General features: G+C 53.1%; 5 protein-coding genes across 6 annotated transcripts; 3 read left to right on the forward strand and 2 right to left on the reverse strand.

The window, feature by feature from the left end:
- Positions 1-47548: 47548 nt before the first annotated feature.
- Positions 47549-52955, reverse strand: FBXO2 (F-box protein 2; the record flags this gene model as incomplete). The annotated part of the gene is made up of 6 exons (XM_079697099.1): positions 47549-47980; positions 48212-48350; positions 48806-48901; positions 48973-49102; positions 49561-49932; positions 52934-52955. The coding sequence occupies 6 exons, from the start codon at positions 52953-52955 to the stop codon at positions 47846-47848; spliced, it is 894 nt and encodes a 297-aa protein (XP_079553225.1). The 3' UTR covers positions 47549-47845.
- Positions 52956-54562: 1607 nt separating this feature from the next.
- FBXO44 (F-box protein 44) lies at positions 54563-57844 on the forward strand (the record flags this gene model as incomplete). The annotated part of the gene is made up of 5 exons (XM_079728413.1): positions 54563-54827; positions 56027-56153; positions 56296-56391; positions 56501-56636; positions 57701-57844. The coding sequence occupies 5 exons, from the start codon at positions 54563-54565 to the stop codon at positions 57842-57844; spliced, it is 768 nt and encodes a 255-aa protein (XP_079584539.1).
- Positions 57845-70897: 13053 nt separating this feature from the next.
- On the forward strand, positions 70898-75809 carry FBXO6 (F-box protein 6; the record flags this gene model as incomplete). Its single annotated transcript, XM_079728412.1, has 5 exons — positions 70898-71162; positions 73409-73535; positions 74019-74114; positions 75002-75137; positions 75401-75809. 5 exons carry the CDS (start codon positions 70898-70900, stop codon positions 75572-75574), a joined length of 798 nt encoding a protein of 265 aa, XP_079584538.1. The 3' UTR covers positions 75575-75809.
- Positions 75810-75815: 6 nt separating this feature from the next.
- On the reverse strand, positions 75816-80794 carry MAD2L2 (mitotic arrest deficient 2 like 2; the record flags this gene model as incomplete). Its single annotated transcript, XM_079728414.1, is given in 9 exon segments — positions 75816-76240; positions 76482-76566; positions 76568-76572; positions 77074-77147; positions 77472-77566; positions 78353-78453; positions 79048-79119; positions 80542-80660; positions 80755-80794. Coding segments are annotated over 9 exon segments (633 nt in total). The 3' UTR covers positions 75816-76198.
- A 21006-nt stretch (positions 80795-101800) lies between these two features.
- On the forward strand, positions 101801-112424 carry DRAXIN (dorsal inhibitory axon guidance protein; the record flags this gene model as incomplete). Of its 2 annotated transcripts, none has more annotated exons than XM_079698078.1 (6): positions 101801-102251; positions 104647-104851; positions 106230-106330; positions 106755-106844; positions 108586-108675; positions 112312-112424. In XM_079698078.1, the coding sequence occupies 6 exons, from the start codon at positions 101801-101803 to the stop codon at positions 112422-112424; spliced, it is 1050 nt and encodes a 349-aa protein (XP_079554204.1). The 2 variants fall into 2 exon arrangements, with proteins under 2 accessions (XP_079554204.1, XP_079554205.1); XM_079698079.1 differs by having other exon boundaries at positions 104647-104837; positions 106219-106330.
- Positions 112425-123108: the final 10684 nt, after the last annotated feature.

The following is a 123108-nucleotide window of genomic DNA, read 5'->3' on the forward strand; positions in this document are numbered from 1 at the left end:
AGGCTAAAATACCATGATGGGGATGAAAGCTTTCTGGGGCGGAGGCTGCATTCCAGCACTCTTAGGAAGTGGCATTTGGAGTCTTCTGTGATTATAGATAATAGCTCTATGAAGGCATTAAGTTATTACACAGCGTTGTCATGAAGGTACTTTGTGTCACTGAATTTAACTCACACCCACTCCCCCAGTGACAGGAAGGGATTCTAGAGCAAACACTTGGGGGCTGAGAGTCCTGCCCGAGAGACACTGGGACTTTCTTTTTCTTTTTCCCCTAAAAGAGGCTCTTGACCACTCTACTCACTGGCTCCTTCCCTAGAAGGAGCCTAGAAATCATGGGAAAGGAAAAAACTATTTCAGCTAGCAAATTGTCCAGCCTCTATCTTTAATCACTGGTCAAGGGAATTTATCTCACACGAGTATGGGAAAGAAGAAGACTCTGACCGAAATGCAAATCAAAACTATAACGAGGTGTCACCTCACACCAGTCAGAATGGCCATCTACAAAAACTCTACAAATACTAAATGCTGGAGAGGGTGTGGGGAAAAGGGAACTCTCTTGCACCGTTGGTGAGAATGTAAATGATACAACCACTATGGAGAACAGTATGGAGACTCCTTAAAAAAACTAAAAATAGGGACTTCCCTGGTGGCGCAGTGGTTGGGAGTCCACCTGCCAATGCCGGGGACACGGGTTCGAGCCCTGATCCGGGAAGATCCCACATGCCGCGGAGCAACTAAGCCCGTGTGCCACAACTACTGAGCCTGTGCTCTAGAGCCCACGAGCCACAACTACGGAGGCCGCGTGCCACAACTACTGAAGCCTCTGCGCCTAGAGCCCGTGCTCCGCAACAAGAGAAGCCACCGCAATGAGAAGCCCGCGTGCCACAACAAAGAGTAGCCCCCACTCACCGCAACTAGAGAAAGCCTGCAACTAGAGAAAGCCCGCGCGCAGCAACGAAGACCCAACGCAGCCAAATATATAAATAAAATTAATTAATTAATTAATTAAAAAAAAACTAAAAGTAGAGTTACCATATGATCCTGCAATCCCACTCCTGGGTATATATCTGGAAAAGACGAAAACTCTAATGTGAAAAGATACCTGTGCCCCAATGTTCATAGCAGCACTCTTTACAACAGCCAAGAGATGCAAGCCACCTAAACACCCATCGACAGATGAATGGATAAAGAAGATGTGATATACAGATAGATAGATAGCTAGATAGATGTATATATAGACTATTACTCAGCCATAAAAAAGAATGAAATAATGCCATTTGCGGCAACATGGATGGACCTAGAAATTATTATACTAAGTGAAGTAAGTCACACAGAGAAAGAAAAATATCACTTATATGTGGAATCTAAAAACAAAAAATCAAAAAAACAGACTCACAGACATAGCAAACAAACTTATGGTTACCAAAGGGGAAAGGCAGGGAGGGATAAAAAAAATTTTTTTAGTTTAAAAAATTTTTTTCAACTTTAAAAAAAGAAGACTCTGACCTACACTCATTAGCCCTCAAATGTGTCTGCCCTGAGGTGCCATTAGCCTCCAGCATAGGGACATCTCTGTTCCAACCTCAGGGCCTTTGCATATGCTGTTCCTTCTGCCTACATGCTCTTCCCCCAAGATATTTACACAGCTTACCCTTCATTCACTCTCGGTTTCTATTCAAATGTCCTTTCCTTAAAGAGACCTCTCCAACTACCCTGGTAAAGAATATTTCCTAGTGCCCTTTATCTCTTTATCTTGCTTAATCTTTCTTCCTCGTTCTTGTCACTGTTCCTCATTCTACTACATGTTCATTGGTTTGGTTTTGGCCCGTCTCACCCACCGAAGTCTAAGTTCCCAGAGGGCAGGAACATCATCTCATTCACGACTGTATTTCCAGCACCAAGAGAAGAGCTAGGCTCAGAGTAAGTGCTAAGGAAATATTTTATAATGAATACGTGAAATAGATATTTATACTTTCATTCGCTCCTCAACAACTTATTGAGTCACATCTGCCCCAAAGCTCTGCAACTATAACAATAATAAAACCCAGTTCTGCCCTCAGGGAGTTCACATTCCAATAGGAAGCAGAGACATTGGCAGCAAAGGGTGAGCACAAAGCCAGGAGACTGGACTCACATTTATCTGCTAACACTGATCTCTCCAGACTTGACATCTCTCTTGAGCTCCAGACTCATACATCCAGCTGCCTTCTTGAAATTGTCACGAGGATGGGAATTCAAAGCAGAAATCTCAATGTCCCTCTCCACCTGCTCCTCCCTCCTTGTTCCCCATCTCAGGTGCTCAGAACAAAAAAGTCCAGGCATCATCCTGCCTTCCACTCTCTGTCCTCACCCTGCATCAAATTAGAAGTCCTGTCGGCTCAGTCTCCAAATCACATCCCATGTCTGACTGCTTCCTCATACATCTTGTCTTTACCTTCCTTTTCCAAGTCAACTGCCTAAATGATTCCAGCTCCTGCACCCACCCAACAGCCAGAGGGATCCTTTTAAAACATGAATCAGATAATGTGACCCCCCCCCACCCTTACCTAAAGGGTGCACCCTTTTTCCCACTGCACCTAGAAAAAAATTCCATCTATTTGCCCGCTGATTTCTCTGACTTCATCCCACACAGCATTCCATGTGACCCACCACCCTCACCCTACACTGGCTCTCCTGTTGCTTCCCACACACACCAGCCTCATTGCTTCTGCCTCAGGGCCTTTGCACTTGCTATTTCCCTTTGCCCAGAAAACTCTTCCTCCAGATCCTTGCAAAGTCAGCTCCGTCTTGTCATTCAGCTCTCAGGTCATTTGTTTTCTCAGAGAGGCCACCCCTGACTATCAGACACAACCCACCCCACTCCCAGTCACTTCTACCTCATGTGGCTCCCCTACATCACACGGAACACCACCTGATACTCCTGTTCACCTGTGTGTTCATAAAGTGTGCGTCTCTACCATTCACTGGGGAGTTGAAACTTAGGGCAGGGAAACCAGGTGGCGGGGAGGTTGTAGAAGGAAGATGGTGAGTCCTGTTTGGTTTTGTTGAGCCCAAGGGGCCTGGGATTGTCCAGGTGAGGATGCCCAATGGGTAGAGGACTTTTGGGTTTGGGACTCAGGAAAGTGTTCAGAGTTAGAGATGGGAATCTGGGAAGGGGTGAAGAGTGAGGGGTGGTGGTATAGAGTAACACAGGAAGTAGTTGGGAGCCACAGCATGTTCCGAGCAAGCGGTAGGAAGACCTAGAGAGGAGGCGCTGGTCAGGTAAGCCAGCTGGGCAGCAGAGCCTCTGCCCTGGGAAACCCACCTGGTGGTCCTTGCAGAGGGGGACTGGGAGGAAGCCACAAAACAGGACCCCCATCGCCTGGCCTCCTAGGAAGGCGTCCCCTTCCCTCTGCAGACAAAGGTCTGAAATGTCATCAGGACCACAGTTGGGGGCCCAACCCAAGCCATTCTCTTCACCCTGCTCCACAGGGACAGCTCCACTGGCCCTGGGACATTGATTCTCCTCCCCCTTGGCTCTTACAGGGCCCCTGTCAATCAATGACACTTAATGGAGTCAACAGGGCAGGGCCAGGGGCCTCGGGCAGAGAGACCATCGAGGTGGTGTCACTGCCCAGGGCTGCAGGGACAGATTTCCCATTAACCCCACGGGCCTCTCCTGGAGCCTCCCTACTTTGACTCAACCCACAGGTTTCTGGCTCCTGATCTCTCCTGGTCCCTGGCTCCTTGCTAGGGAGACCTGAACGGGGAGCACCTGGGGGTGGGTTTCAAGGGCCAGGCACGTGGGCCTTGGGAGCCAAGGGGAGGGCTACTGGAGTGCCCCCTGCTGGTCAGGCCCGGTTCCTGGAGCCAGGAGGCCCAGAGAAGGAGGGTGGCTGTACCACGTTTCCCAGTTAGATCCTCAGTTCCCAGAATATTGTCAGACAAAGTGTCAACAAGGGCAGTGTCACCTAGTGGTTAAGGGATAGGGCTGGCCTTAGGCCAGGTACCTGAGCCTCAGCTTCTCCACCTGTAAAGTGGGGATAATAAATAGTACTTACTCTCAAAGGGCTGTGGTGAGGATTAGATAAGATGACACATTTAAAATGGTCAGTACGGGGCCTGGCACATCATAAGCGCTCGAGAAGGGAGGGGATCTGTCTTCCCTATTGGAATCCATCATCCTGTTTGGAATGAGATGAAGATGGAGAAAAGAGGGTCACGGTGTTCCCCCATGAATAAACCCCAATTTCGTTTCCTCCCAGATTGTTTGGCTCAGGGGAGCCTGTGTTCCGTGTTATTCAAAACATTCTCCAGAGTCAGCTGACCAAAGGCTCGAAACTCATTGCTGCTTGCTACAACTCCCACCCCCCGAGAAAAGCTATGCCCAGGTGCCCGGTCCTCAGCCCCGGAAGCCCCACCCCTCCGCATCCCCTCCGCCGGGGACCCAGGACCTCACTCCAGCAAAGACCCCAATCAGGAGGCTCCTGGCAACTTTCAGGGACTCTGGACCCTTCGGGCTTTCTGATCAGAGGGGGAGGAGACCGAGGGTGGGAGCAGACAGGAGGGAGCCAGAGCTCAGCCAGTTACCGGCAGCAGCATTTCCACATCGAGCCTAGGCTCCTGGGAGAAGGAGGGGTCCTGGGGGATGGTATTTGTAGCCCCTAGCACCAGGCTGCCCCTCCTTCCCCCGCCTCTGAAAGGAACAGATTCTTCCTCCTGTCTCCAGAGGAAGTGGCGCTTATGTGACAACTTATAGATCTAATGACATATTTCCTGTGTGTGGGGGGGTTGCTTCCTCCAGAGCAAATGGCTGTTGGCAGCTGTTGCCACCCCACCAGGTGGGCAGAGAGCCCATCTCTGCTCCATTTTATAGATTCGAAAACTGAGAATCAGTGAGATTGAGTGCCTCGCCCAAGGTCACACATCTGTTACGTGGGGAGGAGGTTAGGAAGCCCAGGTTTCTGACTCCAAGTCCAGCATGCTCTCAGGGGTGGTGGAAGGGATGGAGAAAGAGTCTCTTGGGGGAATGATATGAGGTCACCTGCTCCCAGCAACCTAGGGCTCTGGGTACTTTCTCTACAGGGGCTGGGTCCCTGCAGGAAGGCCCTGTGGTGGGGGAGTGGAGACCCAGGTGGGATGGCATGGTGGGAATCAGAGGGGGCACTGGCCTCACTTCCATCCTATCTCCCCGTGTGACCTTGGATGGATCCCTTACATCCTCTGAAACTCATTCTTTCCAGCTGTAAAATGGGGAGATTTCATTAGCAGACCTCTTCTTTTTTTTTTTTTCTTCTTGTATTTTTTTAAAATACCTATTTATTGGCGTATAATTGCTTCGCAATGCTGTGTTAGTTTCTGGTGTACAACAAAGTGAATCAGCCCTATGCGTGCATATATCCCCATATCTCCTCCTTCTTCTTTTTTTTTTTTTGTACGCAGGCCTCTCACTGTTGTGGTCTCTCCCGTTGCGGAGCACAGGCTCCGGACGCGCAGGCTCAGAGGCCATGGCTCACGGGCCCAGCCGCTCCGCGGCATGTGGGATCCTCCCGGACCGGGGCACGAACCCGTGTGCCCTGCATCGGCAGGCGGACTCTCAACCACTGCGCCACCAGGGAAGCCCTCCCCTCCTTCTTGAGCCTCCCTCCCACTGTCCCTATCCCACCCCCTCGAGGTCTTCTTTGCAAAGCACTGAGTTGATCTCCCTGTGCTTTTTAGCAGCTTCCCACTAGCTATTTTACATTTGGTAGCGTATATATGTCAATGCCACTCTGACTTTGCCCCAGGTTCCCCCTGCCCACGCCCTGTGTCCTCAAGTCCATTCTCTATGTCTGCTTCTTTATTCCTGCCCTGCCACTAGGTTCATCAGTACCATTTTTTTTAGATTCCATATGTATGCGCTAGCATACGGTATTTGTTTTTCTCTTTCTGACTTACTTCACTCTGTATGACAGACTCTAGGTCCATCCACCTCACTACAAATAACTCAATTTTGGTTTTTTTTATGGCTGAGTAATATTCCATTGCCACATCTTCTTTAACCATTCATCTGTCGATGGACATTTAGGTTGCTTCCATGTCCTGGCTATTGTAAATAGTGCTGCAATGAACATTGTGGTACGTGTCTCTTTTTGAATTATGGTTTTCTCAGGGTATATGCCCAGTAGTGGGATTGCTGGGTCGTATGGTAGTTCTATTTTTAGTTTTTTAAGGAACCTCCATACTGTTCTCCATAGTGGTTGTATCAATTTACATTCCCACCAACATTTCCTTTTCATCACACCCTCTCCAGCATTTATTGTTTCTAGATTTTTTGATAATGGCCTTTCTGACTGGTGTGAGTTGATACCTCATTGTAGTTTTGATTTGCATTTCTCTAATAATTAGTGATGTTGAGCAGCTTTTCATGTGCCTCTTGGCCATCTGTATGTCTTCTTTGGTGAAATGTCTATTCAGGTCTTCTGCCCAGTTTTTAATTGGGTTGTTTGTTTTTTTGATATTGAGCTCCATGAGCTGTTTGTATATTTTGGAGATTAATCCTTTGTCCGTTGTTTCATTTGCAAATATTTTCTCCCATTCTGAGGGTTGTCTTTTCGTCTTGTTCATGGTTTCCTCTTCTGTACAAAAGCTTTTAAGTTTAATTAGGTCCCATTTGTTCATTTTAGTTTTTATTTTCATTACTCTAGGAGGTGGGTCAAAAAAGATCTTGCTGTGGTTTATGTCAAAGAGTGTTTCTCCTATGTTTTTCTCTAAGAGTTTTATAATGCCCAGTCTTACATTTAGGTCTTTAATCCATTTTGAGTTTATTTTTGTGTATGGTGTTAGGGAGTGTTCTAATTTCATTCTTTTACATGTAGCTGTCCAGTTTTCCCAACACCACTTATTGAAGAGGCTGTCTTTTCTCCATTGTATATTCTTGCCTCCTTTGCCGTAAATTAGGTGACCATATGTGCGTGGGTTTATCTCTGGGCTTTCTATCCTGAATCATTGATCTATATTTCTGTTTTCGTACCAGTACCATACTGTCTTCCCTTCCCTCCTCTAAGACTCATTCTTTCCAGCTGTAAAATGGGGAGATTTCATTAGCAGACCTCTTTTTGCTCTCAAACTTCAAAGGGATGGTCTAATACCCTCAGTTGTCAAGTGAAGGACTGAGGCCCAGAGAGCAAAAATGTCTCACTCAAGGTCACATAGCTCTTTGTGGCAGAGCTAGGCTAAGATCTGGTGCTGGACCAGACATGGGCCACCAGTCGAGTCATAGGTGTTCTTCCATCGGCCAGTTCTGAGACACCGCTGCCCAGCTGGCGCCAGGCCAGACCCAACCCTCCGGCTTTTCCCAAGACCCACTTCTCCCCATCAAGCCTGTGGCTTGAATCCCAACACTGTCCCTGCTGTGGGTTTGCAACTGTGTTCCCAGACTCCAAGGAGCTTTTCTTCACAGGGAAGTGGCAGCCAGCCCTGCAGAGAGAACTTGGCGATGGAATCAGAGGGACAGGAGGGCGTGCTCCAGGTCCTTCCCGTGTCCTCTGAAAGCCCTCACTCCTCCTCGCAGTGAAGGGTTACTGGCAGTGAAGCTGCCAGAAAGGCTCTGGCTGAGATCTCACAAATGCCAAGGGCAGGCCCCCGACCTGGGACAAGCCCGAGACAAGAGGATTCCTAATGCCCTCTCTCCCATCAGAGCAAAGGGCACCAAGAGATTATATTAAATATAACAGTTTCGCCACGATTTTTTAAAGGATTTTTATAATGTTGCTCTTGGACTTCTTTGGCTGCCGGGCACTGATTTAATTGGCGGTGGTTATGCCTTCCCATCCATTCTCTTGTCTACCCGGGATCTCTTACTGATTGAGAAAAATGTAGCTGACAAATTGCTTTCATGCGTAATAACAGTTTTATGAATACCAAATGCAGTAATTAATGCCGTTGACCTAATATTACATTTGGTAGACATTTAACATTGATTAATTTCGATTTCACTGGGTTTCTTTTTCCCATTTTATAGCCAATAAATATTTTAAGGTCTCAGATATTTTTGCAGGTTCCTTAAAAGCTTGTAGTACCAAAGAGCTAGCGTGACCTTGATTGAGAAAGGGACCAAACCTCTCTGGGCCTCAGTTTCCCCATCCTGCTCTCTGGGGGGCCCTGCCAGCCATCGATGAACCCTGCAGTGCTGACCCATCCCTGGGATCGGTACTTAGTTAAGGCCAAGCCCCACAGGGCTGCCAGCCTTGCGGTGCAGAAATGCTCAGAACCATACGAAGACAGATACAAAGACCTCCCTCTCACCTATGAAGAGCAAAGCAATAAAAAAACGTTGTTTGGCCAGTCGGTTGAATTTCCTTTGTGTGGTTTGGAGTATATTTTCTAGTTAGTGAACCTGCCACATTTATGACCTCTGTTTTTCAATTGAATGGAGAGAAAGGGGGAAAAGAAAGGGGAAAAGGCTACAATATTTCCCCTGTACGGTCGGCCAGCTGACAGCTGCCCGTCTGGGCAGGACAGGGCTGCACAAGGGCAAGTTCCCCAGGGAAGTGCTGGTACGTGCAGTGTAAGTGACCTGGCTTAGACCTCAGGGAGAGGGTCCCAGAATAGGGAAACCCCCTCCCACTGCCCAGCCCCCACCTGAAGGGAGCTTTGCTGGGTAAAGGTGCCTGGGTCCAGTGCCTCCTCTGCCAGTGAGGCTGGATGGTGCCAGCTCAGCAGTGGCCTCTACCCAAGTTAAGGAGGTTTGGAGAAAAAGCCGAAGAGACTGGGACATGCCCAGGGGAAGAGGAGAGGAAGGGATGCCCTGGCAGACTTATCCCCTCATGAGGGGTACCGCGATCGGGTCCTGAACGACCCATGACATGTGGGACAGTGGCCTCAGCTACACACACACCCAGCTGCCAAGGGGATGGGCTTCTGCAAGCAAGCCCCATCCAAGCTGGAGAGAGCCCTCTTCCTCTCTGAGCTCTCCCTCAATCATCTCGCCTCCCCTGCGGTGCACCAGCAAATCACAGCCCCTGCGTCCTTGGAATTCACAACGTACTGGAGAAGTAGACAAGTACGGCAGTCACAGAGAATGGCCCAAAGCTCTGATGGAGGAAGTACAGGCTGCCAGGTGGCCCAGTGGGTCTGCCTCACTAGGACTGGGGAGCGAGTGTTCCTGGAAGAGGGGACAGCTCAGCCGGGCAGGGAGGAGGGATGAGATACATGATTCGGCAACATCAGAGCCCAGGGCGGGCAGAGCCAGCTCCTGAAGAGCGGAGCGGGGGAGGGAGGAACCAGACCCCTGACGCTTGCCTCTAGCTGCAGCATCTCCGGGATGAGGAGGGAGACTGACAGAGCAACTCTAAGCCCCGATTTCAGGCTGCCAGGGCCTCAAATCTTCCACTTTCCACGGCAGGAGAAGAAAGGGGAAACCGGTCCTCCCAGGGGATTTGCATTTTAAGAGGGATCAGAGCTCCTGGAACAGAAAGACCCATCCCCTGCCTCAGCCTGCTTTCCATCCTCCACCCCTCGATGAGCCTTTGCCTCAAACCTCTCCCTTTCCTTTACCCCCTCTGGTCTCCAGACTCAGCTCCTGGCTGCTCATCTTTTGGGGGTGATCACCATGGTAACCCTCACCCTGGCTCCTGCCCCCCAGTACTAGCCAGGAACACACTGGGTCTTACACAGCACCCTGAGCCTTGGCTGAGCTGGCACTGAGCCCGATGACCCCACAAGGCAAGGGAGGGAATGAGGGACACTAGACCCTCCAGGGCCCAGCTCTCTGGTTTGGGGGGGTGGGGTCAGGAGGGGAGGAATGATGGGTTAATACATCTTCCAACCTGGTAAGACCTTCACTTTGTAATGGGAGTGTCAACGCCTTAACCCCAAGGACAAGAGAAGGAGGTGAAGTGGAGGAAACTGAGGCCCGGAAAGCTGGGGGAACCCACCAAAGTGGCCGAACTAGTAGGTGTCCTGGCCCCCACCTGAATCCAAATCCATCTGGTTCAAAAGTTTCTGCAGCCAACCACGAGGGTATCAGGTCCCCCAAACCACAAAGGTTTGCCAGGGCTGAGCAGGTCGGAGGTGAGCGAATGCAAGCAGTGGGTGCTGTAGGGATCTGACAAGCACACGCCCCATCTATACACTTGGCCCCAATTCAGTTCCAGTTGACAGCTGCCCTGCGGGAATACAGGACCCATGTTTTGAGGTCATCTGATTTTTTCCAGAAAGCCGGAATCCAGATTTTTATATGAAATACTTTGCTTTGTAAAAGTTATCTAATTAAAATACACTTAATTGGATGCTGTGTAGATGAAACAAGACATACTTACCCCAGTTTGCACAAATGTATTCAATAAATATTTAATGAGCGCCCACTATGTGACAGACAGGGTACCCATATTGTCCCAGTGTGCCCAAGGTCTTAAGACAGAAAGTCCTGTGCCCTGGGAACACCCTTAGTCCCTCAGCCAGGTGCTGAGCTGTGGATCTACAGGGGTAGTAAAACAAAGCCCCTGCCCTAAAGAGCTTACACCGGAGTGAGGAGAGAAAATGCACACACACACATCACCAGCACAAGGCAGAAGAAAATAATTGGGAGTAATGGATAGATTTAAGAGTGACTTGGGGATGGGGGTGGCCACTTTGGCCAGTGTGATCAAGGAGGACCACTCTGAGGAGGTGACATTTATTTAAACTGAATCCTGGATGGTAAGAAGATGGTCGAGAAAAAAATCTGCAGTAACAAAGATACGCTGGCAAAAATATGAAAAGGAGTTTGCACAAGTTATTCACTGAAGCTCTGTTTGTAAAAGCAAGACTGGAAATGACCCAGATAACATCAGTGGGAGGCGGGGTGGGGAGCGGGGATTGAATGGTGATGTCACAGCCACGGGATGGCGGGGACTCAGCTGTAAGAAGGAATGAGAAGGCTCGCTATACACCACTATTCTGTGACTTATCATTAAGGATATATTATTGAGTGGGAAGTCGGAGTGGAAAAAGATGTGTACAACATGCTGCTATTTATCTAAGAAACTGCATGCTTACATTTTGAAAGTACATAAGCACCGGAAGGGTACAGTTCAAATCTTTGCTCACAACAGGTCTGTGAGCGCCCCATTGGCCCCAACAAACCCAAAGTCGATGGGCAGAAAGTCCTCTCCACTCACCATGAGGCCACAGCCTGTGGGACACATACTTTTATTGAAGAAAAATGCAGAATTGGGAGCAAAAATTCACTCTCCACAAAGAAGATGCTAGATTAGGAGAGGGCTTCTCAATCTTGGGAATACTGACATTTGGGTTGGATAACTGCTGGGAAGGCTATCCTGGGCATCACAGAATGTTGAGCAGCATCCCTGGCCTCTACCCACCAGAAGCCAGTAGCATCTCCCCATTTGTGATGAGCAAAAATGTTTCCAGCCATTGATAAATGTCCCTCAGGCACAAAACCACCCCCGGTTGAGGACCCCTGGACTCAAATACCAGAATACCAGCCTAATGAGTGAACACATCTGTGCCATGATCATTGGTGGCGGCGAAACTCACAAGAGAGAAAATGTGCAGTTGTGGGCCGCCCGGTGAAAATACACAGCATTACCTTTGACGTATTCTTGCTAAGTTATCTCGCCTAATGCTGATCAAGCCTCTAGATCTAGATCTTGTAGAGACAAAGGATGAGGGAACATGTTCAGTGACACCATGAAAGATGCAACCAGCAAACTCCAGACAGCAGGAAACTCTAAAATAGACACAACTTGGTTTCTTCACCACATCAATTGCAAGGATAGAGAGAGAGAGATGACGGGTTAACCTACAGATTAAATAAGACTTAAGAGACATATCAACAAATGGCGACATTCAGATTATCCTATTAAACTATTGTACAAACTATTTACAAACTTTTAAAAGATGTATGACAGCAGACTGGCCACTATGGGAAAGAAAATTGGCAATGAAGAATCAAGCTCTGGAGAAGATCCTTCTAGCATGCAGAAAAAAACAGTCAGGAAGAGAATAATGAGAAAAGGAGCAATTACATAAATCATTAAGACTTCATCCTAAATATAATATGTGCTCTCAAGGAAAACAGAAAAAATGGGGCTGAAGTCATAATCAAGGGTAAAATAAGGGTTTCCCTGGTGGCGCAGTGGTTGAGAATCCGCCTGCCAATGAGGGGGACACAGGTTCGAGCCCTGGTCCGGGAAGATCCCACATGCTGCAGAGCAACTAAGCCCGTGCGCCACAACTACTGAGCCTGCGCTCTAGAGCCCGCGAGCCACAACTACTGAGCCCGCGTGCCACAACTACTGAAGCCCACACGCCTAGAGCCTGTGCTGTGCAACAGAGAAGCCACCACAATAAGAAGCCCACACACGGCAACAAAGAGTAGCCCCCGCTCGCCACAAGTAGAGAAAGCCTGCGTGCAGCAACGAAGACCCAACACAGCCAAAAATAAATAAATAAAATTAATTAATTAATTTTTTTTAAAAGGGTAAAATAAAAGAATGCTTAGCTGAATTAAGAAGCCACCTGAGGGCTTCCCTGGTGGTGCACTGGTTGAGAGTCCGCCTGCCGATGCAGGGGACACGGGTTCGTGCCCCGGTCCGGGAGGATCCCACATGCCGTGGAGCGGCTGGGCCCGTGAGCCATGGTCGCTGAGCCTGAGCATCTGGAGCCTGTGCTCCACAACGAGAGAGGCCACAACAGTGAGAGGCCCGCATACCGCAAAAAAAATAAATAAATAAAAAATAAGTATGGGCCAATGGGAGATATGTGAACACTGACTTGATGTTGAATGATATTGAGGGAATATAGTTTATTTCTTAGATGTGATAATAGTATTGTGGTTATGCTTTTGGAAAGAGTCTCTTTCTCTTTTAGAGATAATGCTAAAATAGCTACAGATGAAATGACACGTCTGGGTTTTGCTTCTCAATAATATAGTGGGGGAAGTGGGTAGAGCTATAAATAAACGAAGACTGATTGGTCGTGAATTAATAATTGTTGTATCTGGATGATGAATAGAGGAAAGGTTCATTACTATATTGTCTTTCCTATTGTATTTGTTTGAAAACTTTCCATAATAAAAAGTAAAAACAAACAAAACAGCATTTGGGGTGAGAACTTTCTAGGCAGAAGTTATCAGCCGTTAGGAAGGCCCTAAGGCTGGTTGACCTTGGCCAGCTCAAGGAGGCCAATGTGGCTGGAGCATGGCGGCTGGTGGTGGGAAAGTCAGATGTGGTCAGAGACATAGGAGGGGCCTGACCAGACAGAGCCTTGGTGCCAATGAATAAATGTGGTGTGTACTCTAATTGCTGAAGGACCCCTTAGCTGTGGGCAGGGATGCGGTAGGATCTTATCCATGTCTCTAAAAGGTCCTTTGATTAACACCACGTGGTCTGCCACATGATGGAATATTAGCCATAAACAGCAATAAAGTACTGATACACACTACGTATTGGATGAACCTTGAAAACACACCAAGTGAAAGATACCAGCCATAAAGGGCCATATACTGTGTGATCCCATTTATATGAAATATCCAGAATAGGCAATCCATAGAGACAGAAAGCAGATTCATGGTTGTCAAGGGCCGGGGGGAGGGGAGAATTGGGACTGACTGCTAATGGGTTACAGGGTTACTTTCTGGGGGATGGAATATTCTGGAATTAGATAGTGGTGATGGTTGTACCACATTGTGACTACACTAAAATCTAAAATCCACTAAATTATACACTTTAAAATAGTAATCTTTATGTTGTATGAATTATATCTAAAGAAAAAAAAAAGACAAGATCCTTTTGGCTGCTCTGGTGAGCAAGCAGCCGGGAGGGAACAGGACGCAGGCAGAGCAGTAGGGGACACTGTGGTCATCCTGGGACGGCGTCCACGTGACAATGGGAAGGTCCCTCTGCTTGCACCCCAGCCGGCTGGTTGGGAAGGAGGGAAAGAGTGATCAAGGTGACTCCTGGTTTAGGCCTCAGCATGTGGGTGGGAGGTGGGTTGGGGGATAAGCAGGCTTCCACTGTACATTCTTAGGTTCTGGGTTCTAGGGTGTCATCACTGCTGCTCCCCACGTAGTCCCAGCCCTTCTCTTCCAGCCCCCTTGGGGTGAGGTGGGCCGTGCGGCCAGTTCTGGTCAGTGAGTTGCAGGCTGGAATGAAGCGCATCCCAGACCCTCCAGGGCTCTCTCTGTTCGAGGTTGCCGACAACACTTAAGATGGTGGTCAGGGACGTCCCCGGCGGTCCAGTGGTTAAGACTCTGCGCTTCCACTGCAGGGGGCTGCAAGTTCGATCCCTGGTCAGGGAACTAAGATCCCACATGCTGGCAAAAACAAAAAAGGATGGTGGCAGCTCCACCAACTGGGTCCTGGGGGGAGAAGACAGGAGCATGCCCCCCATGCACCCACGATGGATGATTAGTGAGTGAGAAACACACCCTTGTGTTGATAACCCACTGAGATGCTGAGGCTCTTATCACAGCACAACCCGACCCACCCCACCCCGTGTGATGCCTCTCAGATGGTCAGCCAGTTTTCTCCCAGCCTGCCCCCCAGCCCAAGGGCAGGGCAGCGTTGAGCCCGGAGCTGACAGTGGAAGAGACGTCCTTCAAACCAACCCTTCAAAGGTTTAGTTTGGACCCTTCCATGCCCAAGCAGCTTGGGGCCAGGAGGGACCCCCAAAGTACTTGTGGAATGCAACCAAGTGGATGGTCCCAGAACAGGAGGTACGGGTTGAAATCAGGTGGAAAAGATAAGGCAATTTAAGAAAAAGTAAATAACAGTGCTTAACCAAGCACTAAACTGAATATAACCGTACCGAATGTATACAATGTTGACAGTTGTGGCTGCAACCAGTCCAGGTGGGTGGAGAGCAAGGCGGACTGGACCCATCCAAGAAGGCATCCCAGAGGAGGCAGCGGGTTTCATCCTGAGTGTCTCACCCAGACCAGGCGAAGGCAAGGAGGAAGCAGCATGGGGAGGAGATGAGAGGGGGGAGCTCCCGCACGATCCAGCAAAAACTGCCCAATTTCTATGGGGTCGTCCATGGACCTGGCCCCCGTGGGGACCCCCAGGAAGATGAATCAGTTATTCTAGTGGCTTCAGGTCTGCCTCTCCTTTGGAGTAAGACCTTGGCTCTAGAAGCCTCTGTTATAATGCACAGTTCTTACTGAGGGGGAGAGAGTGTTGACGCTAAGATTAGCCTCCCACCACTCCCTCAACACAGCAGGAAGGCCAGGACCCTGGAGAACTGGGGATGATGGGGCGACACCAAGAGGGTCTGCTACCAAAGACCGAACTTACCCCTTGGCCCCCAGCCTGGAGCAGAGCTGGATTCCTGAGCACCAGCCCCTCTGCGTCCTTCCCCCGCCCCCCACTCTCACGTCCACCCCACCACCGATGTTTGAGGTCAGGTACATTGGACACTTTTACTTTTACAGGCCAAGGCCACTTTTACTCTGCATGACCGACTCTGCTTCTGGGAAATGGGTCAGGCCCCTGGCCCAGGGGGCTGAATGCCAGGGAAGGAGGCGTCAGCGGGCACTTAACTTCAGTGCTTATCGCCACAAATGGCCTGGGGTGCTCTTTCCTCCCTCTGGAACAGAAGAGATCCAATCCCAGCCCTGGGCCTGACTTCAAGTGGAAATTGTTGCCATGAGAAAATTCGGGCCCCATCACTTCCAACTTGCATGATCTTTGGCAAGTTACTTCATCTTTCTGAATTTCAGAGGTTTTTTTATCTGTAAAATGGGGATAAAATAAATATGGCCACCTCAAGAACATCATCCATGGAAAGTGTTGGGAATACTGCCTGGTACATGGTGAGTTTCCATTACATATTATTGTTGTTGCTGCTGCTGCTGCTACTGTTGTCATTGTTATTATTATTATTTGTGTCTAATTGAAAGCTGGCCTCTCATCTCTGTCAGACACCATGTGGATGGCTTCATAGCAGCTCCTGGCTAGAGCTGACTATTTGGAAACAGGCAAAGGCAAGTTCAAATCCCAGCTCCACTGTTACCTTGAAGAAGTTGCTTAAATTCTCCATGCCTCTGTTCCCCACCTATGAAATAATAGTACCTATCTTCCAGAATTACCTGGCCCAAAGGAAGTGGTGAATGCATGCTGATTAAGTTAATAATTAAAGTTAATAAAGCTGGTGTGCCAGTCAGGTGCTTTCAGTCACAAGCAACAAAACCTCCACCCAAGCTAGTTCATAGGGAAAGGGTATTTAGCAGCTCCAGTAACTGAAAAGTCCAGGCATGACAGAGCTAGCTTTGGACACAGCTGGGTCCAGACACTAAACAATGTCCTTCGACCTCTTAGCATTCTCTCTCTCTCTCTCTCATTCTCTTCTGCACACAGCTTCCTCCACTTGGTAGGGAGAGAGTGAGGCTACAGACAGCTCCAGCTTACATCATCCCAACTGGTGACTTCAGAGGAAAGAGAGGCTATAAAATCCCAGAGAAGAACTCTGATTGGCCCTGCCTGGATCTCATGGCCACTTGTGTAAGCTGGAAGGGGTCCAGTGACGAAGAGCTCCCCACAACCAAATAGAATGGACAGGAGGGATGTTCCCCTAAAGGAGGGGGCTTCTGGTACCATAAGAGGAGGAACTGATGCTGGGCAGATACAAACAATATGGATATTTTGGATAGTCAGGGATTCCCAGTAGGGGGACTGGGCAGTTTCCAGGGCAAGGATGCAGCCTGTGACCACAGGGGAGGAAAGGGTAGGGGAGAGGAGAGGGAAGGAGATGTAAGGGGGTTGAGGAATAGGAGAGGAGGGGAGAGAGGAGAAGGAAGTGCAGGGGAAAAAGGGAAGGGAGTGGCGCCTGGACCACACAGTGCTGAAATTCTGAGCTCAGCATCCCTACATGCCCCCGAAAAAACCCTGTTTACATGAGGCTAACCCCAGTCTAGCCCCAATCCCCCTTGTCACATGGTAACCCCATGCCCCTTGCCACAGGAGTTGGTTTAGATAAACCAAGTCTGAGCTGATCCATTCATGTCATTCCTCTGGCACAGGCATTGGCTCTGAAGTGGGCCAGTCAGCCCACCTCGGCTGAGGACTTTGGCTGGGATTCTGGACGGACATCTCTCTCCTTCTGTTCTAGGAGGTGTGGCTGGAACTGTGCAGCCATTTTGCCACCATGAGGGGAGCCATTCTCCTGTCAAAACTAACACCAGGAATGGAAAAGAGTGGAGAGATGGGAAAATAATTGGACAACTGGTGATACTCTTGAGCTGCTGAGTCAAATAACCCTGGAAGTTGACTTACCACTGGAGACCCAGAGAAGAGCTGATGCTACATTTCAAATCCGAAGGCCTCTGCTGCAGGGCTCCTGTTTGTTCAGGGGAGGTCAGTCTTTGGTTCTATTCATGCCTTCAGCTAATTGGATGAGGCCCACCCACATTATGGAGGGCAATCTGCTTTGCTCAAAGTCCACTGCTTTAAATGTTAATCTCATCCAAAAACACCCTCACAGAAACATCCATAACAATGTTTGACCACGTATCTGGACACCATGGCCCAGCCAAACTGACACATAAAATAAACCATCAGAGCATCATCCCCAGATGCATCTTTTTGAACACCCTCATGAATAGACGAAGAAACAGAGGTCCAGAAAGGCCCAGAGCAATGTAGCAGCAGAGCCTGGCTGCTTCCATCCTGACTCCCAGGCCAGTGCTCTCTGGACAATCCCCTCACTCCTGCCATGGCTCCTGGGAATGCAGGGACCAGATGAGAGCAGGAGCCCCAAGCAGGTGAGCCACACTGCCAACCTAACACACCTGAGTAATAGGCCCCGAGAAAAAATGCTGCTGGCATGGGATTTGCATATCATTTACATGCTGTTCCCTGAAGTTCAAAATATATAGAAATTCCTTAGAACTGCCTTTTCCCATACAGCCTCCTAGCTTTAGCTGCATCCTGTGGAAGGACCCCAGAGAGCACTGCTTCTGCTGGTTCGTCACCTTTCCCCTTCGCATGTCTCCCAACCCCCAACCTGGGGCCACACGTGCCATTCGTCAAGAAGTCCAGGTTTCCCGCCAGGTGGTCAATGCACCACTGCCCATGTGGGACTCGCTTCAGGTGGTACTGAATGGACATTTTTTATTTTAATAGTCATGCATTCATTTTTATGTTGCTTTGCATTTGTGACTAGTGATGCTGGTTTCCCATTTATGGTGGTGATATAAAGTTTCCCTTTAAACTAAATTTAAGTTTTTTTTAAGTAAGTCAATGGAAATAAATATAGTAAGTAAATAATAGAACAGGCAGTAGGTCGATATAGCCAAAACAGAGATGAAATGACTGAGATTTTAGAAACACTGGACTAATCGAAATGTCTCCTGCCGCCATGTCAATCCACTTCTACTTGGCCTGTCCTCAGTGGAGGTGAAGGCCAAGGGGACACAGTCCTGTGTGTTGGGAAGACATGTCCATTTCCCCACTTGCATCTGTCTTTGAGACACTTGGCCCCAGCACCATGGCATGTCCAGACACCTTGCCCCAGAACCCAGGGAAACGTTCCCAGTAACAATTCTTGGGACCCAGCATCTACCCAAGGAGCATCTCACCAGGACTCACTTCCTCTCATGCCTCTCAGAAGGGGAGTTCCACCTAGACCACCCACCAACATGGAAATAAGCCATTTCTCCATACATAAAAAAGCCTGCAAGGTAATTAATATCGCAGCCATTTAACTCAGCTGTAATACCCTCACCGTTAATAAGCTAGTTAAGAGCTCCTCTTGAAATTAATAACTTGCAAATGACCCAAGAGCCCTGGTTTCCTACCTTCTTTTTTTAATGCAAAAACACACAGAGAATTTCAACAGAAAATCAGCTTTCTTTTATGAGCCAGTATCATTAGTCATAACTGGAGAATTGCAAGGAGTAAAAGCCTTTTCCACTTAATTAGAATCTTGAACATCACAGGAAAAGGGACCACATCTAGCACAGGGGATAAGGAGGCAAGAAGGACAAATCAAAAGGAAGAAAATCCCTCCCGTGTAACTGCAGGTCCGCACAGCCGGGTGAGGAGCAGCACCCGGCCTCTGCATCCGTTGCAGTGAGAGAATCCGGTGCTTGCTGTCACATCCGGGGCTGAGGCTGGCAGGGGAGAAATCTGCAAAGACACCAGCGTGTCACATCCATGTCCTCAAGACACGAGCACTAAAGTCTAATCTTAAAAACTACAAGGGAAGCCAGAAGGGAGAACACAGAGACAGTGAATGGAGAAGCAGAGGCAAGATTAGAGGCTTGGGGAGGGAGGCTTGGAGGCAGGAGAGGAGGAAGAGGAGAAAGCTGTCCTGTCCTTCTCCCCAGACTGAGGTCCAGCCTGTGGCTCATCCCTCCTGGCCACCCTGTCCTGCATCCTGTGTGCTGGACGCTTGGCAAATGCAATCTCATTTTTAACTTCACAATAACCTGCAAGCTTCACGAAATAGCCCAGATTTTTGTACCGGTGAGGAGGTGAGGCTCAGAGAGGTGGAGCGACCTGCTGCAGGGTCACCCAGCTCGTGCGTGGCAGGGCTGCGAAGCAAAGTCAAGTCCCTTTGGTGGCACGCTGGGTGGAGCCACCACGGCCATCAACCCCTTCCATTTGCACGGCTGGCTCTGCTGGGTTGGTTCCCCGCTCTGCTGTCTCTAAAACCTCCCAGCATCCTGGTAAAATAGGCATCATCATCACACTTCACAGATTTGGAAACCGAGGCTCAGATTAGCCGAGGGCAAATCCTGGCCAGGGCCGAGGCTGGGACTTGAACCCAGGCCTTGGACTCAAAGTTCAGCTCTTGCCTCACACCAGGGCACAAACATCAGGAACGATGCTGATCAAACCAAAACACACTGAGTTCAAATGAACCCCTGGAGGGCAGCGTCTGGACCTTGGGCTGCCTAGAGGTCCGGGCCCCACCTCCACCCCTGGAGCTTGGAGAAAACAAATCAGAAACATCATTGACATAATCAACTCAGTCCAACTGGATTAATGGTACCTACAATAAGAGTTGATCTTTTTAGAGCGTTTCCATGTACTGGGCCCAATGTTAAAGCTTTCACCTGGGTTAACCCACTGTAATGAAACAGGCACCATTCTCCTCCTTTTAGAGGTGGGAAAACTGAGGTATGGGGAGGTCAGGCAACAAAGTCACACAGCCAACCAGTCAGTGGCTTAGCCTCCAGAGGCCTGCTCGTAACCACTAGGGGACACTGTCCTCTAATATTAATGACAGTAATGCCAACAATAGCTAAATGCTCATTTAGCACAGTTTTAAGCCCTCAGTCCTCATAAGGAGCCCCCCAAAGGAGGTGCTATTACTGTCCCTCATTGTATAGGTGAGGAAACAAGGGCACAGAGAGGTAGAGTGGCTTCCCCGAGGTCACACAGCTGGGAGGAGGCTGAGCTGGGATTTGAACCCAGAAAAAGAAGCTCTGGGGTCTGTGCTTTTAGCTCCTTCCCCTCCGTGGCAGGGACAAGGGAACCCTGGAGTCGTCCTGTGGCTTCTCCCAGGCTGCCCATCAGAAGCATTTCTGCCTCATCACCCCCTCCCCCCACTCCTGAGTTCTAGCTCTCCTGCCCCCACCCTGCCAGATGGGTGCCCACAGGCTCCTGCAGGCTGAGCCCTCCTCCCTGCTCCAACAGCAGTTGCCTCCGCCACCATCCTCCCACCAGCTGCCCTCGATGGCCCCTCTCCCCAGCTGAGCCCTCTCTAGGGGTTAGACTAGACCTGGAATGTCCCAGCTCTAAAGATCTGGCAAGCCATCTCATCCACTCCTACGCCCATTCTACAGGTGGGGAGACCAAGGCCCCAGAGGGGATGACCTGACCTGTCCAAGGTCACAAGCTCCTCCCACTGCCTGCTGGTCTCCAGCAGCCTGTTCCACAGCCTCCTGGTGCCCACCCCAAGCTGGCACCCTCATCTCTTCCTTGCATCCTCATCCCAGCCACTGGCATGGAGTAAGACGTCCAGATGAAACTCCAGGGAAAGCTCCCAGCTCCAAGAGGCTCCATCACATGGCAGAGCCGAGTCCCCGAATGGGCCACCTACCACCCGTGGACACAGAACAGTCACCACCAGGAAGCTTAGACGTGGCCTGGGCTCGGCAGCCACTGTCTCTTCCGATTGCATGTGAGACGTGCCCCGCTGGCCCTCAGGCTAACACAGGAGGCAAACGATGCCACAAACGGGAATCAGTTCATTGTCCCTTTTGAGGAACCAGATTTCTTAGGCAGTGGTGCCCAAATGTCAGCTTAGGAATCAACAACATCAGAATTGCATCTCAAAAATACAGCTTCTCATGGGACTTCCCTGGTGGTCCAGTGGTTAAGACTCCATGTTCCCAATGCAGGGGGCCTGGGTTCAATCCCTGGTCAGGGAACTAGAGCCCACATGCCACAACTAAGAGCCCTCATGCCGTGACTAAAAGATCCTGCATGCCGCAACAAAGATCCTGCATGTCACAACTAAGTCCTTGCGCAGCCAAATAAATAAATAAATATTTTTTAAAAATACAGCTTCTCAGGCCCCACTCTCAAAACAGTGTGATCTGGCAGGTCAAGGAGAGGGCCCAGGAAACTGGATTTGAAAAGCCTCTTGTTCCCACTCAGCTCACTCTGGAGAGTGGGCTTGGGAACCACTGGTCAGAGCACTTCACTCACAGAGGGTCAAACTTGGGGACGTCTTAAGGATGCCCTAGCCCAGCCCACCCATCATACAGATGGGAAAACTGAGGCTTATGGTGCTTGTCCTGAGTCACAGAGTGACTCAGAGATGGTGATCTGACTCAGACCCTGGTGTCCTGGCTCCCAGACCAGGATGCCTGCTCTTCTAGGCCATCTGTGGGAATAGTGGGAAAGTCCTTCTAGCTCAGGGCTGGAGGCCACGAAAGAGCAAGACCTTCACAGAGAACTGTTGGATGGAAATGAAAAGCATTGAACTGGAGACAGACAGTGCCTGTTTCTGCCCATCTGTCCCCCTTCCGTGTGGTCCTGATGGAGCTTGGTCACAATGCTCTGTGCAACACATTCACACACACACACACACACACTCACGTGAAGGGTGTGTGACTGGACCAGGCTGCCCAGCATTCTCATCCCCCTGATCGTCTCTTGGATCTGTGAGTAACAAACTGTGTTTTCAATGGCAATTGCCTCATGATCTCCTGGTCTCACCACACCTAAATAATGATACAACTATACTTTAAAACACTCTCTGAACCTCAGTTTCCCCATTTGTAACCTGGGGTTGCATCCGCCCGCTCTGCCTCAGAGTCTCGGCAGGAATCAGACGTGATGATGCTGTGAAGAGCCTGGAAACTGGAAAAGGACGCTGCAGAGGAGAGGAGGCGTGTCCAAACCCACAGGCAGCCGTTTGAGGACCCTGCCATCAGCCTGCAGCCTCATGATACCTCTTTGGAGCAGGTAGGGCCAGAATGATGAGCGCTCTCTCCAGATTGGTAAACTGAGGCACAGCAAGGTAAATGACTCACCCAAGGACAGGCAGCTGGTTGTTCAAAGATCCAGGACTGGACATTGAGAAAAGGGATGAAGTGTAATCCAGGCCAGCTGGGGTGAACCACGGAGAGGGTCTTGAAGGAGGTGGAGCAGCTGGTAGAGAGACACACAGTGCCAATGTGCACACACGCGTATGCACACGCATGTGTTCACACCGCCCTTTCTGCCGGCCCAGGCAGAATTAAGCATGCGTGCAGAGCTGAGGACTGGCTAGACAATTACCTTTCACTCCTGCTCCTAATATCTCCCCCCTTGTTCTTGGACACAATTGGGAATCTCTTTTATTTTTTTTTATTTTTTATTTTTGGGGAACCTCTTTTAGATTCACAATGCAGCCCCTTCTCCAGCTGGCACTGTTTTTGCACCTCCCCACGTGACTCCCCCCTCCCCACGATTTTCCATCACAGCCCTCTTGGCCCAGCGAAGCCTGACAAATCCTTCCTGCAAACGTGTACATCTCAGGCTCAGCATAACCTCCCAAAATAAAATTAAAACATGTATGAAGTGACTCCGGATAACTTAACAGGTTCTGCTCACAGCAGCATTAACAGCATCTGCTTTCTCCCCACATCACAAACATTTCTTGTCTACAGTAGCCATTCAGGCCAAGTCCATCTTGGCCAGGGAAGCTTTTTGCCCCAAAGACCCCAAATAACCAGACCACAATGAATAGACTCCCCCCACCTTCCCACCCAGAGTGTGTTGGGGGTCAGAGGAGTGAGACAGCTGTTCTCTTGTGCAGACAGAAAATGACAACAATAATCATAGTAATTGTCAACGTCACTTACTACGTGCCAGGTACTGTTCTAAGCACTTTGCATATACTAGCTCATTTTATCCTCATTCCAACTCCGTGAGACAGATAATATCATTGTGCCATTTTACAGATGGGGGCACTTGCAGAGACTGAGACCATCTGACAATCCAAGATCAGCATCCTCGCACGACAATGATCCCTGGAGCAGAGAAACGGCTGCCCCTTGAGGTGGGACGTGCACATTCCACTTTGCCACAGTCCCCACCGCACCCTATTGTCATACCGTGTATGCCTGGCTCATTTAAGTCACTTGCTCCATCCCTGCAGGTGTCTGGGTTTCAACCCCTACACCATGCTGCCTCTTCCACCCTCATCCTATTCGTAAAGAATCAGGATCTGAGACCTGAAGATCTGAAAAAAGTTCCACCTTTCCCCTTGCTTCAGCCCGACTCCTCCAGGAAGCCTTCCTTGTTTAATCATCAACTCTGCAGGGCCTGAGCTAAGAGGATTCTTGCAGGTCATCTGGTCCTAACTCATCACTTACAGATGAGAGACTGGGACTCAGAGAGCCATGATATTCTGCTCCGCGCCCCCCGGGCATCCAGCCCCGTCCCACCAACACGGTCACAACTCCCATTCCTCCCCGAGGCGGGAAACAGGTCTGGCGTTGTTCACATGCTTATTTTACAGATGAAGGAACTGAGGCAAGACTCTGGGTCCCTCTTTTCAATATACGAGGCTGCTCTCATGTCCCAGGTCTCCCTTGCCGCCCAGCCAAGGCTGTTTGCCCCCTCGTCACCCCTGACTCTCCTGGTAGTCCCTGAGCTCTAGGACCAGGTCCAGGCCCGCCCTCGCCTTCACCTGGGCCTCAGGGGTCTCGAGTCTGGAGCTCCCACTGACCCGATCTTTGGGGCCTCTATTCGGTCTCCGCCATTTACAGCCTCCCCGCCCCCGGCTATATTCTTTTTCCAGGCTGAGGCGGGGCCTGATTCTGCCCCTGATTTCCCAGCTGGAGAAGGAGCATCATAGAGAGGCTAAATGTGACTCGAGGTCACAGCTGCTGCTGACAGAACTGGGAGCAGCCCCTGTTTTACCACGTTCCCCTCTCCGCTCTGCACGGCCCTCCACAGAAGCTGAGAAGGGGCTCTGCCCGTTATCACTGTGATCGTCCCCCCGGCTTGGCCCTCCCTCCCGGGACCCTCACCACTTGGGACGTCCCCTTCTCTGGGGTTGGCAGTGGAGTCTTGGACCCCCCCCCGCCAAGAATAATCATTTTCTCAGAGCCTTTGACACACAAGCCCTGGCAGATCCTTACGATTCTGTTCCCTCCTCCTCCGCTGGGCGCTGCCTGACTCCAGACCCCCCCAGCAATGCCCAGACGGCTGTGCAGCTGGTCACTGTCTACACCCCCACACACACACCTACACGCTGCCGTCCTAATTGTCGCTTACTAGGCATCACCACACGTCCTGCACGGTGCAGCTGCCCACCGCGGGGACTGTTGCACAGCCCGTCACTCCCGCAGACCGGGGAACCTCTCCCCCACCAGGCCACTCAATGCCCTCAAGCAACTGTGGGTGGACCTCCGGGACTGGCAGGAAAGGTCCACCCCGAGCCGGGGAAATCTTGCTTGGCCGTAATTAAACTCCACCACCGTGCAGGCTGCAGACAAAAGGGAACCCATAATGGGATTAGAATTGTCATAAATTAAAATCATAAATTCAATAAACGCCTTACCAGCCTCCCTCTGGAAACGGCTGGCCCACGGCGGCCAGATTTGATAGGCATAATCGAGGTACTGTGGGAAGATGGGTCAGTGCAACCAGGCGGGCTGCAGGTGGGGAAGCCTCTAACCCAAGTTGCCCACCAAGCTGATGGGGCCAGGCCAGGGGACTCTTCTCCAGAGAGCCTCCCACAAGGGCAGACCATGACAGCCGATAGCGCTCCAGAACCAGCAGTGGTTCCCTATTACCCCCACAGTCTAATGCAGTCTGGCTCTTCACCAACTTCCCACCTTAGAATTTGCTGACACATGCCTCTGCCACCCGCCACGTGGGCACCCATGAAATGACCTCAGCTTGAGCTGAGGTCTGAAGGATGAGTCAAGAGAGGAGGGTGGGGGAGGCATAAAGAGCCCTCTGTGCAGGGAGGAGTATGTGCAAATGTCCTGGGGTGGGAGCAGCAGGGCATCCTAGTTTTATGGGACCTGAAGTTTATACAACTTGGGTGGGAAGTGGAGGCTTTAAAAAAAAAAAATGCCAAAGAATGCAAAATTGCATTCATCATTCAAAAGAGTGAATTCAAAAGAATGCAAAATTAGGTGTGAAAGTTAATGTTTATTTACAATGACATAAAGCTCTAAATAAAGTTTATCATGAAATAATGTTTATTTAGATGAAAAAGGACAACTTACACAGTTTTTAAAGCTGACAAATACCACAAACATTCCAAAATCCAGGAAAAAAATATATATCATTATTAACTGCCTAACACCTCTATAATAGCTTCTTCTTACATTTTTGGCTGCAAACTGTTGTATTCCCTCTTCGTATGTCAAGATTTTGTAATATTTTCTAGAGAGAAGGTAGATAATTCCTTTAGCGTGGTTGAATGAAATACACCCACACATAAAACACATATAGGTATATTAATCTATATATGTATAATAAATATATTTTGTTATATGGGATGCATGAAACACACTAAACGAATCCCCCACTCAGCCTTGACCTAGATGGATTCTAAAACTGCCCATGGCCACTCCAGAGCCCCCTGATCCTAGGGCAGCGGGAAGGCAGAGGAGCCTGAGTGGACAGAGACAGCAGTCTTAACGGACTGCAGTTAACATCATCGACATCAGCAAATTTTATCCACATGCTTGACTGTGGGGACACAATGCTCGGGGAAGGGACCTGCGTGGTAGAAAGACCCTGAGCCTTGAGTGCCAGAGCTTGTGGCACATTCACACTTGCTCCATTCAGGTAACTCAAAGCAGGCGTGGTGCCTGTGGCATAGAAGGCCTGCAGGAGTGGTGGGGGCGTGAGGAGGCCAGGGGGCTGGAGCCGGACCAGCCAGACCAGCCGGACCTTGAAGCTCAAAGCAGGACCTTGAACCCATCTGATCCCCCAGTGGTGAGCAGGACAGTGAAGCTGCTGGGGGCAGAGTGGGCTGGAGGGGTGGGGAGCTGGACGCTGGGAAGGTTATTTCAAGAATCCCAGGAAGGGGCTTCCCTGGCGGTTCAGTGGTTAAGACTCCACGCTTCCACTGCAGGGGGCGCGGGTTCGATCCCTAGTGGGGGAATTAAGATCCCACATGCCACGTGGGCGGCCAGAAAAAAAAGAAAAAAGAATCCCAGGAAGAGGACGTGGACAATGGGGAGGGGAGAGGAATAGGGGGGAGAGGAATAGGGGGGCTGCGTTGGGAGAACCACTTAGAAACTAGCAGCCGCAAGACTTCAGGACAGATTGGAGGTGGGGCTTGAGGAAGGGGCAATCAATGTCCAGGTGACTCCAAGCTTCTGGTTGAGGGATGGGAGGACTCAAGGAGGCGAGGCGGGGCGGGGTGGGGCGGGGCTGTGAGCAAGGAGAGGGGCCCCGAGTTCCTACCTCCCTTTTCCACCCCCGGCCCACGGGGCAGAGAAGGGAACTCCTTCCTGACCTCCCCTGCAGCCACCAAAACACCGCACTGGGAAGAGACTGAGAACTTTCCAACACGCTACCCCTACCTTGCGACCCAGCGCCTCAGCCCAGGAGGCGGAGCAAAAATCTTGCGAAATGAGAAACAGGGCTCGCTCGCCATGGACCACGCAGCCTCCCAGGCTCCCTCAGTACCCCACCCACTCCCCAGCCGCCACGTGCTCATCCCCACCTCTCAAGCCCCCGCCCCCAGCCCTCTTGGGGTCGCCATTCCCCAACCCCAACTCCCAAGCCAAACCCAGAGTTGTTGCTAGTGCTTATTAAGCCACTAATGAATTGAATTTTTCCCCCTCATTGCATGCTGTTAATTAGTTTCTTGTAGTAACAGAGACTATTATTCTTGGAAGTAATAACTTGGTTCAAGAGGATACGGGGAGGGGGAAGGGTAAGCTGTGACAAAGCGAGAGAGCGGCATGGACATGTATACACTACCAAATGTAAAATAGATAGCTAGTGGGAAGCAGCCGCATAGCACAGGGAGATCAGCTCGGTGCTTTGTGATGACCTAGAGGGGTGGGATAGGGAGGGTGGGAGGGAGGGAGACGCAAGAGGGAAGAGATATGGGGACATATGTATATGTATAACTGATTCACTTTGTTATAACGCAGAAACTAACACACCATTGTAAAGCAATTATACTCCAATAAAGATGTTAAAAAAAAAAAGAGAGAGGCAGTTTTAAGATTACTTATACTTGCTGGAGGAGGTGGGGGTTTGGGCTCAAGTGGGCGGGGCTCATTCAGGAAAGGAAGGGAGTAAAGCTGACACAATTCCCTTATCTAAAAGATGACTTTTCCTTTGTCTTAATATTCTGCATTTTCCAAATTTTCTCCAATGGAACGCATTATTTTTATCATATCAAAAGTAAAAAAGAGGGCTTCCCTGGTGGCGCAGTGGTTGAGAGTCCGCCTGCTGATGCAGGGGACGCTGGTTCGTGCCCCGGTCCGGGAAGATCCCACATGCCGCAGAGCGGTTGAGCCTGTGAGCCGTGGCCGCTGAGCCTGCGCATCCGGAGCCTGTGCTCTGCAATGGGAGAGGCCACAACAGTGAGAGGCCCGCGTACCGCACAAAACAAAAAAACAAACAAAAAAAAAAGTAAAAAAGAAAAAGATTAAGGCAGGGAAGGCCTTAGAGTGTCTAGGGAAATTGTACCTGGGAGGATCAAGCCACAGAGTGCTGGGCTGGGGGCCAGAGGGGGGTGGGCTTCCTTTGCTCCCAGAGCTTCTGTTCCAGGCTGTCCTTTCCATTCCTTCCCCATGAGCCCACAGCTAGTCAGCCCCAAAGCCGGGGTGCAAAATCAGGGCTCTGCCACCAAGCCCAGGGACCTAACGGGGATCCAAGCTAAGTTATGAAAACAGCTGGGAGTGATGTCCGCCCCAGATCAGGAATCAGAAGGCCACAGTGAAGAAATGTCAAATAAAAGCATCCAAAACCGCTTGCCTGGGTTTCCTATCTTCACAGAGCTTGCATTCTAGTGAAAGAAACAAAGAAAGAAGTAAACAGAAAATAAATTAAAACAGAAGATTGTGGGGGGCAGAGAAACGTACTGTAGATAGGATGGTCGGGGTCTCCTTGAGGAGAGGCCATTTAAGATGCAATCAAAAGGATAAAAGGCGGGGGGGAAAACCCAGCCATAAAAAAAGGGTCTTCTAAAGGACGTGTCTGTGTTTACCTCTGAGGAGGGGCCTCAGTGCACTCCCCCCACCAGATTCCTGCTTTGTCCTCAGAGCCCTGCAAAAAGCTATCACTCACACCAATAAAAGCACCAGTTAACCTTGAGTCAGACCTCAATTAGCCGCAAGGTCTTAACTCCATCATTAGCCGGGGGATTGGAGGGGAAGGTAGCGGGAACCGCATCTGATTCCCAAAACGACCTGTGATGTTGCAAAGCGGCCAGAGGCTGACAACTCCTTTCTCCTCAACGGGAGCTCATTTTGCTCTTCCTCAGTTCTCCCAGGACGAAGCAGCCACTTACCGGCAGGAGGAACATCCTTGTCTGCTCCAATATGACCCCCATCCTTTGCTGCTGCTGCAGAGGACAGTATTGGGCAAAGCACTTAGGGGCAGTGGTGTGCTTACCAACCAGCTCTCCAAGGGGGAAAAGCCCTGATGTGCAGCATCTGCCAACTTCCATGCTATAAATACCCCCACCCTGGGCAGTTTCAAACTAGCAACCTGACGTCACCGAAGGCTGGGTTGAGAAGAGATGCAGGCTGGAGCGAGTCTGCCTAGCACACCACTGTTTTAGGTGTGACCCTGTGCAAGTTTCCCCATCTGCACAGTGACGATTAAATGAGATCAGGTAGGTAACATCACCATCAGGAAGGGCCTGACAGAGGTTGGTGCTGATAAAGTAAGGGTGTCCTTCTCCCACCCAAGGAAGGCAGAGGTGTCCTGGCACAAAGCTGAGAAACATTACTGGAGCATTTAGGGACTGAATATCTTGTTTAACCATCTGAGCAGAGATGAGGTGGGGCGGGTTTGAAGGGGAGCGGCCAGGAAAGAGAACGGAGAATCACTTCCCACCCCCAGCCAGCCTCAGTACGGAGTCTTGCTTACAGCGTGGTAGCAGAGGAATGGAACATATAGCACTACTTAGGGTCCCCAGGACAGGCACCATGCTTGGCTGGTTCACCCTCCATGCCCAGCCCCCAGTCCAGGGCACAGCAGGAAACACAGATGTCCAATAAATGTTTGCCAAATGAGTGAATGAATGAATCACAGGGTCCTCTCCAAGTGGAGGATGGTAGACTCCTCCCTCTCTCCGTCCACGCATGTGCACAACAGGCAGCCTGAATCCTGGATGGGGCTCTGGAACGGATCACCGGGCAAGACCCTCCGGGACTCTAGGGCCCGCGGATGGGCCTGTGGTGCCGTATGAGAGGAGGTTAGAGACAGCCCTCAGATTCCTTGCAGCAAACGCCCCAGAAATAAATATCATACTGCCCTAGCCCCTTCCCATTGCCGCCTCTACTATCCTTTCCGTGGGAAGAGGCCTTATTATTCAGTGCCCGCGGTGACAGCCAACGAGTAAATCAGTGGCCTGGAGATTGCTCCCTGGGGAAATTGGATGTGGCTTCTGGTGATAACCGCTCTGCAGGTGCTTCGTGGGAGGAGGAGGGGTCACTTTGGGGCAGGAGTGGGGGCTGGTGTTGGGAATGGAGAGAAACTCCCTGCCCACCTCCCTGCTTCCCATGAAGCTCACCTGACTGGGGATACCACCCCACCCCCATGCTGTCACTTCCCAGGCTCTCACTGGATTGGAAGTACCCCCAACCCACCCCTGCGCAGTCACTTGCCTTCCTGGGACAGAACCAGCTCACAGAAAATAGAGGCACATTTCAAAGGAAGCACCATATGGTCTTCTGGGCACTAGTCCTTTCCAGAGCCTGCCCCCCCAGGCACTAAATCCTATACCAGTATCCACCCTTCTAGGCTGGAGTGGGTGGGAACCCAATCCACCAGGTACAGTGGTAAGAGATCACAACTGTTTTCCCAGCATTGACACCTAATTCTTTACTATTTGCCTGGTACATAATAGCCCCTCAATAAATATATGTTGAACGAATAGATGAATAAATGAAGGCGTGAAGGAATGGTTACAGAATAGAACACGCAGGGTGTGCATTTTTCATCTATTTCTCTGCCTTGTTATGTTCCTAATCTTTTCAAGGACGCACTACCACATTTCATCACGGCAGCCATGTAATTCACTGAGACACGCTAATTTCTAGTCTCTGGCCTTAAGCGCTGCTTAGTTTTTCTTCCTTTCTTCCAGCTGTCAAAATGACCCTACCCTGAGGGCTTCCCTGGTGGTGCAGTGGTTGGGAGTCCGCCTGCTGATGCAGGGGACACGGGTTCGTGCCCCGGTCCGGGAAGATCCCACATGCCGCGGAGCGGCTGGGCCCGTGAGCCATGGCCGCTGAGCCTGCGCGTCCGGAGCCTGTGCTCCACAACGGGAGAGGCCACAACAGTGAGAGGCCCGCGTACTGCAAAAAAAAAAAAAAAAAAAAAAAATGACACTACCCTGAAGTCCTCTTCCCCCCTCCTGATGGGCATCATAAGCAAACTGGCCCCTGTGTCCACTGACCTCCTGGCCAGCAGCATGTCTTTCTACATCTAAGCAGGCCCCCACGGGATAGCCTTCATGGTCAGTCAGGATTCCAGATGCTAGGCCAGGCAAGGAGCTATTTTGATGGCAGAGGGCTTTCCCGTTGCCTTGAAACTTCATGGGGAAGTAAAGTTCTGGGTAGAGTGCCCATGGAGCCATGAACTTGGTGAGGATTAAAGGCCCAGTTCCAAACTCTCCCCAGGGTCAGCAGGATACAGCAGCACCAGCCCCGCTACCTGCCACTCTGGCAAGTCTTTCTCCTAATTATATCTGAATTATGCAAATCAATACCAATGTCGATATACGATTTCCTCTGACAAGTCAAGAACATGCAAGAAGTGAAGACCTGGGGAGATGGAAACGCATCTAATTAGGAGTGAGTTTCTCTGTTTTTCTCTTGGCTGAGGGAATAAATGGTCGCATGACAACCCCAGAGAAGAGGTCAGGGCGTAGAGCAGGGCAGAGGGCAGACAGAAGGTGAAGGTGGGGGGTGGCCAGAGGGGATCGGGAGACTGGGGGCATGCTGAGAGCATGATGGAGGTAGCATCAGTCACAGAACAAAAATGTGATCTTGGAGACTCTCTTTCCACTAAGCAGCTTAAAATCCCCCAAAGCTGGAAGTTGGGGGCCCAGGAACACAGATCAGGCATGGTCTCTTACCCCTGGACATGGACTAAGAGAGAGAGAGGGAGGGAGGGAGGGAGGGAGGAAGGAAGGAAGGAAGGAATGAAGGAAGGAAGGAAGGAAGGAAGGAAGGGAAAAAGAAAAAAAAAAAGATAGGGAGGGAGGGAGGGAGGGAGGGCTATCATACATTGGACCTCTGCTACCTACCTCTGAGAAGCATTGTACCTCCAGGCTCTCATTTAATCCTCAACTATCTGAGTTAAGTACTATTATGACCCCATTTCAAAGATGAAGACAGGGCTTCCCTGGTGGTGCAGTGGTTGGGAGTCCGCCTGCCGATGCAGGGGACATGGGTTTGTGCCCCGGTCCGGGAGGATCCCATGTGCCGCGGAGCGGCTGGGCCCGTGAGCCATGGCCGCTGAGCCTGCGCGTCCGGAGCCTGTGCTCCACAACGGGAGAGGCCACAGCAGTGAGAGGCCCGCGTACCGCAAAAAAAAAAAAAAAAAAAAAAAGATGAAGACAGTGAGGTCAGAGACATGAAATGTCCTGCCAAGTTTCTCTGGCTGTGAGCAGAAGGCTGGGACATCAACTCTGGTTGTCACACTGCACTTACTGCTTTGTTAAATGCAACTGGGGGTCGTGGGCAGGCAGAGAGCTGCCTTTGGAGGGGTGGAAGAGGGAACAAGGACACCCACCTTGAAGCCATAGGAGCCTTAGGCCCAAGGACCCCTTCCTGCAGGCCCCTCCTGCAAGGAGGAAGCACCAGGGCCTGAGCTTATCACGAGGGCTGGCTTAACTCCCTTTGCACTTCATGCTTAATCATTTTATTATGGCTTGTCCTCCCCAGGTAGACTGGAACACACCTGACGAGCAATTTATGTACCCCGTGATCAAACATGCTCCAAGCTGAGGGCCTGGCATGGGGGCACTATGGCATAGTGGCTAAAATATTGGCCTCTGGAAGCAGACTGCTTCCATCCAAGTCCCAGCTCTGCCACTGGTAGCTGTCTGGCCTATAACAAATGACTCTCCATGCCTTAGTTTTGCCATCTCTAAAATGGGACTGATAACAGTCTTTGATACATGGTAGGAGCTGAATAATGTTGGCTGTTGTGATTTCTCGGGGCAGGGCACCAGGTCTCAAGATGAACAACGCACCATCTCTGTCCTTGAGGAGCTCATGGTACAAGGAGAATGGGGAAAAGACAGCACCGTGGTAAGTCTTTTTTTTTTTTTTGGCCGTGCCCCGTGGAATGCAGGATCTTAGTTCCCCGACCAGGGATCTAACCCGTGCCCCCTGCAGTGGCAGCATGGAGTCCTAACCACTGGACTGCCAGGGAAGTCCCCGTGGTAAGTCAGTTACAGAGGTGAGCAAAGGGGCCATGGGAGACCAGGAAGGAAGCCCTTAACCTTGCCTGGCTTGGTGCTTTGGGGAAGCATGGTGTAGTCAGGGAAGGCTTCCTGGGGGTGGTGACACTAGGGCTGAGTCATGCATGCTAAGTGGTGCTCACCAGGTAGACAAGAGAAGCCACAATTTTGCAGGCAGAGGGCTCAGCTTGTGCAAAGGCCTGGAGGCATTCAGGATGTCTGCAGCATGGCACTGGCAGGAGCTAAAGCTGGAGAAGTGGGCGGGGCCTTGCCTTCCAGAGGCCACGAGTGCCAGGCTAAGGGGTTGGGATTTCATCCCAAAGTGCCAGGGAGACCCTGAAGAGGGACAAGAAGAGCCTTGCACTTTGGAAATGTTGTCCTGCATTTGAGTGGAGGCTGGAGCAGAGGTGCTGAGGAGGCGAGGCAGGAGGCTGAGTCCTAGAGCCCCAGACCCCAGCCCCCAGCCCCCAGCCCCAAGCCCCCAGACCACAGCTCCCAGCCCACAGCCCACAGCTCCCAGCTCCCAGCTCCCAGCCCACAGCCCACAGCTCCCAGCTCCCAGCCCACAGCCCCCAGCTCCCAGCTCCCAGTCCCCAGTTCCCAGCTCCCAGCCCACAGCCCACAGCCCACAGCCCCAAGCCCCCAGCCCACAGCTCCCAGCTCCCAGCCCCAAGCCCACAGCCCCCAGCTCCCAGCCCACAGCCCACAGCTCCCAGTTCCCAGCCCACAGCCCACAGCCTCCAGCTCCCAGCCCCCAACCCCCAGCTCCCAGCTCCCAGCCCCCAGCCCCCAGCTCCCAGCCCCCAGCCCCCAGCCCCCAGCTCCCAGCCCACAGCCCCCAGCTCCCAGCTCCCAGCCCCCAGTTCCCAGCTCCCAGCCCCCAGCTCCCAGCCCACAGCCCCCAGCTCCCAGCTCCCAGTCCCCAGTTCCCAGCTCCCAGCCCACAGCCCACAGCCCACAGCCCCAAGCCCCCAGCCCACAGCTCCCAGCTCCCAGCCCCCAGTTCCCAGCTCCCAGCCCCCAGCTCCCAGCCCACAGCCCCCAGCTCCCAGCTCCCAGTCCCCAGTTCCCAGCTCCCAGCCCACAGCCCACAGCCCACAGCCCCAAGCCCCCAGCCCACAGCTCCCAGCTCCCAGCCCCAAGCCCACAGCCCCCAGCTCCCAGCCCCCAGCCCACAGCTCCCAGCTCCCAGCCCCCAGCTCCCAGCTCCCAGCCCCCAGCTCCCAGCCCACAGCCCCCAGCTCCCAGCTCCCAGCCCACAGCCCCCAGCTCCCAGCCAGACTTCCCTCTGTAGGGACCCCTGTGGGAGCCAGATCTCAGCAGGATTAGGGAAGTTATTAATCGCTCCAAGACGCCACAGGCCATGGTCCATTTGCTGCTTTTCTTAGTCTGTTTTGAAACTGTGAAATGAGCCCCAGTCATCAAGGCGGCCATAACAACCATCCTGATTCTGACATTTAAATTACAGATGGCATTTTCAATTAAACAGGCGCTCTCAGCAGGTTTAATTTAGCTATCAGTTCTGGTCTGTTCTTTAAGTGCTTTCAAAAAAAAAAAAAAAAAAAAGGCCAGCAGTGAATTCTAGGTCTCCTTCCCAGGAGGAGGGAGTACCTCTGAAATATGACACAACTCTCATCTTCTAGCTCCCATGGGGACTCATGCAGCCTCCTGCAAACAGTCACACCCCACTGAATAATTCACCCTCATGTACTCCCACAGGCACTCACAAAGCTACACATACATACACAGACCCAGACTCCCAGCTACAAATCCAGTGGCTTTGGGGTCATCATTGCCACAAGTGTGCAGAAGCTTGTGGACTCTCTCATCTGATCAAAGAAAGAGTAAGAGATTCTGGAACCATACAGACTTGGATTGAGGTCTGTGTTCTACTACTAACTCACTGTGTGACCTGGAGCAACTTACTTAACTTTGCTGAGTCTCAGTTTTCTCAGCTGTAAAATGAGAATAAAGATGAGACCAAGCTGGAATTAGGTATTAAAGTGTCCAGCACTGGTGCTGGCTGATATAAGTGCCCGATAATCCTTGTGCCTCCGCTCTCTCCTTCCCTTACTTAGACTGTCACCCGTCAACTTGGAGCTTTCCCAAGTCCGTTCCTTGGGTCTCCAGGCCTAGATGGTGGTGAGGCGCTGTCCACGGTGCTGAACCACACCTAACACTTCCTTTCAGTTCCAGGTGAGTTATCTCCTTCCTCCAGCCTGGTCGGCTTGCTCTGAGAATCCCCCACCCACCCAAGGTCGCTACTGCAAGTGACCTGAGTGGCAAAGGTCCAGATCTTCTCCTAAGGTTCTGCCTCCCCAAATCCCAAAGTGGCTAAAATCCAGGTTGGGAAGCAGAAGCTCTCAAAGGAGCAACATGTCTGGTCCCTGACCTCCAGCCCCCATTGACACAGAAAATCCTCAGCTTCAGCCAAGAAAAAGTCCAGCTGCTGGGCTCCATCACGCTGTAGCTGAGGTTTCTGTTGTCCCAGGTTGATCCCTGCTCTCCTTTTGGGCTCCGGACAGGGTGTAGACAGGCTGACTTCTCTGGGCACAATGTGTGCCGGTTCCAGTATCGGGGGAAGCTGGCTTTGGAGAAGCTGCAAGTGGCCAATGACTGTGTATTTGCATGCACTGCCTGTTCCCTTGCCCTAGAACAACTTCTGATCAGGTGGAATTAGGGCTGAGGGAAGGATAAAACAGAGATTATCACCCCTAGTTTACAGTCCAGGTAACACAGGCCCAGAGAAAACCAGAAATCTACCCAGTGTATCAGGTCAGGTCTAATTCCCCAGTCAACACCAGGCCAGCAGAGCAAGTGAATGTTCTTCCAAAGAATTAGAGATTGGGCAGGGAGGAGAGGATCATGAGGCTGCAGCCTAGAATCTGCTTAAAAAACAGTGTCCCCAAGGCTATGTGTTTGGGGCATGGCTGGATCTCCAAGGGAAGGTTTTATAAGAGAGAAAACTTTTTGGCTCTGGCAGAAATTTGTTTGCAGAACAGTTAAAGTTCACAAAGCACTTTCTCAACCACTCGCCTCCTTGGCTCTGGCAGCAGGCCCATGTGCCAAGGACTATTCTCCCATTTCACAGGGAAGGAAGCTGAGGTTCAGAGAGGTGAAGTAACTTGCCCAAGGCCACCCTGGGAGAAAGCAGCAGCGTGTGAACTTGAACTCTGGATGTGGGAAGCCCCATTCTCCTTGTTCTCACGCCCCAGGCCACCTTACTCAGAAGGGAAGGGGAGCTGGCAGAAGACAGGGGGCCAGCTGCCCTCTCGGGGCAAAAATGTGGGGGCCTGAGACTGAAGCTATAGGGATTCAGGCCAGACTCAAAGAAGGGAGATGGGTGTGTATACCCACACGCACACACCCCTAAACCCTGCACACCTGCAATCGGTGCTTTCAAGACTGGGCATATCTGGCCTTCGGTAAGGCTGCAGCACCATCTTCCCAGGCAATGCACCAACTCTTACCCTCTTGCTGTCCTTTCTACCATTTCTAACCGAAGCCTCTGCCCTCTGTCCTCCAAGCCTTCAGGGGCAGCTGTGACCAGCAAGCCCCCATATACAGGGAGACACCTATCTACTATATGCTGAATCCAGTAGGGAATTTGAATGCCTCCCTGTGCACCTCAAAACCACATCAATACGTGGGGTACTGAGCACCTGTGGTGTGTCCGGTGCCTGGCACAGAATAAACTTAACTCTATGGAGTAGGCATTATTATGTCAATTTAAGGGAAAAAAAAATTTTTTTTTTTTTTGGTTTGTGGGTTTCTTTTTTTTTTCTTTTTAAATTAATTAATTAATTAATTTTTGGCTGCATTGAGTCTTCGTTGCTGCGTGCAGGCTTTCTCTAGTTGTGGTGAGTTGTTCCGCGGCATGTGGGATCTTCCCAGAGCAGGGCTCGAACCTGTGTCCCCTGCATTGGCAGGTGCATTCTTAACCACTGCGCCACCAGGGAAGTCCCAGGAAAACAATTTTATCAAGATTCAGAGAGGTCAATAACTTGCCCAAGGCCACCCAGCTTGCCAGTGGTAGAAACAGATTTAAACTCAGGTTCTGCCTGTACTTTTTCCAACCACGCCCACTGCTCCAGGCTGGTAGCTGTGAGATGGGGGTGGCCAGAGAGGACTGAAGGGATTCTGGAAAGGTACCCTGGAGGGAGAGCACTTCTGAATTGCCGTGGACCCAGCCTCTGCTCTGCCTTGGGTACCCCACCCTTCCTTAGGTCCATAAGCCCTGCAGGTGCTCCCAACTCCCACATGCCTGCCGCCCCTTCCCCAAACCCCTGTGAGCCTCTCACCCTGACCCCTCTTCCAGAGGCCTGGAGTACCTTTTATGTATTAGGGGGAAATACTAATAAAATCTCATATTTCTTCTGAGTACTAACTGCCCAGAGTTGCACTGAGTGCTTTACATACAGCATCCGATTTCATTCCCATGACTGCCCAACAAGCTGGCCCAAAGTTTCTTCCTATTTGACAGATGAGGCAACAAGTTCAGTGAGGTCTGGAGCCTTGCTCAGCATCATACAGCCAAGAAGGGATGGAGCTGGTCACTCTGCACCCAGGCCCGAGCTGCGGACCTTGATGCTCTGCTGTCTTCCAGAACCCAACTCCAAGTCCATTGCTCTGTTTATCATCACCTCTCCTTCTGGCTCCTGAGATCCCATGTCCCTGGTGGACAGGGGCCAGGCAGTCCAATCAGGCACTTGAGGACCCCTAGAACCCAAGTCTCTGTCAGCTCTGCCCACTTCCTACCTCATTTCCTTCCTGACTCCAAAGTCTTCCCACTGTTTCCACACTCCGTTCCCGGCCTAGGTCCTCCTCTTCCTCTCAGCCCTTCCTCTCCACCCAGAGGAAACAAGGCAGGGATGCTGGCCTCCCTCCCCACACCTGCGCACACAGCTGATCCCAGAACCGAGGTGGCAGGACCCAGGAGGCTGACCCTCAAGAGAAGCACATCCATTCCCTCCCCCAACATGGCCTCAGTTTCCTCATCTGTAACTGGAAAATTGTGAAGTGGGGGGATGACCTGAGTGCAAATCCCTAAGACAGAAGGAGCCAACACTGAGGTGGGTGTGAAACAGGACTCTCCTCCTCTCCATCCTCTTCCTCCTCCTCCTTTCTTGATCCCCAGGGCAGATGTTTGGTTGACAGAGTAGATCTCTCTGGATGAGCTTGGGGGTGGGGTTGTAATATAAAAAGGCAGCTGCAATATTATAACACGACCTTACATTGGGGGGAAATAAAACAGATACCCAGGGGCTTCCCTGGTGGCGCAGTGGTTGAGAGTCCGCCTGCCGATGCAGGGGACACGGGTTCGTGTCCCGGTCCGGGAAGATCCCACATGCTGTGGAGCGGCTGGGCCCGTGAGCCATGGCCACTGAGCCTGAGCGTCCGGAGCCTGTGCTCCGCAACGGGAGAGGCCACAACAGTGAGGGGCCCGCGTACCGCAAAAAAAAAAAAAAAGAGATACCCAGTGTTCTCACAACACAGGCTACAGATAATCAAGCTTGGCAAAATTGTCTCGGCCATTGGTGGATCAGACAGTGGTGGGGCATGAGGCGGGTAGGGTTACCCAGGGAGTGGGCAGAGCTCCTGTGGGGTGAGAGCCCCCGTCGGCCCCCTCCCCAGGGCCCCACTTCCCTCTCCCCGGTCAGGCCTCCAGCCCCTGCAGAACCCCATCCTGGACCAGACATGGTCCCCTCCTGGCAGCTCCCTTGGCCCCAGCTCATTAGCCTTGAAAAACCTGCTCAAATCCAGGGGGAGGTTTTTCAGCTAAAATAGCTCCATCTCAGGCTAGTTTTTTCCTCTCTTCCCCACATCATTAGTGAAAGTGCAGCCTCTGCAGCTCCCGAGCTGTGTGGGGTAAGGAATGATCCCCCCACTGCTCCCTGGGGACCCCTGGCCAGGCTGAGGACCAAAGGCTGGGATCTGGCCTGGGGGTGGGCTGCAGGAGCAGACAGAGCTGAAGACCATGAGGAAGCCAGAGGGAGTCCCTGCAGAGCCCCTCATATCCTGCCCGAAAGGACACTGGGTCCCCCTCAGTGAAAATTGGAAGCCATCGCTGTCAGCAGGGCCGTGGTCAGCTGAGTGCTTGCCCTGTACCAGACACTGAGCCAAACACCCACTTGTCCCTGCCCGAGGCTGTTCAGGGTGGGACTCCAAGTTAGACTTTCATCCCAGCGCCCAGTCCCCCTTCTTCGAGCCCCACAGCGTCTGCCCCCTCCTCTCAGCCCTGTGGTTCTCAGTGGGTGACTCCACTCCAGGCCTTTCCCACCAGGATGCCATCCCTCTCGCCATGGTAACCAGCTCAGAAGTGGACATGTGAACCCACTGGACTTAATGCTGGAAATACATAGGCCTGGCAGGTGCCCAGCCCCTTTTGGGGTGAGCCTGCCTGGGACGAAGCCACAGAGAGCTGAGAGACAAAGAGACAAACCAAGTTCTGAATATACTGTTGGAGCCTCTGGATCCAGCTTTACCTGAAAGAAACCTATCCTGGGCTTTTCTGTTAGGTGAGCCCCCAAGTCTGCTTTTTTTTTTTTCCAAGTCTGCTTTTTAATTAAACCACTTTGAGTTGCATTTCTGTGATTTATAGCTGACAGAGTAGCAACAAGTGCAAGGATTTTAGCACGCCTCATTTTTTGGATCAGGAAACTAGGCCCAGAGAGGTTAAGCTACTTGCCCCAGGTCACACAGCTATGGATGGGCCAAACCAGTGCTCCAGAGTGAAAAGCTCCCAACCGGAACTTGTTCCCCCTGAGGTTCCTGGAGGAAGGGGACTGGGGGAGTCTCTGAAGCCATTTTCAGCAGGACAAGGGACAAAAAGGTAACGGGTTGCCATGGTTACCAGCTCACTGTGTGGTCCCAGACAAGCAACCTCACCTCTCTGAGCCTCAGGCTGGGAACAAAATGTCTCAACCCTGCAGACCGCGGGTGGCCCTCAGGCAGGCAGGACGGCTGCCTCTTGCCCCCCACCCCAGAGGTCTGTAAGCAGGGGGCTTCCCCAGCCAGGCAACAGAGGTTTCCCACAGCTGTCAGACACTCCCCACCACACACACTCCACCTGGTTTTAAATGTCTCTCAAATACCAAATTCGGGGCTTCCCTGGTGGCGCAGTGGTTGAGAGTCCGCCTGCCGATGCAGGGGACACGGGTTCATGCCCCGGTCCGGGAGGATCCCACATGCCGCAGAGCGGCTGGGCCCGTGAGCCATGGCCGCTGAGCCTGCGCGTCCGGAGCCTGTGCTCCGCAACGGGAGAGACCACAACAGTGAGAGGCCCGCGTACCGCAAAAAAAAAAAAAAAAAAAAATTCAATTTCATATAACTCCAGCAGCTCTGCAGTGCAGAATTCATCAGATGAGGAGCCTGCTTTTCAGGGAATAATTCATTTTTCCGGTGTTGGAGAGGAGAGTAATTGATCCACGGGGCTGATGCCTCCCTCCCTTTCTCTTTCCTCAGGACCATCTGATTCCAAATGCAGCCCTGAGACTGTTAGGTCAAAGTCACAGCAATAAATAGGAGCGGGGCTTCTGCTTTAATATATTGGATTATTCCACTCGGTGGTAACGAAAAACAAGATTTAATTCCCCGAGAAACGCCAGCAGAGAAAATCATTTCCCTGCCTGCTTCTCCCCTCTTTTCTTTTTTTCCTTTTTATTTTTTTCAGGAACAAAATCTTTGTCTTTGTGCAGGTTTTCAGCCTTGCTACACCCTACACGACCAGAGACTTCCCCGCACCTGCCCACCCCATCTAGGATCCCTTCTCCCTCTCTGCCCAACGCCCCCCCTCAATCATGGGTCCCTGAGGACAGAGGTTTCTCTTTGAATTTAGACGACATTATGGTGCTTAGCACATTGATCAATTACAACAATAAGCCCCGGGAAAAGACCAGTTAGTACCACAGCTCCAACTGATGGGACAGGAAGCTAAGCGCTGGCTAAGAAAGTAATTTACCTTCCTGCTACTCCTCAGATCAAGAGTCCACTCACTGCTTCCTCCAGGAAGCCTCCCCTAAGGTCCAAGTTAGCCGCCCCTCCTCTGGGCTCCCAAAATACAGTGGGCTTTCCCCTCACAGCCTTTTTATTATTAGATGGTAGTTGACAGACTTGTGCATTTTATTTATTTAACAAACTCGTCATAGCACTTGCTATGTGCAGGCCCTGATCCAAGTGCTTTCCAAATATTAATTCATTTGATCCTCATAACCACCCTATGGTAGAAACCCTATGACTGGCCCCATTTTACATGCGAAGAAACTAAAGCACTGACTGGTTATGTGATTGGCCAAGGTCACACAGGTAGGGATGGCCAGAACTTGGAATCCAGGTGTCTCCTCCTTTAGTCTGTGAGCTCCCAAGGGACAAGGACCCCGTTGGTTCACTAAACCCAGAGCCTCCAAACCCCCCAACAATCCCACCACTTACAGGACTGAAATACCCCATGAAAGTCACGTGGGAAAGCCCCTGGGTGTGGAGAGAATTCCAGCTCTGGAGTGAGACAGACGTCAGCTGGATCCCAGCTGTGTGACCTTGGGCGAGACTGCGCTGCTCTGAGCCTCAATTCTGTCACAGTCTCTCAAATAGGAATGAAAATAGTACACAGGCGTGCTAGGAGGATTAAAGAAAGCCATGCACCAACGGCGCTTTGAACACACGTGGTGAGCACTCAGTAGGTGTGAAAGATCATGGACTATCAACTGAGGGCTTTGGGGATACTTTTGCCACACTCAGAAAAATAACAAATCCTTATCAATCCAAGTAAATGAAGCAAGCTCTGAGATCTGGATGGAAGGGTGGATTTTTCTTAATAGTAGTAGTAAGATGGGTGAGTTGCCAAGAATCACCGAGAAGAATTTTGCAAAGCACATGCAATCCATTTGCTTCTGGGAGTTACCGAGATGTGGGAGAGTCTGAAACAGGGACTTACTGCACCTGAAACAGCACCTGATGGGTGTTTCAGTCATTCAGCAAGTGTGTATCGAACGCCTTTCAAGTGCGTTGAAGGCTCGTGGTGGGGGGGAGGGGCACGAGCATTGGGGGCCCTTGGACCCAGGCTTCATCTCAGCTAGCTCTGCAGCTTACAGCTTTGTGACCTTGACCATGAGATCCACCTCTCAGAGCCTTGGCTTCCTCGTCTATAAATTGGGATGACAAAATGGAGCTTTGCCGGGGGAGCCAATAACGTAGCCAGTGTGGAGATGGAGAGGGAGTTGTTCCCTCCTCCTTCTCAATGACAGCATCCCCAGCTGCAGCAGTCAGCCTCACCCCATCAGCCTCCCATCCTGTGCAGGGAACCTCGGCAGCACTGGGGGCGGGGCCTGGAACCTAGCTCCTTGGAGCAGCAAAGCAGGTTGGCAGGTGTGGTTGCGAGTCCCACTTTGCAGATAAGGATTAGGGGCAAAGTCGGGTGAAATCCAAATGTTTCTGCCTCCAAATCCATGCTCTTAACCGTGGACAAGCAGCCTCCCTGATTCCTGGGAGAGGAAGGGAGGAAGGAAAGCAGGGTGGGAAGGAGGCTAGAGACCCCTGCCTGCAGGTTCGTTTATCAAAGGTGACCCCAGAATGGAGCCCACAAGGCTGGGACAGGTCACAGAGAGATCCCCTGTGGGAGGAAAAGTAGGGGAGGGTGCCAGGCGGCCTGGGATGGAGATGGGGGAGTGATGAGAGAGCTCTGGGACCTCAGGGAGCACATGCCTGGTGTGTGTAGGGGGTCAGGCATTCCCATGGAGCCTCCGTCTGTGTCTTACAAACATCACCTGGGTGGGTGGGTCCGTGCTCTTCATCTCCACTTCTTTGGCTCCAGGCCCCTCCCTAATCCAGGCAGTTGTTCCTTCCATCTAACAGAAGTCTTTCCCGCTGCATCACCAACAGACCCTGGCTGAAGCACTAGGAGATGCCCCCAGCACTGCCCACCCCATCTGCAGAGCTGGTGGCGGCTCCTGGCTTAGGGCGGTAATCCTGCTGACAATTAATTGGCTTTTGTTGGAGGAGAATGAATACTGTCTCATCTTAATCTTCATTATTCTCCTTGTTCAGCAGAGTCAACACAAGATTAGGTTTAATTTATGGAGAAAAAAATAGCCAAGTCATTACTCACCAGGGGATCAGGATTGGATCTGCCTGGGTGTTCTGTGTTCACTGCAGGCAAGGGGCCACGAGGAAGGCCCAGAGTTCTGCTGAGGTGGGGACAGACTCGGGGGTGGGGTGGTGACGCCCCCCAGACCCGTTTGAGGCTGGATCCCTGGAGACCACCAGCCCTTTCCAGTCTTAGAGGACTCAGGCCTCGGAGGACTTAGCCTCCTAAATGTTTCTCAGGAGCCTCTGGCATAAGAGCAGCCCCAAAGCAGGGCAGGGGGCTCAGCTTCTGTGGACCCAGACCTAGCCCCAGTCAATGGAAAGCAATCAGGATTTGGATTCAAATCCTGACTTCTGAGGCCCCTTCCTCTGCAGAGAACTGGGCCTCACCAGCCCCGCCAGGGGACTCCCTTGACAATGCTGACACCTAGTGGTGCTTAGAGGAACTGGTCCTTTCCTCCCTCCTCCAAATCCCCAGATAAGCTATACCATGTATACAAAAACCCAGATTTACAAAGTAAACAAATCAGAAAGGGAAAGAGGGACTTTTATCCATTTCAAAATGGTTAAATAGATTTCCACCAAGAAGTCGAAAAGAAAATTCGGGAATTCCCTGGCGGTCCAGTGGTTAGGATTCCGGGCTTTCACTTCTGTGGCCTGGGTTCAACCCCTGGTGGGGGAACTACCTGCAAGCCGCACGGCAATCAATCAATCAGTAAAAGAAAAATCATTTTACCTTCCCTGATCCCTTAACCAAAGTAGCTCAGACACAGCACCTCCTCCTTCTGTCCGGGGCAATGATATGCAGAGAAGCCCTGGAGCCCCACAGTCCTTGTCGTTTCCAGCTCTTTCCATTCCTCCTGCCCTAGCTCTGTCCTCTGGCACGTGCCCATCTTGGACCCTGTACCACAGAGAAGTGGCTAGGAACAGCTCAGCTACTTACTCATCATATGACCCTGGGCAAGTTACCCAACATCCAAGTCTGAGCCCTTTCATTTATAAAATGGGAATATCTCTATCTACCAGAGAGGGCCATTGAGCAGATTAAACAAGCCTGTGTGCGTAACACAGGAACCGGCACCAGTAAGGCCTCAGCAAATGCCTGTCGTCCTCACTACCATCATCATTATCATCCTGTTCATCCTGCTACTCATGGGAAATTTGGTTTCATCAACGAAACTGTAAGCTTCTCATATCTAACTCCCCAACCCAGCTCCTGCTAGATAAAGGTTTTTCCTTAAAGGACACTGCTATCACATCTGCCTCTTGTAGTGTTTATATCTTGTAAGACAGAGCACACAGTTGGTGCTCAGGAAACCCTCAGGATTGCCTGCCTACATCTCCAACCTCATGTCAAACCACTTCCCCACTTGCTCACTGAGCTCCAGCCATGCTGGCTGCCTTTCTGACCCGTAAGTAAGTTCATTCCCACCTCACGGCCTTTGCACTTACGGCTCCTTCAGTGTTCTTCCGCCAGATATCTGGTTTCTCATCATCATTCAAATGTCACGTCCTCAGAGAGATCCTCCCTGATCACCTTGGCCAAAGTAGCACTCCCACCCTCACTCTCTACTTTGTTTACTGTACTATAGAGGTCAAGTGCCTAAGTGGCTGGGTAGAATTCCAGTTCCACCACTACCTAGCTGTGTGGCCTCAGACAACTTGCTTTACCTCTCTGTGCTTCAGTTCTCTCATCTGTAAAAATGGAAATAATAATGGTTCCCACTTCATAAGATTGTCATGATGAATCCATATATATACAAAGGTCTTGGAGTAGTGCCAGGCATGTCTATTAAGTGCTATATCATGTTGGTAATTATCCTATTTATTTAACTGCACGTGTTTATGTTTCTCCATCTAGACTGTATATTCCAGGAGGACGGAGGCCTCGTCTGTTTTATCCCTGCCTGGCAGAGAGTAGGTGCTCAAAAACATCGGTTGATTAGAAAGGATCTTAGGGGCCACGCAGGCCTCTCTCTCCTTAATCACGTTCTGGTGCCTTTGAGCCGAGTGGCCAACCTCTCTGCCATCTCTGGCTTCCACACGCCTCAGGGCCCTGAGGCGCCCCCTGCTGGACAGCGTGTAGGTTTTTCCTCGAGGAAAGGTGATAGCTGCCTCCTGTAACTGTGAAGTTTCCATGCCTGCCTGGCTCTGCCCTCTAGAGTAGGGGACAGTAAAACTGAAGGCTTTGGAGCATGCTCTTTGGAGCCAGATGCACCTGGATCAGAGCTTGTGCTTCTCCAGTTACTCTGGGTGTCACATGCCAGGAAAGTCTCTCGTCCTCAGTCTCCTCATGTGTAGGAGGGGGTAGCGATACCCTTGCCCCCTTCCCCATATCCAACTGGGTTACAGGGGTGGTGCGACAGGACGTACCCCGTGCACAGTGAGCCTTGTGGGCCCCCCTTCCCCCAGCGTCAGCCCTCGGATGACCCACAAGAAGCTGTCTCGTGTTCCCAAGCTAAACACCACCAGTGTATCCAGCGGCCCCTCCTGTGACAGACACGCAGGGACGGTTGACACCACCCCCTTATCCAAGCCCCTCAGGTCTCCTCTGTGGTCCCCATGCCCTCGGGAGAGAATCTGGCCTCTGGCCTTCTGGCTCTTTCCTCTGAGAGCAGGCGTTGGCTGGAGGTGGCCTTGCTGGGCTTGCATCCTCCTACTCACTTGACCCCCACCTCCCTGGCTGCTGTGTCTCCCCCATCGTGGCCCCAGAAGCTGAGGTTTCCCTGGGCCTTCTCCTGACTCACTCCACACTTGTTCCCAGCTCTCACCAGTGCCCTTGGCTTTGACTGCTGGCCACGGACACTGCAACCCCTCTGTCTCCAGCCCAGAGCCGCAGACTCCTTATGGGCCTCTTTCCTGAAGGCCTCCTGGGGAGAGCCCCCCCCACACCTACAGCACCTTTCATGACCCCCATATTCCCGCCCTGACATCCAGTCCTTTGGACATCTGGACCCAGACTCCTGGCCTCTCACATCCACCGCATCTCTCCATCCAGCCTCCTCCTTCAGCCCAGGCGCGGGCTCTGGTCTTCTCCTGACTCATCCCCACGTGTTTCCCAACATGCTCATCCTAGCCCCTCCTCACCCGAAAGCGTTGCTTTGCCTGTTACTCCTTTACGTAAACCTGGGAGCTCATGGGGGTGACCCGTTTCCTTCATGGCTCCTCATCAAACTGGGCTCCCAGGGCAAAGCATCACTTCTCCTGTCTGATTGGCAACTCAGGTGGGTGTGGAGGTTGCCTCTCCCACTGGACTGTGAAAACCGCTAGAAAGGACCAATGGTGTTCATGCAACAAGGGGCTCTGCCTCCACCATCAGACTGGGAGTTCTCAGGGATTTGTCTTCCCTTGTCTGACTGAGGATGCTCCCAGAGCAGGGACTATGCCTCCACCATTAGACTGGAGGCCCCCATGACACTGGATATATCCCTTCCCCAGATGCCCCATCCTCGATGTGGCCAAGCTGGTGACTCTTCCTGGGACAAGGAGTATCTGACTTACCCCTGCAACTTTAGGACCCTGTGCTGGGCCTGGCCCCTGGTTGGGGCGTCAGAAATCATGAGTGATTGAATGAACCAATGAACAAATGCAGGCAGGCTCCAGCTTAAACTCTGCAAGCCCACCTGACCAGCAGGTGGCATCAGGGCTCAGAATCAAAGGAAAGCTGGAGGGGCATGGAGATTTTATTGGTCATCCTTTAGGAGAGGAGAGATGTTTCAGACCCTCACCACCCCCCCCAAGACCAGCAGCTGAGAGTCCTGGGGAGGGGGCTGGGTTTGAGAGCTGCTGGGGAGGCCAGAAAAGGAGTTCCTGGTCCAGAGCCTGGCACCACACCCTTCCCTCCACCCCTCCCCTCAAACCAGTACCAGGGACCAGCCTCTGGGCAGGGCTTGGAAAATGACCAAGGAGACCAGATGCTAATGACTCTTGTCCGATCCAATACAAGCCAAGGAGGACAGCATGAAGTGGGCGTGAACTGAAGAGGGACACCAAGCTGATCCTTCCTGTGCCCCCTAGCCTGTCACCCCACCCCATCCCCCACCTCAAGCCACTGGCATCCATCCCTGGGCCCAGGAGAATTGGTACCCTAGACGAGATGCTGCCACCACCCACCATCCTGCCTTCAGGAAAAAAAAAAACGGGGAGAGGGATCAAGAGAGGCCAGGAGGGGGGCCACACACACACACTCGGTTCTGGCTTCTGGGCAGCTTGGGTGTCAGTCGGGCGCCAGGCCCAGCTCCCCGCTCCCTGGCCTCACAATCCCAGCCTTTGTCCGGCGGGACCAGGCCTGGCTGGCTCTGCACCCGCCCAAGGGCCCCTGGAAACCAGAGCAGCTGGAACCCCACCAAGTATTTTTCCAGGCTGGGCCAGGGGCCCTCAAGAGACAGAGACCGAGCAAAGGGAGGGGAGTTCATTCATCCCTGGGTTCATTCATTCCTTCCTCCGACAAATAAGATTTATTGAGCGCCCATTTTCGTGGCAGGCACAGTGTTAGGTGCAGGGGATTCAGCAGCGGCGGGCCCAGGGCAGGCCCACGCCCTCACCCATCTTATTTTCTAGATGCAAATATATACCAACAAAACCCATCTTTCCCTCTGAGGGGACTGGTCTTCGAGCGTGGGAAGGGAGAGGAGTGCGCCGGGTGCGGAAGGTCAGGATGCTACCGACTAAGTCCTATCTACCCCCGCGCCTCTGGCCCTCCAAGGCAGCCGGGGGAGGCGGGAGGAGGGGTCACTCAGGGCTCCACCCACACGCTGCTGTTGGTCACCCGGGCCCCAAACCAGCCCTTCCAGTAGACGCAGTCCTGTCCGCCGTGCTCGAAGCGGACGAAGCGGACGCCCGGCCCATAATCGGTGAAGGTGTGGGAGATCTGTGGGTGGGGAGTCAGGGGGAAGGGGGAGGGAGGGTCAGGCTCGGAGCCCCGAGGCCTCCCCCAGCCACCCCACCCCGGCGCTCTGACCCTCGTCTAGCGCCCTGGATTTCTCAGCGCAGCGTCCATCCTCCAAGCCTCTCGGCCAGTCCAACCCTGCCCCACCCACACGGGCCTTGGGCGGGCTTTTCACGAGCCCCGCCCCACCGCTCCCCGGGCCTCCAAGCTCACCTCAATCCAGCCACCGTCGTCGCTGTCTTGTGGCACTGCCACCTGCCCGCTGTTGAACTCGGCCAGCACGTCCTCGTGCTCCGACAGCAGCTTCACCGTGAGCTCGTACAGGCAGCCGGCGTCTCTTCGGCCCGAGTACCTGCCCCGAGGGAGGGAGCGCCCGGGGAAGGCTTCAGCCCTGCTGAGCGGGTACTCTGGGCCCAACCCTCTACAGGAGTTAACCCTGCTGACCGGTAGTACCAATGTTCCCATTTTACAGATAAGGAAACCGAGGCCGGAGAGAGAAAGTGACTTGCCCAAGTGACTTGCCCAAACCCAAGGACTAAACCCCAGGTGGGCCAGACCCAGTGTTGGGACCAAAGCCAACCCACAGGGACACTTTTTGTTGGGACAGCAGGTGGATATTAAAAAACAAAAACAAAAAAACTTGCCAACATTTAAAACTCAGGAGGGGAGATGGATTTCCACCTTCTCCTGAAAACCCATGGTCACGTGACTGCAAGCTCTCGAGTAGGGAGGCAGCGGCCTCTGAAGCAGAGTAGCCGGTTCCAGTTCGCCCCTCAACCCCGCTCCCCTTCCCCCACGGCCGCTCACCAGTCCTTCACCATGATGGCCGGCTGAGTGGTGTCCAGCAGCTCCTCCCAGTAGCCCTCAGCCTGCAGGTCAATGACCTGCGCTTTGCGACACCACCTGGGAGACTGGGGGTTAGGACTGAGTGGAGGTCCCCTCCCCCGCTTCTCATCCATCCCCCTTCTCCTTACTCGAAGGAGGAGGCGAAGTACTTCTTGACACTCTCGTCGTGGATGAATTCCACCCCGCAGTCTCCGGGCAGCTCCTCCACCCTCCAGCCGTCCCCACCGTGCTCCACGTCGCACCAGCCCTCCAAGTCCTCTGTAGGAACACCACAGCCCCACGCTGGTCACCCAGCCCCTGCGAGGGTGTGGCAGGGTGGCTCTTGCCCCTATCGTGGGGGGAGGATGAACGTGGTCCTTGAATGGTGTCGCGGTGGGCAGATGATAGTGGGCGTGAATGGTGAGCACTTCCTGTTTGTCCCCAGATTCTCTCTCCCTCCCAGCAGGGTCCTCCGCGGGGCCGGTCTTGCCCCAGCTCCCTGGGGGGTGGAAGGATCTGGGAGAGAGACAACTCCCGCCCGCCTCCCCGACTTCCCCCGCCCCGGAGCAGGACAGGAGGATAATACTACAGTCTGTACCGGGGCTACTCTGTGCTGGGCGCTGCGCCAAGCGCCTTATCTCATCCACCCCTCAAAGCAGGCTGGCCTTGTTACTGCCCATGGTACAGAAGGGGAAGCTGAGCTCCCCAGGCCGGGGTGACAGGGCGCGACCCCTCACCTTCCCCGCACGGGTTGCGCAGCAGGTTGCGCCGCCTCTTGCTCAGGAAGTAGAACTGCTGCCAGTGGTCGCGCTCATCCTCGGGGCCGCCCTCGGGTACCAGACCCTCTTGCTGGCACTTGAGCAGCCACAGGGGAGAGCCGTCGACCAGCTCCTTCCAGCGCAGGCACACCAGGCGGCAGGCCTGCACGAGCTGGGCGGCGGGCAGCTCGGCCAGCACACGCAGCAGCAGCGGCTCGGGCAGCTCGTCCAAGTACGCTGCCTCCTCCTCCCCCTCGTCCTCGGGCCGCTCCTCCCCGCCGCTCGCCTCCTCCGCGCCAGCCTCCTGCGGCTGCTCCTCCGGGCTCTCCTCCTCCGGCTGGCCCACGCTCTCTGCGGGCGGGCGGGCGGGGCGCGGCTGAGACTCCCCCCAGACCGCCCCCGCCGCGCGCCCCGGCCGCCGCCACCCGCGCTCGGACAGTCCTCAGCGGGGGCCGGAGTTTCCGTGACCAGAGCCTGGGACCAGGAGCCCGGGGCCACAGATCAGCTCCAAGTCTGAAGAGTGGCCTCAGAGGCCTCAGTTTCCCCTGCAGTGCCAGTAAACCCCATACCTGAGCCGACAGCAGGAACTGATGATATTCCTGACACAATGAAGCCCCTTAGCCCTCTCGACGGCCCTCTAAGATCCCTGCTCCGGTCACCTCCTCAGGGGAGCCCTCCGCAACTTCCCCTACTACAACATCCTCTCACCTCACCGCCGGGAGTTCCATCCTTCCTAGCTTTTGTCCAAGGGTGTGACGGTTTATAAACACCTTTCCCGGGGACTAGACTGAGGGAATGAGGGCAGGAACCGGGTGTGGGAAACTCACCGCTTCATCCCCAGTGCCTGGCATCTGACGCCCTGCCTGGCTCCCTGTCAGCGGCTAATGTTTATTGGGCACTTACTTAGCAAGTGTTAGGCCCCATTCTGAGCATTTTAATTTTTACTCTTTAAATCCTCGCAGCATCTCTTCTAGGTTGTCCCTATTACCATCCCTATTTCGTTGATGAGGAAACTGAGGGACAGAGACGTAAAACCACCCAGGATCACGCAGCAAATGAGTGGTCGGAGCCTGGATTTGAACCCAGGCAGTCTGGCTCCAGAGCCACCTTTAACCACCACAGCCTTGAGAAAATGATTCGTTGAGTTGAGGGTTATGATTTTGATTTCACAGATGAAAATGCTCAGGTTCAGAGATGGGGAGTGACCTGCCAAAGGTCGCACTGCTGGTATTCAGGCAGGGGATATGGGGATCTGAGGCCTGAAGGGAAGGGAGAACAGGGGCTTGGGGATGGGGTAGGGAAGCTCATTAAAAGAGAACATGTGTATCAAATAGGGAGATGTAGTAAGCGCTTGGGAAGGAAGGTTTCTTCACTCCTTTTCCTATTCCTGGCCCTTAGCTTCCTCGTCTATAAAATGGGGGTAATGCCAGGCCAATCAGACAGTCCTGATGTTCGCCTCTTCTGAGGAGGGAGCAAGGGCATTCCAAATTATGAGGAGAGGGACTGATATCAGGAGCTGCGGGCTGGACTGTCTCCTGGATCCTGGCTGGCCTCAGCTGGGCCATCGAAGCCTTGAATAAGTGGATACCAAGTGCCCAGTGTCTCCGGAGGAGGAAGAGACAGTGGGGAGGTGATGGAGCCACTCTGGGTGATGGAGGAGGCCACTGCTCTCAGACCTAGGACAGGGTGGGTGGGGGAGTCCTAAGTGCTGGGCCCTGGAAAGCCAAGGTGGTGATGGAAACAGGCCAGGCACCGGGGGAGGAACAGGCAGGGCCTAGACCCAAGGCTGGGTGTTGCCAGGACCTGGGCGGCCAGCCCTTCACCTCCTCATATGCAGCATTTCCCCACCGCCCACACTCTCAGCCCCCTGAGAGCCGAATCAGGGTTTACGTCTTCGGAGCCCAGAGCACACAGTGAGTCCTCAGGAAATCTTATTTAGTGAATCTTATTATTCAGCACGGTTCCCTTCATTGTTAGCTTTTTTTTTTTTTTGCCACATCTTTATGATGTGGGGCTTCACACTTCCCTTTTGGCAAGGAGGAAACTGAGGCCCAGAGAGTCTTACTGACTTCTCCCAAGTCACACCGCAGAACTGGGGGATGGCGGAGAGGAAAATGCCTGCCCTGAAGCCATGTCACCTGCCCGTCTTGCTGCCCACAGCTCTCTGGGGAGCTGGGCCCAGTGCCCTCACCTCTCCACCCCTCCCCCTGCCCTGCCCTGCCCTGGCCCTGGTGGACACCTGATGCTCCCCCGAAAGGTGCACCTCGCCCAGTCCCCTCTCCTGGCCCCAGGCCTGGCACTCAAGGCCCCAGATCTGATTACAGGCCCCCCCACCCCCTCTTGAGCACACACAACTCCCCACATTGTTGCCTTCGGAAAGTTATCTGGCCCCTGGAAGCTGCCTCCGAGGCTTATTCACTCACCTGGATTGGGCCCCTGAGTCCAGGGAATAGCTGGGCCCTGGGAAGAAGCAGGAACCCATTCTGGGGCCCTATCAAGGGTGGGGCAAGGAGGCCATGGATTGGGAGCAAGAGCGGAAGGAGCTGGGATTTTCAGGGCTGGAGGGAGGGGTGGGGATCTTGGCTGCCTGAGTGAGCATCAGTCTGTTTCCCATTGTCTCCCCAAGCAACAGCCACTCTCAGATGGGCCTGGTGAGGAAGGGGTGGGGGCAGGTCTTGTTCCCACCCTGACTCAGCAGGCAACCCCTACAGGCCCAGTGGGGAGTTCTAGAGATGGGGAGCAGAGGATCTTTGGTGCCAGAGGAGATGACTGGGCAGTCTCAAAGGGCCCTGAGCATCGGCTAGAGCTGATGTCCCAACTCTCCCTCACCACCAGCCTGGTTCCCACTGGGCATCCAGCCACCCAAATGAAGGGACAGCCCCTCCAGACAAGGGATCCCAGGAGGAAGGCTGGGATGGGGTGGGGAGAGGCCAGTAACCCCAAGAAATTCATGGGGATTCAGGCATCTCACGGCCCAGAGTTGGCAAATGGAAGAAGCTGATGGAATAAAAAGGCTTGTGGCCTCTTCCATCCCAGATAGGTCCCAGACCCGGGTCCAGTAGACCCTCAGGAGGCGGGAACGTGGGATTACTCATACGCTATTTCCCGGGTAAATGGGACCCAGGAGTCCTCCCTCTCTGCCTGTCATCTCTCAAGGCCTCCGGCAGATCAAGACACCAGACAGAGGCCTGTGCTCCTTTGAGACTGTCTCAAGGGCTTTGCTTGGGTGAAAGTGTGTCGCTCTGTGTATCGGGGCCCCCTCGCTCTCTGATGCCCCCTCTCCGTAGCACTCGCCCGCCTGCCCCGGTCACCCCTCTAGGGCTGAGCGAGTGGATCCGGCGGCGGCGGCTACCTGGGTCACCGTCTCCGTCCATCGCTGCAGAGCGCGGTCGCGAGAGGAGGACCCGGAGCGCTGCGGGCGGGCTGTCCGAGTCCCGCGGCGGCGGCGGCGGCGGCGGCGGCGGCGGCGGCGGCGAGTCCAGGCGCTGCTCACGTCTGGGTCGGGTCCCGGCCGGCCGCGCCTCTTAAAGGCCCCCGCCTCCGCCCCCGCCCCGCCTTTGGCCCCGCGCCGGGACGCCCCACAGTCCGGAACGATCGGCCCGAGGCCTGAGGCTCCCGGTTCCTTGGCGGACCCAGGAGGCCAAGAAAGGTCGGGAGTCGTTTCTTTTTTTTTTTTTTTTTAATGGGGGCGGGTGGGAGTCCGATTCAGGGCGTCTCCCAGCACCCTCCTGGGGTGGCTGCTGGGAGGAGGCGGCGAGGAGGCTGGGAGAGTCTGGGTCATGCGGAGGGTGTGGGCAGAGGCTCCTCCCGGCACGACACCGTCCCGCCCCAGGTAATTTTCCTACATCCGTGGGGGGCGCACCCCAAGCCGGGTGCTCCCCGCGGGCCGGGGACCGGAGCGGGCCGTGGAGGCGGGGCCGGGGCGGGGCTCGGCGGGCTGGGGCGGGGCCGCATCCACCGGCGACCGCAGGCGGAGCCTGGCTCAGCCCCTGCTGCGGAGCGGGATCGCACAGCGGTGGCAGAGGGCAGGTGACCGGCGGGAGTGGGCTCGGGGAGCGCCGGGGCGGGGACGCGGGGTGCGGGGGCCGGGCGGGCGGGCTCGGCGGTTCCGGGCCCAGCAGCAGTGCGCCGAGGGAGGCCCGGCGCGGACAAGGCCCAGGCGGCGGGGTTGCGCGGCGCGGCCTCGAGAGGCGGCGCGAGCAGAAACCCGAGCTAGGGTCGCCATCGATGCGCAGGGGTCCAAGCCTAGACTTTAGGAAACATTTGAAAGCCACGAGGAGGGATGGGAAGTCGAAGGCGCGCGGGGACACCCGGGGCTGGAGCCCAGCCACGGGGATGGGGGTGGGAGTATAGGAAGGCCCGCTCCCCATCGCCCACCCCTTCTCCAGTCCCAGCCAGGCAGAGCATTTCCTCCGTGGTCTCGACAAAGTGGCTAGAGCCCTTTGGACCTCGGTCGGAGACAATGATAATTATCCCTCCCCCACCCCCCAATATCTCCGCTCCTCCGTTTTGAGGTTGGGAGAGAGAATGCGGAAGGTACCAGACAGGCTGCAGGGCTGCGAATTGTTACTTCCATGCTAAAGACCGTCCGACCTATTGAAAAAAGCTGGCTCTAGATTCAGAGAAGGCTCAGGCTCCTTTCCCCGCTGCTCCTGTCTGTGTGACCTTGGGCAGATCCTGCTACCTCTTCTGCCTCCTTAGAGGCTATTGTGAGGTGCCAGTAAAAAAAAATCAGAGCTCACCTTTTACTGAGCCTCTGCTGTGTCCCAAGCTCCTTGTACCCCCTCTAGGAGGTAAGTACTGTTCCTGGCCCCATTTTACAGAGGAGGAAACTGAGGCTCAGAGAGGCCCAGTGACTTTCCTGAGACAGTCAGTGACAGTGCTGCGAGGGAACCTCCACCAGCACGGGGTGCTGCGAGTACGGGGTCCCGGGGAGAGGATCAGGTCTGTAGTGTAGCTTTTCAACAACCACAGGAGAGCCATGGCGGTGGGGAACATCAATGAGCTGCCTGAGAACATCCTGTTGGAGTTGTTCACGCACGTGCCCGCTCGCCAGCTGCTGCTGCGTTGCCGCCTGGTCTGCAGCCTCTGGCGAGACCTCATCGACCTCGTGACCCTCTGGAAGCGCAAATGCCTGCGTGAGGGCTTCATTACCGAAGACTGGGACCAGCCCGTGGCCGACTGGAAGGTCTTCTACTTCCTCCGCAGCCTCCACAAGAACCTCCTGCATAACCCGTGCGCCGAAGGTGGGGTGCAGACTGGGTATGACGTGCCCCCAAACACACACACTGTCGTAATACCAGCTAACATTCATTAGGCACTTACTATGAGCCAGCCAGGCACTTTGGGGGGTTTAATTCCTTTCTCACAATAATCCTAAGAGGTAGGTACTGTTAGGCACCTGTTTTTCAGATGGGCAAACTGAGGCCAAGAGTGGCATTATTCCACTCTTATTCCACTCTGAAGGTTATTTCCCCAGTGACCTTTCCTAGGAGAGGGAATGTTGGCCAGTTGGAATGAATTGTGCCCAAGACACAAGACCAGGAAGTCAGAGCCATATTTTCTTGGCCTGGCTCCCAGACTCCAGCACTAGGTCTACCAGGACTGCCCAGAAGACAAAGGGGGCTTTGCTTATGAGAGAATGAGAGATCCAGTCTTCTCCCCAGCACATTCCAACAAAAGGTAAAACAAGACTTCTGCGGTCATCCAGAGCCCTCTCTTTTCCCTTGCTGTGTTGTAAATGATTAAGTAGACACTTTGATGGGATGAGAACCTCAATCTCTATTATGTGGCCAAATTCTCGAGCAAAATGATAGTAAAACAACCCCAAGCTGTCCAGAGCTTTCAGATGCCTGCCTCACTTGACTCCCCAACAGCCATGTTCTTGACCAGCATGTTGACAAACTATGGCCCATAAGCCAAATCTGGCCTAGGAGCTAAGAATAGTTTTTATGGTTTTAAAGGGTTATTTAAAAAACGAACAAAAAAACCAAGACACTATGTGATAGAATCAATATGTAGCCCACAAAACCTAAAGTATTCTGACCCTTTATGGAAAAAGTTTGCCAGCCCCTGTTCTTGACCCCAGTTTACAGAGGACAAAACGAAGGCTCAGAGAGAGAAAGCAGCTTGCCTAAGGTCACAGAGCCCAGTATTGGTAGAGCTGGGACTAGACCCAGATCTGTCTGACCGGCACCAGAGCATTCCATCACAGAAGTAGTCTGGTTGTTCCCATCATCAGGATTCCCAGTAGAAATCAGTTACCATGGTGCCTGGCACACAGGCAGCACCTAATACAAGGCAGGCACTGTTGATGTGCAGGGTTCCCCAGCACGGGGCTTGAGGGCAGCTGCTGAAATCCAGGGAGAGGTGCCAGGAGCAAGGGGCACTTGGGAGGTGGCCACTGAGGGGCTTCCCTTTGATACGAACTCTGCTTTCCCACCAGAGGGGTTTGAGTTCTGGAGCCTGGACGTGAATGGAGGCGATGAGTGGAAGGTGGAGGAGCTCTCTGGAGACCAGAGGAAGGAATTCCCCAGTGACCAGGTCAAGAAATACTTCGTGACTTCTTATTAGTAAGATCCAAGGGGTCTCGGGGTGGGGGGAAGCCCAAGTCACTGCACCTTGGGGTCTCTCCTGCTCTGGGAGGGGCAGTCCTAGCCCCCCAGTGCCCTAGTGGCGAGCTCCAGCCCCTCCCACCCCTCCACCCACCCCCAGCACCTGCCTCAAGTCCCAGGTGGTGGACCTCAAGGCTGAAGGGTATTGGGAGGAGCTGATGGACACCACACGGCCAGACATCGAGGTGAAGGACTGGTGAGTGCTTGGGGCGAGGGTTTGGGGGGGGGCCCTGCCACTCAGGTGCCCCGCCTCCACCCTGCCCCCCGATCTCCAAGGCCCTGAAGGGCCCTTCCTCTGCCTGCAGGTTCGCAGCCAGACCAGACTGCGGGTCCAAGTACCAGCTGTGTGTTCAGCTCCTGTCGTCAGCACATGCGCCTCTGGGGACCTTCCAGCCAGACCCAGCAACCATCCAGCAGAAGAGCGATGCCAAGTGGAGGGAGGTGTGTGAGCTGGGAGGGGGACAGGGGGCACATTGTCCGAGGCTGAGACTGCAGTCAGACAGGCCCAAGTTGCGATCCAGTTCTGCTGCTTCTTACCTGGGCTTTGGCTGCTCTGAGCTCTCAAAGATTATCAGTGAGATGATGCTGGTAAAGCCATGTTCGAAAAGATTGACTATTATTAATTACTAATATCAGTTATTACTATTATCTAGGTTAGGGTTCAGTGAACTTTTTCTTAAAAGGCCAGATACAAATAGATTAAGCTTTGCAGGTTTTACTGTATCACAACTACTCAGCTCATCAACTCTGTCATTGTGATGTGAAAGCAGCTTTAGCAAATGGGCATGACTGTGTTCTAATAAAACTTTATTTACAAAAACTGGCAGTGGGCCCCTAGACCATAGTTTGCCAACTCCTGATCCAGACCAGTGCTCTCCAGTAGAACTTTCTGCAGTGATAGAAATGGTCTGTCTGGGACTTCCCTGGTCTGGACTTGGTGCTTTCACTGCCATGGTCCCAGGTTCAGTCCCTGGTCAGAGAACTAAGATCCCGCAAGCAGTGTAGCACAGCCAAAAAAAAAAGAGAGAGAGAGAGAGAGAAAGAAATGGTCTGTCTGCCCTGTCCAGTTTGGTAGCTAAGAGCCACATGTGACAATTGAAAACTTAATAAGAGCCAGTTCATAGTACGACTAGGAACTGAATTTTTAATTTTATCCAACTTTAATTAATTTTAACTTAAATAGCCACATGTGCTCAGTGATGACTGTATTGGACATCCTTTGGCAGCTTGCAAAATTTCCTTCAGTTCATCTGAGCTGCACTTAGATAATCCCGTGGAGTGGACCCAGCAGGATTTTGCTCCATTTTACAGATGAGGAAACTGAGGAGGCACAGACAGGGGAGGTGGTCTGCCCCAAATCAGAGGACTAGAATTCCATTCTGCTGACTCTGGGTCGAGCACTGAGACCTCAGCCCATCCCGGCCCCTCACCCCCTCAGGCAGTACCCCGCTCAGGGTCAACTCCCCTAACCGCTCTCCTTCCTTCCACCTGCCCCCGCCCCCCAGGTCTCCCACACGTTCTCCAACTATCCACCCGGCGTCCGCTACATCTGGTTTCAGCACGGCGGCGTGGACACTCACTACTGGGCCGGCTGGTACGGCCCGAGGGTCACCAACAGCAGCATCACCATCGGGCCCCCACTGCCATGACGCCCCCGAGCCCCCAGCCACCTAACCCCAACTGATAAACTGCTGTCAGAGATGGACTGGGCTTGGGAACGGGAGGTAGAGGCCAGGCTCTCCCAGACTTCCTAGTTCATCCTTGCCTTCCCCCCCAGTTGCCTCTTCATGGAGCCTCTTCACTTGTACAGCCTTCATATGTTATGGGTAGCTAGCTCTCCACCCGGGGGTCTCAACCTGAATGAGGGGGCCCCTGAGGTTGGGGGGTGCATGGTGTTCCCCCAGGCTCCTCCCCCAGATGCCTCTGAGGGAGGGTCTCCAAGCTCTGCTGGTAACCTAGATCTATGTGTCTGCCTTCCCTTGCTGGGTCATTTCTCACTGTCTTCTTTGAGGGCCCTCAGACCTGGGACAGTCAGGACATCTGGCAAGCCTGTGGCTGCCCTGCATCATACAGTTGCTGGGCGATGATGTAGCTCAGACAGGTCTGGGAGTGGAAGGACGGCTCTGCTGGCCCGTCCTCTGCCCCATTCTCTGCCACTCCCAGGCTTTCTCACTCTGTCTGCCTGCTTAGCGAGGTGGCTTTGGTCCAGAGGCTCAGGCCTGGTCTGAGATAGGCAGGCCCAGGGTGGGGTGGGGTCCCGGCCAAGTCTGGACTCTCTTCACTGTCAGTGAAGCCCCAGAAGCCACCTGTGTATTAAGTGAGGGCAGGGCTCTCCAGAAGACCCCCCTGGAATCCTGCACACAGCAACCCAGGGCAGGTGGGGGGCAGGATCGGGCCCTGAGAGCTGGGATGTGTGAGCCCTGGATGAGTGGGATGGGGGGGGGTTTCAAGGACCATCTGTCCACCTCCATGCCTAGGCCAGGCACTCTGTGGCTTGGAGAGCATTCCAAGTGCCCACCCTACCCTTGGAACTGCCATTCCCAGGACCTCCCCACCCTGTCGGAACACGTTCCTGCCTCTCCTTCCTGCTGGAAAGAGAGCAGTTCTCCTATCCCTGCTGCACGTGGCCAAATAAAAGGTGTTCCCAGCCCAACCTGTGCCCTGTGCTTTCTGGGGGAAAAGGCAAACTTCATTGGAGGTCTTGCCCCTTGCCTGTAGAAGCTGAAACTTATATGGCTCTGTCCAAGGTACAGAGAGGGGTTGACATTTCAGGAGCCAGACTTCGAAGAATGAGGGTCCTGGGACAGACCCCTGGACGAGCTGCAGACCTCTCGCACCCAGCAGCCCTCCAGTACTGCCAGCTTCCTCTGGAGGCCTGGCCGCAGGCCGGCGGTGGAGGTTGCAGATATCTTGGGCAACTCTTGCCATCCCAGGCACTACTTACTGTTGTTTCTTTCACTGCCCAGAGCTTTACTGATAACAGACAAAGCCAAAGAATTTATAATGGTGCCTGGCACACAGTAGGTGCTCAATAACTACCGTTAAATTGCATTATCTGACTCAACAGTGCGCTAGATTAGGGCCTCAACCAGGGCAAGGACTGTTACGGACCAGGGTTCTTGGTCTCCTTAATCGATAGAAATTGATAAGAGGCCAGCCAAGAGTTTCAGATAAGGCTTTCCTGGGACCCCTGCTGCAGCAAGAGGGAGTGAAATCAAGCAACAGTTTCCCTTGCTGGATCCCTCGCTCACTCCGGGGGAGCGGGGGAGCTGGTTCCTTGTATGGGGTGAGGGGTGGGGTGTGTCCAGGGGCCAGGCAGGAGGGGTGGCTTAGGTGGTCTGCCCACCCCTTTGGGGGTGGTGTGTGCAGCGGGCATGTGCAGTACCCTGCTTTTGCTCCCAATGCTCTGATTTTGGGCTCCTCAGAAGTGGCAGTTGGGTTTTTGGTCTTTTTGTATCTTGTCCATAATTTGCCCCACCTGCACATGCACACAGTTATTTTTAGTCCCTTATAGTTTCTTTGTAGCTTGTCAGCTCAAGGAGATTGTTTGTCCAGGTGCGAGCCCTGCAGCAAAGGGTCCAAGGTCCCAGCCTGTCTCAGGACCACCACCCACTAACTGTATGGCAAGTTAGCAAAACACACTCTTCCTCGGAGAATATGCAGCCCTGAGTTAACAACCTGGCCTGGATCAGGCACCCTTGGGCAGTGCACACCCTACATGATCCTTTGTGATTGCCTGAAGTAGGTGCTTGATAATTATTTGTGGAATGAAGAAAGGAATTAACTTAATCCCAGCAAAAACGCAGAGCGGTTTTTACCTCTAAGTAAGTCCTAGGGACAGTACGAACCAGGCTCAAGGCCAGAGTTTGAGCAGTCACCCTCCAGGCGGGGGCCAGGGAACCGGAATAGAGGTCTAAGGAGTGGGCCCCAGAGGGGAAGGGCTAGGTCAGAGGAGGCTCCGGCCTACCGGAGGGAAGTGGAAGCAGAGAGAAATTGGGTCCCCACTGCTGAGCCGCCCACCGCCTGGAAGGAAAGACTGAACTTCAGGAAACGAGGTCTGGAGCTCCCCTGACGCCGCCCCAACCCTGAGGACACCAGATTTCTTTGCTCGCGCCTGGTTAAGTGGTCCCGGAATGGGGCGGGGCGAAGTCGCTGGAGCAGCAGGCTGGGGCCGCGAGGGAGGCGGCCTGAGCGCGGCGCGTGACGCAGGCGCCGGGCGGGGCGAGAGCTGACGGCGCCGCCGAGGCCGTAGGCTCCAGGCAGACCCCGAGCTCAGGTCGCGCCGAGCGCTCCGCCCCGCGCCCAGATCTCGGCCCAGGCAGGGGACGGGTAGGGGGGCGACAGGTGCGGGAGGGGGCTTGGATGTTCGGCGCTGCGGGGTCGTCGGCATGTTAACCGAGCCGAAGACGCTGCCTCCGGCTGGCCGGGAGGCCGGCAGCCGCGGGAGGGATGCTGGGGGGAGCCGCTTCCGGGCGGGGCGGGGCGCGGGGCGGGGCCAGTCTCTAGGGTCTGATAGCTCGGCGCGGAACCCTTCGCTTCCCGGCTTGGCCGTCCCGGAGAATCCTCGGCGTCCGAGGCCACTCCGGCTTAACCTCGCGTGCAGTGCCCCGGCCAGGGGACAGTCTAGGAACTCGGCACCGTCACGCCCGCAAGTCCTGGGACGGGGGCCTAACTTCCCCAAGCCGCAGTTTCCGTTTTTGGAAATGGGCTTAGTAACAGTGTCTCGAGTGGTCGTAGGGAGGGTCTATGGAGAAAAGGCCAGGCCGTGGCTCTGGGCCTAGTACGTGGGAAGCCCAATCGATGCGAGGTGGCTTCTTAGGGCTGATGTGGACATTTCCACCCCAGAATGCCCCAGGATGACCTTCACCCCCTCCACCCTTCTGCATTCAGGCTGTGGGGATGGAGTCTAGTGATAACATGCGACCAGAGCGAAAGACCAGACTTTGGACGATAGGTCGAGGAGGTGTTTGTACCTAAGACGCCTCTAACTTGGAGCCCAGGGACTTTTATTAGGCCTAGACAATGCTTTTAGAAGTTGCCAACATTTAAAATTTGACAGATTTCATGTTTTTAAAAAATGTTTAAAATTCCTCCTGAAAAATGGGAAGACCTGGCCGCGTGGAGTATTTTTCCATCATAGCATTTTGCACAAGCTACAAGTACCTTATTTATCTGTTTTTTGTTTGTTTGTTTGTTTTTTTCTCTGATAATGGAAAAAATACTTCTCCCTGGGCAGGTGCCAGAGTGTGTGCCCACCCTCATTTTTTTAATGGGATGAAAGCTTTGAGAAGACTGTGAGCTGTGTGAAAATTAAAAAAGGGAAACCTCACTAAAATGGAGTCAGGAAATGAGGAAGAGGAACACTTGACAGTCAGTACAATCCCAACATCAAGAGGCATACTTAGCATACCTGGCAGGAAGTGAGACTACTACTGCCAGCAGGAGGAAAAAATGATTTTCTCCTCGCCTGGCAACAGCTCAGCCAATGAGAGACTGTCACAACTCAACCAATGAAAAGCCATTATACTTCCAACTCCCCGTGTCTTCCAATGGGCTTTTTGTTTATAACAGCCACACCCAACTTTCCCTTCTCCTCTGTAAAAGAGTCTTCTCCTTTGCTTAACAGGACTTGTAAGTGGTTCACCATAGTTGCATATCCTGCCTTGCAGTTATTTGCTGCTCCCAAATAAACCTGTTTTGCTAGTAAAATAAGCGGCTATTTTATTGTTTTAGGTTAACATTACACGGAGGTTTCACTGAGATCCATAGAAGACCCCCAACAACTCCGAGGCTGGTGAGCAAACAGGTGCTGGTACCCACAGATCCCGCAGAACTCACTGCTTTCTCACCAACTTTGCAGTTTGAGGGTAAGTTTTTCTCCTGGATCTGAGCTCCGCTCTTTTTGCGTTTTGAAGCTCTCCAGATTTTATTTGGGATCTGTTTGAAGGCTTCGTCCTTTTTTGTTAAGGCCTTGTTTGTCTGTGAGTACTTGGTTGGCACTTTGGCCTCACTCTTGAAATCAGGCTGTTCCGACTGGAACTGTGCTAGCTTTCAGTCCGACTACTTTTGGAACCAGGCTGTTCCTATTGAAACTGTGCTGGTATTTGGCCTGTGGGCTGTTTAAGAATGATTCTTTTGCTCTAGAGAAAAACCCCTGAAACATGGGATCCCAGTTATCTAACTGTTTTGAGGGTGCCGCCCCCCCCTTTTCAGCGACCCTGGGCAATTTTATGTTTAAAAACTGCTGTCTCTCCTTATATACATTTTTAACTAAATGGACCAATTGAAACAGACGTGATTTAGAACATCAATGACCAACATGGGGAACTTCTGAACTCCCCAAACTTCCCTTCTTAAAATTGTGTTAGGCAGCCACAGATCTGCAGTTGTCAAAACTGAATTGGACACCAACTTTGATTGGTATTTTAAGGCTTCCGAAACGTATCAGGAGTCTAAAATGGCCTCTTTGCAATCTACAATTTTTAAACTAACTGAGGCAAATAAAATATTAAAATAAGACAAAATGGCTTCTGAGGTCTCTTTTTCCCCTACCCCGTCTTCTTTGTCTCTGGATGCTGGCAGTCGTCTTGTGCTCAAGCCCATCCCAGGCGCCATCTTCCTTTCCTTCTGCACCTCCCCAGTCTGGTTCTCTCCCTGAACTTCCCTTTTTCCCTACAGCTCCGCTGACTCTCCCTGCTCCCTCCTCTGAGCCTATCAGAACCTCCTCCTTAAAGTTAATCTTCTGAGGATTGAAATAAACCCCAAATTACTTATGTTCCCTGGACTAAGCCAAATTGTGAGCCATAGTTCAAGAGTTTCCTAAAGTAACTGAGGACCCCCATAGGTTTGCTGAAGATTTTTAATACTTGTTCAAACCTACCAGTCTGGTTTCTCAGATTTATATCAGTTAGTCCACATGCTCGTTGGTGAGAGTCAAGCAAACACTGGATGAAACTAGCCCATGGGAACATTCTGGAGGGGATTTAGAAGAGCAATCCCCTAACTTTTGGCAAGAGGCTAGAACACTCATTGAAAGCCTCCACTGAGCAATTATAGTAGCCTTTCCTAAGCCCGTTGATCAGAACAAAGGTCAGCCTTGCATACAAAAGTCTGATGAACCTGTTCATGGCTATTCTAATCGACTTCAGGTTATTTTTAACGAAAACTCTGGTCTTCCTTCAGATGTTGAGTCCACTAGGACAACTGTCACCTCCATGTTTGTTAACAGGTAGAACTGGGATCTTTCTTGTTTTGTGAAAAGGACCAGGATGGAATGGAAAACTATATGCACTTCAGATTTAGTTAATTTGGCACATCAGCTCACTTGCACCCTAGATGAGTCACCAAAAAGAAAGACCACTAAAATTCTTAATCTTCAGCTCCAGCAAATGAAGGTCCCTAAACAAAACCAAAAACCTTCTAATTTCTGCTATTGCAAAAAGCCAGGGCATCAGAAAAAAGACTGTTACACATTTAAGCGTTCCAGGAGTTTTCAGCCCTCTCAGCCTTTCCAGGGTCCTCCTGATGCCCGATGAGGGGGCCCGAGGAACTACAGGGGCTCCTCCCAATCCTCCCTGTTAATCGGCTCAAAGCAACAACTCTCCAGGTTGGGAAGGCATCTCTGTCCTTACTGACAGCGGAGCCACACTCTCGGTGCTCAGCCCCACTGCAGAGCGCTAAAACAGCTCCGATAGTGGGATCTCTAATCACCCTCAACAGGCTCCTGTCCCTGAACCTTTTTCCCTTCTGTTTAGGCCCTTTGAGAGATACACACTTTCTCTCCTTAGCTCCTCTCCGTCCATTCACTTATTAGGCCAAGACTTCTTGGAAGAGTATTATGCCGAATTTCTTTCTCCCAAAAGGGGGAAATAATTCTAGAATTTGACAGTAGCCATCAAAATAGCCAAACAGGTAAATTAAAAGACCCTTCGACATCTTTCTTTCTTTTCTTTTTTTTTTTTTTTTTTTTGTGGTACGCAGGCCTCTCACTGCTGTGGCCTCTCCCGTTGCGGAGCATAGGCTCCAGACGCGCAGGCTCAGCGGCCATGGCTCACGGGTCCAGCCACTCCGCGGCATATGGGATCTTCCCAGACCGGGGCACGAACCCGTATCCCCTGCATCAGCAGGCGGACTCTCAACCACTGCGCCACCAGGGAAGCCCCGACATCTTTTATTTGTTCTTTTTCCGGCACTGCTGGGGCTGATTCTTGAAACACTGATCATTTGTCCCTATTGAATCAGCTACCACCCTCCTTATAGGCAAAAATCTCCAACTGATATTGGCAAAATTCACAGTGTACCTCCCATTAAGATTCAGATAGATCCCTCTAAACTCTCTTCAGAATTAATCAGTACTTGGGCTTCCCTGGTGGCGCAGTGGTTGAGAGTCTGCCTGCTAATGCAGGGGACACAGGTTCGGGCCCTGGTCTGGGAGGGTCCCACATGCCATGGAGCAACTGGGCCTGTGAGACACAACTGCTGAGCCTGCGCGTCTGGAGCCTGTGCTCTGCAACAGGAGAGGCCGCGATAGTGAGAGGCCTGCGCACCGCGATGAAGAGTGGCCCCTGCTCGCCTCAACTAGAGGACGCCCTCGCACAGAAACGAAGACCCAACACACCCAAAAAAATAAAATAAATTAATTAATTAATTTAAAAAAAAAAAAGAATTAATCAGTACCCTATAAGTAAAGAAGCCCTTCAGATAGAAAACCCATGATAGAAGATTTCAAGGCTCAGGGCCCCATTATCCCTTGCACAAGTCCCTGTAATACACCTGTTATACCTGTGAGAAAACCCAAGGGCTGAGGATGGAGGTTTATCCAGGACCTCTGAGCAATAAACATTGTTATCTCTCAACACCCATTTGTTCCTAACCACTGCAGGCTACTGACATCCATTCCCACTTGAAGCAAGTTTTTCACTGTGACTGATCTATGCAGTGTATTTTTCAACTTATTCTAGTTGATAAGGCTAGCCAATATCATTTTGCCTTCAGCTGGGACGGACAACAATATACTCGTATAGTAGTGACCAAGGGTTTCACAGAAAGTCCTTCTTACTTTTCACAAATCTTGAAAGCTGATTTGGATGATGTGAAGTTTTCTGCAGGTTCTACTTTGTTACATTATATAGATGATTTGCGCCTATGCTGTCCTTCTCAAACCTCCTCACAGGAGGACAGCATCCACCGGCTAAAATTTTTGGCCTTAAAGGGACATAAAGTCTCCAAAGAAAAATGGCACTTTGCTCAAACTCAGGTTCAGTATTTAGAGCCCGTGATCTCAGAACAGGGACTACTGGATCTAGATAGACTCCATGACATCCTGAACTGCCCAGAATCAAAAACTAAGCTCCTAAGGTTTTCTTGGGCTATCTGGCTGCTGTTGAAATTGGATCCCAATTTTCTCTCTTCTGGCTCAGCCCCTACATGCTTTATTAAAAACCAGCAAATCTGACCCCATTAACTGGGGAGATCAAGATGACACAGCTTTTGAAGACTTAAGGAAAAGCTTAATGAGACTACCTGCCCTTGGGCATCCTAATTACCAGCTTCCCTTTTCTCTCTTTGTATGTGAGAAGGCAGGGAATGTCCTCAGAGCCCAAAAACCGGGGGACCATCAATGACCCGTAGGGTATTGTAGCCAACAGCTGGACCCTGTGGCACAGGTATATCCCCCTTGCTTCAAAGCCATTCCTGCTACTGCCCTTCTGGTTAAGGCCACCAAAGAGACAACCATGGGATCCCCTTTAACCATCTTCGTACCCCATCTTCGTACTGCATGCTTCCATGCGGTGGAAGCCCTCCTAAATTCTCGTCCACTCAACCCTTTTCAGTCAGTTGCCTCACCTCTCATGAAATCCTTTTGCTAACTGCTCCTCACATAGCTCTTTCACATTGTAATGACCTCAACCCTGCCACTCTCCTCCCCTCCTTCACTGATGAAACCCCTCACCACTGCCTGACCCTTACTGGTCACCCTTTGACTCCGTGTAATAATTTAGAGGAGACTCCTCTAACCAATGCAGATTTTTCATGGTTTAGTGATGGTTCTTATTTAAAGGGAGAAAGTGGTAAATATTGTGCTGGGTATGCCACTGCAACTCCTTTTGATATTGTTGAAGCAACGCCTTTACTTATGGCTTAATTACACAACAGGCTGAACTATATGCCCTCACTGAGGTTTGTACTTTAGCCAAGGGCAAAACTGCAAACATTTATACTGATAGTCAGTATTCCTTTGGAGCAACCCATGACTTTGGAATAACATGGAAACAACAAGGTCGCCCTACCTCTAATGGGGAAAAGATGAAAAATGGCTCTTATATCCAAAATCAGTTAGGTGCTATACTCTTGCCAGCTGCCTTGACTATTATTAAGATCCCTGGTCATTCCAAGCTTGAGTCCCTATAGGCTGAAAGAAACCACCTTGCTGATATTTCTGCCCAAAATGCTGTTCTTGAAGGAACTAATGACCAAACTTCCGGTATGATCCAAAAGGATGCTCCCCAAGATAACAATCTAGAAATGCCCAATGCCCCAGAAAAGGAAAAACAGTATTGGGGATCTAGGAACTGCTGGTTCAATAGAAAGAGAAAACTCTGATTTGGGCCAAATAACGAACTGGTCCTACCAGAAGTTCTGATTCCCACACCTCACCACTGTACATGCAGTGAACTCTTGGTCCAGTGACAGAATGATAGCATTCATGAATGAATGTTGGTGGGGAAATAATAATAAGGCCACAAAAAGTACCTCCCTTCTTGTCCCACCTGTCCAAAATACAATCCAGGGAAACCTGTTTGCACTGCTCCCAGACACTTTGAATTGCCTAATGGGCCATTCAAAGTTTGGTAGATGTAGAGGGGAAGGGGGGAGTGATAAATCAGTAGATTGGGATTGACATATATATACTACTCTGTATAAAATAGATAACTAATAAGGACCTATTGTATAGCACAGAGAACTCCACTCAGTACTCTGTAATGACCTATATGGGAAAGAATCTGAAAAAGAGTGGGTATACATATATGTATAATTGATTCACTTTGCTGTACACCTGATACTAACACAACATTGTAAATCAACTATATTCCAATTTAAAAAAATGTTTGGTAGATGGATTTCACATAGCTGTCCCCATCTCATGGATATAAATATATTTTATTACATGGTCTGTATGTTTTCTCATTGGATTGAAGCCCTCCCTTGCAGACAGGCCACTGCTTCTTCTGTGGCTACAATTTTGATAGAAAAGATTATCCCTACCTGGGGAACCCCTCTTGAACTTCACAGTGATCAAGGAACCCATTTACTGGTCAGGTGCTTCGACAAGTGTGTGCTCTTTAACTGGTTTTACAACATTTTCACTGTCCTTACTATCCCCAATCCTCAGAGTTAGTGGAACGTACTAATGGCACTATTAAGACCTAGTGGGCAAAATTCATAGAGACCCTCCCCCCAAAAAGCATTGCCATTGGTCCTTCTAAATCTCAGATCCACCCCTTTCAGAACTCAAAACTCTCGCCCTTTGAGGTAGTCACAGGACACCCAGTGTTCCTTGCCCCACCCACTTTTGACCCACAGCTGATGAAAGGAGATATATTTCAATATTGTAAAGGCCTGATTGCTTCTATTAAAAATAACAATGCTTGGTAGAGCAATCTTCTTCATAGTGCGCTCTTGGGAGACGAAGACCTTAAGCCTCACACCTTTTAACCTGGAAATTTCATGTACTGGAAAAGATACCTCGAGAAGGACTCTCTTCAACCTCACTGGAAAGGCCCCATCAGGTGCTGCTAACCTACCCTTGTGCCTCCAAACTTCAGAGAACAGACTCTTGGATTCATGTGACACATCTAAGAAAGCACCAGACCCTAACTGGACCTGCACACCATCTGGTGACCTGAAGGTAAAGATTTCCTGGATTTGAAGCAGATGACATCTGATGAGACAGCTTGCCCAAGATGTCTAGACAAGGCCTGTTAGAAGGTTTAGAATTCACAGAAGTGTCTTTCTTTCATCTAGACTATAAAACTGACTCTGGATTCTTACCCAAATTCAGTTTCTTGGATTTTCAACCTACAGTCTGTATCATTGATAAAACATCTGATTCCAAACAGTTTCTTTTGAGATAACAATACTTTTTAATTACTTCATGTTTATTCCTACACTGTGTCATTCCAAAATTCTTTTTTTTAATTTAATTTTTTTTATACAGGAGGTTATTATTATTTTATACATATTAGTTTATATATGTCAATCCCAATCTCCCAGTTCATCCCACCACCACCACCACCACCCCCTGCTTTCCCCCCTTGGTGTCTGTACGTTTGTTCTCTACATCTTGTCACTATCTCTGCCTTGCAAGCCGGTTCATCTATACTGCTTTTCTAGATTCCTCATATATGTGTTAATATACGATATTTGTTTGTCTCTTTCTGACTTACTTCACTGTGTATGAGTCTCTAGGTCCATCCATGCCTCTACAAATGACCCAATTTCGTTCCTTTTTATAGCTGAGTAATATTCCATTGTATATAGGTACCACATCTTCTTTACAAAATTCTTGTTTAATTCCTTCAGTTTTGAGTGTGCCCTTGCTGTATCCACTATTCTAAGATACAGACTTTTGGGTGGGAAATTCCTGAGAGATCTCCCTCCTACCCCCTCCTTGTTACTCAAATGTGACCACAATAGGTTTCCACTCTGTGCACTTTCCATCTGACGTGGGACAGGACACCCAGAAAAGATCCTTCCTGACATCAAGGGACAAAAGGCCACTGAATGCTGATTAAAAAAAACAGACAAAAACCCTGACTCTTGATCAGTGATGCTTTTGGAGAAAGATCTTGATCAAAAGGGGGAAATGTGAAAATTAATGCAGGGAAACCTCACTAAAATGGAGTCGGGAGGCCAGAAGGGGGGAGTACTTGACAGTCAATACAGGAAGAATCAATACAAATCTCTGGCAGGAAGTAACACTACCAGTGCCAGCAGGAGGAAGAAAGATTTTCTCCTTTCCTGGCAACAGCTTAGCTAATGGTAGACTGTCACAACTCAGCCATTGAAAAGTCACTATATTTGGAACTCCCAGTTTCCTCCAGCAGACTTTTTGTTTATAACAGTCCCTCCCAACTTCCCCATCTCTTCTATAAAAGAATTCCCTCTGCTTTGCTTAACAGGACTTACAAGTGGTTCACCAGTTGCATGTCCCAAATTTCAGTTCTTTGCTGCTCCCAAATAAATCTGTTTTGCTGGTACAATATCTGGCTGTTTTGTTGTTTTAAGTTAACAACTGCTTCTTTGGCCAAGTCGCAATGAAGAATGAAAAGTCTTCCCAGTGTCCCTACATGTCCCAGGAGAATATTCCCTTCCCCACCCATAAGTAGATAAGGCCCATCTGCTCCAGCCATCTTGAGTGACAGTGGCTACAGGCCCACTCCCACCCACCTGAGGGAATCCCCTTGGACAGCTGGATAACCAGGATTCCCCCAGGCAAGATTCAGGCCAAGGTGGTGGCACTGTAATTTTCCCAAAACCCTGTGCAATTCAGATGTAGAGGGAGGAATGTGTTCTTGGGGGCCGGTACCTCTGCAACTACTGGAGAGTTGTTTTGCTCTAAGGCTAGGAGTGTGGCTAATGATGCTGTGGAGCACTTCTCAACCAGCCCTGTGCTAAATGCTTTGCTTATACTAACTCAGTCCTCCCAGCCCTTCTGAGGTCAGGACAGTTACCACCTTTTCTTGGGGGGGACTACCTTCCCAGCGAGTCACTCCAGGCCAGGATTCAGACCCAGGCAATCTTGCTTCTTCACCTTCAACGTGCTTTTCCGTTTCTGGGCGTTTCAGAGTGGCCTGATGCCCAACCCAGAACTGTGTGGGGAGCCTCCTCACTGGGATGTTTTATCACAGCTAAAGTGGGCAATTTGGGGAGAGAAAGTTTGTTTCTCAGCCCATCACTTAAGTTGTGAGCTAGTCTGTGGATGTAATAAAGATTTTACGTTCTTTTTTTTTTATATACATATTCTTTCCCTCACACTTTTTTTTATTATTATATTTTTATTTTTGGCTGCATTGGGTCTTTGTTGCTGTGTGTGGACTTTCTCTAGTTGCAGCGAGCGGGGGCTACTTTTCCTTGTGGTGTGTGGGCTTCTCGTTGCAGTGGCTTCTCTTGTTGTGGAGATCGGGCTCTAGGCGTGCAGGCTTCAGTGGTTGTGGCGCGCGGGCTTAGTTGCCCCACGGCATGTGGGATCTTCCTGGACCAGGGATCAAACCCGTGTCCCCTGCATTGTCAGGCGGATTCTTAACCACTGTGCCACCGGGGAGTCCCAAGATTTTATGTTCTAACGGTGAATTCATAGTATTAAAATAACATCACTGAAAGCCTTTGCAGAGCTTACAGACAACAGCATGGCCTTGGCAAAATCTTACGGTTCTCCAGGCCCAACTGAAAACTAGCAATTAATTTTTTACTGGGGGGTGGGGCCTCTTAAAAAATTAGTCCCTGAAGACTTTATCAATATTTTTATTGCACTCTTCCAAAGGTGCATAACATGTGGCCACTCTTTGAGGGTCTACCATGTACTGGAAAGGGGCTCCCTGGCCCCGGTCCCTGGGGATCTAAGGGGTCCACCTCCTTGGTCAGAGCTCATGACCGCTGTTGCTCCTCACAGGCCTGTGCATGCTTCTCACCCCACCACGGCCATGGCCCTGGTCAGCATCAACCAGCTGCCCGAGAGCATCCTGCTGGAGGTGTTCACGCACCTGCCCGCCCGCCAGCTGCTGCTGAACTGCCGCCCTGTCTGCAGCCTCTGGCGCGACCTCATCGACCTTGTGACCCTCTGGAAGCGCAAATGCCTGCATGAGGGCTACGTCACTGAGGACTGGGACCAGGCCGTGGCTGACTGGAAGGTCTTCTACTTTCTGTGCAACCTCCGCAGGAACCTCCTGCGCAACCCGTGTGCCGAAGGTGGGCCGGGGCCTGCTGCTGGGCTGGTTCCGTCCCTTCCCTGAACCTCAGGGCCTTTGTACTTGCTGTTCCCACACTACCTGGAATGTTCTCTCATCACCAGCACTCCCCCCAACACCTGTCATGCTCCCTTGGTCCCTCATTCTTCAGGCCTCAGTTCAGAGATGTGCCCTGATCCCCCGTCTGAAAAGACTGCTCCCCACGTCTGTCACATCGCCCCATTTCCTTCCTTCATAGCACTGGTCATAAGCTATAATAACTGAATCTTTTTTTTTTTTTTTTTTTTTCCTCTGCCACAAATTTCAAGTTCCTGGGGCCTGACACATCTTGCCACTCCGCACCCTGTGTCCACATAGCATGTGCTCAGGAAACGTTTGTTGAATAAATAAACACACCGCAGACCCCCTCCCCTTTAGTTCAGTCTGTGCTGCCTAACGTTGAGGGAGGGCTTCCTGTGTGCCAGGCACTAGTCTGAGGTCTTAGCCATGTCATTATCCTCCCATCACCCCATGATACGAGGAAGAAAATGAGGAATTTGAGAGGTAACTACGATCACGTGGTTTGAGGCTCCTATCTTGCTTATGTTCTCTTATCTATTTGCCAGGCTTTTTTTTTTCTTCATTTAGCATCTTCATTTAGTACCAGGCATCATGCTTCCTGTTTGGGTATAGCAGCAGTTGATTAAGAGGCATAGTTTGTACACTTAGAGAATCCCTTCCTCTCTTTATCCTCATGAAGATCCTGAGAGTTAGCCACATAAGAAGGGTTTGGCTCCATTTTATAGATGGGGAGCATGAGACCCCCAAGATGAGTGTCTTGCTCAAAGATCTAGAACTGCCCAGTTTCTGGGGTCCAGTCCTGACTGCCGAAGGCCCTTAGGCCCCTCTTAGAGGCCCCATAGACAGTGCCCCAGACACTCAGTCTCCTGGCCTGCCCCAAATTCTGCTCAGAAGCTGCCCAGCTGGGCCGGGCCACCAGCTCAGCTCACACAGCCCTGCAGAGCCGGCCACCCAGCCTTGCTCAGCTCTCCCCCTGGGCCTGCCCTGGGCACTGGCCCGCTCTGGATTTCTGAATTCCTCCTCTGATTCTCTACTGGGGGGCTCCTGGGGCACCTGGGGAATAGATGTGGGCTCCTAGTAGAGGGAGCAAAGGAATAATTGGGAAAAGCTCTCCTGGTGATTGTTCTGGAAAGCCTGGGTAGAGAAGCACTGTTTCCTGAGGTCCTCTCAGCTCAGTCTGAAGGGGGAGGTGGGAGGGACAGCCTTACGCCTACAAACCTGCCGAGGCAACCTGGTGGGGACCCTTCCACCAATACGGGGTTACTACATGCCACCGACCCAGAGGATGCCCAGCGCCCCAGTCCTCCCTCCTGCCCTGGGCAGAGGGGGTCTGAGTGGGCACAGTAGGTTCCCACGACCCACCAGCAAAGCCCCTCAGATCCCAGTATGTAGTTAACCTCCTGGACATCGATGTCAGGGGAATGCCAGTCGTCTAGTAAGTGGCCTGAGTTGGGACAAACTCACATTAGCCATTAAGAACAGAATTACCGGGGACTTCCCTGGTGGCACAGTGGTTAAGAATCCGCCTGCCAGTGCAGGCGACACGGGTTCGAGCCCTGGTCCAAGAAGATCCCATGTGCTGCGGAGCAACTGGGCCCGTGCGCCACAAGTACTGAGCCTGCGCTCTGGAGCCCACGAGCCATAACTACTGAGCCCCCATGCCACAACTACTGAAGCCCGTGCGCCTAGAGCCCGTGCTCCGCAACAAGAGAAGCCACGACAATGAGAAGCCCGTGCACAGCAGCGAAGACCTAACACAGCCATAAATAACTGAATAAATAAATAAATAAATTTATTTTTTAAAAAAAAGAACAGAATTACCCATACAGGCCCTTCATAATTTAATGGTTCAAGAACTGAAACTTGGGTATTTCCAGAGCCCCTGGGCAACGTAGAAGTGAGGAAAGGTTCGTTTAGAATTTCTGGTCATACTCTTTCTTTTTTTCCAGCTTCACATTAGGAGTTGACCCGCTCAGGGACAAAGCAGGAGGCAGGGGGCCCAGATCAGAATTAATGTGGTGGGCACAGGTGGGAACGCAGGGAGGGGGGCTTTGTAGGGCGGCTCCAAGGTGCCATGGGTGCATGCCTTGAGATCTGAGCCTTACCTGCTCCCCCCCAGGACCAGGTGGAGAGGGCCAGGCTGAACATTCACCCAGAGGGTCTCACTGCAGCTTCTGTTTTTCCTAGAGGATATGAGATCCTGGAAAATCGACTCCAACGGAGGGGACCAGTGGAAGGTGGAGAGCCTCCCCGGGGCGCATGGCACAGACTTCCCTGACCCCAAAGTCAAGAAGTACTTTGCCACGTCCTATGAGTAAGACGAACTGAACTGAGAAGCTGTGTGGAGGGAAGAGGGTCCGGACAACCTTTTGCCAAATCCCAGGCCTAAGTGAGGGCCTGTGTGTGAAGCTCCAGAAAGGGGGTTCCAAAGCCAGCTCAGCATCTACCGCTTCCTGGGGCGGGAGGCAACTCAGTGGCTGGGTTAATAGGCAGTGGGGGAGGCGAGCAGTTTGAGGAGGCTGGGAGCCCGTTAGGTGGTTGGGGTAAAGTCAGGGGTGGTGGAGGTTGTCCCCAGTCTAGGGGCCTGAGTTCACGGAGGCGCCCTCCTTGGGTGCCCGGGACACTGGGCCTAAGGACTGGGATGAACGCCACCCAGGCACGAGTGGGTCAAACTCCCTGCACGTTCCCCGCGGGCCTGCACGGAGGCAGGAGCCAGAGTCCTGTCCTGCAGCCCCTGCACCACCTCCCTGGGGCCGGGCCACGCCTGGGAACGCACGCCTCGCCTTCTGCTCCGCAGGATGTGTCTCAAGTCCCAGCTGATAGACCTCAAAGCCGAGGGCTACTGGGAGGAGCTACTGGACAAGTTCCGGCCGGACATCGTGGTTAGGGACTGGTGAGTGGGGCCCACGCCCGAGTCCCACACTCTGCATCCCTCCCTCTGCTCTTCCTGCGAACCCCTCTCGGGAGGTGCCCACTGAACCCGGCGGAGTCCTGGGGCAAGGGCCGCCCCGCTCCCTACCGACAGGCCCAGCACTTATTCAACACTGCCCCCCGCCCCAACCCTGCATCAGCAGATGTTAACCCCAGTTTACAGATGGGGAGACTGAGGCCTACAGATGAGTTGTCACTAACAGGCGCTGGAGCAAGAGACACCAGGACCCAGCCTCCCTGGACCTCGCAGATACTCACATGCCTGTCTGCCTCCCCTACCCCTTTCACTGTTCATCCCACGACTCTATCCCAAGCTCCTACTCTGTGCCCAGAACTTTGTCCGGCCTGGCCCAGGGCAGAAGCAGGACCCTAATGCGAGCCAGGCCCCAGGGCCGCTACTCTGAGGGTGGGGGGGTTGGGGCTTGAGAGGTGTGCAGGGCTGCAGTAGGGCTGACCAGAGGGTGAGCTCTGTGCAGCCCCCCTCACACAGGCCACCCCTCCCGAAGCTCCATTGTAATGTACAGGCGGCGACACAGATCCGACAGCCCAGGACTTTATCTCTGTAGAGAGCCTTTTGCTTTTTATGGTGACATCTTCACTGGAACACCCAGAAGGGTTGCCCCTTTTCTCAGATGGGATTATTGAGGCCCAGCGCAGATAGACTGCTTACCCCAGGGGCACAGTGGGGCACAGGGAGCACTGAAGCTGGCTGGGCCTCATGGGCAGAGCAGGGAAATGAAACTCGGGGCTCCAATTTGTGGGCCTGCTACCTGCCCGCCTCCAGAGATGGTGGCCTCCAGGGCCACCTCTGTATTGGGGTACACAGTTCCAAGCCCTCCCCTCCCCCAGGTTCGCCGCCAGAGCGGACTGTGGCTGCACCTACCACATCCGAGTACAGCTGGCCTCGGCCGACTACATTGTCCTGGCCTCCTTCGAGCCCCCGCCCATGACCGTCCATCAGTGGAACGATGCCAGGTGGAGAGAGGTGAGGCCTCACCTGCTTGCCCCTCGCCATCCACTTCTCCCAAGGCCAGGATGGCAGGAAATATGGGGCAGCCCCAGGGCCCAGAATGCACCAGTCCTCTGTCTGGAGTTCCTGCCTTCTGGCCGGGAGGCTCTCCCCTGCAGGACCTGACTCCAGCCGTCCCCTCTCCAGCTCAGTGGTCATCTCTCCAGCTCAGTGGTCATCCTGTCTCGTCCCCTCTTCAGTCCTGGTGGTCACTTCCTTTCCCCTCCCCCCCCCCCCAGGTCTCCCACACCTTCTCGGATTACCCTCCAGGTGTCCGCCACATCCTCTTCCAGCACGGGGGCAAGGACACCCAGTTCTGGGCAGGCTGGTACGGTCCCCGCGTCACCAACAGCAGCATCGTCATCAGCCACAGGATGACCAGGAACCCGGCCCCCTCCGTGGCTCCGCCCTAGACCGTGCAGGGGCCAGAGGAGGTGGCCCGCCTGCCCTCCCCCTCCCCAGGCCCTCCTGACAGCCTGTCCTCCATCGGGGCCAGCCAAGTGCCAAAGGTCCCCTCCAGGCAAGGCATGAGCCTGTAGGGGGCAGCGAGGCCCCCTGCCCCAGTTCCCACCTGGGGCAAAACCCACCAGTCTATGAACTGAACTGTCACGTAGCTCTGACATTTTGTTGTAATAAATGTTTTCAGTAAAACCAGCCTGGGGTCGGGTCTAGGGGTCAGGGTACAGGGTCCTCGGCACTTTGGTAGAGAAGCAGCCTCCCTCCCCTCCAGGGAGTGACAGCCCAGCTCAGCCCTGGGGGCTCTTTATTGAAACAACTCACAGCACAGTATTTGAGGCAGCGTTGGCCAGCTGAATCCCAGGAGGCTGAGAAATTGAGGTCCCAGCACCCTTCCCTGCCCTCCTGGGGAGGATTCCTCCATGAAGGCAAGCAAGCCTGAGCAGCCCCGGGCTGGAGGGTGGGTGGTCCATACATAGAGGCAATAAGAGCACTTGGAATCAGAGTGACCCTGCAGCACTGCCCTAGGCTGGGCCCCCAAAGTCCGACAGTTGTGGCATCCACGGTGGGCAGGCACACCCTCAGCTGCTTTTATGAGCTCGCTCTTCCACGTAGAGCTGCATCTAATGGACAGGAACGAACACCATGGTCAGGTGGACAGCCAGGGCAGCTGCTCTGGAGAATCCATGGGGTCTCCGACAAGGGTGGGCTATGTGGCCCCAGCCAGGGGTTAAGGGAAAGAGGGAGTTGGGAGCCTAAAGACAGGGATGCCCTGGTCATCTCCCCCGAGGCTTGATCCACAAGCCGCCTGACAAGGCTTCAGCACACCCTAAATAAAGCACACTCGGGCCCCAAGCAGCTTACCTTTAAGATGTCTGATGTCATGGTTTTCAGGGGTATCAGTCGGGGGTCGTGCATGTGGACGTCCTGCTCATCTGCCAGGATCCAGGAAGTCCTAGGGAGGGGACAAGGGAAGGGTGGCAGGGGGCTGGTCCACGGCCCGCCCTCACTTGGCTACCCTCTCCCCTTCCAGAGCTGGCATCCTCAGACTTCGGGGAGCATCAGAATCACCAGGGAGTCGCTGGCCGTGCAGATTCCCAGGTTCCCCCACCGGAGAGAGGCTGAGTCTGTAGATCTGAGCTGGGCTGAGAGCCCCAGTGATTTAACAAGCCCCAAACACCAGTTCTGAAACTGGATCAAGGATCCCCTCCCTTGAGAACCCCCAGTGAGCTGGTGGCTCTCCCTGTTCTCAGTGCCAGGTGCCCAGGTGGGGCGATGACAAGCAGGTGGCCACAGAGCTAGCGCACAGTGAGAGCCTACCGATGCCAGGCGCTGCCGTAAGAAGTGTAACGAATGCCCTGCCATAGGCAGCGCCCTCGCTCTCATGGAACTCTGGTTTTCAGCCTCCCAGCGGTCTCCCTGCCCCTCCCCCCGCCACACACCAGTCTCATCTCACCTTGATGACCTGGATCTTCTCCATGTTGCGAGTGGCGGCTTCTCTCGTGTGCACCAAGACTGTGAAGGTACAGCCTAAAGAGGCCAGAGTTTGGTCAAACCTGGGCCACCCTATGCCTGCCGCGTGGCACAGCCTCTTCCCACCTCCCTAGCTGGCTCAGCCGCCCCGCAAAGCAGAGTGTAAACCCAGTGCTCAGACAAGTCACAGTCAACAGGGAGACTAAAGCCCAGGTGGAGTCCATCAGGGAAGCTTCCTGGAGGAGGTGGGCTTTCAGAAGAGTTCTAAAAGGCAGGAAGGAAGAGAGGAGGCTTGGTGCAGCCAAGTAGGGACCTGAGGACACAGACCAACACAGGTAGCCATGGAAATGCCCAGGGAAGAGGGGGTGGGAGTGAGCACACCTGGGGGGTTGTGGTCCAGGACAGCATCACATACACTGATCTTCAGGATGAAGGCTCGGAGCAGCTGCTCCACGTGGGACAGCAGGGAGTCTGAGCTGGGAAGCAGAGAAGAGGAGGGTCTCCCAGCACATGGGTGTCCCCCTCCCACCAGCAGGCAAGCACCCCTGGAAGCAGCCCTGGGGGTGCAGAGTCCCCCTAGTTCCGAGGCCCTGGCTACCTGTCTCTACACAGCTGACATCATCTGGGGAGTTTAAAACCAAAGCCGAGTCCCATCCCAGGCTAATTAAGTCAGAATGCGGTGGGGAAAGGGCACAGGGAACCCCAGTAGGTGGTTCGAATGTGCAGCCCAGTCTGAGAACCGGGACACCAAGCCGGGAAGGGACAGGGCTTGCCCGAGGCCACATAGCAAGTGGGGACAGATTCTAGTGCCCTGACCTCACCACACGAAGCTCGCAGCTGACCAGCCCAACACGCCCATCCAAGGTCAACTTCTAGTTGACCAGGGGCTGGATGGATGCTTGACTGGGAAGTCAGGAAACTGGGTCTGTGTCCTGGCTCTGGGTGACCAGGTCAAGATCATCCCTCGGGACCCTGGTTTCTCCATCTATAAAATGAGGTTGGGACTAGCCATTCACCAACGTTGTCATTTTCCAGGTGTGATACTGGAGGGTCTCCGTGTAACCTGTGTGATGTCCACAGAGACCACTGGGCGGCCGGCTGTGACTCAGACACTAACAGGCCTCGTCAGGTCAGCACACCTTGCCATGTCTCCTCTCAGGCCTTTACAAGGCATCCAGGGGCTGCCTTAAAGGGGTGAGGGTGGCCGTGTTACTAGGGACCTCACACCGGCGAGCATGTGGATGGGGGGCGAGGCAGCGCACCTGATGGACAGCAGCGGAGGCTGGGTGATTTCAAAGACGAATTTCTCCACTGGGCGGTGCTCTTTGTCCAAGATGACTACCACCACTTTCTCCACATCATTCTGCAAGGACAGGAGCCCCCTATTCCAGACCTGGACACCTGCCTCCCCCTTACCCCACCCCCCAGCCCCTGCCCCCTGCTCCCTGCCCAGGGAAGAATGGGAAAGGTACACTCACAGCCCTGCTCAGCTTCTAGGCCCAGAGTCCCTGAGAGCCCAGAAAGAGGTTTGAGAAGTTGAAGTAGGCGCCCCCAGACATGAGTGGTACCCGCAGAGAGGAGAGGATGCCTGGGCCCCGCAGGGGTACCAGGATGTCACAGGGAGCAGAACAAGGTAGAATAAGGAAGCCCTGAGGGGCCAAGCTCAGACAGAGCTTGGGGACAAAGGGGGAGAAAAGAACAGGTGAGAAGGACCCAAAACCCTCTGGGCAGGCCCCAGTCAGCCAACTCCACTAACCAGGGCTCCCAGGCCCAACATGCCCTGAACATGCCCACATGCCCTGGGGCCTGTCCCTGGGCAGGGGTGGTCTCCAGAGTGCAGGGTACAGGCTTCTGGGTGTTAAGAGTCATGGGGACCCGGCATGGTCCCAGCATCACCCCATCCTGGAGCATGGAGGAGCACTGGGTGTGGGGTGGGCCAGGGGCCTGGTGCCCTCACCTTCTCCAGAAGCGGCTTGACGCAGTGCAACGTGTCCTGGATATACTGGTTCAGCTCCGGGTGACAGGACATCTGCACACAACCCCATGATGGCTGGTGAGGCTGCAGCACTGATGGGGGAGCCATCGGAGACCCCCCTCCAGCAGCCCAAGGGCCTGTCTGCCTTCGGAGAGCGGCGCAGCAGTTCCCTAGGGCTCCCCACCCAAGAGACAGACTTCCCATCACGAGACTAAGAACTGAATTATCCACAGAGGGAGAGAAATTAGAAGATCCTAAGAATTCAGTCTCAACATTAGCATTTAATATAGCATTAGGAGTTCCTAATGCAGGGTCACTGAGCTCCTCCAGAGTCTGAGAAGTCTTTAAATTGTGAGTGTTTGAGCATACAGGCATTTTTCCAGAGACGGGATCCAGAAATTTAATCCATTTTCGAACATTAAGAATCTGGAACGGACTTCCCTGGTGGCACAGTGGTTAAGAATCCGGCTGCCAATGCAGGGGAGAGCCCTGGTCTGGGAAGATCGCACATGCCACGGAGCAACTAAGCCCGTGTGCCACAACTACTGAGCCCGCGAGCCACAACTACTGAAGCCCGCGCGCCTTCAGAGCCGGTGCTCCGCAACAAGGGAAGCCACCGCAATGAGAAGCCTGTGCACCGCAACGAAGAGCAGCCCCCGCTCACCGCAACTAGAGAAAGCCTGCTCACAGCAGCGAAGACCCAATGCAGCCATAAATAAATAAATAAATAAATAAATTTATTAAAAAAAGAATCTGGAACTAAGGAGTTGTGTGGCCTCAAGCTTAACTTCTCTGTGCTTTAGTTACTTCATCTGTGGAAGATCTCATTTTAAAAAAGTGAGGATTAAGTGAGATAAGTACCTACTACACGGTGGGTGCTCAGTAAGTGCTGATTCTTTTTTTCTTTTTCCTTGTATATCTTTTTGTTTGTTTGTTTTTTGGGGTTTTCCCCCCCTCTATATCTTTTAAGCTTCCACCACCTTCCAGTATTCGGTCATTTATTCTAATATTTACTGAGTGCTTTCTAAGGGACAGGCACTTCTCGAGGCTGGGGATAGAGTAGCATATATTTACTGCTTTGTCTGCCTTTTAACCTAAAGCAACCCGTTACAGTTAGGGTAAATGAGGGGACAGGGAAGGTGCCTGAGGTTTATAGGAATCCTCTCCCCAAACCAACCATTCACCAGCTTCAGGAGACCTTTAAAATACAAAGATGGGGGTGCTAATCGGAGGGCCTGGTCCCTAACTTCTAGCAAGGGGAACTCCCAGTTCAGAGGGGACAGAAGGAAACGCCACTGCGGTGAGGGGTGGGAGGTTGTCGGGCTATCAGCAGCTGCCGGGAACTAAAAGGCAAGGCCAGGCCGCTGGGGACTGAGAGGGCTGAGCCTGAAGAAGGAAGAAAGTTAAAAATCTCCTCTCTACCCGCTCTGCGATACGGGGGTGACCCAGTGCACCCAGTCTGGATGTGGGGCTCACCTGGACAGGCACGTTGTACTTCTTACGCTTCTGGAAGATGCCCACCGGGTAAACCTCACGCACGTAGAGGATCAGGTGCACCGCCACCTCCAGGAACTCGCAGAGCACGTCGGCCACCACTGCGAGGGGGCAGAACCCGGTGCGCTCGAGGAAGTCCGCCAGCCCAGGCCCTCCCTCGCCCCCCGCCAGGGTCCGCAGGTCCAGCCTCTCTACCTTGACCAAAGTTGAGGTCCTGTCGCGTGAGCGTGGTCATCCTTCCCGATACCTAGGGGGTGGGGCAGGAGCGGGAGCTAGTTCCTAAGGCCCCTACAGCCGCAGGGCCCGCCCACCTCCACTGCCCCTCCTCTCCGTCTGGGGGGAATCTGGGCAGGACCGCCCCTCCCTTCACACAGAACCGGAGCAGCCGGGAAGGACCCCCACGCTGGCGTCAGAGCTCGGAGGCAACAGCTGCGCCGCGATCAGCCTCTGTGCACTGGCCGCCTGGCCTCCTGGGAGTAGATAAGGCCAGAGCTGTGCCCGCATAAAGGGCACCGCCGCAGAGGGAACAGCTGGATGCGCAGGACCGGTAGCGTGAAGCCGGACACGCGGAAAGCGAAACTAGGCTGGAATAAGACTTCACCTCCTGCCAGGCTGGATTCTTCCCCTGAGGGAATCCCGCCCTTCTCCTCTTCCCCGGTACCGGCTCCGGCCTCGATTCCGGACTCGGGGCCAGGCCCCCGCGAGGGAATCCACCGACCGATCACTCGCGCCTTGCGCTCAACCAGAGGCCCAGGCGCCGCTCCGTGACGTCCGCGGCGCTCCGACGGGTCCTAGCGCCGGATTCCAGCCACGCCCACCCCCCCGCGCAGCCAACCACGGGTGCAGGAGAGAGAGAGAGACGGCCAGAGGGGCGGGGCTTGGGAGGGGCGGGGCCCTGCCTGGGCGCCGGTGTGATCCCAGGGCCGATGCTGCACCACGCCTCTTCCTTTCAATTTTAGGTGGGCGCGAAAAGAGACAACCTTGGTCTCCATATCGGATCGCAACGTATTTCCCCCCCACCCAGGGCATTTCTCTCGCTTTAGGAGGCGCGGGAAGAGGTAGCGTACGTGTTGCTGGTGAGAGGCAGCTCGAGGTCACAGCTGGGCACTATGGACAGCGACATCTACCGCTAGCTCCGCAGTCACCATCCCCGGAACCTCAGCTGCCCAACCGAAAGCGAATCCGCCGGCTCCGGGGCGGGGACAGGGGAGGGCCGCGAGCACCGGGGACGTCCCCGTCCCCACCCCCACCCGGAGCCTAAATGCAGCCCGTCTTTACCTCCCAAGAAGGTAAAACTTCCCGGGCCGTGCAGCATAACAATAGCTGACATTTATAGAGGTCCAGCCATGTGCCAGGGACTGGGCTAAGCGTGTTCGTGGATCAGCTCACTAAATCCTCAAAACAATTCCACGCGACAGTTGCCATGATTGTCCCCGTTTTACATATGAGCCAAGTGAAGTTCAGAGAGGTGAAGTAACCTGCCCGAGTTACCCAGCTATTGGGGGAGGCGGTGGGCATGGTTGTCTTCTGCCACTACACTTTGTAGCTCGGAAGTCCCCCAGAGGCATGGACTCTGGAAGGGCTGAGAGGACCCTGGGAAATAATAATATTAATATTAAAATAATTACTAACATGCATTGAGCACTTATTATGTTTCAAGCACTGATTTCTTTAATTCTCTCATTAACCCTAGGAGCTAAGCCTTCATTTTACAGTCCCACTTTATAGATGGTAAAACAGGCTCAGAGATGTTCCCTAATTTGCCAAAATCACACAGTTGGAATACAAACCCAGTTCTGACTTCTACTCTAACTCCAGGGCTTCACCTTATTTTCAGCCCCTTTATTTTACAGATGGAAAAACTAAGGTCAGAGAAGTGGCTGAGGAGTTATGGCAACAAATCAGGGCCAGAAGTCCGGGGATCTTGTCTCTGACCTCCAGGGACACAAAAGCTTGTTAGGAGTCATGCCCATCTGCTGGTACACAGATATAGCTAGGAATGTTTACCGTTTACTGCTTAGTATTGGAGACCTGCATCTCCTTCACCACAGATGCTTTCAAACCTGCATTTACACACTTCTGATGGGGTGGGGGCAGGGGAGAGAATAACTAACCTAGCCCATTAAGCCAAGAATGTCAGCAGAGCATTTCTCAAAAGCAGTCCTAGAAAATCTGCATCAGGATCCCCAGGGAGCCCATTAAATATCTGGAACCTGGGCTTCCCGGACCTACCAGATCAGTTAGGGTGCACAGCAGGGCACTAGCCCTTTAACAAGCTCCCAGGGGCCCTGATGCCTAAGAAAGTGTGGGAACTGCAACCACAGTGGTTTGGGCTTTTCCAGGGAAAGTCTGCATTTCATAAAATTGCAATGCTTAACACAATGGGATGAATGATTTATTTCAGAAATGGATGCACCTGGCAGCACATTTTGGGCACAGCAATCCTTTCCAAGACCTGGGGACCCTGCCCATGTCATATAGAAGAGGACCATTTCCATATGGAAAGAGCTGAGCAGCTCACTTGCTTGTAGACAGGTGTCCCCTGGCTCCTTTAGATTTAATCACTGAGGATGCTTTGGAAACTGGGGAGATTTGAGGGTCCCCCTTTGCCCGTCCCTGGAGCCCGCTCAAGCAGCATTTTCACTGGTAACAGAAAGGGGCAGTCTTAAGGGGGCAATTCCTTGTAAAGGGTCCCTTAGGATTGGGGTCTAGGCTGGAGAAACTCAGAGCCCAGCTACTCCTGTGGAGTGGCCTCCGAAGCACAGTGTGAGCAACATGGGGGCTCATGCCAGGCATTCCTTCATGGGCCCTAAGCCCCAGCCCCCACCCCCCACCCTGAGACGACACAATGCAAGCCACCCATAGGTCTCCTGCCACACAGAGCTAAAGAACTTCAGAGAAACCTTGGTGGACATACACCCCAAAACTCTCATTTTTCCAGTGAGGACACTGAGGTCCCAACAGCTTTGTTTGACACTGGGGTACCCACCCTGTCAACTGTAACCTGGATAAAAATGCCTAAGCTTGGGGCTTTGATTCGGAGCCAGCCACAAACAGAAGAAGGGGGGCTAGGAGACAGATGAGGAGGAATCAAACTGATCGACCTCAGCCCCCAAAAGGCCTCCATCTCATCTGTGAAATAAACAGGCTGGACATATGGTCCCTAAACCTCTGATGGCCTCGGGTTCCATGGGGGCCAAGAAGCTGGGCATGGGGCAGGGCTAAGGGGCCGAATCAGCATGGGGCCATGGGGGAGCTCTGTGAAAAGTCATCTGTTACTTCCATCCATTCGGCATCTGGTTTTTCATATATTAATTGCATCAGCATGATGGAGGGTCACGGGACCCAGATTATATCATGGGGTTAATTTATTACATTTTTGAATACCCACTTGCTGGGAGACTGTTTTTCAAAGGTATTTGCATATTTTTCAACATAACGACAATGTGTAGGAGGGCATGTGGGAGGGAAGGATGGATGTTTAGGAGGAGAGAGAGCTTATTTGCCAACTGAAGCAGGTTCCTGAGGGTCTGCAATGGGAACGGAGAGCAAATCACTCCCTAGAGACATTGAAATTGAAACTAAGAGAAGGTGAGATGCAAGAAAGTTTTGCAAAGACTGCATGGGTGGAGGAAGATTCCTGGGGTCCACTGAACAGCACACAATGAGTGAATGGGGTATAATAACAAGCAATGAAGTGTCCAGACCCCTAAGATCCTTCCAGAGTCCCTACCATTCTCACCATCCTGATCACAGGACATATTATCCATCCCATCCCTGCCTAAGGTTCCCAGGACACCAAACACAGGGAGGTGGGAGGAGCCACAGAGTCAGCACGTATAGCCTGGTGACAATCCCACTGATACCACGATATTCAGGAACGCAGCCAGCTGGGATGCCCCCTGAGCAGAGGCCCAGCCTCACTCATTCTCTTAGTTCAGCACCTCACCAGTGCCTGGCCAAATCCAGGTTCTGAATGAATGTGTGTCCAATGAGCGAATGAAAGAATGAAGGCATGAAATGATGGTGGGCTGTGTCTCATTGCCCCTTGCCTGACATGAATCCTAATTTAGTCTGGATGAGGAGCAAAGACCTCTGATTTCAGTGCTTGGGCTCTAGGTGGTGGTGTGCAGAGAAAAGCTGCTTTCACAGATGAAGCAAGAGCTGCGGATTGCTCACTACGGTGTCCCTCACACCCACTGGGCTGCTGCTTCTCTCCCCACCACTGCCCCTTAACCAGCTGTGAGGCCTTCCCTCTTTGATTCTCAGTTTCCTCATCTGTAAAATGGGATCATGGTAGCACCAATTCCATAGAGTTGAGTAAGAAGTAAGTGAGATAATGCTTGTAAAAATATAAAGTGCACAATGCCTGGCACATAAATGCCTAATTACTGGCTGTTATGACAATGACATTAAGATTGACACACACACTTGCTAGCTTCGGCAGCACATATACAAAAATTGGAACGATACAGAGATTAGTGTAGCCCCTGTGCAAGGATGACATGCAAATTTGTGAAGCGTTCCACGTTTTTCTAAAAAAAGAGTGGATATATGTGTATGTATAACTGATTCACCTTGCTGTACACCTGAAACTAACAACATTGTAAATCAATGTTATTATATGCCAATAAAAATTCTAAAAAAAGATCGACACACACACACACTGTCTAAGCCCCTAGAGCAAACACTCTGAACCAGCCATCAAGCTTTTCAAAACTCCATCCAAGGGCTTCCCTGGTGGAGCAGTGGTTGAGTCTGCCTGCCGATGCAGGGGACACGGGTTCATGCCCCGGTCCGGGAAGATCCCACATGCCGTGGAGTGGCTAGGCCCGTGAGCCATGGCCGCTTAGCCTGCGCTTCCGGAGCCTCCGCGACGGGAGAGGCCACAGCAGTGAGAGGCCCGCGTACTGCAAAAAAAAAAAAAAACACAACAACAACCATCCAAAACATCCGTAGCTGTGCCCCTCCTGCCATTTCCATTTCCCAAGGCAGCAGGCAGCCCCCAAGATGCCCTTAAGGTGGGCATGCATCCTCATGGCCCAAGATGCCTAAAGACAAGTGGCTGCGGCTGAAGACAGCTCCTCTCCCCGCTCATCTAGTCTTCTGGTGTGAGGCCTGACCTGCCCAGCTGCCCCAGATCCTGGGGTCCACTGCTGACCTCAGACCCAGGTCAGAGCCCTGACCTTAGGGAGTAACACTGGGCGGTTTCCAATAGTTGAACCAGGGCAATGCCCCCATGCCATCCCGTCACTGAAATTCTGCTGACTCCGCGGTGTCGTTGACACCTTGTTGGTCAGGGGGACCTTACAGGTCATCTCTTCTTAAACTTTGAACTTTTATCCACAGAAATGCACAGAGACACTAAATGTTTTCCACCATTTTAGGGGTTGCCAGGACCTCTGAGGTCATCCTCAACCACAGGGTAAGAACCCTTGATCCAACTCAACTGCCACTTTTTAAAAATAACTGCTTTATTGAGATATAATTCACACACCATAAAGTTCATCCTTTTAAAGCATGCAATTCAGTGGTTTTTAATATAGTCACAAAGTTGTGCGTCAATCACCACTAGCTAATTCCAGAACATTTCCATCATCCCAGAAAGAAAAACCCCCACATACATTGGCAGCCAGTTCCCCAATCTCGCCTTCTGCCAGCCCCTGGCAACCAACCACTAGTCTACTTTCTGTCTCTATGGACTTGCCTATTCTGAACATATCATGTAAATCATACAATATGTGGCCCTTTTACGTCTGGTTTGTTTCACGTAGCATTCGTGTTTTCAAGGTTCACCAAAATTGCGGCATGTACTGGTACTTCATTCTTTTGGTGGCCAAATAATATTCTGCTGTATGAATATACCACATTTTGTTTATCCACTCATCAGATGATGGATATTTGAGTTGTTTCCACTTTGGCCATTCAAACATGGGGAAACTGAGACCCAAAGTCACCATAACCTAGATGGGATAGGAGTCCAGACCTCTCTCCTAACATCCACCTTTTCCTGCAGCATCGCTCTGGGAGGACCCAGAGAACAGAGAGCCCAGGCATGACAAACGATCGCCCCACTGGCGAAAAGCCATCACAACAGCATTTGAACCAGAGGATCCAATAACTTGCTTCTGGTTCAGTAAATGCTGGGCCACAGCTTCATCCTTGACAGAGAGAATCATACCCACTGTCCCCCTCCCAGGCCCAAGCCACCATATCTCTTCTCTGCCACTGTTCCTAGCTGATCTCCCTGCTTTTGTCCTTGCCACATGCAGTCTACTCTCAACTTTGGGAATCAGAGTGAATCTGTTAAAACCTAAGTCAGATCATGTCTCTGCTCTGCTCACAACCCAATCCATCCTGGTGCCTGCCCGTCAGGCTGATAATATTACAATAGCAATAGCAGATAATTTTTCTAGAGCATATCCTGGGGGGTCAGGACCTTAGGAACATTACCTCCTTACACAGGCCACTGCACTTAATCCTTGAACCCTGAGAGTTATGGATAACGGTGAGCTCAGAGAGGTTAGGCCCCTTGCCCGAGCATGCGGGGACTGAATGACAGCAGAAGAGGAGCCCAGGCATCAACCCGACTACAGAGCGGAGCTCTTAAAACTCTGAGCCATAATTTGCCACACTGGAGAAAGAAGAAAACGGTCGAAATGGAAGCCGCTGGGCCAGCTCTGGGCGCCAGGCAAGACTGCTGCTTCCCGCGAACGCGGGCCCGCCCCACCGCTCTTTGATCTTTGCAGCGCCTGCGGCCCCCCTGACCCCGCGGTGAGTTATGGGGGCCGCGGGACCCGTAACACAGCATTCCGGGACTCCCAGGGTAGGCAGGACGCGGCACCCTGGTCTGTGATGGATGAGCCACCCCTAGCGCTGGCTTTGTCCTGCCTGGGCCGGGTTGGGGAGCATCAGACCTACTTTGGACGGGGCGTGGCGAGAGGCGGACCGTGTGTGTGTGTGTGTGTGTGTGTGTGTGTGTGTGTGTGTGCGTGCGTGTGTGTGTTGGGTAGGGGTATTGTCTTTTTCCCTTCCCTCCCAGGGTGTGTGAGTGGGGAGCGGACACTAGCGCAGCCGTCAGTGCTCCCGAGTCTCACCTGGTAGCGCTTTGAAGACCCCCCCGGACCCCCACGTCGAAGAGCGACCCCTCCCAGAACCTCGCCCCCCACTCTGCGCACTTTCGGAGGCTACTGAGGCCCCGCGGTGCCCCGTTCCTCCTCCCTCGCACAGGGCATTTCTTCCGTCCCATTTGACAGCCTAGGCGGAATAATCCTTTTGGGGAACCGCCGGCCTCTGCGCTGCCAGGCGCGGCCGCAGCTGAGCGCTCAGCTCCGATCCATTGTTGGGGTCCGCCAGTGACCCCCTGCCGCGGCCCTTTGTCGCCCGCTCCCTGCCGGGCCGCTCCAGATGCGCCACCGCTGCCCGCGCCCCGCCCGTCTCACGCGCTCCGGGCCGCGCCAAGGCGGCTCTTCCGCACCGTGAGGAGGGGGCCCGCCTCTCCCGGTGTCTGCACGGCCGCCCGGCTGCGCCCGCCTTTGTCTACCTTCTTTGTCTGCCCCGCGCCTTCGCGGTGGCGGCGGCTAGGCCTCTGAGGAGGGGGCCCGGAACGCCAAGCGCAGCTGGCGAGGGCGCGCCGGCTGGGAGCGCGCGGGGCCCGGCCCGGCCCGGGGCTGCCCCTCGTCTGGGGGCAGTGGAGCCCGCTCGCCACCGCCCCTCCCCCGTCCCCTCCGCGTGCTCCCGCCCCCTTCCCTCACGCCCGCCCCCTCCCCCTTCCCTCCAGCCCAGCTCAGCCTCGGCACATCCTCCTGCTGCCCGCGCACCTCTCCGCGCGGTCCCGGCTTCGCGGCTCGGCCTTCCGCTGCGCTCGGCTCCCGCAGGCGCTCGGCCCCGCGCCCCTCGGCCCCTGCCCCGCCGGTTGGACAGGTAAGGCTTGGCCTTGGCCCGCCCCTGGCTCCGCCCTCCCGCCTCACCTGGCTGCGCGCCGGGACAAAGGTGGGCTAATTGGAGCGCTCAGGGTCGGGGCGCGCCGGGGACTGAGGCTGGAGGTGAGGATGCTGCTTTCCTCCCTGCCCTCCCGGTCAGTGGGTCCGCCGCCTCCGCTCCTCGCCGCGTCTCCCCTCGGCTCCTGGCTCTGCTCCTGGGCCCCTCATCCGCCCGCCTTCCGCCGGACACTCACTTTTCCACGTTCTGACACTGCTTAGCGTGCGCCCTTGCCGCCCTCTTCCGGACGCGCCTCTCGCCCACTCTCCTCCTCGGCACTAGCCTTCTCCCTCTGGGACCCGGTCTCTCTTTGTCTCTCTGTCTCTGAGTCTCTGGGTGGTCTCTCAGGCTGGGGTCCCCAGTCTGACATCGTTTGAAGAAGCTTGGAAGATTCCCTAAGCTCCGGACAGAGCTGGCAGGAGTGCCCTCTGCTTCTTTCGAGGCTGCCTACGGGGCTGGGGTGTGTTGCAGGTAGAGGGAGGTTCTGGCTGCGCCCCCCGCCAGCACTGCCCAGTTCCTCGCACTAGCAACCCGACAGCGCTGGCCTTGCTCTTCTGGCCCTGGCTCAGGCTCCCTCCCTCTCCACTGCTGGCTTTTCTCCAACTGCGCGTCGGGGTCTCAGATGCCTTCGGGAGCCGAGGTTTGGGTCGTGAGACCTCTTGGGTTTCCCGCCAAGTCTTGACTCACTCCACTGGGTGCTCCCTCTGCCCTCGCCTCTGTCTGGTCTCTCTTGCATGGAGCACTCTTCCATGCTGCCCACCTCCCAGCCTGGTGGCATGCAAGAAGTGTCCCAGTACTGGCTCAGTACCATCCCTCTGGAGTCAGGCAGATGGAGGCTGAGGGAGTGATCTTGGACAAAGGAGCGCACTTCTCTGAGCCTCAGTGTCCCCTTCATAAAACGCGGATAATAGCACCTACCTATAGGGATATATGTGAAAGCAGTGAAAAAAACATATTGGATGCTAGCAAGGCACACACTTGGTGGCCACGGGGGATTCTACAGTCCCAGTCCCTGGGTGGGGTGGGGACAGGGGTCCACAGAAAGGGGGAAATGGATCAAACATTCAGGCTTAGAGACAGTGCAGAGAAACCTGACTGTGGCCCCTCCCGTATCATGGTCACCTCCCCCTACACACTGTTACAGGCACTCTTCTCTCTTTCTCTCCCTCCTCCTCTCTGCTTGTCCTAAAATCAGAGCTTAAAAATCAGAAAGAAAAGGGTGTCTGCTTTCAAAATGAAATCAGCGTGGCTGTGTCGATGTTGCCAACAGCTGGTCATCGATCATGAGGCATCCATGTGACTCATTCCCAATTCTGAATCTCTGTCTTGCACCCATTTCTTTTTTAATGGCTCTCGCTCACGAGCCATTTCCTTGCCTCTGGGTGGGGGGGGTTGTCTTTTGGACCCTGCACCTGTTGTGTAATCACCCAAACCCTCTGACCGTCATCTATGTCATCGCGACAAGTGACACACCACCCCAGGAGTCCGGCAGTGATGTGGGCTTAGGGCCATAATGAGGGCAACTTTGGAAGAGGGACACCTTCTCCAGGCTGGAAAGTTCTGGGTTCCCCTAGCTGAGCTTTTATTTCAGCCACAGCCAGAGCTAGCAACTAGCGCCTTTCTCCTTAAAGAGGTAAGAATGGGACTGGAAACACCACACACAGACACACACAGACACACACACACAGGCTCACAGACACACACTCAGACACACAGACACACACAGACACACGCGCACACACACACACACACACACCATCCAGACTCCTGCTCACAATCCTTCCCACCACTTTCTCTGCCTCCCTTCCCACCGTTCAGTTCACCCCGCTCCGCATCCCTAAATCCCTCCATAGCTCCCCGTTTCCACTAAATTAACTACGCTGCCTGCCTCCCATCACACCCCCGTCGGCATCTTGGGTTTCAGCCATGACGGAGGGCCGATCACCTCCACGCCCTGACTGCCTCCGAGCTTTTGCTAGGGCTCTTCCCTCTAACTAACATGTCTCCCCTTGCAGGCCAAGGTCAGATGGCCCCTCCTGTGGGGAGCCCCCCTGCCCCGCCTTGCCTCCCTGTCTCTCCCGTGGTCTGCACTTGCCTGGGCGGGGCTGGGTCTTGTTCCACTTGGGGTCCCAGTGCCTGAGACCCAGCAGGCACACAGCAGCACAGCAGGTGCTCTGTCCGTATTGGTTCTAATGTATGGAATCCTTGGCCAAGGAGATAGGAATGAACTGACAATGGCAAGCCACAGGTTATCCGTGGGTTCCACTGGGTCCTGCTGGCCAGGCCAGGGGCAAAGTTGGCCCTAGGGCAGACCGGTGAGGTTGTGGAGCGGGGAGCAAGCCTCCTGGAAAGTCCCTGTGGTACTGGGGGCTCTGCACGCCTCCAGAAGGTGAGGATGATTTCTGTGCCTGATGCGAACAGAGGAAATCGGCTAGACAGGGAGGCGACTGCCCAAGTTCAGCAGACTAGCTCAGCAGCTATGTGACCTGGACCTTCACTTGCCTCAGCCAGAAATGTGGCAGCGCAGGGGTTTGCATCCTGGCCTCCCTGACTCCACAGCCTGCGAAGAGCAGGAGCTGGGCATGTTCCCGGGGTGGGGAGGTGTCGTACTAACATCTCTCCACTGGCCCGTTCAGGTGCGGTCCGCCTCTCTTGCTGCTCCAGGCCCTCTGCTTGTCCTACCCCAGCCCTTCCTCTCACGTGGGCCACCGTAGCCAATGGAACACAGGCCTCCCCAGGAAGGACCCTGCCACTAGAGGCCCTACCCCCCTCACACCAGTTCCCAGCTTTGGCAGCCTCGCACACCGCAACACCATGGCCTGGCATTGACCACCTGGGACACATCCCTGAGTGAGTGTAGGGGTACCGGTGCTAGAATCCAGAGCAGTTGGGATAAAGTAATTGCAGACCTCAAGTTTTTAGGGGCCCCCTCTGCGCCAGGCTCTGGGTTAAGGCCCCCACCATGTGTCATCCCTGAAAGTCACAGCATCAGCACTAGTATTAGTTACTGAGTTAGCATGAGGCGTGGTCAGAGAGTCTGCCTTTGGAGTCAGGTGGCCACAGGTTCAAATCCCAGCTCTACCACTCACTCTACTGTGTAACCTTGAGCAAATCCTTCAAATCTTTGTCCCAGTGTTGAACCATTGTAACTACTGTTATTACCTGAAAAGTACTGTCCACTTCAATGGGCTGAATTATAAACTAGATAATACATATAAAGCTCTAAGCCTAGAGTAGCTGATGCCCTATAAATGACACCCAAACAGACATTCATTTTTCAGATGTGGGATTGAAGCCCGGAGAGGTTAATTGACTTGCCCAGGGTCACACAGCTATTAAATGCTGGAGCCAGGATTCACACCCAGGCTTGTCTGACTCCAGGTGTCTTTCTACTCCACACTGACCTCTGCCAGAACTGACAGTGGGCATTTTGTCACTCGATGATTAAGTGATGGGTGCAACCAAATTGTCCGGGAACCAAGATAATGAAATTTGGGGAAAAGGGGACCAGGAGGATGGCTTAGGAGAGGAGGAGGGGTGGCGGGTACCTGTAATGTAGCAGGAGGTAGGACTCCACTCCCTCCCCCCAAAACAACACCCCTACATCAGTTTTTTCGAGGTGTGAGGCCTTAGGAGGGTGGGAATTCCCGAGGCTGCTGTTGGAAATAATAAAAGCAGATGGTGCTGCCCCTGTGGGAATGCCAAACCTCATTTGCCAAGACAATGGTCCCCTCCAGGCTGGCCTGGGCCTGTGTTGACCTGCCCGACCGAAGCCATCCATCACCCCACCGAGGACTGAGGACGTGGCCACCTGTGCCTGCCCCCATGCACACGCAGGCACAGATGCACAAACACTTCCAGCAGCCCACCCCCAAGCCCCACTCCCACTCTTTCCCCTCTTCATAATAACAACAGCTACTGTTTATTGCACCCTTACTGGGTACCACTCACTCTGTATACCTTTGCCTCCCCTCATTCTCGCAACCTCCAGCATTTTACAGGAGAGGAAACCGAGGCTCAGAGAGGTCAAATGACTTGCCCAAGGTTACACAGCTCTTTCCACTCTGGTCAGGGGGGCTCTCCCATGGCTCAGCTTAATGGGTTTGGGCTGATATTTTTGTGTTTCAATCAGTAATAATTACATCTGTGCCTCAATCTTTCATGAGGCCTGTGGCCTCCCTGCCAGGTCAGAGTGGGGACACCTGGAGGGCAAGGACTGTGTCTTTGCCCACAGAATACAAGTTCCCTCCAGCAAAGTGTATGTTTTCCCCATGTTCTGGGAACCTCCGAGGCCAGAGCTGTGTCTCCCCTATCAGATTGGGAAATCCCTGAGGGCAGCCACAGGATCTCCCCTGTTACACTGGAGGCTTCCTGGGGCAGGGGCTGCTTTTCTTGCTCAGACTGAGAGCTCCCTGAGGACAGGAACCGTGTCTCATCAGTCTAAGAGTCCTCCAAAGCAAGACCTAGATCTTCCCTGTTACAGTGGGAGCTCCCCAGGGCCAGGGCTATTGTCCCCAATCAGACTGGCAATTTCCAGAAGCAGGGACAAGGTCTTCAGACTTCAGACAAGATGCCCTTGCATGGCATCCAGGTCCTGCACCCAGAGGAGCTCAGCAAGTGGTGACGACCTGGTTCACCGTCCCTGGCAGTCTCCGCCCTGGTGCTCCACGGGTCAAGAGGTAGAGTTCTCGGTGTGAGGCCAGGTTGGCACAAAGGCATGTGGAGTGGTAGGTGGGGCTCCGGCTGTTCCGAGGCCTAGGGGGGCTGAGAGGCCCCTTCCTCTTGGACAGGTGGCACTTTGGGGGCACAGAGCCTCAGGGGGGCAGGGGAGATGGGTAAGGACTAGCTCAGGACTGTCAAGGCCAATCCACCAATGAGTACCCCCCAGGGCAGATGTTTCAGCTCTTATCGCCCCTCCCCCCTTCCAGGGAGCTCAGCTCTGCTGCCTTCCATCCCACCTACACTGCCTGAGTCCCTTCCATACCTGGAAACCTCCGCTTCCCCGATCACACAGAAGTCCTCATTTCCTAAATAGTCACGTCTCATGACAGGCTAATAATCCCATTTCACAGCCAGGGAAATTATGACTCATGATGAGGTGTGATAGTGGGAGGCTCGTGGGAGGGGCCAGGGAGACAGAATCTGGTCCCAGATTGACTTGGGAAGAGCCCAGCCCAAGAATTTAGGATCCCCCCCTCCCCTCCCCCACTCTCATTGAGGACATAACTAGTTTTGTGTCTTGTTTTTTTTAACATCTTTATTGGAGTACAATTGCTTTACAACGGTGTGTTAGTTTCTGCTGTATAACAAAGTGAATCAGCTATGCATATATCCCCATATCTCCTCCCTCTTGCGTCTCCCTCCCTCCCACCCTCCTTATCCCACCCCTCTAGGTGGTCACAAAGCACTGACCTGATCTCCCTGTGCTATGTGGCCGCTTCCCACTGGCTATCTATTTTACGTTTGGTAGCGTATATATGTCCATGCCACTGTCTCACCTTGTCCCAGCTTACCCTTCCCCCTCCCTGTGTCCTCAAGTCCATTCTCTATGTCTGAGTCTTTATTCCTGTCCTGCCCCTGGGTTCTTCAGAACCTTTTTTTTGTTTTTTTTAGATTCCATATATATGTGTTAGCATACGGTATTTGTTTTTCTCTGTCTGACTTACTTCATTCTGTATGACAGTCTCTAGGTCCATCCACCTCACTACAAATAGCTCAATTTCGTTTCTTTTATGGCTGAGTAATATTCCGTTGTATATATGTGCCACATCTTTATCCATTCATCTGTCAATGGACACTTAGGTTGCTTCCATGTCCTGGCTATTGTAAATAGGGCTGCAATGAACATTATGGTACATGACTCTTTTTGAAATATGGGACATAACTATTTTGATTGAACAATTACAACTACTCATTTTCCAGCCCTGGGGGGATCCACTCCCCCTAAAGAAGACAGGAACCTGCTGTCTTAGATGCTCTAAGACCCCAACTGGAGTTCCAGGTTTGTGGAGCTGACTACCAGGTGGCCCCACTGTCCTAAGAGCAGAAGGGGGTACCTGGGGATGGCCACCTCCATTGTCCGATTCCAGCCATCCCAGGAAGTGTCCAGTCAAGTCATGAGGAGGTGCCAGGGGGAAGAGTCAGGCAGATAATTCCAAGTTAGAGTATTCCTAAAATCTTCACGGCAGTATGGAAACAAAATCAGAGATAATTCCTGCATCTCACAAAATCTGTCCTAAGCACTGCTGACTTGGGGTTCTGGGCATACAAACACTGCCCCCAGGGCTCCCAGGGATGAGAGTGGAGTGAGAATTCTTTATATATTAAGGAGTTAATCTCTTGTCTGCTGTATGAGTTGCAGAAATGTCCACTGAAGAGTTTTGTTTTTGTTTGTTTGTTTGTTTGCGGTACGTGGGCCTCTCACTGCTGTGACCTCTCCCTTTGCGGAGCACAGGCTCCAGACGCACAGGCTCAGCGGCCATGGCTCACGGGCCCAGCCGCTCCACGGCATGTGGGATCTTCCCGGACCGGGGCACGAACCCGTGTCCCCTGCATCGGCAGGCGGACTCTCAACCACTGCGCCACCAGGGAAGCCCCCACTGAAGAGTTTTAAGCAGGAAAGCTAGTGTCCGATTTGTTCTTCTGACCACAGAGTGGAGGATGTTTGGGTGATAAGCTGGGGCCTGGGCAGACAGCAGCACCGAAGGATGTTTGTGTTACTGGAAACATGGCAGGGAATGTGGCGAGAGTTCTGTGATCAGGGGGCACCTACACAGGGCCCAGTCTGGCCTGAGGCAGCTACTGTGAAGGACAGAATTCAGCCCTTAGTGTCAGGGTCCCCAGAGACGCCCAGCAGGCCACAAAACTCCAGACCCACTTCCCCCATGAGCCGGGAGAGCTCATCACCTGTGGCTAAGAATACTGGCTCCCAGATTGCCCCAGAGGAAGGCTGGGTTCTCTTAAGGGAGCAAGATCCCCTTGGGGATGTTTCTTGGCCTCTCAGGGGTAGAGGTCCCTTCTGGTCCAGGTTTAGCAGAAGGCAGCTACCTTCCAGTGTCTTATGAGCTAAAGAGGGTTAGGATGTTTCCATGTGGAGGGTCCTTTCAAGACCTGAGCTGTGGCCAGGGGAGTGGCAGGAATCAGGGCCCCTTCCTGTTCAGATCCCTGACCCCCAGCACTGTGCACCCCTTTCTGAAGAGCCCTTGAAAGATAGAAGTGTCCCAGTCATCCCAGAGACCCCTGTACTGGTCTCAGGATGCCCATCCCAGCGGCTCGGTGGGTTAGGGTTTCATCTGGGTGCTGGGGGTCAGTCACGGTTAGAGAGGTGACCAAAGCAAGGCAGAGCTCCTCCAAAAGCGAGTGAGAGGGAGGGATGGCCCAGGAATGGGCTTGTTATCATCACACATGGCTGTGTTTTGTCTTTTTTTTTTTTTTTTTTTTGGCCGAGCTGCTTGCGGGATCTTAGTTCCCCGACAAGGGATTGAACCTGCGCCCTCGGCAGTGAAGGCGCGGAGTCCTAACCACTGGACCGCCAGGGAATTCCCACGTTTTGTCTTTGAACATTCACAAATATGTCCTCTGAATTCATGCTACTTCACAATACCTGCCCCTGGTCCCTGGGGGCTCACTCCAGAACCTGGAGGGTATGATGTGTCATCCCTCCCCACAGGGGGCTGTCAGTTGGATAGACAGACAGATGGAGGAGTCTTGTCACTGTGGATCATAAATTCCTAGGCTCCCTTGGCAGACCGAGCCCTCGAGACCATCTAATCTAACCCAGTGATCCAGCGGTCTTCTTCCCCTAGTACCCCCCCCATTATTTTTTGTGCAGTACAGATCGTTTCCCATGAAATCTTATCCATAATCCCAACATATAAAATCAATGAAGTCAGCATTTTATGAGCGGTGTAACACCTCACCAACACCACCAATAATCTCTTCCCCAAACCAAAATTTTCTCCGTTTCGTGCAGATACAGTTTCAAGCCCTACATGCCGTCAGACTCTCTTCAGCCTCTCCTCCATGGAGATGCTGTGTGACCACTGTTATGCCCCCAATGTACAATATTGCCTATTTTACAGTAAGTCAAAGAGAAAAAAGAAGCTGTCTTCAATGTTATAAAAGCAGGCTATGGGGCTTCTCCGGTGGCACAGTGGTTGAGAGTCTGCCTGCCGATGCAGGGGACGTGGGTTTGTGCCCCGGTCCGGGAAGATCCCACATGCCGCGGAGCAGCCGGGCCCATGAGCCATGCATGGCCACTGAGCCTGCACGTCCGGAGCCTGTGCTCTGCAACGGGAGAGGCCACAGCAGTGAGAGGCCCGCGTACCGCAAAAAAAAACCCAAAAAAAGCAGGCTGTGGATGTCAGTTGCATTTGTCTATATGAGACCGAGCCTCTAACAGGCTTTGGTCGTTGGTGTCCAGAAAATCCTGGAGCATGTCAATAAGTAGCTGCAAATGGCAACAGTTCTTTTAAACTGCTCACCTTGCATCCCTGGAACACTCTTCAGTGACCCGGGAGAAGGCCAAGTCACTGGGGGGCTGTGCCCGAGTTAAAAGTGTGTAGAGAACGCACTTGAGGGTGTCTGTTGTTTTTACCTACAGTTTTCAAAATAGTTTAACAAATATTTTTTAAAAGTGAGGTTAGAATCAAATGCTTAGAGAACCCCTGAAACATCTCTACCAAATATGGTGGCTCAAATGCGTCACTTTCACACGCAAGAAGGAGATGCAGGGTCAGGGAGGGGGGTTGACGGCCAAGTTCTCCTGGGGGGTGGTTGTCTGGCTCACAGCCTGGCCTGAGCGTCATAATCCCTAGGCTTCATCAGAGCATCACTGATATTCCTGGCCCAGGATTCCCATCGGACCCCCTTCAGCCAGCACTGCTCCCACCTCCCACCCCCCTACCCGCCCCCTTCTCCCGTCCAACCCATCAGGCATCGGGTGAGCTGATCAGTAAAGGAGGAATTCAGGCCTCACTGTTGTCTGCCAGGCAGGTGGGCAGGAGCTCCCCTAGTCGCCCGGCCCCCAAATGCAAGGCCGTTGTGGGGAGGGGGGAGGGGGCTTAGGAATCAAAGCGAGCTCCGGGCTCCATCAACTGCCTTCATTTGCATTAACACTGCCTCCCCGCAGGCTTCTGGATGGAGACCACGCTGGCAGTTCAACTCTGCACAGTATGGGGACAGGATAAGGGCACGAGACAAGCCCCTTTCCCCTCCTTTGTCAGTTTCCTCTTCCCAGCTGCCTGGTCCCCCCTCTGGGGCCCTGACTGCTTTCACAGCAATGGCAGGAGGTTACGTGGGGGAGGTAGGCGACCCCCGACGAAGCTCAGTGGACCGGGCGATGGGATGCAGAGAGAACCCAGGCCTTGAGGTGGGGCTTTGTCACTCCCCAGTGGTGTCACCTTGTGTTTTACCCTCTCTGAGCCTGGGTTTCCTCATTTTGAAAATAATGGAGAACAACCTGCCCTGTGCAGGGCAATTGAGAGGATGCAATAAGAAACGGATGAAGTAAGCTTGTAAGAGCCTGGGCTTTCCAGCCGCTCAGGGAGTGGCAGCTCCTATGATGACGATTGCTCTTGTTCAGTTTAGTTTTTAAGGAGTCACTAGTAGATCTCTGTTGTGAGACGGCTGTCTCTGGGTTGTGGATGGTTCTCATGTCCCTCGACTGCCCTTGTCCCGGGCGACTGAAAGCTGTTGAGCGTCCCCAATCCTGGGGGAAAGCGACCCAGGCCCCAAAGAGCAGGCTTTATGCGCAAACCTCGGGCAGGACCATCCCAGGCTGATGGGGGTGGGGCACGTGGGGCACCTGCTGCCCCTTTTTTCCCCTGGCTGCTTGATGCTCTGGGAGGCAGCCTCCAGCTGGCTTCCAGACCGGCAGAGTGGATTGGAGCCCGCATCGCTGTGGATCCTTGGTGCGGCTTCTCTAGCAGCCCGCATTCCCTGAGTGGCTCTTTGCCAGGCTGGCATCTTGGCTGCTGGAATGTTCCAAGATTCAAGTACAAATGCTGTGGGCTTGGGGCCAGGGTTCCATGCGGTCTTCAGGACAAAGAGGTGCCAGCATCCCCAAGCCTCACTTAGCTCTCTCCTTCTCTCTCTCTCTCTCTCTCTGTCGCACACACACACAAACACGCACACCCTCCCTGGGAATTTTTTGTGATCTGCTCAGGTGTCAGTTTGATTCCATTCCGATCCGTAGTTATCAGTGCCTATTATTTGCAGGGTCTTGTAAATCTGACAGGGACAGAGGGGAAAGGGATCTTCCCCAGATCTTCTCAGGGACTTTATTTTATTTATTTATTTTAATATTTATTTACTTATCTGGCTGCGCCAGGTCTTAGTTGTGGCGTGCGGGATCTTTTAGCTGTGGCACGTGGGATGTAGTTCCCCGACCAGGGATCAAACCCGGGCCCCCTGCATTGAGAACATGGAGCCTTAACCTCTGGACCACCAGGGAAGTCCATAGTCAGGGACTTTAAAAAAGGCTGATTGCCCCAGCAGGAAATGAGCGGGCAGAGCTGTGCGAGAGCCCCCAGGGGGTAGTTTTCTGCCGGAAGTGACATTTGGGACGAGTCTCAGAGGATGGGCAGGATTTCCACAGAGAGAGAGATGGGGGTGAAGAGGAGAGGCTGTTCCGGGCAGAGGGAACAGCCTCAGCCAGAAGAGAGAGACAGGAAAGATGGGAGGTGCTCGAGGCCTAGGGCTTAGTCTCTATCGGCTGTGACGGGGAGGAAATAGAAATCAGGGCTGCAAAGTTAGGTTGGGGCCACATTATACGAGATCTTGAGTACCCAAGTGAGGAGTCTGTGGTTAAATGGGAAAGGGATAGGGAGCCATGGACAGTTTGGGGCAGGAGAGGGTCAGGATCTGAGTAGTTTGGCAGCAGTATGGGCTGGGCCCGGGGGCTGGATGGAGCTGATATCCATCCAGGAGAGGGATGGCCCCTCAGGTGCTTCAGCCTGCACACTGAAATCCCCCCTCCCTGCCCCAGGCTGGCTGCGTACATGATTTGTGGGGTGCAAAGGGTGGGAGGGAACAAAGATGGCACTGAAGTTGGGGTTCCTGGGTATGATGAACAGACCCATGGCCACTGGCAAGGGCTTGGTAAGAGGACTTCACTGGGAGAGATGGCAAGTATCCGTGATGCATGGGGGTGTAGGGTTGGGATGGGGCTGGGCTTCAGCTCCTGGCTCTGCAGGACCAGTGCCGAGGCTGGTCACCGAGCTCAGAGGCTGGCTCGGGGTCACTGATCGGCCTCATGTGTGTCCACAGGGACAGCACGCTGCCCATACACGCTGTGGGGCTGCCCACCCCTCACCCCTCAGCCAAGCCTCATCTGGTCCCTTGCCTGCACTTTTTGGGTGACCCGCCTTGCTCCTCTCTGCTCTCAAGGTGGAGGGATTCTGTTCACCGGGCCAGTGTCCCAAAGGGTCCCTGTTGATGGTGCTCTGTGGGTTTCTCCCAGGTTATCGATGTGATGTCCCCGCAGGACAGAAAGGCGGGGCTGGGTCAGGGCAGCATCCAACACAGACTCAGCCTTTCTCAGCCACGGGGAGGGGAGGGTGGAGCCTGGTAAATGCAGCCTGGCATCTGCCTGAGGCCTGGAAATAGGGTTTGAGGGCTCCCCGGGAGCAGAACAATGCTTGACTGACAGGCCTCTCAAAGGCCCCTCCTTCTCCCACCTGGCTGCCTCAGGAGTGCAGGCCTTGCCTGAGCACCGGCCTCCCGGGCCCTCATTATGGAAAGGCTGGAGCTGAGGCTGGTGGGCAGAGCCCAGGGCAGTAGAGGCCCTCACCTCCCAGGGGACCACTACATGCCAGCTGGGGGATGAAGGAACAGCAGGATAACAGGAGGCTGGTGACCAGGCGAGCTGGGGAGGAGCCGTTTCCCTCCCCCCAGACCCCTCACTCTTCCCAGAGTGGGTCAGCCTGTCCTCCCCACCCACTTCAAGGGCCCCTCACTCAGCGTTGGCTAGCGGTGAACCTGGGGTGGGATGGCCAGTGCGGGGGCTGCAGGAACGGAGGGGGCTGGAGGGAGAGACGCCAGCAGTCATCCCCAGGCCGCCAGCCTTTCCTCAGCCCTGGGCGATTACAAGGCTACAAATCACAAGGAAACGGTTGTGTAAGCACCTTTGTGAACCTAATGGAATATGCAGGGGGCCCAGGGAGGCCATAAAAATTCAATCAGCCTGGCTAACCTGGTGCCCAGCTCAGCTGGATGCAGTGAGGTTGGTATAGCGGGGAGGGCTATGGGGGAGGGGCCCCAGGGGGTGGGACACTCCCATTGTGCCCCAGCCACGAGTCTCCTGAGCCTTAGCTCCAAGTCCTTCTGCAGCATCCGGGGGTTCCGACTCGTCCTCTGGTGCAGAGTGGGGAGCAGTGAGGTCCCCTGAGGAGACATCACTTCTGGTGCAGAAAGATGGGCTGTCCCCAGTGTAGGTCAGAGGTAGCTCACCCCACCCTGCAGGGTCAGAGTCCAGCCTCCAAAGCTCCCCAGCCCCCGCAGGGACAGTGCCTGCCATGTCAGAACTGGAACTTGGAGGAAGAGAAAAGGCAAGGCCTGGGCTGTCCTGGGACAGCACGTGGGAGCTCAGAGCACAGGCATAGCAGTTGCATAAATGCCACATACTCCGTGTGACAGCCTCTCTGAGCCTTTATTTCCACTTCAGAAAATAATAGGCATTACTTCAGAGACTCGGTGAAAGGACCAAGTGATAGAAATTCACACCAAGCGCTGAACACGATTCTTACTTACAGCACGTGCTCAAATGCTATTATTCCATCTGTTTGAATGTAGGCTTTGAGTCAAGTCTCTGGGACTATCGGCCTATTTCTGAGCTTGGGGGGACTCAGCTCATTCCAGGGAACTTAGCCAAAGGTAGTGGTTTGTACAGAAAGAGGAATCTAGACTAATCTGGAACCTGGGCGCTTCTTAAACTATTGAAACCAGGGGTTCTCAGCTTCAGCACTGGGGTCTTTCTGGGCCAGTGATTCCCTGTCATGGGGGAGTCCTGAGCATTGTAGGGCGTTTAGCAGCATCCCTGGCCTCCACCCAGTAAAGTCAGTGGTGTTGCCTAGTTTTGACCACCAAAAATGTCTCCAGATGTTGCCAGATGTCACCTGGAGGGGTGAGGGGTCCAAGTCCCCGTCCATCCCTGTTGAGAAACACTAGGCTATAATAGTGTGGGTTAGGGGACTGGGGAGTGGGGCCGTGGAGGAGGAGGGCTGCCCCCTTAGAGTCCTGCTTTTCTTGCAGGGAAAAGCCCATGGCTGGGCCCACCACCCACGTTGCCCCCATGCTGTTCCTCGCCCTCCTCCTGCTACTGGAGCTGAGCCTGGCAGTCTCCCTGGGACCCGGAAGCTCTGCTCGGAACCTCCCGGAGAATCACATCGACCTCGCAGGCCCAGCACTGTGGACGCCCCAGACCAGCCACCACCGCCGGCAGGGCCTGGGCAAGAAGGAGCGTGGCCCAGGCACACCTGGCCGGGCCCAGGATGGGGCTGTGGTTGCCACCACCAGGCAGGCCTCCAGGCTGCCAGGGGCAGGGGGGCTGCTGCCTGGGCAGAATCCTGCAGGCCTGCTGCAGGACAAGGATCTGCTCCTGGGGCTGACACTGCCCTACCCCGAGAAGCAGAGCCGGTCTCCAGGGTCAGAGAGGGTGAAGAAACGAGGCAGGGAGCACAAGAGCCGTAAGGAGAGGTTGAAACTGCACAGAGGTAGCTGGAGGCCTGCGAGGGGGTGGGGCCCTGCAACAAAAGGGGGAGGGGGAGTGGGGGAGAGGGATCAGATCCAAATGGCCAAGGGGACTTCAGGGACAGGACAGGGAGGCCGGGGAGGGGGGGAAAGGGTGGGCAGAGGTGTCAATGGTGTGAGGTCCCTGGGAGGACATCCAGAGGCCCCAAAGGGGGCAGGTAGTGGACCCCCAGAGGAAGGGAGGGGTCTCACTGAAGTCAGAGGAACCTGGTATGAAGTGGACGCTGGGAAAGGCCTGGGCGTGGAGCATGGGAGGAAGAGAAGGACATGTGGCCATAGGAGGGAGCTCAGTCCTATCAATAGATCATCCTCCTAAATCAGAAAGTTCTACCTCGTATCTGACCTAAATCCATCCTACTGTAAGTCCTGAATAGAGATGGGACAGTTCGGTGCCCTCCAAGCCCATCACTTAATCAACTCCGAGGCACAGAGCAGAGGCCGAGAGCTTAGACTCTGAAGCCAGATCTGCCCCAGGTCTGATTCTGGTTCCACTACTTACTGGCAAGTCACCTTTCTGTGCCTCCGTTTCTGCAAAGTGAGTGTAATGGCCCCTTCTGCCCTCAGGGTAGATTCAGAGACGGCTTGCTATCTGAAGTACCCAGAATGGTGCCTGGCACTTGTCAGGGGCAATGGGCAGTGGTTGTTCCTAGTTAATTCTCAGCTTTCTCTCAGTGCTGAGTCAGTGTCCTCCGACCTGGACACGGCTGACCAAGGAGAGCGGTCACGTCCTTACTTCTCCTGCCTCTGCTCTGTGTGTTTGATGGGGTTTCTTCCTTGTCTTTCTGACCTCCCTTCAAGTTCCCTCCACGTTCCCAAATCCCCTGTGAGCCGAACCACCCACTGGTCCCAGCCTCCCCAGAACAAACATGTCCCAGCAGCCCCACCCAGCAGGCTCCTCCCCTGTCTCCCCTGGCCAGAGCCCAGGCAGGCAACCTCGGCTTCCAAGTCTCTACATGTGACATGACTGCCTCTAGGGGCAGACCGAGTGCCACAGGCATGGATGGGGGCGGGGGCTCTGCAGGAGGTGGGTGATGGAGCCTCAGCCCCACCTTCTCCTGCAAACAGCTGGGGCTTGCTTCCCTTCCAGGCCCGCTGAGACCCCCCAGGTGGACAGAACACAGGGGAGTGGGCCCAGCTTAGACTCTCAGCCTCCCGCCCCTGGGGATCACGTGTCAGGTGGGGTGGGGGCAGTGGCAGCCTTGACAGCAAGCAAGAAGGCATACACGGGGCGTGGACTCAGCCCAGCCCAGCTCCAGCCCCAGCTCCCGTGGACCAGCGGGGCGCTCCCACAAGAGTGGGTGAGTGGAGGTCTGGAGTCCAGGCCCAGGCCTGCTGACCAGCTGGAAGGTCTCAGCCTGATGGGGCCTCAGTTTCCTTCTGTAAAATGAATAGAGCAGTTTCAGTGGTCCCCGAGTCCCCTTCCTACACTCTGGGGTTCATCTCTGGATGGTGGGGAGGCCCCAACTGACCCAACCAACCTTAAAGTCAGATCTTGCCTGAGAAAAAGAGGCCAGGATGAGCCTGGGGCCTCTAGCTTTTCTCGAAGCCCCTTGGTTCCCGACCACCCCCCAGCCCTGCACACTCTCCCCTCTCACACTCATCCTACCCCATGCCCATATATCTTGGAAGGCAGCATCAGTGGTTAAAAGTATTGGTTTTGCAACAGATGGACCTGGGTTCGAACTCAGACTTTGATACTCACTAGCTGTGTGCTCTCAGGCAAGTTGCCTAACTTCTCTGTGTTTCAGTTTCCTTCCCTGTAGATGAGGCTGAAAGAGTACCTCCCTGCCAGAGCTCCTGCAAAGGTTAGGTGAAATAGTGCTTGTAAAGCAGGACCCAGCATACAACATGGTCCCAGCACGCAGCATGTACTCAATAAGCAGGGTCATTATCACCATGTAGGGAGCTCTCACCTCCCAGCCTTCTCAAAGGCCTCTGCCTCCCTGCAATGCCTCTCAGCGTCATCACGTGGCTCCCCTACTCAAACTTACTCTCCTCCAGGAAGCCTTCCGTGGTTAATCCTACTAAGTTCTATTCATTGCACTTACACTAATGGCTGCACCCAACCAACCCAGACTTGAACTTGCTGGAATGTTGCTTTAGAGCAAGAATCCTGGGCCATCTCCCCAGCAACACTGCAAATTCATCCAAGACTTTCCCCCTCATCCTGCCCCCAGACTCCTGCTTCCACCCCCGCAGGAGGGTGGGCAGCAGTGATGTCGGCTGAGCCAATAGCTTGTCATATGGTTCCTGCCGCCCCCCTGTTCGCAGCAGGAAATGTGGGTCCTGCTGTGGGCCTATACGGGGTGGTGGGTGGCAAGCAGATAAAGTTGCTGTGTTTCCTGCTCCTTGTCTCAGGCCGAGCCTTGGTCAGAGGTCCCAGCTCCCTGATGAAGAAGGTGGAGCTCTCAGAAGACCAGGCCCCGGATGCCGCGATGGAGGAATCCTCCACCAGCCTGGCCCCCACCATACTCTACCTCACCACCTCTAAGGCAGCACCTGCCACAGAAGAGTCCCTGATCCTGCCCGTCACATCCCTGTGGCCCCAGGTAAGGGGCCCGGGGTGGCCTCGGAGATGGAAGGGTCCTTGAGATGATGTCATGCAAACCCCTCTTAGTACATTTAGGGAGACTGAGGCACAGTGGCAGGAAGGAGCTGGTCCAGGCCAGCAGGGCTGGATGGAAGCCAGGTCTCCTGATGCCCATCCAGCCCAGCTCGGGCCAGTGGGCCCACTGGCCAGGGAGGGCTGCCACTGTCCAGGCAGTGGTCCTGGGGGCTCACTCTAGGGAATGCCAAGGAAGCAAGTGCCGGCTCAGCACACTGGTCTCTGCATCTAGAAGAGCAAGGCCTTTGGGGAAGAATTTTGTACATGCTGAAAAGTACAGAGAATAATAATCTTTCAAACCATGTCCCCATGATCCAGAATTAACAAGCTTTAGTTAACACTTTAACCCATCTGCTTCAGACCTTTAAAAAGGATATATGGAAGGGACTTCCCTGGCGGTCCAGTGGTTAAGACTCCACGCTTCCACTGCAGGGGCCGTGGGTTTGATCCCTGGTCGGGGAACTAAGATCCCACATGCCGCGTGGCACAGACAAAAAAAACAAGAACAGAAACAAAAAGATATACAGAGAGGAAGCAAGCCAGCAAACGTGGCAAATACACCAACCATTGGTGAGTCTAGATGGAGGGTATTTATTGTTGCAATTAACATGAGGTGCATCATTGCACCTCTTCTGGGGCTTTGAAATTTGTTTCAAAATAAAATCATTAAAAATGATCAAAAATAAATATATGTGTAGAAGAAATAAAACTTTTTCTTAGCAGTAGATCTTTCTTATTCTCTTTTTGGGTCTTGCACCCCCCTGAGATTCTGATAAGACTATGGGCCATTTCCGATGAATCCATGGTTACCCATGCTGTCGCAGGGCCCCTGAAGCCCATGTGTTGAGAACCCAGCCCTAGAAGGTGGGTTCACATCCTACTGTGGCCAGGGCTGTGAGTGGAACTGCTGGCCAGAATTTGCTGTGCCGAGACTGCTGGCGAGGGCTGTGAGTGGAACTGAGCCATGGCCGTGGCCTCAACAGTGCCACAGAGAGCTGATGACATCTGCAGGGGAGAGAATGGGCAGGGGAACAAGCAGCTGGGCTTCCTCCTGAGCGGATACAGCTGCCTTCTTCCGCCTCCCCCAGAGGGCCTGGTGGATCACTTGCCCGACTGCATTAGCTGCCTATAGGCACCGTCCCACATTGGGGGTGGCTGCTCTGGGCGGCCCTCTCAATGTCCCCGGGCTGGGATTGCAGCCTGTCCAGCCCAGGATGAGCTGGCCTCTGAGGAGCCCCTCCTTTGCTCTCTGGTCCTGGGGCCCCACGTTTCTTCTTTCACCTGTTGGGATCTTCAAGCTCCCTCCTCTCCACCCCCTTCTGCAGACTCATCCCAGGCCTGACGGGGAGGTGATGCCCACACTGGATATGGCCTTGTTTGACTGGACCGATTATGAAGACTTAAAGCCTGAGGTCTGGCCATCTACGAAGAAGAAAGGTATGTCTACCCACCCCGCCACCCCCGTGCTGGGCTCCCTCCCCCTCCCACCATCCATTGGGGTAGGGGCCTCGGTGACTCCATCCTGACCTACATATTTCCAAGGTGGGATGGGGGGCCTGGAGTCTATAATGGAACGGACACCTGAAATGGACTTGCTGATCTCAAGTGCTCATCGTGCGGCAAACGCTTTCCACGTAGCTACTCACTTAACCTTAAAAAAAAAAAAAAAAAAAAAAGAAGGGTCTGTTCTGCTGTTGATCCCACTTTAGAGAAGAGAAAACTGAGGCAGAGAGAGGTATTGTGTCTTATCCAAGCCACACTGTGGGAGTGGTGGTGTGAGCGCTCTTACCCTGGTGTTCTGTGCTTAATCTCTCTGCCCTGCCGAGCCTCAGCCTCTGACCACAGATCCTGTTTTCCCCAGAGAAACACCGGGGCAAACTCTCCAGTGATGGGAATGAAACATCACCGGCTGACGGGGAGCCCTGCGACCACCACCAGGACTGCCTGCCAGGTACCAAACCAGCATCGTGTTCAAGACCCTAGGCCGGGCGCTGGGGGATCTTGCGTGGGGATGGGGGCGGGTGTTCCCAGACACATGAGCAGGACCCTTGAGGGATGGTAAATAATAACAACCACGGCTACCACTTTACTGAGGGTTGCTGTCATACTTTGTTCTATTTAATCCTCACAGCAACCCAGAGAAAGAGACCCTGTCATTCCCCATCTTCAGGCGAGGAAATTGAGGCTCAGAGAGGCTAAGTGTTTCAGCCGAGGTCACACAGCTAGGAAGTGGCTCAAACCTGAGTCGGCCTGGTTCTGAACCGCTGCCCCACACTGCCTTCAATCATGATGACCCTTCTCTCGACTTCTCTCTCCTAACGTCCTTTTGGGCTTAATTCTGTCTTTGTCCCATCATGACACTGCTGGGCTTCTTGGGATACTTTGATGACATCCTGACCTGTTCAGCAGCTGAGTCCATTAAGACAGTCTGAAAACAGAGGCCTGGGTTTTTTTTGTTTTTTTGCGGTACGCGGGCCTCTCACTGTTGTGGCCTCTCCCGTTGCGGAGCACAGGCTCCGGACGCACGGGCTCAGCGGCCATGGCTCACGGGCCCAGCCGCTCCGCGGCATGTGGGATCTTGCCGGACCGGGGCACGAACCCACGTCCCCTGCATCGGCAGGCGGACTCTCAACCACTGCGCCACCAGGGAAGCCCCAGGCCTGGGGTTTTGATTGATGGTCTAAGCTGCTGGCCCTTGACTGGGTCAGTCGGAACTTCTGGGAAGACGATAGCGAGGGGGAGTTCGAAGGGCAGGAGTTTTCTGGGGGTGGGGGTTAGGGTAAGGCCTGTGAACAATAAAAGTGGAACGAAGGAGGAATGGACAGGAGACTGTGATGCAGTCGCCCGCCAGCAGGGAGCTCCAGAGCAAAGATTGCCTGTTAGAAGAGGCCCCTGCTGGGCAGATAGCCAGGCCCTGGCACCCCCACTGAGCCAGTCACTGCCTGGGCTGTTCTGCTCCGGAACAGTGTGACATTGGCTCAGGAGGCTCCTGCAGGTGTTAACAGCTGGAGGCTGGCAGCTAACTGCTCTCCTGGCCGATGGATGGCAAGTGCCTTCTGGAGGGAGGTCTGAGTTACACACCTCCACGATGCTCGTTAATTCAGTGACCAGAATATTCTACAAAACAGCAACCCAACAAGCCATTTGGCATCGGAGAAGCCAGACCGCCAGCTCCCTGAAAGGCTGTTTTCTTTCCAAACCACTGTTTTCACCCTGAGCAGAAAGAAAAGGCTCAAGTTTGGGCCAACTGAACAGTGGCTCTGAGAGTTGGCTCCATGGTGGGCGAGGCCGTGCCGAGGGCCTGCCTCTCGGGGGCTTCTGTTTCCCCATCTGTCCAAAGAGGACGTTGGCTCCATGATCACCGAGGCCCCTCCCAGCTCCGTGCTGACTTCACACCTGGCAGCCCCCAGCCGTTCCACCCAGGGGGGGATCCCACAGCGCCCTCGCTCCTCCCATGATCAATCAATTGCCCATCTGGGGCGTCTGGGGTCTCTGCCGCCCGCCCCCAGGGGCCTCGGCCGTGACATTTGTCGGTGGTTCCAGCTGGGAGCCTTGCGCACCAGATGGTCCATCCTGCCAGGGATGGCCCCACCATGGAGATGATGTATCTCCTGTCCAGTGGGAGCGTGTGCAGGGCACAGGGAGGGTCCGCTCGGCGTGGCTGACCGAGTGTGCTTTTGCTGTGTGGGCAGGGACCTGCTGCGACCTCCGGGAGCATCTCTGCACGCCCCACAACCGAGGCCTGAACAACAAATGCTTTGACGACTGCATGTGTGTGGAAGGTGAGCCCGATATCGGGGGGCTCCCTCGGTGCCGAGACCTCGCAACCTCCCTTTCTCCTCCAAGCCGGGGTGGGCAGAGAAGGGGGTGGGAGAATCCCTGGGGAGCTGAGGACACGAGCAGGAACAGCTTTGCTCGGTGCCTTCACAATCTGTGAACTCATTTAGTCTCGATTCCTGGCATCGTTGCTCAAATTTGCTTTTCTCACCTCTCGAAATACAAGCTGGCATCATCTGCCATGATCTGGAGGCAGGAGAGGGGAGGAGAAAGGAGAGTATCTTGTAAAAGAAGATCAAACCTGAGAAGCCTGGTGCTTTCACACCAGAATTCTATCCCAGGGGAGACATTCCAAGCGTGATAACAAGGGGTGGGGGGTGGATTTCCCAGCACTGTCCCAGGGAAGGATGCACTTGCCCGGCTGGCTCCCTCTTTAACTCCTCTGAGCTCCCACGTGGAGCGGTATGTGCCCTCCTGCCCAGGTGGGCCCAGGTGTACCGGGCTCTGTGCTAAGCCCTTTACCCATTATCTCCTTAATCCTCCCAACGATCCCAGGAAGGGAGCTATTGTTCTCCCCATTTTACCCAAAAGCAAACTGAGGCACAGAAAGGTTAAGCCACTTGCCCAAACCTACATAGCTAGAAAAGTGGGAGAACATTTTAAATTTTGTATTCTGAAAAATTTCAAACATATATTGAGTCGTCAGGATAGTATAATGGACCCCCATTTCCCGTCACCCAGCTTCAATAATTCTCACTCATGGCCAATCTGTGCTGTCTCCCGCTCCCCATCTGCTTCCCCCGTTGCAATAGGATTTTTTGAATCTTCTTTTTTGGCCACGCTGCACAGCATGCAGCATCTTACCCCGACCAGGGATCAAACCTGCGCCCCCTGCAGTGGGAGCGCAGAGTCTTAACCACTGGACTGCCAGGGAAGTCCCTGCAATAAGATTTTGAAGCAACTCCTGGAACTGTAGATATTTCATCTGTGAATATTTCAGTATCACATCTAAGAGATAAGTACTCTTTTAAAAACAAAATACCAAAAATGCACAATAATTACTCAGTGTCATCCCACATCCAGGGCTCACATTTCCTGAGTGAAGGGATTTGGTCTCAGTCCCTCTGTTGACCATTCTGAGATACATGCCCAATTTTTTCTCACATTAGCCTCAAAAATTATCTGCTGTGAGAGCAATAAAGCTGCTTAGGTCCAATTACTCATTCATCTAGTCTGTCAAGAAATATTTATTGAGTGCCTACTATGTGCTGGGTTCTGATAAGGACATTGGGATTCAGCGACAAAGAGAACCAGCAAGTTCTGCGCCCGTGGATTCCATTCTAGTGAGATGAGCAACAATAAGCAAATAAGTAGATGAGATGTCTTTAGAAAGGAATAGGGGCTGTAAAGAGAATAACCCAGACTGGGCTGATGAGGAGTCTGGGAGGTGTTTTAGAAAGGGTGGACAGGAGTGGACTGCAGAACCAGCCACCTGAAAATGAGGGGCGGGGGGATGGAGAGAGAGTCCTAGGCAAGCGGCAGAGCAAAGCCAAGGGCCTCGGGCAGGAATGAGGCTGGAATGTTTGAGGGCGCCTGGCACACAGTAGCCAATGGGGAAGGTGGCAGAAGGGGAAGTAGGAGAAGCTGGCGGGGAGGATCATGCAGGACTTTATAGAGTTATAATGGGAAGGTGTCGGCAGGTTTTAAGCAGGGGAGTGACCTGGTCTGACTTATGAGTGTAACAGCTCACTCTGGCTGCAGTACTGTTGGGGGCAGGAGTGGAGACACAGAGGACCAGCTGGGAGGTGAGGGCATGGAAGCATTCAGGGGTGGAGATGCTGGGGAGCTGCCTTCTGTTAGCCGTGTGCAGGGCTGGGGGCCCATTTCGCAGAGGAGGAGACAGAGGTGCAGAATGGCCCAGAGGGCGCTCTAGTCCAGGAAGCCCGGAATAGCGCCAGGGCCTCCAGATCCAGCCTGCCTAGGTGAGGGGGACATGGCCCGACTGAGTTCACACACCCAGCTGGTGCCCAGCTGGATGCTCACTGGGCAGCCCCTCTGCCCAGGAAGGCTTCCTTCCTTCCTCCCCAGGGCCTCAGGTAGGAGGGGGTAGCTTTTCAGGCATCCAAAAGATATGTATGCAGCCAAAACCCCGTCTGCTCGTTTCCCGTGGTCTCTCCCACCCTGGTCGGTCCCACCAAAATTCTTGCTTCCTCCGTGGAGACTCAGGCTCCAGAAAAATAAATTGAGTAGAAATGACAGCTCATTAAAGATGGTCCAGGAAGAGGTTGTCAGGAACCCTCTGAGGACCAAGAGTCCTGAGGACTTCTGAGAAATCCCAAAATGTTGAATTCAGGTTCCAGGGCTGCAGTCTAGGCCAGCCTGGATTCTGGAGGGTTCCAGAAGGGCTTCTGTGGCTACCAACCACTCCTGCTCATAATCCCCTGCCCCCCTCCTAAGTGTATTTTGTGTGGCCACAGGTCTGAAAGCTGTGATCCAGGTGTCAGTTCTAGACCCCAAAGCACAAACTTCACAGCAATTCCTTTATTCTCTTGACAGTGACATAAGCACATCTTAAGCAGGTGATGTCCTCCTCTCTCCCTGTGGTCACTCCTAACCTGAAATGTAGGGATTGCTCAGGCCACACCGAGCAATCTCTTCCCCTAACCCTCCCACCCCCAATCAGGAGGATGTGGCCTTAAATGAAAAACATGTCTACCCATGTATGTCAGGGGATGCCTGACATGTGGTTATGATAGAGCCACAGCCAGGAACCCCTCCCACTGGTGGGCCAGGAGGGCCACGACTACTTTAATTAGGGTGGTCAGGGAGGGTCCCTTTGGGACCTGAAGGCTGTGAAGGAGCCAGCTATGCCAAGAACTTCAGGAAGGCGTTTCTGGCTGTGAGAACAGTAAGTGCCAAGGCCCTGGGGCCAAAAATGAATGGGTTTACGAGGAAAAGCAAGAAAACTGGGTGTGGCTGGAGTTAGAGTGAGGAGGGGAGTGGGAGGTGAAGAGAGCAGACAGGAGGCAGGTCCAGGTCCCAGAGGGTCTTATAAGCCAGGGTAGGAAGTTTGGATCTCCTTTTGAGTACAATGGGGAGTCATGGGAGGTTTCATAGGGGAGGGCAGAATCTGCATCCCTTTAAAAAAAGGTTTTTAATGGACTATTTTTTAAGAGCAGTTTTAGGTTTACAGAAAGATTGCGCAAAAAATACAGAGTTCTCATATGCCCCCCAAACACACCGTTTCCCCTATTATCTTACTTTAGTGTGGTGCACTTTTTACAACTGATGAACCAATAGTGATACATTATTCACTAAAGTCCATAATTTATATTAGGGGTTCACTCTTTGTGTTGCACATTCTATGGGTTTTGACAAATGCATAGACATGTACCCACCGTTATAGTATCACACAGAATAGTTCCATGGCCCTAAATATCCCCTGTGCTCCATCTGTTCACTCTTCCCTTCTCCCTCTGTGATTCGCTTTTTTAAGCCCATTCAGGCTGCTCTGCAGGGGATGGGTTGGCTGTAGGACAGAAAAAAGAAGGGGGTGGTGGTGAGAGGATGCAGGGGGTTCCAGAGGGCGCGGAGGGGTCTGGCTGGTCGCATCCCTGACCCCCTTGCCTCTCTTCACCCAGGGCTGCGCTGCTACGTCAAATTCCACCGGAACCGCAGGGTCACCCGGAGAAAGGGGCGCTGCGTGGAGCCCGAAACGGCCAACGGCGACCAGGGATCTTTCATCAATGTCTAGCGGGCCGCGTGAGGCGCCTCCCCACCGGCCAGGGGACTGAGCGCGGGAGGTTTGGAGAAGCCGGGCAGTTTGTTTATAACTCGCGGTGGCAGATCAAATGGGGAGTCAGATGACTGAGGCTGCGGGCTCACACCCAGGACACTCAGCCCCAGGAGGGGAGCCCTGGGCGAACTGCCCCCCGCCCAGGAGCCGAGCAGCAGCACACCTGCAGCCACCACCCGGCCAGTGGGAGACCCACACCGCCAGCGCATCCCGGTGTCCGCGTTCTCCGCGATGGCAATGTCGAGAGCGCCCTCTACCGTCCGACCTCAGCACTGCAGTGGTTTCGAGTTTTAAAAGGAAGAGGTTTTCGAGCTGGAAAAGAATGGAAACTCCCTGAGAGATAGGGAAACCAAGGGCGGGAGACGAGTACGAGGCACCTCCTATGTACCAGGCACTGTGCTAAATGAGGGGCATACATTATCTCACTTGTCACATGGCCCTTTAAAGTAGGCATAGTCACCATTTTACAGGGGAGGAAACTGAGGAAAAGTTTTATGACTTGTCCAGGGTCCCACATCAATTCTCCTCAAACCTTCACCTGTGTAAGAATCCCCAGGGATCTGGTTAAAATGCAGATTCCAATTCAGTCGATTCTGCATTTCTAACAAGCTTCAGGGCATGCCAATGCTGCTGGACCCAAGACCCCACTGAAAGCACCAGGTCCTGGAGAGTCAGGGTGAAGCTGGCATCTGAACCTGGGTCCGACCAGCTCCAAGGCCCACGTCTTTGCTCCTCCACAACTAAGGACGCATTTCAGGTTCTCCACGGCTTTCGGTGAGAGAGACGTGTTCCCTGGTAGTTCCTTTCACTGTGGTGAAGGCTGGAATAACCGACTATTCTCTTCTTTCCCTGGACAAAGGTATATCATTTAAAAAACAAGAGAAAATGTGCATTAAGCACCTGCTTGCCTATAAGGCATGATTTGGGCAGATTGACCCCTGCCCTCTGGGAGCTGGTATTCTGGGACATGAAGTGTTTGGGGTAAACGGTAAAGCTCTTTCTTATGTCTATGGCCCTGCTCACCCCGTCCCGGGACATGCACTTTGGAGTTGCCTGAAACCTGCCACCCCAGGGGGGTTCTTTGACCTTTGTAGTTCACGTCCTTTGAGAATCGAATGCAAGCATGGACTCAAAAAGTACGCACATTGCCCGTGTGCACCCACTTTGCATACGTCTTAGCGGTTCCCAGGCCCCCCAGAGACCATCCCAGGACCCCCAGCCTACACTTCTGCAGCAGAGCCCACTGAGGAGTTGGGGCACCTCTCCTAACAGCCCCCCACAGGCCAGACTCATGATGCCTACCCCAAACACCTCTCTGAGCAGATGTGACTTAGTGGCCACCTCAGGAGAGCCACTTCAATCCCCCCACCTGACATCTCACTCCTGGCCAACCCTCAGGTCCAGGGCAAAGAAGGTTGCCAGCCTTCTCCATCCAGAGTCCTTGCTGGCCTGGACCCCAGCCGGGGGACCACGCCCACGAGATGCCAGGGCTGTTTACTCCACTGGGAAAATCAGTTGGGGTCAAGGGTCCGGCACCAAGGAAAGCAGACAGATCTAGGAGAAACCAAATACACTGGCTCTTTTCGCCCTATTCAAGTTCGACGGGCATGGGAATCTTGGGGAGAAGGGGAACTGCAAGAGATCAAAGCCGGCTACTTGTAAATTGAATCCACTGGCAGTTTTGTCTGTTTGAGACCAGACAAGGCCCACACTGTGTGCCTCACATGGAGTGGAAGATTCGAGATAGTGATAGAACCCTAGCAGGGGTGGCTGCAGGCGGGGAACCCAGAATTGCTTTTGTCTGGAGGGCAGCGGTTAGGCTAGCCCTGGGCCATCAACGATGGAAAACACAGAAGATCAGGACAAAGCTGAAAGGCCCCACAGAACTACCACTGACTACCAAGGGGGTTCCATAGCTAGAAACTCAAGGCCTATCTCTTTGCCCTAGCTACTTCCATTTTGCATTTGCAAAGGCAGGGTGGGTGGAATCCTCATAACTCCAGAGTCAGGGATCCCAAAGCCCGCTGTGTGCTTAACAAACCTCTCTACCAGGAAGTTCTTCCTTGGTCTATCTTAAATTTCTTTTGCTGGAACATAAGCCAATTTCCTCTAATCCAGGGTTCAACAAACTGTTACTGTAAAGGGCCAGATAAGTATTTTAGGCTGTGTTCCAATGAAATGGTTTATGGACACAGAATTTCATATAATTTTAACTTGTCACAGACCCATTATTCTTCTTTTGATTTTCTAAATTGCATTTTAAAATGTAAAAACCTCTCTTAACTTGCAGACTACACAAAAACAGGCCGTGGGTTGGATTTGGCCCCCGGACCACAGTTTGCAGATCCCTGCTCTAATCTGCTGGTCTCCACCTTGGCTGCACATTAGAACAGTCTGGGGAACTTTCAAAGGTACCGATGCCCGAGCCCACCTGCGAAGATGCTGGTTTAATTGGTCTGGGTTGTCTCTGGGCTTCATGCGTTTGCAAAGCGTCCAGGTGACTCTGATGTACACTGGGCCCGAGACCCTTCCCTCGCCCTGCTGACTGCACGGGTACAGCTGCCAACAAATGGCCTACTACACCGCTCACCACCTCGGTGACCTTAGGAAACTTAGTTAAGATCTCTGTGCCTTGATTTCTTTATCTGTAAAATAGGGATAATAAATCTTCCTTCATAGGGGTGCTGTGAGATGTAAACACAAAATCCTGGTAACATGCTTAGAACAGTGCCTGGCATATAATAAGCCCTCAGTGTTAGCTAACTTATTTTTAGGATGATTTTAGTAGGTGTTGTGTTTTTTGAGATAACAATCCGTCACGTACTCAGAGATCACCATTCAGGCTCCTTTCCCAAGGTGTGTCCCCTGGAACACGGGGGCCGTGAGATGCTCCATTAGGAGAGAGGGGATGGGGTTCTGGGTCAAAGAGGTTTGGAAAACTGCTCTGGGCTCAGCCCGAGGCAGAGCTGCAGGTGTCAGTGGCTTCGCAATAATAACAAGATCAGGACTTTCTAAAAATACCCACCCCACCCCGGGGCCGGGAAGAGCCGAGCTGGAGGCCAAGTGGAAACCAATAGCTGCAGGGACGGTCACCTGTGACCCCTGCATTCCTCCTGCGGGAGTCTTCCAGCCACTCCCCAGAGATACCCACCGTTCCCATGGGGCTGCCTTTCTGGGATTTGTCTGGTGATGCCAAGAGGGGCTCCTGAGCCTGCTGGGAATGAGTGAAAGGTCAGAGGACATGAAAGCCATGCCACATGGGAACGTGACAGCTTTACCTGCCCCTTGTGGAGTCACGGAGCCACAAGTCACCTCCCAAAGCCACGATCCTTTCCACCACTGAGAAGCTGCAAGTGGATGCTTACTTCAAGCCATATTCAACACATCCAATAAAATCTGATGTCAGGATGGTGGGCATCAGCTCCCTGGAAGGGGATCCGCTTTGCAGCTGGAGAGACAGCGAACATATATGCAACCTGCAAGGAACATGTTTATAAAACAACAGAACAGCAGGGAAAAAATACGTGCTAGAAGAGACAGCGGGAAGGGGCCGGAAGATCAAACCATTTAGGCTACTCATTGGGGGTTTCATGGGGTTGAAAGGTGCACCATGACCTTCAAGATGACCTTCACTCCTATGGGAGACAAGAGGGTGTGTGCTGGGGAGGGGTGACAGGATTTGCCAATCTGAAGAGCCAGGGGCTTCCATTGCAGGGAGTGTATTTTCTGAATCCTAAGTCAGGACGGTTGGTCTGATGGAGGATAAGCAGCCTCTTTTGGATGCAAGAGGCTTTCTGGTCCCTCCATCCTTTTTGGTTGTTATTGCTGTTGCTGGGGCAAAGGACTAATGACTTTAACTGGGAAGCCAGCAAACCGAGAAGATGGTGAGCGCGTGCCCCAAAGAACCATCTTGCCAGTTAGAATTCAGGCTCCTTTTATACTAAAAGGGGAGCGAGTAAATTCAAACACTTCCTGGTTCCCATCAGCCTCCAGAAGAGATGTGTTAATTTCTTCCTCCCCGCAGTCATTCACAGATGGGCCTGGTCAGGATGTTTCTTGTGAGCTAAACAAAGGTATTTTAGCTTAATGCTCATTGTCTGGGAAGCAGGGTTCCCAGAGATGGGCCATTGTGTACAATTTGAGCTTATAGGCAACATCCCTTTAGTGATTAACTTGTCATAGGATACAAAAGGTTCTTCCCTATTACAATTCCCCACTGTCAATGTCCATTCCACACTCTTGTGGAAAAAGGGACGAAGACCTGGGAGCTTGGCAGAAATGTGGGATCCCGGTCCCACCGGGACCTGCTGAACCTCAAGTTCTCCAGGCCGTGCTTGTGCACAATAAAGATTCAGAGACATGGGCCTACGATGCAGAGGAGGAGACAGGACTGTCAGACGGTCAGGGACATTTGGATGATTTGGGGGCGTTTGCATTCAGGTGTGAGTTGGCAAATCTGAGATCCACTTTGCCTAGTTAATAACCAGCAATGACCACCTCGCAGGCTCTGAGGCCCTGTCTCCTGGGCTGGAACTGGCCTTTATTTTTAGAGGAAATGAATTGAAGCACCTGGGCCTGGGGCCTCAGTCGTTGGGTTTTCTGACTCTTGGGAACTTCCCGGGGTGGGGGGGGCTGTCGTTCCTCTTTAAGGTATTGGGGCAGCAGGGGAGGGGGGAGGTGCTACGCCCTTGTAGTCCTGTGATGGCGTGTCGCATGCGCTCTCTCGAGCTGTAAATAAAGAGACGATGATTAACAAGCCACCGTGTTGTCTCTCTCTGCCCCTCCAGAGATGTGCAGGCAGTGAGCTCTGTCCGGGGGTTTGGAGGGGACTCTGAGCCTGGTATTTCTCCAGCTACTTACTCTTCACTCCACACCTTGGATTGAGCATTTGCTCAGGGCTAAGCAGTAAACAGGCAGACAGGGTCTCTGCCCTCACCTGGACTGCATCCTGGTCCTTTAACCAGACCTCTTGGGTGGGAGTTTCATATTTTTATCTCCCACTTTAGAGTTGGGGCAGCTAAGGTCCCAGAGGGATTACAAGGCTGGCCACATACAAGGCTGGCAGGCTCATTCCAGGCAGAGTGCAGAGACAAGCAGATGCCAGCTTGGGCAGAACGCGGAAGAACAAAGCACCACCGCCTGAGGCCAGGCCTGGGCAGGCTCAGATGCCGTCTTGGGAAAGGGTGTGAACTGGCGACGGGCAGCCTGGCTTAGCACCAGGGAAGACGTCCCTTATCTCCAGCCAGCAGCTCCAACCAGCACCACCCAGCTCTGCAGACCAGACCCCCCTAAGCCATCTGATCAGAGCAAGGCTATGTCATGGCTCTCAGCAGCTCTGCATCCTAAAGCCAAGGTAGGGTCCAGACTCTCCTGGGGGCCAGGGTAACCACAGGTGTGGGAAGCCCTTAAAGGCCTAGTGTACCTGTGGGGATCTCCCTGCCCAGACACCACTGAGGGATTGGCTCCTACAGCCTGGACAGGGAAACCCCCCTAACCCAGGGTTTCCTATAACAGGGGCCTGGGGTACCAGCATCAGGATCCTCTGGGGGAGCAGACCCAGGTTTCTGAGCCTACCCGGGCCTCTGACTCAGAATCTCCAGGGGTGGGCTTGGGAATCTGCATGTTTGACAATCACCTCCCCTCATCCCCCAGGTCTGAGAACTACTGCACCAAACCTTCCTGAGAACTCACTTTCCTCCCTGCTTAGGCCCCAGGTAGCTGGCAAACCTCCCACTGGGGATGGGTCTCAGGAATCAAGCCCAGAAGGTCCCCCTTCATATAGGCATCGCAAGTCGCACCCTCTCTGTCCCAGTTGCTCAACCCGGCCGTTGTAGTGCAAAAGCCCCCATAGACAACACGGAAATAGATGAACACAAATGAATGAGCACGGTTGTATTCCAACAAAACTTTATTTACACCAAAGGGCAGCGGCCTGGATCTGCCATTGGTCTGTAGTTTGCCAACCCCTAGTCTATACTGCTGACCCCAGGGTCAGTGGTTGCAAAAAGCATGATGGGCTTCTAAAAACCCCTTCTGTCGTGGGATGTCAACTCAAACCCATTTCTGCTAACGAGAGTCAGAGCAGGCTGAAGTGAAAGGTAAAGACCTGTTGAACCCGAGGCCACAGTCACTTTGATGCTTTTCCTGGCAGCATGGGTGCTGCCCCTCAGGGGATCAGGTGGCTGGACTGGAGGTGTCTCAGAGTTCTCCAGAGAAACAGAACCAATAGAATATTTATATTTATGTATCTTTTAAAAAATTTATTTATTTTTGGATGCACTGGGTCTTCGTTGCTGCGCGCAGGCTTTCTCTAGTGTGGCGAGCGGGGGCTACTCTTCGTTGCGGTGCATGGGCTTCTCATTGTGGTGGCTTCTCTTGTTGCGGAGCACAGGCTCTAGGTGCACGGGCTTCAGTAGTTGTGGCACACGGGCTCAGTAGTTGTGGCTTGTGGGCTCTAGAGCGCAGGCTCAGTAGTTGTGGCGCACGGACTTAGCTGCTCCGCGGCATGTGGGATCTTCCTGGACCAGGGCTCGAACCCGTCTCCCCTGCATTGGCAGGTGGATCCTTAACCACTGCGTCACCAGGGAAGTCCCAATATATTTACGTATCTTTAAGTGTCTATGTATTTATCTCTTCTTTATATATGTATTATATAAAGAGATATATTTTAAGGAATTGGCTCATGCTGTTGTAGGGGCCAGCAAGTCTGAAATCTGTAGGGCCAGCCAGCAGGCCAGAAGCTCAGGCAGAGGTTGACGTTGCACACTTGAGGTCACATTTCTTGTTCCCCAAGACCGCAGTTTTTGCTCTGAAGGCCTTCACCTGATTGGGTGAGACCCACCCACATTCTGGCACGTCCATCTCCTTTACCTGAAGTCAACTGCTTGTCGATGCTGACCACATCTGCAAAATGCCTTCACAGCAGCACCTAGATCTGTGTGTGATTAAATCCTTGGGTACAACAGCCTGGCCAAATTGACACAGAAAACTCACCATCACAAGAAGGCTCCTGGATCTGGGCTCCCCAGCTCTAGATCTGGATCACAACACCTGGGTGTGTGGTAGCATTGTCTGTGGTGTGTCACGAAGCCCTGGGCTTCCACAGTCTGTTTGCTAGCTTTAGCATCAGGTGGCAGCAGCGGCCACCATCTGTCACATATGTGGGCATGGGTGCTTTGGTGTGCCTGGAGGAGTGTCTGGACGTGAAGTTCTGGTCAGGATGCCTAGGGTGGGGTAGGGTGGTGTGAGTGGACCCATGTAAGCAAGTGGCTAACAGAGGTGCCCCTTCCCTTCATCACACCCCTCACAATGGTTCATCCTGAAACCCACCTGTTTGTGCCACTGGACCAGCCTCAGGACACCCGGGCTCCTTCTACACTGGTGATTGGTCAGTGCAGCAGGGCAGGTTAGTCAGTTCTGCACATTGCGGTCCCGAACTGTTCCGCTGTGTTCCCAGCCTTGACCTTGTGTCAGCTCCCAGCACAGAGTGAAATCCAGGGTTAGAGAGGAAATGCATTCATCCAAACAAAACCCCGACCTCTGTTTACTGAGCTGAGTCCCCTGCATGGGGCACCCATCCTCTGGTGTAGCCGGAAATTTTTAGAGCCCATTTTGCAGAGGAGGAAAACTAAGGCACTAAGAAACAAAGGTCACTTGTCCAAAGTGACATAGTTACTTAATGGCAGTGCCAGGGACCCTACCCAAGTCTCTCTGAGTCTGAAACCTGATTATGTCCACCAACCCCACGTTCCTCTCAAAGGCCACCAGTTCACTGAGCACCTACTGGGAGTGGGTCACCGATCCTCACCCCTGCCCCCACCCTGCCCATCACAGGACTGTGCAGCTCTCCCAGGACTATCAAGGCTGCTGTCAGGGCCATTGGGCGGGGTGGGCAGGAGCTCTGCCGGCAGGTCCCAGCCCTGGGCTGCCTGAGCCGAAGGTCACGCACTCACCTTCAGGCCGCCTCCTGGGGGACTCCTCGGAGAGGAAAGCGTTCGGGATTCCTCCCAGGGGCTTTCCAATTGGTGGAACCATGGAGGCACCCTGCCCGGCCCCACCACTGCGTCCTCATTCTTCTCTTATCTCTCCTGCCTGCCGCAGAGACTGAAGGCCATCGGCGGTGAGCCAGCGGCGGCGGGCAGCGGGTGAAAGCAAACACCAAGATAAACCCCACTGCAGACAGGCATCTTGGGGGCCTCAGGCCTCAGCAGCCATAACTGGCCTTGTCTGGGTTTCTGAGCGATCATTAAGGCGCGGCCGGAGCCCTCAGATGCCTCCTTTGGAATTCCAACCTACCCACGTGGAGAGATGGGAGGCCTGACAGAGAAGAGGAGGCAGCAGCCTGAACTCCGGACAGAACCGGCACAGGCAGGGGGAGGCGAGAGGCAGTCAACACACATTTAGTGACGGCCTGTGAGCTCACTCGTGCAGGTGTGCGCGCGCACACACACACACATGCATACACACGGTGACATAAAGAGGATTGCTGGATTGGGAGTTTGGGACTCACAGATGCAAATCACTACATACAGGATGGATGAACACCAAGCTCCTACTGCAGAGCACAGGGACCTATACTCAATATTCTGTGATAAACCATAATACAAAAGAATATGAAAAAGAATGTGTATATATATATATATAATTGAACATATAATTGAACCACTGCTGTGCAGCAGAAATTAACACAACATTGTAAATCAACTATACTTCAATAAAAATAAAGAGGATTGCTGGAGTATGGATGAAGAAAATGCCAAAGGACAGAGAATTAGAGTGTAGCGGGGTGGGGCTGGCTTTGTCCTGGGCAACACCCACTTATATGGCTTTCTTTCTGGCTGGTGTCTAACACGACCACTGTTTCCTGGGACACGACAGGGCACAGGCAATTTCCTTTCTGCCTTTTCCACGCTCACCAAGGGGTCCACAGGGCATTCCGATGGGTTCTCTGATGCCCGACTTGAGCACACCAGCCTCTGGAGGGACACGGTAATATCACTAAGTGTTCAGTGAAGCCGTCCCAGGATGGGGCTCACCCAGCAGTGATTTTCATAGGACCCTGATGAGGCGGCAAAGCAGTAGGAACATTAGGAATTTGGCTGCGTTTTAAGGCTCAAGGAGGAGTATTTAAGGAGCCTGACTGTGGCCTATAAAAGTTAGCGGTGGATGCTGCCGTAAGTTTCAATTCTGTGCCATTGGGACAAATATTTCAGAATCAGCACCCCCCTTTTGACCAGTCACACAAACAAATGCCTCTCTGGAGAGGGGGCCCTCACACCTCCCAGCAATGTCCAAGCTCCTCCAGAAAACCCAGGAAGAGGGAAGGAGCAGAATCGCCCACCCTAATGCCCCCCGGGCATGTGCTTCCCCAGGATCACATCCCTTTCCCGGCTCTGAGTGAATGATGTGTGGACACGGACGATCTTACTGACAAGTCATAATGATCTTCGATACTTTCAGAATTTTGGCATCAACCAGAGAATGGGCCACAGGATCTGGGAGCCTAAGAGAGATGCCCCGACTCTAGCCCTACAGCGTTCCACTCGGTTCCTTCACTTCTGCTCCTCCTTTCCTGCTGTCTTTGCTCAGAAAGAGAAAAGATCACATCCTCAGATACAAGGAACAACCCTGACCAACAACACCCGGGATTTCCCCCACCCTGCCAGACCTTAGGCCAAGAAACACAGAGCCAGCGTGTTTGGGTCAAGCTGAGAAGAAGCACTGGAGGAAAGGTCTCCAGATCAAATCCAGATCCATCATGAATCCTGGTGGCACCCAGGGTCCACGGCTCTGCCTTCTAGGCCCTTCTCTGATGAGCTTCCTATGGAGGGCCTGCTCTCTCACAGGGGCCTGTGATTTTCAGACAGTGTTTTGGTTATTTTCTCTGCTCTGTTTCTTCCAGTTTGATGTACCCACTCAGGGAAGGAAGTGGCCGGATCACATCAGAATTGTTGGGTGGCTAGTACACTGTGGACCAAAGGACAGTTGGAAATCATTTCAAAGCCTTTTCATATTCAGTGCCTCCTTTGTGCCTCACACTGCCTGGGGACTGATTATCACTGTCCCCATTTTCTAGACGCAGAAAAAAATTCAGAGAGATTAAGCAACTAACCCAAGGTCACATAGATACAGAGTGGCAGCGCTGGGGGTGGGTCAAGGTTGGGAAGGCGGCAGCGTGCTGAAACACTGAGGTCCATCTCCCAGGCTTTGCTCATAGGAAAGGGCTATGGGCATCTTCTCCCCACCCAAGGGGCCTTTCTCTGCTGATCCAATTCAGCAGGCATTTATCAGGGGCCAGGAGATCCTGAGAGACGCTGAAAGATGCTGTGGTTTTTTCATAGCAGCAGGGCAGCTATTTGCTTACTGAGCATTTACAAAGTGCCAGGAGCTGTGCCAGGCATGCTGTGTAAACTATCTCACAGGATCCCCACCATCACCCCGAGCTTTAAGATCACTCTGCTAGGAGGAGGCGAGGCAGGGCAGGGATCCAAACAATATCTTTATCTGAAGGACACAAGCAACTATGGGGAAGAAACGGCAGTGGTTGCTTCATCAGCCATTTGCATAACCAACAACATTGACTGAGTGGCTTCCAGAGCAGAACCTGGGCTATTAGTGGCACCCTGAGGACAAGCGGAGAGTT

Source organism: Hyperoodon ampullatus (genome assembly GCF_949752795.1).
Source record: "Hyperoodon ampullatus genome assembly, chromosome: 2".
Classification (NCBI taxonomy): Eukaryota; Metazoa; Chordata; class Mammalia; order Artiodactyla; family Ziphiidae; genus Hyperoodon; species Hyperoodon ampullatus.